This window comes from Cyanistes caeruleus, chromosome 2, assembly GCF_971803275.1.
Source record: "Cyanistes caeruleus chromosome 2, bCyaCae1.hap1.1, whole genome shotgun sequence".
Taxonomy (NCBI): domain Eukaryota; kingdom Metazoa; phylum Chordata; class Aves; order Passeriformes; family Paridae; genus Cyanistes; species Cyanistes caeruleus.
In genome coordinates, this window is record NC_141702.1 from 37,295,373 (window position 1) to 37,439,551 (window position 144,179).

The following is a 144,179-nucleotide window of genomic DNA, read 5'->3' on the forward strand; positions in this document are numbered from 1 at the left end:
TGCTGCCATGTGTTCAATCAATGGCACCATAATTATATTCCATAATGGGCAGAAGGGCCAACTGCACCCTGACTTGCTTGATAAGATGATGCATTTTATGGCAGCTGGGCAGAGTGCTAGTGTTTCAGATATGCCCTCTTAAGTTACCTTCTTTCACCAGCACACTAAAAACATTATGCAAATTATCAAATAATTTCAGTGCTGCTCAAGAGTTTGCATTATGAAATTAATGATCAAACAGGAGTACCTTATTCCAATAGCAGGGGAGGATCAATCAAGGTCAAAATACTTTAAAAGAGTAGGAAAAACAAAGCATGGAGAAGGTAACCATGTCTTTGCTGTTATGAACACTGAGGATGCTTGGTAGTTGGCCAAAAGATTCAGTTTCAATGTCCGTATTTTTCAGCTTGTATAAAGGAATTTGTGGAAGTTTTCAAACTTCATTTATTCAGTTGTAATTGGAAATTAATTGATTGCTGGCCATTTTGAAAAGTTGGTGCAGACCAATTAGAAAATATTCCCTACATTCCACAAGAGGCTGAGCTGATGGAATCAGAACTGGAAGTCTTTGCACAGCTGAGTGAGATAACAGCCCTGTGATGGTTCAGATTTGGGACACTGGTCACAAGGCGCAGAGGATTTGATTCCTTGACTGCAAATATTTCACTTATGGAATATCAATCCTTTAAATAAACAGTGGACAGCCCAGAAATGCTTCAGAAGTAATATTCTATCAAGTGCAATTCAGTTGCCTTTTAGTTCCCTTCCACAGGACCTTTATTTCTGGTGTGTTGTAGTTCTTTTGGCTGCTCTCCTCAGCTCAGATTCTAAGTCTGACAAACTAAGGAAGTTTATCTGCCGATTTAAATGATTACTGGACTGGACTTGTTTCTGTTGTCACAGTGATTTTCTTTGTAAAATACAATATGGTTGTTGAATTTTCTTTCCTTCATTCCCTTTTTTTTCCCCTTTTATCCTTAACTTCATGTTTAGTCTTTTACTTTTTCTCCTTTTTCCCCTTTTCCCCTTTTTTTCCCCTTCTTTTGTTTCTTTCCCCTCTCTCCTTCCCCTTCCCCTTCCCCTTCCCCTCTCTCCTTCCCCTTCCCCTCTCCCCTTCCCCTTCCTCTATTCTCCCCCCCCTTTTTTTTTTTTTTTTTTTAAGATCATAGACATTATCTTTGGGTTATTTACTCAATCAGGCTTCTCATTTTCCAGCAAAAACTAACAAGGAATCTGTTCTCACAAGGTATTAACACAGATCAACACCAGCAGAATGAAATGAACACCACCGGGATGAGATGAACTCAGTAACTCCTGTGTCAATAGATATTTGTTCTTGCAGAGCTTTTGTTTAACTCTCAGTCTGGAACCTTTTGTACTGATTGCATAAGCTTCTAAACAATAAATGAAAGGTTTCTCTTCATCTTTGATATAACTGATACCTTCTTTTACCTTTACTCATTATTTTTTCAGCATATTCATTAATCAGCATTCACTATTTATATTCACTGTGGGAAGCTGCTGCTTATAGTTCCTTTCAACATCCTCTCAGTTTGAAGGTTTTTATTTCTGAGACTTTATCTACCAGGCTTTAGCTAGCATAGAGTCATGGAAACTGTTAATCACTCTCACTTCTAATATAATCTTGTTTCTGTTCTACATTTATAATATTTTCTACATTACAGCAAAGATTGCTATGCTAAAAAGCTATGTTTGCAATCCTGTCAGAATTGTCTCTTTATATGGAGAACTTTCTTTTCTAGAAGAAAATTTGTTCATTGCTCCACTATTTGTAAGTGTCCCTAGAGATACTCTACAGAAGACTCTCAGGATTTGTGTTTTTTTGAGGATATCTCTGTTTTTTGGAAGAGACCTAAGTGAGCTGCCATTTGATATGGTGTTCATAATATTAAGCCCCATATTTAATGGATTTTGCCAAAGCTGGAGAAAGGATGGTGCCAAAGGAAACAGACAGTTCTTTGTGAAGGAGCCTGAAACAAGAGGCAGCTGTTTGAGATGTGGGGCAGATATCCATGGCTGGTAGGGATGGAAAGCGCTGAGGGTTATCAGTATCAAATTGCAAAATCAATATCCTCTTACACCAGCTTCATGGGAATGACACCAAATGGTTCTTGATTTCTTAGCATCGTTTAAATATTGCTTCGTTGAAATGTCATGGGAGGCACATGATAGATGTAGACTGCGCTGAACAGAGTCTGGTCTTGTATTTGGTTGCCTTGGTGACAGCAACAAAGCCATTCTTCTGTAAGTGAGGAGGGTGGAAAAGACAAAAATAAGTGGGAGAGCTGGAGAAACAAAAGACTGGATTGGGCTACTCAAGAAAATCTACATGCATAGACAAAATACACATTTGTTCAGGGAATTAGACAGCTGGAGACAGCCAAGCAGTCATTGTCATCTTCATTGCTTTGCCAAATGCCTGTGGCACCTACAAGGGTGAAGTGCTAAAGATGAGATAAAAACGAATAGTACTTCATGTCTGTACTCACACACCCACACACCCCCACATACACCCCTTCAGCATTCCAGAGACAGCACTAGAAACCCTGTATCTCTGGGAATTTTCCTGTCTGTGTCCAGGTTCTGCAACAGACAACCTTTTTTAGGCATTGAAGATAAAATTAAGTTTTACCAAGGCTTTGAGAAATTTTTACTGACTTCTGGTGCTGTGTGCTTCCTTTAAGAGACTGCATTTGAATGGAAAGTCAGGAGAAAAACTAGGAGTAACTCAATGAGGAAAGAGGGACAGAGAATAAGCAGGTTGGTGAAGAGGATCAATGGAAAATTGAGGTAGATTTGTCAAGAAGCCTATAATACTAATCAAGGCACACAAGTAAATTTTTAAACTCTTTTTTTATGAGGGTTTACTGATTTTATCTTATTTGCAAGTAATTACCTAAATCCTGGCATCTGATTTGCTGGAATGATGAGTACTCTGTGCAAGGATGATACCAACAGGCGTGTGTACAGAGCTTATAAATGTGAAGCAATGTTAAGTCCTTGAAAAAAATAATTTGCCTAGTGACTCAAATTGGCCACTTCATATCTATGGATACTGTGGACTTTAATCTCTCCAAGCGTAGCATCTCAGCTGTGAATAGACGAAGTGCTTCGAAAGGGTGCTGTGAAAATGAATGCATTATAGAGATGAGTTACACAGAAAAGCCCATGAGGAAATTAATAACTCTGTCTTCTGAGCAGTGTTATAATTGTGTGCAATAAATAAGGCCTAGAGCTGCACAGTGAAGAATAAGGAGAAAACAAAATACTGAACTGCTGCTCATTAAATGAGCACTGTTTCATCTGCACACTGAATGAAGTAGGGGTCCTCTGGGAAAAAAAATGTGACTATGTAATTAAAAAATATACCATCATGTATTCACATGAGGGAGACAGATTAAGGCAACTCGAATTCTGACATTTTCTTATTTCGCGTGCTTTCTATGCAGATTGTTTTGCAGACCTTGGAAAGCAAAGCTTTAGACTGGTTTTATGTCATTAGATATTCTCTACAGGGACTCTCATCAATCCAACCAAACCTGGCAAATTTTCAAGGACATTAAAGGGGACATTCAGTTAGAGGTTAACTATGCAAATATAAGCGTGTTAGGATAGCTAGTACTTACAGAGGGTGTCTAAATTCCTGGTATGGTTGGTGGAGACCTAGTCACAATTCAATTCCCTGCACAACTGTTCAGTGGCTTTTGGTATAAACTTATACACACAGCCTGGTTTCCTTCTGCCACTAAAGAATCATCTCTTTTAGGTCCTGTGTCCAGGTTGCCTAACCCATGTGGTGACCAAGTGCTTTTGAAATAGCAGTGGCCTCCTGGCCACACAATTATGATCTGAGGCACTTAAGTTAACAAAGACCAGGGAGATGATTGGTGTCCACAGATGTAAATTTGTCAGCTGGATCATTCCCTAGGCCCAGCTGACTAGTTAGACAAGATCTCCATTGAATAAAATCGGAGCTGAGAGATATCATATTTCCTTAGATACCTAAATATGAATGTCTAAATTTAAATGTCTTTTTTATGACCCTGAAACCTGTATTAGGTACATGAAAAAAATGTTATGTTCTTTTATTGTACCTCCCTGTGGGAATGACAGGGTGAATTCAATCATTATCCATTATAGCTCAGGAAATCCCTTGTCAGTTAACATGTATACATTAGCAGATCATTTGGAATACACTTAGCACCTGATTAGCTGAAGTGGATATTCTCTCTTGTCCAGATAGAAGACAAAACACAGGTAGTGCACATGGGAGGAAACAAGGAAAGGAGTTCTGAGAGGCACAGGAAACAAAAAAAAAAAAGATATTGTCTGTTGATATGAGAAGCATCTGGAAGTAATGCGCTAAGGGTGTTAACATAGGATGTGGTATTGCAATAAGGAATACATGACACACAAAATGTATGACACAGATCAGTTGGAAATAGGGTTTGATTGATTCCTTGGTTCACAGACAATGAATTTTTGTAACACATTTAATTTTGCAGAGTTGTTAAGTCATTTATTTTCTTTAAAGAAGGATGTGAATTCTTTAGCTCTAAATGTTACTTTCTGTTTTAGAGGGGTGCTGTCAATTGCTCACTTTGACTCAGGTGATGGGCAGGCAGGAATACAGCAGACATATTACTCCTATTAAGGAATGGATTTTGCCAAGAGCTAATGCCTAAGTCTGCCACTCTAGTCTCCTTTTACTTTTTAGCATTGAGATGTTATAGTTTAGCTTGAATCCAAGATGCTTTGAGCAGATCTCATAAAGGCTTCTGGTAAATCTCCTAAATAAATAATGTGCAAAAATTAATACTTTCAGGTATTATCTAAGGAAGATTAAATTGTTTTCAGCACTCTACCAGATTTCTTTGGAGTCTCTGTACTTGTCCATTGCCCATCAGCATGTTCAGTTTCTCAGATTGGGTTATTAGTTGGCTGAAGTAACCTGGAGAGTCTTCAAAATATCAGGATAAGAATTTAGAATAAAGCCACAGATTAGATGTCCTGAATACTGTTCATGAGGCATCTATGGGATGTTAGGTCTTCTATATATATTCTGACATTTTCTAGAGGTCACACTTCCTTTACTGTCAAAGGTAGGAGGAAATTCCTCTTTTTGATATCTGCTTCTCCCACTCCACTCATTATATCCACAGGATATCTTATGGATTCATTTTAGCGCCTCTCCATTGCCATCCTCTTCTTCCATTACATTTGTTTTTGCATCTCCCAAGTTTGACTGCTTGGCAGTCAGTGTGTTTATGCCACCCATATCCCATCTGTCTCCTATATTTTGTCACTCATTGTGTCCTGCCTCACTTCTCCCACACACTTTACAAGGTTCTCTTTTTATGGATGTTCTTATTGCTTGCAACATTTTGTACTCCTGGCTGTCCCATTTTCCTTCCTAACTTGCCAGTGCCTGAGACCTCCACATGTGTCTGGTCTATTCTTTGATGGTAGAAACTTGAGAAAATAAAGTAGTCTTTCAAGTGATGCAGCAATTAATCAGTTGTGGAGTATGATTAGTGTAAAACTTCCATGCAAAGGACCTTGAGCAATATTTAGTCACCCTAATCTACTTCTGTCATTCTAAACCAGGACTTCAGCTCAGCCAGCTCCTGAGCTCCTGAGCTCCTGAGGTACAGAATCAAAACTATGCTACCGTAGATAATCCTTTTGAGAGGAAATTTAGATACTTGATTCTGTTTTTCAGTCAATTGGTCTCTTTCCATCTTATATTACACCCCTGCCTGGATTGTCAATGAATTTCTAGCTGCAGCAGCAGCAGTCATTTTAGGTAGCACATCCCACTGTGGGCTGTGTATGAAATTTATGCCTTTAATTTTTGTATATAAAGCCTCACTATTGTGGCTGTAGGCATTTTATAAACCTCAGAATGAATAACGAAGATATTCACAGCCCACACCCCCACACTCCATTATAGATATGCTACAATCAGCTGGGAGTCATGGCATTTATCAACTGCTGACGGATAATGCAGTTTATCAGTTTTTAATGAATTATTTTCTGTACTGTTCATTTCCGGAACAGATAAATACAGTCAAGGACATCCTGTATCAGGAGGGAGTTACAGTGAAATTTCTTCTAAGTTTAATGACATTTAGCTAAATCCTTCCCCAGGTTACAGTTTGTTTATGTTGTACTGTGGTGTAGAGGCTGGTGCAGAAAGATGACACAAAGCACAGGTGAGGCATGTTATTCTTACACTGACCATAGAAGACAGGATAAAAAAAAAAAAGTGTTTAAAGGGCTTCAGCTCCCTGGAGGGGATGAAGGGAATTGCAGAGTAGAACACTGTCCTTTAGGTGGTCATCAAGACAAGAAAAGTTTGAACTTTCAACTTGAAGAGATTTGTGCTGTCACTTATAGAAGCAATATTATTTTGTGATATCTAGATGTTTTAATTCAGACAGGGTTTTTGAGAAAGCCTTCTCAAGTCCACCTTTCAAATATAAATTTGGAAACAGAAGACAGACCTCACTGGGAGATGACACTTCTATATTGCTGCTGTTTTCTGGAGTTTGAAAGGAATGCCAAGACATCCCAGGACATGTAAAGGAAAACACCACAAAAACAACCAACTTAACAACCAAAAAAAAAAAAAAAAATCAACCCCAGGCCAAACCAACATGCATACTCAATAAAATACAGGTATCAGAAACCTCAAAGAAAACTCTTAGTGAAATAATTTTTAAAAATACATGCTCAACACAGTGTTTCAGCTTTGGTAAAATGAGATGCTGTGACTAAAATTTGGACTTTTTCTAATAAACTCACAGAACAAGGTAATTAACATTTGAAACTAAAATTTTTTCATATGTATCAGCACTGGCATTCCTACAGATGTGATGAATGACTGCTCCACATTATTATCTAGATATTATTCAATATATCACAGATGGTTTACAGATATAGCTGTTGGCATTATGTATTTTATTAGGAGGAAGTTAGGAATATTTTACATAACTTTTTTCAGTGATGACAATCTGGCTTGTATTTTTTTTTTTTTTTGTTTGTTTGTTTAATGAAGGTGCATTGTCAGAGTTTGTAATTATTTAAATTTTTGTTTATGGATATTGTCCATGTTCAGACTTTGAATTTTAGGTGTCCTAGGTACTCTATCAAATATTCTGATATCGCTACTCATGCTATTAATAGTTCAAGCAGCTTACTTAATGTATGATTCTTTTTGTTCTTAAATCTTTTTCTTCTGTTTATTTGAACCATTCTGATTTGGGCCATGATTCTGTAATGCATTACTCTAGACATATAAGACTAAAGCATTGAAGCCATTCAGATTTCCAGAAATTTACTGAATAGCTATCAAGATCAATGCTAAAGACAAAATCCTCTTAAAATATAGTTGACTTGAATTTGGTTTTAATAAATTATATATAGAAAATAAGTAAATATTCTTCCATCTATTTTCTCCTTCTAATAAATTAAAACGTGGCCACACTACTTATTAAAAAATAATCTAAACTAAATGCACCAAAACTGTGGAATTAATACTGGAAAATGCTATTAGTAATGTAAAAAGTTTAAGGCAAAATGTTACCAGTAAATATACACTTGTAAGCTTTCAGTTTTATGTTATCTCGTACATTATGTTATATATTTTCAGACAAGAATGAATAGGATAGTATTTAGATACAGTTAAGAGTTACATAGGAAGATGAGTGAAAATAGTTTGTGATTTGCAAATAAAATACTCAGCATGAATCTGTAAAATCTGTGGAATTAACAGCAGTGAATTTTTATAGAGGAGCTGGAGACAATTGAATGTTAGCAGGTTTTGAATATCTAATTCCCTTATGCATATTTTGGATACTTGTGTAGTGTCAAAAGGTGTGTTATTCTCTTTTCCAAGGTTAAAAATATTCTAAGACACTCTATAAGAAATTCAAATTCATCTGCTTTAGTTTAAATATAACTAGTTTCTTTTAAAAATAAGTGTCTTTTTCTTCTAAAGGGAAATGAGAAACCACATTTGATGAAGATCTTATAAAACATGCTTCAGCCTAAAGAAATTTTTCTTTTCCAGTTATCAACTTTTATACCAGGGGGTATATGATAGAGACTTGAAACACGACTCTAGTGATATTTGTATGGATAGCAACACTGCAACAAGGCTCCCATGGCTGCAAATTGTATCCTTATAAGAGTACTTCAGGATTCGAAAATATTTAAGTAATCACAGTTTTAGAGTTATCATCTGGTAATGCCTGGGAATTGGTGACCCAAGGGACTAATTCCAAACATTACTAGAAAATGACATTGCTCATGTCAGTGTGGAAGTGTCTTGGTGAATATAAACCATAATATAAAAGCATTTGCAAGCAATTTGGCCATCTGCTGTTTCCTGTCGATACTGTTTAAGAATAAGCTCATAGCTTCACAAAACAAGTCAGTGTGCCAGCACCTGAGGTAAAAGTCTTTGAGGTCCCAAGAGGATATAGCCTTTTTTTTTTTCCTTTTTCTTTCCCCATCTCAGAACTGCACATTGTCTCATGATGTTAATAGAGAAAGACTGGAGCTTAAACCATCATATGGAGGCTGCTCTTCTTAACTCCCGGTCTTCTTGGAGCAGAGGATTAGAAAAGTGTCTCTCTTGTCCCCATTAGCTCTGCTCGCTGCTCAGGTGGAAGAGAGATACCCCAGAGGGTGGCCAAGGCAAGGAAAGGGACATACCCTGTTGAAGAGGTCTTGTGTGGCAATAGCATGCAGTGGTTTATTGTCATTAGGCATTTCATTGCTCTGTCTATTTTTCATACGTCTGTTTGCACTTGGTTTTGTGAGGCTGCTGGATCCAGGCGCATTTGTCCCTCTGGATTTTGTCTGCATGAAAATCAGCTCCAAGACATTGCCATACTTGGCCAAATGAAGAGTCTGTCCTCACTAGGTCCCTCCTTTTCTGCGATCTATCCTGACTGCAAAATGATTTTTGAGGTTGAGGTTGTAAATGGCTGAAAGCAGATTAGGTTGGGGATTTTTGACACCTCAGACAGTTACTGGGTAAAAATCTTGTAATATGTTCCTTTGCTGGAAAAGTCTTCAATCACTTCTCTCCTTTTTTCACGCTGGCTTGAAACATTGTTAAAATGAAGTATGATACTGAGTCAAATTAATATGCAGAAAGTTCTACAAAGGTTATTAGCACAATAGTTCTATGCAATTTGTGCTTTTACATCTAATTCTTGTTCATACATTTCAGGTTGACGTTGATTTCTGTCTCTTTACAAACTTGAACTATCACACTTTGTTTCTGGTTTTTGTTTTTGGTTTTTTTGGGGGGGGTTTTCTCTTTTTCTGTTTTTTTTTTTTTTGAAACTCTTACTAACTCAGTAGCTAGCATTACAGTGTATTCATTCATTTCAGCTCAGTTTGCTTGGTCACCGGCTGTGTTATTGAGTGCCTTGCATAAGAAAGCCTAAACATGTGAAAATAGCTAACCATGGCTTTTTTTACCTTCCTATTCCATGCCATATTTGGAAGCTCATTCATGGACCATTGGGAGGCTCATTCATAGCCCACTGGGAAAGGTTAGGACTATAATTAGACCTTTTTTTCTCAGGCATTTCAGCAATAGAGTGCATGAAGGTTACAAACAGTTTTCTTTTAATTGATCCCTGGTGATTTTACTGTAAAGCTGTTAACTTGTGCACTGGGGACCGGCAACCCACGGGCTTCTTGCACTGACATTTGCAGCAATGATTAGAATGTCATTGCTTTCCAATACCTCATTGTCATTCTGGGAGCACTTGAAACACCTTTTACCTTTTATATTGCAATGGAACACACATTTGCCACCACACACACATATACACAAACACACACACAGGCTTTTCCATTTCAGCACCACAGGCTTTTGAAATTGGATTTGTTTTGAACATCCGCCTCAGTACTGCCTTTGTTTTCTGCACAGTGTCACTCTCTTGTCTCTCACACTAATGGAAACAAAGCTAAACCACTCACTCTGCTCATAATAGTGGACCCCAAGGGCTAAATGTCTGTCAGTATGGAAAAGAGTCAAAACAAAGAAATTGTAACTATTTGTGTGAGTGCAAGAACTAATGTTCATCCATGTCAGTTCTCTCAGGTCTTTGAACATGAAATCATAACATTCAGTTTCAACTCCCATCACATCGCTTAGCAGAGATCAGTACTCAAAATTTTAACAGGTCCCAAGACCAGTGTATTTAATATGCTGGAGGGCTTAGGAAAGAGTTTTTAAAAAAGGGGGATTCTGGTAGACGAACTCTACTGTCTTTCACAGAATTGCGCAGCTGTGATTGAAAATGCCTCTTTTCCACTCAGATTTGCAGACTTTCCTCTCTGGAGCAAGATTAAATAAAAAATACATATGCAATTTTAAGTGTATTTTTTGGGAGAGGAGGGTGTGATGAGGGAATAGACCCATTGATTTCAACATGAGTAATAAATAGAAAATCTCATTCAACAGGAATGGCAGAATACAGGCCTCAGTCACTCTTGCTGTTCTCTTGTTATTCAAATTCAACTGAGGCTGAACAAAAGGGGTTTTTTTTTAAAAACAAAACCAAATTAATTCAAAACATAAAGGTAACATTGAACTAACATGCTTTATGAGAAAGTTTTTTATGAAGGATTTTTAAAACCATGCCCAAGTTAAATAAAAATAAGTTGTACTTTCTTTGAAAGCATCAGGAGAAAGCCTTTCTCTTCACATGTAATCTCCAAAATAAAAGGACATTTCTTCACAAACTAAAACCTGAAAATTTCTTTCAAAATATCTCTGAGGAATGCATTGGTTTGATTTATAAATTTGTTTAATCAGGATGCTTTAAGACTTTCATTCCAATGTATTTCCTAGGTACAAGTTCTTTAAATTCAGCATAGAAAAGTCTATGTAGAAATGTACAGTTCAAGGTGAAGTTTGTTTATTTGTCTGTTTTTGTTTCAGCAAAACAGAGAGGAAGGGGGAACAAGATTAGTGTTCCATGTCTCTCTGAAAGGACCAGGAGGGAAATAAACAGCACAATCATAATAAATATGGAAGGCAAATGACACCTCCTACAGTGCCACTTGACTGGCACATGTGGTATTGAGTGACAGCGCAAGGGCAAAACTTTTAAGTGCTTCTTCACCAATCTGTAATCCTAAGAAAAAGATGAGGAAATGAGTGCTTGGCATCAAATGACAGAACTGATTTGAATATCTCAGGGACCTTGTGGAACTCTGTAGGAGATGCTGGTGCTAACTTTCCAGGCATGACAGACTGAGATGTACAGACACAGTACACGAAAGATAGTATAAGGTGTTGCAGCATAAAATATTGTGGGAATAGAGGAAATTACTGGCAGATGGAAATCCCACACTCCAGCAGCAAAAACATAGTGCTCTTCTTGTACAGTAACTTGATAGAGATCAGGATATGTTAAATAACATTACAGTAGCTGCAGCCTTAGCATAGGTGCTGATAGTCAGTGATTTAAACTATCTGAGTATTGACTGGATCAGAGCCTCATCAGGAATAGACGAATGTAATAAATCACTGCTTCCTGGAAAATCTTGATTCAGACCGCACAAGAAAAGGTGCAGTTCTCTATCTTGGGGCACAGGACCTGATTCAAGAAGAATAAATGGGAGACCTGCTTCAAGGAATTTGGTTGAACATTGTCTTAGGAGAGAATGGACCAATCTAGCATACAAATATTGACATGATTCTTGAATATTTAAGACATAGAACAGCATAAAAATGAGGGAATTAATAAAAACAAAACAACAACATAAAGCAGTCTTCTGAAAAGGAAGATGTCTGCAAACAGTCTAGAAGCTGCTCAAAAATGGTAATAAAAGCTAATAAGACAATTTTGGATATTGGAAAATATGAGAGATTTGGGATATAGAAAGTGGTCAAGGCTGTACTTTAATATCTTCTGCTGTCACTTCTGGAGGAGTAATACTGGGCTCATGGACCACACTCTGATGCAGCAAGGCACTTCTTATTCCAGTTCCCACTGGTCCCTAGGTTGTAGGACTAAAATGTCCATACTGTTAAGCTACAGGCTACTGAGATTAAACTCGGGCCATGGTTGCTCTCATTAAGCAAGTTGTACACTGCCAGCTTTTCTTGGGAAGCTGGAAGTGTTTAGCTGTATAGATGCGAGCTGTTACCAGGCCAGCTGGATGGGCTGTTACATGTTATGTAACATAATAGGCACAAAGACTATATTGCAAAGGCAGCTGATGCCAGCTCTAAGGAGATCAGGAGAGGCCTGATCCTTAGAGAGAGCTGTAGCATATAGATCAGAACAGATGTGTTAGTACATGTATCTGCCAGATTGTCACGTCTAGGAAAAAAAAATAAAAAATTGAAAACTAAAAAGTTGCAAAGCTTTAAGCTTAAACCATTAAAAAAAAAAAAAAAAAAAAAAAAAAAAGAAAACCCAATTATTATTATTTTATATGAAGAACTGTGTGAAATCCCAGGATACTTCATTAATGTGCCTGTTCTAGTAAGTTTTGCTCATTTTTCCAGTCTATATTTAGGGAAGTGAAGTAAGTCTATGATCAACTCAGATTTTATATCCAGAAATCTTTTCAGCTCATCCTAATGTAAACACCCACTTGGTCAGCTGAATTGAATAGCTCTTTGTGTACACACCAATTTTTAGTGTCATCTGAAGATGCCTGTGGATCTCTAGGATGTCACTGCAGGTCTGTAGCTGGCAGTGTAGGACCTGGGGCACATCTGTGCCCTTCCTGAGGAGCAATCCGAGGCTGGCTCAAATGGGACACTGGCAGTGCAATTGTGCCAGTTACAGATGTGAGCGAGCAATTGACTTGTGCTCTAGATGTCTACATTAAGCAAGTGAATATAGCCCTAGAGGTCTCTGCTTCTGTGATGGGATGGAGAGAGATAGTAGATAGTTCAGCTTTTATTAAAGGTGATTCCATCTTAAGGTAAATTTGTCTCTGATAATGCCTATTTCTCTGGTGACTACAAGGTCTTACATCACAAGCCAGTGGTCCTATGCCTCTTTCCAAACTAAAGATGAGATCACATTTACGGGGATAATGTTTATTTTCAAATTGCAGCTGGAAGGAAAATTCCATCATACCGTGTATGCAAAGCACTGAGGTCTTAATTAGTCACACTGATTAAGCTCCATTTCCTGAAGTAACGAAAGGTGCATGCCTGGTAATTTCAGCATGTTCTCTCCATTTAACTAACCCAGTACATATATATTCAAGTTAAAGTCAATGTGGATATTCAGAACTGAATGCTTTTGGTAGTTAGCCTCAGCAAAAATAAACTTTTTTCTTCAATTGATTTCCTTTTCTGCTAGACTTATTTGAAAAAGAGCATGAGACAAAAATCTCTCAGAGAACTATAGCAACTAAAGTTATACTCAATGAACATTTAGGTACTACTTGCTATAGACAGGGCAGTGGTGTGCAGTGAATCAAGTAATTTAAGATTAAAGTATTTGTTCTCTGACTTTTTTTTCCAGATTCTCCCTCCCTCATCTTTTTAAACTCTATTTATTCCTTCTACCATGTGGAAGATTATTCAATAATTAGGCCCTATGTACCTTTTTTTATGTGAGATAAATATGCAGGCATTCCTCTGTAAAAATTGATGAAGAATTAACCTTTAGGTTTCATAATAAATATATTTTTGAAATTAATTGTATGCAAGCATTTGTATACAGTAAACATTCAGAAAAATGAAAAATCTTCACATGAAATATGATCATTTCCTTCTAGGTAATTTTTTTTAACAACTTAGCTAGCAATGATATTTTGAAAGCTTTCACAACACATATTTCTTATCAAGAGGGTCAGCCAAACACCTCCAGAACTGTTATTATCACACATCATAACACATTTGAAACCTTTAGTCTGTATAATATTATGTGTGATGGACAGAACAGAATGTAACGAAGTTTACACTAATTTTCTGCAGATATTGATTATGTCAGTGCTAATATATATGGAGATTAGAAGGGTATTACTCTCCTACAATGGCTAATTCTTCCCATTACACCAAAAGAAACAGGTTAAATGTGTCAATATCAATAAATGCCACCTCAGAACCTAAAATCAGGTGTTCATATCCAAACTGTTCTGGGCTCTGGATGATGCTAAGACATGAGCAATACCTATTGAGAGAAAGTTCCTTCCAACCAGCCAGAAGTATTCCAGAGTCTGTCCAAGAAATTTATCTGTACAGATAAATTAAGTTGTGGTGGCTGCGACTGTGCCTTGGCAGTTCTTGATATTGTTCTCTCAGCAAACTTTAAATGTGGTCTTTTTTTTTGGCACTAATTATTGTTTTCTCCTCCTTTTCTTCTTTCCTTCCCGATGTGAGTGTTGATCAACACGCGGAAAGACAGGAGTGGAAATTTGTCTGTGGCTTTGGGGAGATCATCTTTAGCAGCCATAGTGTGGCCATTCTAACAGGCTGCTGCTGTGCTGCCTCTTGTGGGGTGACCACAGGCAGATCTCGGCCTCTCGGACACAGCTGCAGGTGGCAGTGGGTGCCCTGGTTCCTGGCTGACACAGAGGTGGCCACACAGCTGCAAGAGCCCTGGGCAGACCAAATTCTTTTTCATGCTCCCTACTCAGCAGCCAGTAGGTGGCAACTCCTTTCTGTGGTTATCACTTTGGGCTGGTTTATAAACACAGTATGGACAGCAGCAGTATTATAGCTCATTAAAAATCCCCTGAGCATCTCCCAGGTCTTTTGCTTTCATGTTGAAACCTCCATAGGTGTTCCCTAGCATGAACAATTCTGCCATGTGAAGCTGTAACCAATGCATGAGCTACTAGAGCCACCATAATGTATCATGGCAGTAGGACTGCAATGCTTAGGTACTGCAGGTACTCATTAATGCAGGTGCATTAATAAATATTTGGTGATTTGCTTTTTAATTTTTTTTTTTTTCACAGCAGATGCTTTTCTAAATGAAATAATTCCATTGATTTAATTTTTCCCAAGATCCCTAAAAACAGAAGTGCACATTACTGACTAAAGATGTGAAACATTTCTGTTGAAGTCACCCCTGGATCCTCAATCCCAAACGCACAAAAAGAGAATCTGTTTTATTCTTGGTCAACACAAGAAACACCTGGCCTGCCTTTGATTGATTCCTCTGTGTAAATTAGAGGGAAGCAAGCTACATTTATCCTTACAGATTTTTAATGTTTCATTGGCAGTTAGATGAAAAAAAACAGCTGGAGATTTTTCTTCCCAATGAAAAGAATAATTCCGGAATTATATCTAAAGACAATTCACAAAATAATCTTCATTGTAAGATACAAGATGCTACCATTAGTAGCACTAGTAATAGAAAAAAGCCATTAACCCTACAGCAAATTGAAATGCTCAAACTGGTTTAAATTTTGTCTCTTTTAGCAGGAAAGAGATTGAGCAAAAATGTGTCTAGGAACAATAAAAGCATTAGGTTGCCCTACTGTGTTCTGCTTCCCTTGGAATCTGTGTAAATGTTTTGCCAGTCAGGCCAAAGGGTCCAGGTTTTGATGATGATTGTCACCAGAAGAACACATATTTTCATATGCATGAGAAATAAAAATTGTAGTGAAAGTTTCATATCAAAATTTTAGGCAAACCCATATCAGAGTTCAGGGGAAAAGGGATTTGCAAACCCTGCTACCTAGTTCTTGTGTTTCCATCTGATTCCACTGCCTGTAACTGCAGACAGGTATGCACATAATCAGTTTAGTTGCACTATGTTTCCTGAGTGGGCCACTTATTATCCTTCAAATATGCAAAAGGTAACTGGATGAAATACAAGTTTACCAGACTAGGTGACTAGACAGTTCCTTCTGCATTTAACCTCTATGGATCCCAGTTAGCTTAAGGACATACTTACATTTAGATACAAACTTCAACTGCAGACAGGTATGAGCTGCTTTCCTTTGTACTAACAGAAATATTCAGAAGTGAAACCAGAAGCTAAAAATGAGAGTGTTGATTTGCTTGAGGGAGGAGCCTGCCCAGAGGCAGGCACATTGCTTCAGACAGGAGATGGGGAGTTCAGATAGGTAGATTCCAGGTTGTACTTTGGTCTCTGCTGCTTAGGGACCTCAACACTTTTTGTGATACTATGACATAAGCAGCCTTCTAAAATAATTGATCATGCTCTAGTTTTCATCTTTTTAATTACTGTGGGATATTGCCAATGCTGAACATAAAAAGGTTAGGGAGGATTTGATTATTTATTTAATCTGTGTTTTTAGAGCAATTCTCCATATATAAGTGTTTTAAGGAAAAGCATGGAGAGGTCACACAACTGAGACAGCTGTGCTAATATGGTGAAATGATTTTGAGGTCACTGTTCTTATGAGATATTTTACCTCATTTATGTTAAACTGTAATCTGGGATTGGATGGTGATTGAGATTCTTATGAAATCCTTGATTTCTGGATCGCATGCCCAAGCAGCCAGAGTAGTTCACAGTCTTCATGATATCAGTAAATTTGCTAATTTGTAGTCCTCCCATGGTCTCTTGTCCTCAGTTTGGAAGTATAATTCCTTGATTAGAAAAGTTTGCTTCTTGATTCCTGAATGCTAAACAGCACTAATGCTTGTTGTATTAAATTTCACATATAAAAGAAGGCCCTGGAGTTGTGAAGAATGTGTAGGTGTACAGCTAGTCAGAACAATTATGTAGTGCTGGAGGCTATATTTGCTGCTTGTTTGTATACATCTAGCTCAAAAGCCCTTATCAAAAACTGCCTTAGTGAATCTGGAAATGTTAGGGGATTTTTTTGGGTTATCTCACACAGTTTCTTCATATTGCCTTAGGTCGTTTAATTCACGTTCATAAAGGACAAGTAAGCTGTGGAAGGAAAAGATTACAGTGCCCCTGCTAGTTCTAAACAGTGTGTATTTGATTTATTCAACCCTCTTACTTTTATTTGAGGTGTAAATCTCATCCAAAGGCTGCTGACTCTGTATTCCAGATGTTGCCATATCAGCCTAACTTCCATTTCTCGTATCTCCCTTCTCCTATCTGTCAAGTTTGTGAAAAATTAGAGCTCTCATACAATCAAAATGTCATCCTCCCCACCTTCCCCAGCAAGCTTTGCTTTTGATTATGGGTAAGCAGTCATGTGTAAAACCTCATATTGGACCTCATCAACAGGACTGCCTATGGATTGTGGAATCTGCTACATGATATTATTAGATCAGGTTTTTATTGAGAAACTTCATGTACTAGAAAAAGAATGTTTTTGGGATGTTTTTTAACTGAGGTGGTGGACATGTTCTGGAAGGCTTGAATACTTAGGCAAAAGACAATGTTTTGGCTGAGACATTTTTACTGTGACTTAGAGGTCTGAATCCACCCTGAATCAGTTGTGATTGAGAGTTACTAATGCCTGATGGTCTTTGGTAATGATTCCCAATAATCAAATGGATTACGTGTTTGTATTTCAGTGAAAGAAGAATATTTAGCTCTGTTATCTGACTGAAAAACTCACTTCTTGTTGTTCAGATCAGAAAGAGTAGTACTGACAGAATGTCGGTGTCTGTTTAAATATTTTTTTATTTTCCTTTAGCACCAGGACTACACATCTATTGCTGCTGACAGAACGTGTGCACTACATGCCACCCTTCAGCTACATCCTGTGAAACACTTGCCAAGACCTTACAGCAAACTGAGACCTGAAGTAAAAAAAAACCAACAAAAATCATAACAGATAAGTTGACAGTAAAAGAAGAGAGGAGGGATAATTCTGCGGTTTGCTTTATCATAAAACTCACCAACAGAAAAGTAAATGTAGTCCCAACTACAGATAGAACAACAGCAAGATGCTGTTGAATGCTAAAATATATAGTTTCATAATATGCAGCTAATGGAATTTATGGGCACAAGTTAACAGGGAAACCAAGGCTGATAGCAGCAAGTGGACAAAAATCAAATTTCCAGATGTTCTGTGGTCTTTATTTTTCATGAGTGGTGCAAAAGGGATGAAAACCTGTTGGACTTGGTTAGCTGGAGGGGTTCTCCAGCAGAGAAGAATCTCATATAAATCACAGCTGTTGATTTGGTTGGAGGACTTAGAAACTTCTAAATCTATAACCAAATCTATAATGCTTGAAAAATACATGTCCTGATGTTGGAATTAGGCTGGCATTCAAGAAAACACAGGTCAATAAGTAAAATACAATTACTTCTGATTAACTTTACCTGGAAAACTCAATGCAACAGAGATTCTGTTTCTTGCATGGTGAATAATGTCAGTAATAAGATTGATAAGGCCTTTTGCTTTTATTGTTTTCATGTTTCAGGGTTAGTAACAATTTGGTATCTACATCTTGAAATGTAAAAATAATGGTCTTTCTCCATTTGCACTTTTTGTAAACTGCAAAGGTGTATATTTTGGAATAGAGAAAGGTAATGGCAAGCTGTTTCAATCTAAATTGTCATGAAAAAAGCTGTCTGCAACTAGAAAATTACATTTATATAATTGTAAACTTACACCAGTACAATGTCCCATGAGTTGAGTTTACAAAATTCTTCAGACCACAGCCCAAAGTCTAAAGAATAAATCTTAATTTAACAATAAAAAAATTCCCATGTCACTTAATAGAGCACAACATTGCACACTGAGGAAATTGAAAACTCTAGCCGTATGTGGCTTGTCTATCAACACTAGTGTGATAAGAACAAGTTAGGGGTTCTTCTGGCTCACCTAAAGGAACCTCTGGTTCCTTTTCACCATCTACATTCCAGATTAATCCATCTCTTATCATTTCAGAAATTCTCTGGCTAAATTTTTCCATAGTATCCATTACTATAAAGTTTAATTGCTGACTTTCCAATCTACCCAGTTTTAATAAAGTCTCTGTAAAACTGGCCAGTCGTCCAACTTTGCCTTGTCAGTTTGGTAATTTAAACCAGTTAGTCTTAATGGTTATACAATATTTCCTGCAAGGAAATAACCCAAATTCTTATGACTTTTTGCCCATTTCACGTCAGTTTAATTTGGGTGTAGTCTACCAAGTGTTATAAGAAATAAGGGCAGGATAATCTTTCCTTCACATTTAAATATTTCACCATGTCATTTTATCCAAGTAATTTGTAGTTTCCTTGCCTTTTACACAATGAGTTCAAAACAGTGACTGATTGTTAAGAACTGGCTTTTCCAGAACAAGGTGCGTTCTGCTACAGTCTCTGCTGCTAGACAGCTCACTTTCAGCACTCTGAATTGAACTGGGAGTGAAATGGGCTCTGTAAATTCAAGTTTGGGCTGAAACAAAACACTTTGATTGAGATAATGCTAAAAGTCTGATCTAGATAGAGCTTCTTCATGTAATGTTTATTTATCCCTCTATTAACTAATAAAACATCCTAATATTTTAATGATTTTGAATCCAGAGTTGGTCTATAATACAAGGAGGTGAAAAAGATGAATGAGACACTAAAAGAACCAAAATATAAGTTCCACATTTATTTCCAGTCATAAAAACAATAGTCAGTGTTGTATAATTTGTCTTTCATTGTCCTGGTATTATTTTATGTCATATATTTGTAATGAACAAAAGCAGACTACAGAGTATATATGTACTCACAGCCTTCAGAATTAGACCATTAGACCATAAGCAGGCAGAGTGATCATGACCTAGACCTAAATAAAAAGGCTATTTATATACCTTTAGTTGGTAAAATAATGTCTTTGACTAGACAGTGACCACAGCAGGGATTAGGTTAGTAATATCTCATCAGCAAGTCTAGATATACATGCCTAAAAGAAAAGTATGCTCAGTGTTTTCCAGAACGAGAAGACAGTTGATCATGGTTGACTCATAATTATTATTGCCTTTCAAAAAAAAGGTATTTTATCTACCAGAAATCAGCAATGATTGCCATATCCGATTTCATAGTTCATGGAGAAAACCCACAGATTCTTTATGGTGGATGATCTGTCATGCTAGAAGGGTTGGTCATGAACAGTAATCCCACGGACAAACTTTCTGAAACTCTTTCACTGGACATTTAAGTTAATAGAGTCTCTCTAGATGTTGCTAAAGTAGTCAGAGCTGACTCAAACCTTCTTTGCCGTGTAGTGAGGAAGACAAATCTTGCTTCAGTGGGAGAACAACTCTTCCAGACTAAGGAAAAGACAAATTGAGAGGGAACCATCTTGTTCCAGGAGATGGCTAGAGGTGTTAGCAACAGCTGAGATGCTCCTTTCTTCCTACTGCATCTCAAATTTTCCTTCCTGCTCTTCTTCACTCACTGTAGAGAGGAAAATTATGCAAGGCCATGGAAAAAGAGCAGATTCCAGAAAGAAGGGTAGGTAGCAATTACCGAAGGTTTCTAAGTTGCTAGAATAGAAGGCTCCCCTAACCTGATTGAAAGGGACATATTTATTTTTGTGTCCAAAGATGATTCAAAATGTGTAAATTTCAGGATACCTGATTGTTTTTCATTACTGCACTTCTGAAATAGTAGAACATCTTTGTTTTGATCATTTCCATGGTACTGTGAAATTGACCTAGGAAAGTATGAAAGAAAGTGCCCATACTATCAAGCAGTATCAATTTCAATCCATAATTCATTGTTTGGTAGTGCCTAGTTCAGATAGCATTTGTCTAGATGAAACAAAAATAACTGCATCTAATATGCAGTTCATTTACTTATTGTGTGTTCTGGAAATGAAATATTAACTATCAGTTTTCTTCACCCTCCAGAACAAAACATCAGAATCTTAAGGCACATTTCATGACCCTGAAATAAATTGGCAAATTAAAGTATAACATCACAAGATAGTTGTTTCTTACCAAAGCTGAATATTCAACTACTTCAAGTTTGTAGTTGAAAACATTATTTTTTTAAAGGTTTTTATAGATTTTTTTTTTCTTAAAATGAATGGGAAGATGTAGACACTTTATTTGATTAAGTGCTACATATATCATGATACATTTAAAATCAAAGCGACTTACGAAGATAAAACAGAAGTTAACCAAAAATATTTCAAACAAAGCCAATGACTACTGGACTTGAGAGGGATTTTTTTATTTTAAAATATTTCTTCCTTATACTTAATGTAGTTTTAATTTATTTCAATAAAATACATAATTGTATTATAGACAAATCAACTTTTCCAAAGAAAAAAGGTGAAGATATAAATAGAAGTGAGAGAAAGTAAGGGGAGATATATTTAAAATAACACAGGATGTATAACCTGTAGAATTGGTAGAATTACCAGTAAGTGAAATACTGCTACAAGGGCTGGGAAAAGAAGGAGAATGTTAGAAACTTATTAGTTGCTTCATATTTGTGTAATGTAAAGGAAACAAAGAAACAATCTCTGAAATATTACTCTTTGTGTTGTTTTACATTTTCTGCTGAAACTGGGATATAGAAATAGGAATAATCATGTCAGCACATTGGGCCAAACCCATTCTTCTGGGAAGTAGCTTCGAAGGTAAAGTTGAGAATCTCACAGAACCAGAGAAAAATATTTTCCACAGAATTTTTCTCTGTCTTTGATAGGTTATCTATGCACCGCTGTGGATCTTCTGAAATAATAACTGGAACATCAGATATTTCATTAATGCTTTCTACAAAAACAGCTACACCTGTGCTGTGTACCAACATCTCACCTGTGGAGAGCTGAGGTCTACCCTTAAAAGCCACACAGTGGCCTCTATGGACAGTGGTGTCCTCACATGGTGTGCAAACATTACTAGAACACAAGAAATCTCTTTTTACAGTCTTAGCCTAGAAAAATATTCAGTCTGTACAGGATGAATAATATAGAATTAATAGAACAATATTCAGTCTGTACTTCTCTTGCATGGAAGTGTGTGAAAGTCCTACACTAAGGATTGCTCTAATGAAGCAGGACTTCAGCCACCTGCTGGGCAGGTGTTGCTGCAACCATTTACAGGCTACAGGTACATGCTGTGCCCTGGCCTGGCAACTGACTGAAGACCTCCGTGCGTCAATGAGAGGCATTCAAGGATAGCTGGTCTGTTAGAGACATATGATTAATGGCTATTCAGCTTAGGAGACAAAGAGATAGAAAAAGAAGTAAATTAAACACTCAGAAATGCAAACTTGAGTAATGGCAGATAGTGGAAGCGGTACAGAGGGGTTCATATCTTGAACTGACAAGCCATAGAAAAAACACTCTAATATAACATTACAATATTCAACTAGAGCTTTGTAACTGATGAGAACAATGGAAAGCAGGATTATGCTGAGCCTTACTGGAAAGAGCAAATATATGTAGTGTTTGAAAGCTTGAAGGATTGTGTGAAATTTATTATGGAATGTTGAAAGGGGGCTGTGAGGATGTGCAAAAAATTATTATAGAGTGTTCAGAGGAAAAGTCACATGCTGGGGAAAGGGGAATGGGGTGTGTAGTTGAAGTGGATCTGGGAGGAACAAGGGTGAAAAACAGAGAGATGGGACAGAGAAGACTGTCTGAGTGTGTGGATATATTATTTTCTAATAAATTTTAGCAAACTGGATGAGCCTGAAAGTAGAAGACCAACTTCTGCAGGGACCAAAGCTGTGAGACATGGAGGCCAAAAATGTCAAATCCATGCTAAAATTTAGAAATCATGCAGAAATGTCAGCAACTTTTTGGATCAAGATTGTTGTCCTTATGAGCTTTAATCTTCATCATCTGGAAATATGGAGTAAGATGATGCTTTCTGTGGTGCTCTCCATTGTGTAAGTGCTGATTATGTTAATGGAGCTGCCAGTTAAGACCTTGCTCTTCTCCTTGTCTTATTGTGTGCACTTATATTCTGTGTGTGTGCATTTTGCATCTTTGGTAGGTGCACTAAGCCCTGCCACTGGCTGGACCTGGAAAAGGGGCACAGTATCTAACAGGCTGGGAAATAGAAGTCCAGTGCCTTCACTGAAGTTGACTTTTCTCACCAGCTCCCTCATATTGCTGATGTGAGGGAGTGTACATCCTTTGCTTTCAGTCTTTAACACCCTGGAGAAGTACATCTGGCTGTGTTGTGTCAATTGAGTGAGTGAAGGCATCAGGAAAAGGTTGTATGTCTCAGCCAGACTAGGTGTTAGTCTTCTCTCAAATACGCTTGAGACTAACTGGTTGAGCCTTTGAAAAAGTTCCTGAGTAAATGTGGTGAACCCTTTTATTCAGTTTCCATTTTCACATAACCTCTTTCATCTCCCACCATAAACACTGAGTTGTGAACACCTTCACTTTTCCACTACAAAAGGTTTACACCTCTTTTTTCTTACACTTTTGACATGGGCCATGAAGATAGTAACCTAAACAAGTGTGCAGTTTGATCAGAACATTCTGTCCAGGGAAGAAACACTTACTGATCTCCCAAGAAGCAGCCCCCAAGTTTATTGTGAGTCATCCCTCCAAAAACTGCTGTGTTGACCACCTCAGATCTTTTTGACTCTTTTTCTATGCCTGCTTGGGATACCTTCTCATGTTCCTGTCTCTGCTTTTGTGATGTGGTTCTCAGCATTTGTACCTCTTGTATTTTTAACATATATTTTATGGGAGGAACCCTCCTCCTTCCCTTCCTGGCAATGAATCTTTAGCTATTCCCAAACTGGTTAATGGGGCATAGATGCATCCCTAGAGAAAGCAGCACAGAGCACAGAGATACCTCAAGCCCTTATAGGTAAATATATTAATTCTGTGACCAGATTGGTGTGGTCCCAACCATAATTATCCTAGAATTTTTTTTATTTTTTGGGTATTTTGTGCTTGTCTATAGGCCATAGATTTTTTTTGTGCCTAATACAATATATCCCATTTTACCTGCAATGTTTAAACTGTCAGGTTACAGTGGCATAAGAGACTGTACCACATGGAAATCTTGATCTGTAAGTAGGAGCCACTTAAAGTGTTCATTGCTTGAAAACAGATTGACGTGAATGCTGAAGTGTAGGACAAATGAGATTAAACAATTAAGCCAAAAGATGATAATATCTTTATTTTTCTTGTTTGACTGAGTTTATTCTGTTGCCACTCGTCATTGACACCCAGGTTTTTGAAGTTTTTCCTGTTTTAAGGGATATTACCAAAGAAGAGTATATAGATCTGAAGTTTCTATGAAAACCTTTAATCTCTACCATGGGAGTACATTCTATTATAAATGCATACACACAACATTCACTGGCACTAAAAGGAGTTATTGGCACCCACTAGAGTGGAGAATAGATAACATGGTAGCTGAACCAATTACTTGTAATGTCTTTCAAGTGCATGATATTTTGTGGAAATATTCTTTAAAGGAAAGAGTTAAGAAAGGAAGTATTTTTATTCAAAGGAAGTTCAGCCCTTATTTAGTGTAAATTTCTTATCCAGACATACTAAATATACTACCACAGATGGTATTTCAAAAGAATGTAAAGTCACAAGGTACTCATTTATATGCCCCATGAAAACCTGTGGATGTTGCAGCTTTTCTGAGTTTTATGGATAAAATAGGGTTTATTTCATAACGTGTAGGAAATTAATAGTCACAGTGGATTGAAGAACAATGACTTCCCTGATAATGATAAACAGAATGAGGACTTGATGGATGTACCTAAGCTAGTGGAGGTTAATGGTGGTGCTCCCAAAAGATTTGATTTCATAGTGATAAATTGAAGATGACCTACAAAGATGAAGAAGAAATTCCATTAACTTTTTCAGAGCCTCCCCCCAGTAGAAGAATTGGATCAAGGGGTGCATTGGGTGCCTTCTTACACCCAAAATAACTGATTATCTTGTGTATTGTCTAAAGGAACACACTTCTAATATGGTTGATTAGGTCCCCCTCAGAGTAAACTACAAGGACAATTATCTGTGATGTGGTGGTTGAGGGTCTAGTAGTGAAAATTAACTTTTAATGGCAGGTCTAGACAGAAGAACCTCTGACTCTACACTGACATAGGTTTGGGGTCGGGCTGCTGTGTACTGCTGGGTTCAGTAGAGGAGTGATGCTCTTTCTTTAAAAGCAAAGTAATAACTTATGTAAAGGACAATAAAAGGACAAACCATGTTGGCTCCCCCCAGCTGCATGATTCCATACAGCCAGACATCAGAGGCCACAGGATAACAGAGAGAGGAGAGGAAAAGCAATGCTACCACATTTGTTTTGGGGCTTTCTGTAAGAAGATGATAGAGAAAATTAATATATTCCTGGAAAATTGCTCATTGTTCTAAAATGTTCTTTACATCCAATATGCCATTTCAAATTCAGCCCTGGTGGTAGTTAATATTTGTTACTACTTTAGGAAACAAATATCACATAAATTGATAATTTGAAACCAATTTTTCCAGACAGAATGTCTGTGCTGAAAAAAGCAATAAATCATCTAGTGCACTGTGGCAAATACTGGAGAAATCAAAGATCTTGCAGACCCATAAGAATGGATGGCCCTTCTGACCTCATTCTCTCACTGTATATTGAACTAATAGGGGGATAGGGAACCTTACATTACCTGTACTGGTATTGAGATTGGTTTTCGGTTGCTGCAGCTGTCAGTACGACTTTTTGTTGAATTAAATTAGCTTGAACCCCCTGTTTTTCAAAGTATAGCTTCCTTTCATACATTATTTGCATGAACACAAAGGTGATTTTTGCATCTTAAATTATAATGGCTAATTTTTAACACAATTAATTTTAACAAAAGTTTGGAGAATAGGTCAGAACAAAGAAAGGACAGGTTAGAGAATATTAAATAACCTAGAAGTAGACAAGATGTCAGGATGTGATGAAATTAACTAAGCCAGAACTATTTTTAAACCATTATTAATTATGTTTAAGAATTCTAGGGCAGTCTTACAAGATTGTAGAAGGGCAAACACACTACAATTTTATTTAAAAAAATAAGTGGTGAAATTAGAAAGAAAGTAAAAATGTTGAGTTCTAGACAAGTCAGTCTGACTATGAAGATATTAATGAAGATATGATATCATTTTTATGATACATTTTTAAACAATCCTTTTATGGAAGCCCAGAGAAGGAGGACCTGATTTTTCCAAGAACAAATGTGCTTAAACCACAGTAATTCCTGAGGAGGACAATTGTGAAATATATGATGGAGACATATGTAGTATATTAATAAAATTTTCACATGGCCAAAATATTCTAATATTGAAAGAAAGAAAATGTAGTCCAGAAGAAATTGGTTAAATGATTTGTTACTGAAGCAGGACAGAATCTTCCTTGTAGGAGGCTGTTTCAACGTGTTGCTGTCCAGTACTTTTGTTTACTGACTAGGTCAGCAAAGTAGGCAAGATATTTCTTTGTGGATCATAAACAACTACATTTAGATGAACATTGTATAAAGTAAGGACTTTAAGGATGGAAATGAAATTGGTAATGGCCCTAATGAAAAGTGAACCACCCAAAGTATATCAAAAGGAATTAACTGAAGACAAGTGTGAGATAATGAAGTTAAGAGACATATTTTACTTGCAAAATTTCAAAATTATCTTGCAGAAATGTACAGTGCAATGAAATTGCACAGTTGATGCTAGACTTTGTGGCAAAAATAGGTATTTATTTGCCAAAATATGTAGGTATTTATTTGCCAATGTGTAATATATAACACATGGAAGGCAATATTTACATTTTCCCTAATACTTACTCAGTTGGTTCTATTTTCTGTTCTACTTTGGGCACTATATTTTAAGAGATAATAATGTGAGTAAAACAGGAACTCTTAAAAAACTCCCTCCAACACCCAAAAAAACCTCATCAGAATGAGCAAAGACTTTGAAAATGTGGCCTTTGAGAAATGATCTTCTGCAGAGAGAAAGATTGCCTCAAATCTATTGAAAAGTGATAAAAAAACCAGGAGTGACCTATTGCTGTATGTCAGTAACCTCCCAAGCACTGGGTTCTGTGCCAAACTGAAGGTAGGAAACCTTCTCCCAGCTTGTCCTTGAAAACAGCATAAATCTGGTTTTGATCCTGCAGCAGACCAAACTGATGAGCAATGTCTTCCTGAGTTTGTCAGTCCTGTTGTGTTTTCTATGATCACAAATTATCTATGTGTGTACAGCTGCAAAATGATAGAAAATACTATTGAAATATGACATTTTTTATTGGAATATGCTATTTTGTCTTCCAATTCAGTTACTGTTGCAATTTCTGCATATCATTATATTACATAAATTTTGGACTTCTCATAAACGTATTTTTAATTATCTTAAAATACCATATGTAAGCAATATTTTTTTGAGGTTTGTTGTCTGTGGAATAAAATTAACCTGAACAAAAGAATTTATCATTCAAAAAGACTACCTTGCTGACACTAATTGACTGTGTGACTATGGGTTTTTAGTCAGGCAAGATGTAATGGCCAGAAATATTCAATTTGATCATTTCTCTATATATTTTCACTTCAACAATTCAATATTTTCTTAATTTTTTCAACAAAGGAAAATTACTACAAAGTAAAATTTGGTATCTCTTAGTTACCGTTCAGAATGTCTCTAACAGAGAAGTTTATAAGTGGTTGAGAGACATTAATTTTATAAACATTGAAGACTTTTCATGCATTATGTAGATTTTGGAAGGAAAACCATAAAGAATGTCACTGATTTGGAGAAGAAAAATGCAGTTTACAGAAAGCCTTGTTGAACTGAGGTCTTCTGAAAATAGTGCCAAAATCCATGAATGAGTATCCAAATTCAAACCATGTACTTTTAGATAATTCTCATAACTGGTCATCAGAGATGCTGAGTTCATTAAAGCAAGTGCTTATAGAAGAGAAAAAAAAGGGCAGCTGCTAATTCCATGCATTTACATATCTCCAGGTGCTGCAAAGAGTTGACACAGGTAGCTGACATTAAAGATTCTGTTAGACTCTTGTGTTTGTACAGGCAGAAACTGCAATTATATAATAACCACTAATTTTTGTTATGATTTTATCTAAGTTTTTCTTGCTCCTTTCTGTAAACAAGAACAACAATTATACCCAGACATTCTCCTTGGAAGTCCTGGGGACAGGGATAGCTAGAAAATTACCTTGTCATAGAGCAATTCTAGAAATTTAGATTTAGATTTTTCTGTTTCATGTTAACTTTCAAACCAACAAAAGACTAAATATTTGCTTTAGCTTTTCATTAACACTAACATAACCCCATTGCAAATGACGTAAATGCTACCAAATGCCACTGCATGAATGAATATGATAGAATAACACAGCAGTGTAAATTATATTCATTGCCAGCTGAAATTTGTTTTCCATTTAAACAATGCTAAAATGAACTTTTCATAGATACAAATGCAATCAAACTATGAGTGCTGCGAACGTTGTCAGTGTAAATGGCAGGAAAGCTCAAATGGAAGTTAAGGAGTATAATTCCACTCTGAAAATTCAGTACCCCGAGATTTAGATTACTAGTCTGAATTTAATTCTAAATCCCATAATAAGTAATCCATACTTTAACCATATTAGAAATAACATTTGGGAAAAACTTCCTCCCCACCACATCCCTGCTCCCCAACCCAAACCTTACAACTATAACTTTCTTACGTAATTTGCTTTTATAGCAACTTTGCAGAAGGAAAGATAACTAAATAAAGCCACTAAAATATTTATAAGAAATATATTGAAACTACAGGAGCATATAATATTGACTTTCAAGAATCCTGAATTACTCTTTTATCTGTATCACTGTAAGTGGAAAAAAAGACTCATATATGTTATTTATAGACACATTTACTCAGGTAAATGTTCTGTGTTCAGAGAAAATGTTGCAGGCTCTGCTGTTGACAGAACATCATTGGTGTGTATTTAGCCTAAGCAGCAGATACAATTTGGGTAAGATAATGCACCATATTTTATTGGGATAACGAGAAATGTTTCCCATTCTTATGGAATAAACAGCTAGGCCATTCTTGAAGGAAATGAAGGCCCTTATGCATTATTTCACAAAAGAGAGACCAAAATATTAGCCAAAATACTTTCTGTAGTCTGGCATTTTCATGTTATCAGACAATATACATAAGATTGTGCCTTTACAGTATCCTTGACTCCTAAGTAATTATCAGTCTCACCCCCCTGTATTATACATGTGACTTTTATCATTACTGCACCTTTAATAGTTAAGGAGTATAAGAAATTTTCAGGAAGCCAAGTGGAAATGTCTTTCATAGCCTGTAACACTTCAAAAAAAATGATCAATAACTCTTATTCTGTATGTCTGCACAAATTTATCACCTTACAAATACACATTCTCCATAGTCTCCATTTCCATTTCTTTTTTAAGTTAGACCCAGCAAATTCCTCCACAAAAGGCAACTCAAGGTCACAGTCCTCCAGGGATGTTTTTATCAAATCAATCCTTCATAAAGCTTGAAATGTATAAAAGCATTATTGAGCAAATAAGAGGCAGCATCTCTTTTAACAATTACTTGGCTTCATAATGAAATTGTGCAAACTTGTCTCCTTCACTCTAACAAATTCATGCCTGCCAGAGTGGAATTTTTCTTTATTTAATTTTGCTAATTTCTCTTGAACAAACGGGGAAAGCAGACGCGGCAGGAGGCGAATGGATAGACAATGAAATAGGCAAACCCCAAAAGGCTGAGGATAAAAAACAAATAAAATGAAATCACCAAATAAGTGCCTATAAGTTTTGCACTAGAAGATTAAAAAAAAATAAAGCAAAAGCTAGCAGCCTAACTCTCCAAGTCCAAAGTGAGCAGCTCAAAAAAGCATTAACACAGAGGCATATGTGATACACAAAAAGTACAGTATTCCAGAGACATCAACACCAGATGTGTTTGTTTATTAGCTCAAGCAATTAAGATGTGAAGCAGACAGTCTTTTAGCCTCCTTAGTGTTGCTTCCATCTTCGTGTTGCTTTGCCTTAAGTTGGTTCTCTGGAGTCAGTGCCTCCAGCGAAGCTGACAGCTGGGCATTTCTGGGTATATTCACTTTCCTCATGGCCCAAGCAGCTTATCAGAGCAATTTCTTGTTTCTCAATCTGTCCATAATTAATCATAAAAGATGAAGTGCCCTTCCATCTTGAGTTATCAATAAATCCGGAGTTAACATTTGTGGGGGCTTATTCTGAGTCAGGGAACAAAAGTTTAAGATTGGATTGTGAATAAGTAGGTGTCTTCTATTTGACTCTGACCTCCTGTCTTCCTACTAACATCATTATTTAACTTGTAGTAGACTATTATTCAGCTCAGTGACATGTTTTTCTGTCACTGCATGTCTTGTACTTTAACTTCACAATGCCAATTTCAACGCTTTGCTTTTTTTCTGATTTTGAGATGGAAATTTCACCTGTCCCCCTCCCTGGACCATGAAAATCAATGTTTCATAACCTAAGCAAATGCTCAGATTAATTCTGGGTAGTAAATGGACATAGGCCATACAGGACTGCTGTGCTTAGGAGGTGACTGCACAGCCTTTGCACAGCCTTTACAAATGTACTCAGCATCAGAGTGTGCTGCTGTCTTAGGCACAATGGAGACAGAAGAGAAACAATTATCATTGTAGAGGCTCCTGAGAGGAGGATGAGACTAGCTATGCATAAGGGTTCCATCTCTACTATTCTAATTAATTTACATCTGCAAGCAAGCTGCCCTGGGTGACATAGCTATTCCTTTCTCCAATCAAGACAAGAAGCACTGAAAAGCACACTACTGCCTGAAGCCTTTTGTTGGTTTATAAGCACCATGTCTGAGAACTTGATAATCCCCCCCCCACCCTGTCATCTTCTTTGTCTAAACATAGCCAGAATTTATCACTTAGCAGGAATATATTTGCAGATGCTGAAGAACTCGATGTTTCTCTTCACTCAGGAAGATGTCTTAGTCCTCTAGGGACAAAATGTCATTTTATTTGAGCAAAGCTAAAACCTTCACATATCTCACTGTGTCTACACTGTTATGTAGGAGATTGTTTCTATGCTTCTTTATTCCTGATGAGTTTTAGATTTTTCTTTAGAATCATGTTTCTAAGCCCATCTTGCCCTGCTACCTGTTCTTTTGTCCTCTGATAGCTTATTTTGATGGATCGTGTATGCATTTGAAAGTCCTATCCAAAAAATTGCCTCCATGTAGTAGTGCAAATGTCTACTTTTTGAAAATGAATATTTTTTTTCACATATCTGACAAACAGATTGCATAGTTTTATTAGCTATCTCTCTGTAATTCCTCTGCATATTTGAGAAATTTAATGAATTCTGTTGAAGCAGACTCCCTAGAGTATTTCCCTTTATTTTGTAAGACTACAGTAAAGACCAGCCTTGACATCTTGTTAATCTACAAACCCCCCAGACACTTAACAGTTGCAAAAGCTGCTGATGGAGAAGTTATCTAACATGATTATCAAGAGAGAAATATTTATTATCTTGGAAATCTTCGACAGCAACATAGAGGATATCCCCATCTGCCAGGAAACTTTTACGAAGGTTTCCTTCAGTCTCACTCACACATTCCTGTATAGCTTTATTTATCTGAGTGCCTGAACAACACAAGCCTCCGCAGTTTTTTCTCACAGTAACACTGAATTTGTTAATTAGCAGAGAAAGCCCCTGAATAACAGAGAAAAAACTCCCATAGGTATACAGGGAGATACCATGGACCTTAATGTCATGAAAAATAAGAAAGAACATCAAATTGGTTACATTCAGACTGAAAACATATTTTGCTTTTTTTTCTTCATGCAGACATTCTCACAGGAAATAATTTTAAAGGACATTTAGGTAGCAGAGATTATATATAGGTGATGAAGTGGTGACCTTTATTCATTGAAAGTAAAGGTTCCATGTCCATTCACTGTTTGTGATGCAGGATGGAGTCATCTGGATCATCTGAATATCTCAGGCAGTCTCATTAATCATGACTTCAGGCATTAGTCTTAATTATTTCAGACTGATATCTTAGCAGTAAAAAGCAGGGCAATAAAGAATGTGGGATGGCATTAAATTTCAGATATTTTAAATCTTATTAACATTTTAAAATTTAAACAAATTTCCTAATGTTTAACCAAAATGTTTTAGATAACTTTTTTATTTTTACCCTGACTAGAAATATATCTTACATGTTTCCCATTTTAGAGAACAGCATTATTTAATTCCAGCTCTAGAAAGAAAGAAAGAGAAATGACTGTCAATTTTTTTGTGTTTAACTCCTATGTTAAAGGACTATAAATAGTGGGACCCAGAAAGGGGGGGTAAATTGAAACACTGGGGTGAAGCTGTGCATCTACCTTTCATTCAAAGGATTTATTTCTGATTACATCACTTTGATACCTGGACCACTATTTAGAAAATTCTCAAAATGCAGTGCACACTTGCTTATACCCAGGAATTCCTTATCAGTTTGGCAATAATAATATGAAGAGATGCCAGTTGCACTTTGCACTGTGCAGTGCTATTATGATTTCAGAATAATATTTGCACAAAAATGAAACTTGATGTTATTTTACAGGAAGGAATGTTTTATGGATGTGTGTGTGTATGCATGTCTAGGCAAAACACAATATGGGACTTAAGTTTGTTTGTTTTGCACAAATTAAAACCAGAGCAAATAAACTAGTGTTACTGGAATAGGTTTAGATTGTGGTCTGATCAGACTACAGAAAATTTCAGCAGAGAATATTGCACCTGTCAACTGCTTTTCATATCAGGAAATTAATCAAGATGACTGTTCAGAGAGTTTTTGAGGATGTTCATTATTTCAGCTATTAATTTTTAAAAGCAGCAAATGTTGCAAGTCAACAGCATCTATAAAAATTGATTTATTGTGCAATTTACCTCAGACCACTGGAAAGAAAGAGAAGGATTTGTGTATCTACTACTCCCCCTCTCAATTTTGTAAGGCATAGGATGCATATCAGGGATATAACTTTTAAAGGAAAATTATGTAGCTAAAAATAATAGAACCCTTTTGCATTTGTTTTATACCAGTGTGAATGGGTAATATTTGATTACTTATGAATGCTAAAGACAATGAGAAATAAAAGAAATTGCATAGAAAAACAGTCAGAGAAGAGTAATCTAAAATTAGTGAGGTATCACTGCAAGACTGAGTCATCAATATAGTTGTCTGTGCTTCAGTCTCAGTGAAGTCTATTAAGTGCCATTCTTTTATAATGTGTATTTATTGTATTTGCCTTTGTGTCCCATGAAAAGAAGTTTTACTTCATTTAGGCAAAATGAACTAGAGAAAAGGTTCAGTTAAACTCTTGACTTAATGAAACTTCTTACTGCGGACTCTAAGGTCTGTTTGTGTTGCAGGGGAAAGATAATCTCAAATGTAGAAATTCTGTCTTATCAGGCACATTAATTCACAGCATCTGAAGTGCCTGAAATAAGGCCTTTATGATTCTAAACATTGTTTATAGTTGTTGCAATACAGTTACCTGGTACAAAAGTGCTTCCTGTAAGAAATTTCTGTCTCTGGTATGTATTACCTTCTATACAGTAGTGGGTAAATTCCTGGTCCTGCTGTGGTTTTTGGGAATTCAGTTAGGGCTAAGGTTCAACCTCTGCTTCTTTAGGTGATGCAGTACAGCCTTGACTTGAGGGTTTTGTCATTTGCATGTTGATAGTAAGAGTGACAGACAGTGGAGATCTCAGTTATTTTAGGCAAATTAGATTCACTGTGGGGACCTCTCCCTTCCCTGAACAGCAGATAAAACATGCCAAGTCTATGCTCCTGTAACACCGATCTCATTTGAGAGTGCCAGACTTGACCTGCTTATGATAGGGTCCAAATGGGGAAAAAAAAAGAAAATAAAAGCCAATAAAACCCAACTGTTCCAATAGATAAATCCTAGGAGATTTAGAGGGAAATGCAGAGTTGTAGTAGAACACAGACCTTCAAAACATTATAAGTAATTCAAAAGGGAGATATAATCTTCCTGAAAATCTTGACCATCTGGGTAGAGGACGTTACACAGTTCATGAAAATGACAATATTATTAAAGAAATTGTAGATCTTCTCAGTCCTTTAAGATTCTCAGACTGGATCTGAGGATCAAAGATCTACACTGACATGAGGAGAAGGAAAGACCATATAACATTTTTATAGTGTTTGTCTGCTTGATAGTTTTGCTCAGGAAAATATTAACTTACTTTAGCCTTTCATATCTGAAATATAGTTCAGATTATGAAGTGAATGACATTGCATTTGCTCTAACTGGAGAAACCTAGAGTGTGGGGACCACTATTTGTTTTACAAATCCTTTTTATATTACATATCTAAATATCCCACAGATAAAGAAGAGATGAGAGATGACTCACATATACTATTTAAAAAGGAAAGACAGTGTGGGATGGTTGTTTCCTGGGTGGTTTTACAGGAGAGAGTCATAAAAAAAGTAAGACTTTTATGTGCACATTTCCCATGCAGTATTTTTACTTCCCATTAACTTTTTATTAATAACAAAAAGTCCCTAAAAATCCCAGAGAGCTTAGGCTGTGTTACAAGACCTTTACAGAACCATTGATGTGTCTTAGCTTCTTCAGGCTTTTATACAACCCTTGGGTGGCCATTCAGTGGCACCAAAATACACCTACAGGGGACTTGTGGATTAAGTAATAAGTGGCGAGTCTCCTGTTGGGACATTGCTCTTATCATTATCATCTTGATCCTCAAAAATATTCAAGCTGGTAATGATTTTATGCTACCTACTGTGTAAGATTTCAGCTTCAGTGTAACATTTAATAAAGCATTATCTGTGAGGTTCAGTGGTGCTGTATTGATAAGAGTTGCCTTTAGAAGACTTTGTGAGGCTGAGCAGTGGTGGCTGTCTAACACAAACACAGGAAATAATGAAATAAAAACAAGCTACATGATATGCAGAGATAAATGTTCACACCAGCTAATGAAGAAAAATAATAGCAAAAGGAAAAATATTGCAGAAACAGAATGCAAACAAATAAAGCAATAGCAAAGAAGAAAGACAAATAACGAGAACAAACTAAGAAATGAATAACAAATAATAAAACAATAACAAATAATGGAAAATAACAAACTAGACTTCAGAAGTAATCAAAGTGAGAAGGAAAGGAAAAGAGCGTATTATACAAGAAGCAGATTAGTGCTACATGCTCTTGGGATCATCAAGGAACTCAAATTCCTTGCATAGGAAAAAATGGGTTAGGAAATAGTTTTGTGAAAGCTTTGCACCTCACAATACACTAATTGTTCATCAAGACAGACCTCAGAATGGCTAACGTGTGGATTAGCATGCAGATCCATGGAAAGAGTGTGATATGGGGACGCACATAAGCTGCTTGTGCTTGTCTCAACATTTGCTCAGAAATTACAGGTATGGAAAGCATTCAAGGAAATGTCTATGAAATCCAATAGCCTTTGGATCAGGAATAGATTAAATGTGCACATGAATAAACAAATGGAAACCATGTATTTATTTTGTGCATGATGGTTTCTTTACCTTTTGCTGTGAAAGTGGTGTCTGTTTAGCAGTGGTTAGGAAAAAAGATGAAAGAAATTTCCACTTGAAAATACCATTTCACTGAAATTGGAATGGTTTGTAGCAGTTTTCACATCCAATCAGTATTTTATTCTGGCAAAAAAACCCCTCTGTTTTTTGACATTGTTAAAACAAGATGGCTTAATTTCCCCTTTAAAATGAATAATATTCCATTTGATTATTACATGTATCCACAGTATTTTGATATAATTCAAAATTGCAAGAATAATAAAAATTATATATATATATATATTAAATGCTTTGATTGATCCAAATCAATTTCCAGTTATTGACTTCAAAATTTTCTTCCTTAAAGCAATATCTCTGTCCCAAGTTGAAATAAAGAAAGCTTTGAAAACTTAGTATTCTGCATTAAATACTCATCATCTGCATTTAGCTCCTGTTCTTTTGCAGCCTTTAACAATGGCATCTTCAGAGAATAAACTGTTTAGGAAAAACACCTGGAAAAACATTATGTTTCTTCCACACTTTTTGACCTTGAGGATGTGACAAGAGCACACAGAGAAAGGGCAATCTCAGAGGGAGGGAGGCAGGGGAGAAAGCAGCTCATAAGCAAGACAATGCAGCTTTCCAATGCAAAGAAGCTGTGCATTCTGCTACTGAAGAAGTACAGGAGAGAGAAAAATATCAGAATCAGAACAATATCCCACAGACCCAGTCGCCAGGGCACTCTTGGAAGCTGTCTCAATTCTCATGCCGCCCAGAGAGCCAAAAAGAGCTCTTGTCTGCCAGTGGAGGCATCATGCTCATGCCACTGGAGTGAGCACTGCCTCTGTGTACCACAGCTGGTGGTCTCAAAGGGGGAATACATGGTTCCCTTTGTGCTCCATCCATTTAGACAAAGCTTCACTTTCACTAGGCACACTGAAATATTCCTTACTTTCTCTCCCAGCTTCCACAGCTGGAGGTCCAAACTATCTTGTACGTGATAGCAATATGCCCGCTCCATGCCACATAATCCTGTCCTTCAGTTATTGCTGCGAAGGAAAGGTTATCTCAGAGAGAAAAAACCTCCAACTGAGATTTTATTATACTGTTTTGTTTTCTGTGTTTGAAATGGTATCTTGGCTTCACAAAACTTACTCTTTCAAGACATTGGATTTTAATGACATGAAAAAGCACTGAGCCAGCTGTCACCATATTACAAATGTGACTTTGAGAGCAAAACCAATGAAAGTTTGAATCCACCAGGACTAGAGTTATTGCAGAAAAGGTCTAAGGTCCTCTTTCTACACTGCTGACTGTGGAGGCATTATCAGGTTGCAGACCAACAGTGAGGGAAAATATAATATTGAAATTACCAAGTAAATTATATTTAAATGACCTTAAACAGCTCCAAAGAAAAACCCCTTCCTCCTTACTCTCTACCCTCACAGACACTGGCAGCTTTTTTTTCTGCCTTAAAATGTGGTATGCTGTTTACAGCCCTAAATAAAGCAAACCAGCCAGTTAGCTAAGGGCATAGTGACAGTGGAGCACTGTATCCCCTTGTGTTGGCTGCAAATAAAGAACACCCCACAAATGGCTCACTTGGTTTCTGCCTGGCCTGGATAACACCAGATTCCTGGGGGCAGGCTGATGCTCACCAGCATTATCCCAGTATTGCTATCTGAGGTTGAAACTCCATTTTGCCAAAGTTTGCACTGTTCTGGATGGGTTTGTCAATGACAGTATCACTGTCTCAGGTGTCTTTGATCTATGCTCAAAAGCTCAAATGGCCAGGACAAACATTTTTCTTGGTGTTTTTAGCAGAACTTATAATTTCTTATTTAGGAAAACATGAAAATATTTAAGTATCTTTACAAAACCAATACTGTCTTCCACTTTCTTTTGTTTTCCAGAATTGGATGACAATGTGTTGAGGTTGAACGCTGGTTATGTTAACATATTTTGTGCTTAACCAGGATACTAAAAATCCAGGACACGCATAGGTCTAACTCTTTCAATTTCATCACCTTAATTCAAAGCTGAATTTAGCAGGCAATTCATTTTTATGATAACTAGTATGATTATAATATAAACTGAAGTAAATGTTGGTATGCAGTATTAAAAAGTAACAGTTCATGCTGGCTTGGGGTTTAGGAGTTTGGCTTGAGAACAGAAATATCTTGTGAATGATTAAAATATCAGAATCTTTTATTTGTCTTTCTTCATTATTAGGCTTTATGATCAGTTTTACTGTAGCTTAGACTTTACACTGATACAATAGTGATGATCACAGATACTATGAATTTTTCTAAATTATTTCTCTGTATATCATATTTCTGTATAATCTGATCTATAATTGTTAAATTAGCCCTAGAGAAGTCTAGGTTGTTGGCATGGCTATCATAAGATCATCCTGAAACCAAGGAGGAAAAGATTATTGAAATATATGTAACAGCTAGATCATTAAATCAGGTGTCCAGTCTAGTTTATGTCATGTTCAAAGTAACCACTGAATGCTGTAAGTTCTGTGTATTTCAGAGAAGTTCCAGTGGAGAGAAGGTGCTGAGCTTATACGAGGATATATGTCTCGGACAACTATACTGAGTTTAGCGGACTTGCATCCACAGCTAGAGGTCTGAGAGACAATTTAGGTCTCATGGTGTTTCTAACATCAGGAGCAGGGCACAGAATGTTAAAACAGCCTCTGTCTCTTTTATCTTTAGAGGAAAATTATGCAACACTGGGTAAGACTGAGAGCATGCACTCCAATTTACCCTCTCCATAGGGTCTGGAGTGTTACCCTTAAACCACTTGCATGACCACTTTTTAGTGGGTTAACCTTCATGCTCTGCTTAAAGTTCACTTTGGGTCTGAGTCAATAGGAAAGGAATATAAGTTCACTTTGTGCCTGAGAAGAAGATAGGAGAAGAATTTTTAGAGAGCTGGAATGAGGGAATGCGTTCATTGATAGTCTAAATTCCTATGAAATATAGAGGGAATTTTGGACTTTAAATTCTGCCCAAATCTCAGCTTATATTAAACATATTTAAATTATGTATTGATTGTCATTTACTTGATATTTTGAAAATATTTAACCTTTGTTTTTTGTACTGAATTGAATCAGAACCAAATTACATGGGGGATTTGAGAGACATTAAAATTTGGAGGAAGCTGAATCTGAAATTAATGTGCTGCTTTACGTTATTTTCCTCTCTTTTTTTTTGTGGCTCTGCCTGCATTAGAACGAATTCTGTGCCTTATTCAATTAATGTCCTCATGACAGCACTCAGAAGTGAAAAGAGTTAAAACTCACAGGGGAGCTCTAATGGTAATGTGTCCTGAGAGATATTCATTTGGCCCCAGCTGTCCATTTTATTCTAAGTGCTAAATGCTTTAATATACATAGACTATCATTTACATAGCAAGTAGCTATGCAAGATGAATTATTTATTTTGTGACAAATACCTAATAACCAATGTACTGTCAAATACAAAGAACTTCCTTATTTGACCCCCGTGTGTAAATTTGCATTATAGAATTCATTACCTTAGCACATAAGTCACATTGAAGTTATGTGCAGATATCTGTGAGTGGAGCTGCAGATTATTGCAGCTTTGATTTAATGGCACTGTTTGCTGTTATGCCATACTTGTACAGCAGGAAACCTGACTTTTCAGCTTTGTGCCACAGACACTACTCATATATGTAGCAGCTGTACTTCTATGTAGAAAAAAAAAAAAAAAAAAAGTAGGTGCAGTAGAAAACCAAACACAAATTATAATGAAAATATGAAAATCAGTGATTTGTATGTGAGAGAAATTGCCCCAGGATTTCTAATGTCTGAATTAAGACAAATCAGGACTTAAATCTTCCAAAATCTGTTCAATAAAATTTAGCCTTCTCTCCCCAGACAATAGATCACCTGATCTTATGCAGCCAGCTTCATGTTTATGTTTCAAAAATGTTTAAGAAGTCAGTTTGAATAAGAAATTTTATCATATCTGATTTGTAATTTTTATACTGCATACCACTATTAATTCTCACATTAGTCTTTGATACTTTCTGATTGGAATCCAGGTCTCTTAGTCACTGTTTATTCTAACCATTTAGGTATTGCTCTAATGGTCACAGAATGTCTCACAGTACTCAGAGTAGTTAGATCTATCTGAACAAATATTGTACTGCTCAGTTTAGTAACTCTCTGCCAAATTTAATGTTTGTTATCATATCCCTTTGCCAAGTTATCAGGATAATACTCAGTGTTTGGTGTAGTTGAGACAAAAGAAAGTATGATTTCAGAAACATCTTCTCTCTGAAATTGCCTGCCTATACTTCAAAAGATTCTGAGGTATGGCTTAATCTGTGTGAAGATCTCACAAAATTGAGATGTTTATTTACATAATTTGTAACCATAAAACAAGGTTAAAGACTTCACAGAAACAGTCCATCTTACACTCTTTTGTATGCTTGATCTTTTTTTTTTTTTTTTTTTACATTTGACACAACTTGTGGAAAGAAAAAGTAAACAAAATATTTCTATTTTTCTCTATTGAAAGAGATTTTGCCTGGGATGAAGTCAGAACAGGAAGGTCAGGTTAATTTTATTGAATCAGTCCTGTTTCCCATCTTCTACTGAAATACAATTTCTGAAGCTGGTGCCTTCAAGGCTGGCTCATTTTAGCAGTTCTGCAGAGAGGGAGTTGAGAGTACCCATGAATTTTCATTCTGTAGGTTAGAAGGTTGGTACAGTCACAGACTCAACTCAGCCAGAGGAGTTTATGTCTGCTAAGTGAACTGAAAATTAGTGTTGACCCTGAAAAAGCTCTTCTGTAGCTAAAGAATTTGTTTATCTGCACTTTGGCACTTCTTGGATCATGAAAGCCTTTGAAACACAATAGGCCAATTACAGACCTGGTGTGAATGGGCACAATGCCCCTGAAGCCAGCAGACTTGCGCCCACTCACACCAGGTTTGAATTTGGCACGTTGCCTTTGTCAATGGCAAAACAATGTTTTCAACAAATTTCCTGGCAGAAGCTATGCTGCATGGAAATTGCATTCATTTCATATGTTTATTTGCATAACAGATCCGAGTTTCGGCAGAGTTTATTATTCATTATGAAAGCTCATTCCCTTCCCAGCCAGCAATGAGTCACACATCAGAAAGGATAGCCAGAGCCACTCAGGAATCAAGAGACCTCCTTCTGTTTGGTTTTCTTTCTTTTTTTTATTTTTTTTTTTAATTTTTATTTTATTATTAATTGTAATGTTCCCCCTACTTTCCCCGCAATGAAACAATTTGAATGATGAGGCAAAACCTTCAAAAATATAAGTTCAGGAACAGATAAATATGAGGTCCTTTTCAGACACATGCCTGTTTTTCAGCACTGCTAAATGCTCTCTGGTTCTCCTGCTCATGCCATCTTTGATTCTGAAACACTCTGAAAGAAATTAATGTGAGCTCAACTTTTAATAAGGTAGAGATCTAAATATAGATTTATGTGCTTAACTTTAGGCTATTATTTTCAAAACTCTTGTGGCAGATTATCAGAAAGACTCATCACTCAACTGTAATCTTCCAGAAGAAAGCTTCCATCTGCTCTAGGAGACTGAAGATAGGATATTTCTCTTCTGAGGAAGTTTAATATCCTTAACTACCTTCTATAAAATTCTGGGTATTTGGTACCATGGTGTTGAATGGAGAAGCTTGAACTATCACTGTATATATATATATATGGACAGGTTTCTGAAAGCTCATAAGATCAGTGCTATAGCCTTTGCTTCAGGTATGATACAGGGAAATGAAATGACTCAAGTATGTAAAGTGCTACATATCTGTTTTCTCTTGTATTTACATAAATAATTAAAGTTACAATGGGATAAATTTTTCAGTTATTATTTTGACCATTTTGGGATGTAAAGAAAGCATAGGTCCCTTAACTTAAGGGATATAAGAGAAAAGAAGGTGTTTTTGAGAGCTAGAGGTTGACTGCTTGAAGTAGAAAATATATCACAGTGGTGTCTTGCCCTTAGGGGGCAGAAGGTCTCTAGAAAAGTCCATAACTAGTGTCCCCCTTTCCTACTCCAAATAAATTTTTTTGGAACTGCTTATGTGAAGAAGGTTTTGCAAAAATAGCATGTGAGCAGGTTGGTACAAATAGGAGTTTTCAGGGAGAAGTTTGAGAAATGTAGGTTAACTGAAGTTAACATACAGGTGAGTACAAGAGTACATGAATTATAAACGGAAAGCCAGACTCCTGATCTTTTACCTGGAGTTGCAAGGGCCATTTGAGAATGCCTCAAAACACACCTTTCATTGAGAAGCTGTGTGAACTCTGCTGTTAAGAGTCAAAGGGGCATTGCTGTAGGTGTATTGAATCTTTTCATCTCAGAAATTATCTAAAGTTTTTGCAGGAGAATGTAGTTAAACTAGGAAACATCCATGACATCAAATATATAGGTGGCTTTATGTCTGCAGAATCTTCCAATGATACAGAAACTCATTTGGTGAACAGAATGTATATTTGCCAATCCTAAGGAGGGAAAATGTCTTTTACTCAAAGGGATTTCAGTGAGTTTCAGCTCTGATCAGCACCTGCTAAATCAAGAACAAAATCACTCTTCCAGCAATGACTGAGGATCTAAATTCAAACGGTCTGATCTGCATCCCTTGCTTACTGTTCCAGAGGAAGTTAGTGGGAAATATATACATACATATACATACACAATATGTGTTCACCTGCTGTCCTTATACACTCTGGTCTATCCAGCAGCTGGCCTTGTATCCCTGCTCTCTCATCCAAGATGCTGGTGTGCAGACACAGTTCAGCTGCTGTTACAGGGGCCCACACACATATTCACAGCCACAAGCACGAAGGATCCTCCCAGCAGCTGGCCTAACATTCCAAATTTAACCAGTAGCTGTAAACGGGATCCTTTGGTATCCCAGCTGTTTCATGTATAGACTCTCACTCTAAAGGGCTTTCTGTCTGGTCCTGACCTATGACCTTACCAGTAGTCAACTGCCAGACCTTACATCCTCCACAGCTGCTGAATTAGACCTCCTGGTCCCTTCAGCATCAAGTGCTCAGACCCTTTAGCCTCTCCAATACCTCACCCAGACCTAAAGCTGCTCTAATATCTGGCTACCAAACTTCTACTCTACTCACCAGCTAGTTCAGCTTTATCCTTTCTTGTGATGACACACCAACATACGACTCAATTTCTGACGTTGTGAGCTCATGGGGCTTATGACCTGGTCACTGATTCTTGGCACTTAGACATCCACCCACACATGGTCACAGAACAGAGAGTATGCTTGTTCAAGAAAATAGCTAGAAATGCAGTTGAATGAGAAGACAGGGCAGACTGCAGATCAGATGCAGGGCATAGCCAGACCTGACTACTAACCAGCAGTCTGTTTATTTACTTGTTTCTCTGGTTTATCACCTTATTCCTCTAGCTATCACCTATTCCACCTACCAACAGTTACATATAAACACATTTAAGTAGGTGTTATTTGTAGTTGAATAGATAGTTTTCTTGTATGATGTTTTTTGCTAGAAGTTCTGACTATTTTGTGGTAGTTCATGAAGTAGACAAATAGCTGTAAGTGACTACTTTGACTGACTGCTATGAAAGCCAGGATACAGCAAGGGGGTGAAGGGAGAATCTGACTCTCTTTGTGGTCCAGACAGCATTCTTCTACTGTTTTTCAAGAAGAGCAGAAGTGGGAGAATAGCACAGTCATGAAAGAAAGCAGAGGGGAAGGCTGTGGAGAGAAACTAAACCAAATTTTATATTTATTAGCTAGAAAAAGCAGCACAGAACTGCCCATCACCCAACAGCTTGGGAACAGAGTACCAGATGGAGTCACCTGCTTGTTTTCTTGTGCTTCTTTTAATGTACACTGCAGTTTGAAAAATGTGGCATGATATATTACAGAGCAAGGTTCAAAGACCAAATGAACTGAAGTAGAGAGGATGGATGAGACAGAAGAATTACAAAGGAAAATGATAAGCTGGCAAGTCTGTCCCTGAGGTCAGGATATCTGAAGGTGATCTTCATTTAACATTCCTTTCCATCAATGACCTATAGCAGAAACATTTGCTGTGATAGTGCCTGTGCCATGTGGAATGAGCTTTGTGTCCTCTAAAATGTACCTTAATGCTTAAAATTTCATCAAAAATACACATTGTTTATTGTTCTATGTAGATAAATGCAGGAACAAACATTACTCTTTATGGTTTTAGAAGATGGCTTGTTTTGAAGTAAAAGATATTTTTCTAAGCCCTGTCCCAGGGCAGTTATTGAGACCACAAATTTTATTTCCCAAAGATGCATATGTAGATTGTCAAACTCACGTCCTTTCATACCTACTGTATTCACAAAGGACACAGGACTGCAAATGTAAGCTTCAAATAATAATTTATCTGACTTTACAGGTGACCACCCTGGCACACATTGGCAAATAACTGTCATGAAACTCAGGGGTAAAACATAAAAATCTTTATGTGCAATCAAATTGTATGAATAAATGAAATCCATTCTTAAATTAAGGCTTTATTTCTAGACCTAAAGATTAGGAATGTGTTTTTATTTGTCTTGGAGGGTTTTTGATGTTTGGCTTAGAATATTCTTTTTTGCTTAAAGCGTAGTTGATGGGAACTTTTTTCAACGTATAAACAAGAGAAGGATAATTTCTGAAAACTAAGTACGATTAATCAGAGTTGATATGAGTTGTGGACTCTAAATTCAATCAAGAATGAACAAATTCCTTTTCTGGTAAGCATGGAACAATAAAAATGACATGTTACATGTTAGGCACTATATTTCATTAATTAATTTACCATTTAATTAAATATTTTCTTCTGTCTTACTTTAGTATATCATTGAATATTTCTCCTATATTTCCCCAGTTATAATCTTAATGGACCTATTAAGATATGATAGATTAGATAATAAATTGAGTATGCAATAATTTCATCCCAGTTGTTCTGAATCTAGAACAGTAACTCAGAGATAGGCTCTCTGAATTGAACAGGGTGTTGAGAATAGACAACAGTGACATGTGTGGACTTGGAATCATTCCTGAATTGTGGTTTCATCCTTCCTAATTCAATTCCTGTGTCACTGGACTTCATTCAGGGGTATTGATCCTTGTCTTGTCCAGTTATACTATGATTTCTTACTAGATTTTTACTTTACTGCTCATAACTTGTCTGAAATGAGGATCCACATCAAATGTACATTATCCATTTCTATTGTACTAGAGTCATCCTCAGGTTTTACCATGATTTTATGTTCCATTGGGTCACTTCTTTGCAAATACCAACATTCTTCTCAGTATATATTCTTTATATTGAGTCTTATATATCAGTGACTTATATGTTAGCGGCATGTTTTCTTTTCCTGATATCAAATTATTAAATGACTGCTCTAGCATCAAACTATCTGCTCAGGTCTTTGAGAAAAGTAGTTTCATGGGCTATTGATTTATGGAAGATCATATGATATTGCTCTGCTATGTTAGCAGTCTTTGTTGCAGCAGGGTTGTGATGCTCAGCCCAGGCTGGGGATGGAAACGTGATGCTTGCATGAATTTTTTACTGACTACGAAAAAGGATCAATTTAAGGCTCCTTTCATGAGCAAACATTCCTTCCCTCCTCTGGTCTCCAGTCATTCACCATGCAGCTTACTGCGAAACTTTTCTTTTGGGAGTTGGAGTGTTATTTAGAAGAAAACAGAGTGTGGAGTAGAATTATAATCCATGAGGAGTCTGCCAGTTCCTGATTTGCTTGAGATGTGATCACACTTGTAGAAAGGGTGCTGCTGCTATTTGAATTGGTTACATAACCTTGCTTTGTTGTGTTTTAAAGCTTATGTCAATGCTATGCAAAGATGTAGACAGATACTCTTTTTGGTGGCGTTTAAATCAAAAGGGAAAATGATGAAATAATTAAGCTGTCTGGGTAATCTTTTAAAGTGCTAATCATGAACTGAAAATTAAGGTTTTTCTGCCTTTCTGTAAAGAATAATGTTCAATATGGTCCAAAAATATTTTATGATAAAGAAATAAAATATTACAATAAAGAAAATATTTTTTATTTCTTGACTAATTTTCATATTTCAAGATTTCCATACTATCAGAGTGAACAACAAACAGAGAATAGATTTTTAGAAGTATGTAATGTAGTATTCATAAATTCATGTTCTTTCTATGTTAAGTACACAAATTCAAAAATTGTGAATTTACCAAACTGAAAATTGGTCTTATAAAAACACTTAGACATGAATATAATGATATTCATACTTCCAGTTGTATTAATGAAGTTATCTCACCTGTAATCCAATATACTGAAATTAGCATTTAAACTTTGAGGAAATAAATGCCATGAGATGCAGGATCAGAAGGGTTTGGAGAGATGGAGAAAAAGAAGGAGATCTAGATATAAAAAGTTGCAACAAGTTTTGTAGTTTATAGAATGATTGAAATCCTTTTCTTTCCCTCTTCTTTGAAAGGTGATTTGATAAATTTCTGATGCCAGCTTGTAGTAGTTCTTACAATGTATTGTATCACAGTTCTTTTGGGAGGAATGCTGGATGCTGCAAAATAGTGTTCATTTGGCTGCTTAGTTTTCAATTAAATAGTGCAATATGAACTGCAGTAACACAGGCAGGGTGATGGTCTAGATGAACCAATGCTGTTTCAAACAAAAACGTTTGCCATTCTGAACACAGCTTATAAGCCAGATGCTGTGAATAAATGTGCTCTTTTTATGGCCAGTTAAATCAACACTTGTACTTCTGTAAAAAATTACTGTAAAGGAAATTGTATAGATGGGAGAATTACTCTAAACAGTATTTCAGGAAAATGCAACACAGATATATGAAGGCATGCTTAGTTTAACTTCTTTACAAAGATTGAAACAAGATAATGTATTTTATAAACAACTGAGTATGAAGAGTAAAAGGAATTTTAAAAAAAAAAATTCTTGGGAAACAAAGAATTATCCAGTGTAATCAATCCATCAGGCTTCAATTATGACTCTCAAAGGACTTATTAGTCAGAGCAAGACCTGCTTAACAGCCTCAAATAAATGTGTCAGTCATAAATTCCCAGAAATGTTGACCATACACTCTAATTATTCCCTTTGCATGAAAAGACTTCTTTTTTTCTTCTGGATAATTCAATGAGTATAATGCTCTGGTTAAATTTGTCTATCTATAATTCTGGAAAAAAATAAATAAATCAAACACAAAATAGATTATAATGGTGCCAAAACTTAGCATGTTGACAAAGTTTCTTCTTACTTGTCCTTAAAATCCACCAGAGTGCAATGATGGGTTACAATGGAATAAACTTGAAAAAAGATCACAATACAATCTAGTTTTGAGTGCAGAAAGGCAGCTTGACTGTACTGTGTACACTACAATTTAATTTTACAGGTTGTGTACAACATGCAAGCATTATGGAGCTGGACCAGAGCATGACTGATCCCAGTAGCACAGGTCTGTATTAGGCATGTGCCTAAGGGTTGCCTAAAAGCAGCCCTGATTTTTCTGTGCCCTCCTCTCCCTGCCATACCTCACACACGTGAAGAATCATTCACGACAGTTAAAAAGAAGAGATAACGTTACTGGGAGTTTCTACATCTCATCTCAGCAGGCAGTGACCATGCAGCTTGAAGTGAAAGAAGGTTTCATTTGATCTGACAAGGAGTGTCTGGTGCCTACACCATTGATATGTAGGGCCATATTAACCCTTTCTATTCAAGTAAGTTTGCTGAAAGACTCTCGTCCAAAAGGAATAATTTTTGCACTGTCTTGCATTCCTCTGTGTTAATTCACCATTAGATTCACTATCTTTATGCAGTGGAGACTGAGGATCACTTATTGCAGAGCATGGAAAAGATTTACATATCCTGGAAAGTTATTTGACTTCATCTTGGGCACCAAAGCTTGACATTGTTGTCTATGCCACTGAGAGCCTTGAGGTGTGTGAGCAAATATTGGCCTTGGCTACCCAGTTGGGATCTGGATAAGTACATCTCCATCTTTGAGCTCAGATATCTGAAAGGTTCCAAAACAGACCTCAATTCAGAGTAAAGCAAATATGTAGCGTAAAATTGAAATGTTCAGATTTTAATTAGTTAAAAACAAAAAGAAAAATTATGTCAGTATTTTGCTAGACACTCCTTTCTGCCTTTATAAAGACATAAAACCCCTTACAGTAATACACCAATGTCATTTTTGATATGTAATTGTGGTGGATGAGACTGCACTGAATCAGTAGAATTATCCTCCCAATGCACTTTTAAAATTATTGTGAAGCCTTGACACAGTGCAACTAAATCTCCCAGATGAAGACCTCCCTTCCCACACTGTCTGTCAAATAGTAAAAAGGAAGAAACAAGACCTGTCTGATAACATTTGGAGAGAAATTTTGACAATAACATCTTTCCAGTACATGTAAAATACAGATGCAGCTTGCCTCTCCAAGTCACAGCTTTTCCATAAGTTCAGAAGATTTTACTGTTTGTTTGTTCATTACCCTGTGACAAAGCCCACAGCAGATGAATTTGCATCTCGGTGTCAGAAGCCAGTTCTGCCTCCATAACATAGCAGTGAAGATGGGATTTCTTTTGCAGCTTCTTTTTGCAAATGAAGAAGGAAACATGTTAAAACTTACTTTCAGATGTCACAGCAAAAGAAGTAAAGAAGCAGGAGTAAGAGAAATTGCTCTTTCTCCCTTTTGCTGTTATGTCAGGGAAATAAATTTAATCTTTATTGCCTTCCTGCCCTTTATTACATCCAATTTGCTTTCTTATCATAGGAAAAAGTTTTTTGTAATTTTTCTATTGTTGAGATATGATTCCTTTAATTATCTGAGACTTCAACTTGACAGCTTGTAACAGATCTCCTCCCAAAGCTTTCCCATGATGCACGCTGAAGGTGCCTCCTTGACCCAGCAATCCCTGGGTGTTGCCACCTCCTCCACTGCATGAGAAGTGTTCCTCCTGCTGAAGTGAAGCCCATACCTGGACAATTACTGAGTTAGCAGTGCTCATCTCCAGGATTCTATCCAGGACCTAGCTATATTCATTATACAGGCTTGGATCTTGGCTTTTCTACGTTTTATCCCTGTCTACACAGATGCTTCTTTTGCTTTCCTGGTGCATTTGGTTGTGAAAGATATTTCAGCCGCCCACAGATTAATACAGAAACTCGTATATCAGTTTGCTACCTCATGTTGTAAAGATGTCATCAGCTCACAAAGGGCTCCCAAACGAGTTTCACTGGCTTATTGGACTAATAAAGAATCTATGATGAGTGTAAGATACTCTTGGATTCTCAGTCACTGTGACTGTTTATTTCCTGTGTACCACACTTCTGGCCAAGAAATCCATAGCTGAATCCTAGGCAGTTCTGACATTGTGCATAGTGGAATCAGAACTTCATAAACCCCAGCAAAAAATTTCTAATTTCTCTCTTGCTATAAATAGTACACATGCCTAAGAAGGTGAACACTTTTTCTTGTCTTTGACATTGCCCACAACTGATGTGAAACTTTATTTTCTGATAGAATAGATGCATTATTCTGAGCTGAAATATACATCCCTGACCTGGTTTACACCAGAAAATTGTTGTTTAGGTTTATATTGTTCTACACAATTCAATTATCCAGTGTCATTTAACATTCCTAGATGTTACAAACTTACTGTCTATACTTTAAATGGCTGTTTAACTATTTTAAAAATCCTATAATTTATGGGACACACTGATACCAGAATTATAATTTTGTGCTGTTTCCTCTGTCTTTGAACAAATCTTGAAATTTTAATCCTGAGTTAAATCAAAACTTGGAAGACTAATAAGAAAGCATTATTTCAAATGACTGATTCTTATACCTCTGCATTCTGTTACTTTATGAAAAATTTGATCCCAGCAATAACAATATCACTTTTCTAAATATCTTCTTTTTATAAATAAATCACATATTTAAATGCTTTTCCCATAATCTGGGATTTTTGGCAATTGGAAGAGCTTGTTTCATAGACCAAAATTTATTTTTCATTTTGGGTAGTGACTGGATCTGGCTGTTTTGGAGTTTACCTTTTTCATAGGAAGCTGTATGGACCCATGTCTAAAATGGTTCTGATAGCACATCAGTGTTTTGGCTACTGCTGAACAGTAATTTTGCAGCATAGAGGCTTTCTCTATTTATCCCTTTGGCTGCCAGTGAATAGGCTGGGGGTGCACAAGAAGTTGAGAGGGGACCAAGCCAGGATGGCTGACCTAAATTGATCAAAGGGATATTGTGTGCTATATAGCATTGTGCTCAACAGTGAAGTTGAGGAGACAGATTTTCCAAAAATTGTGCTTGCTTTGAGATTGGCTGGGAATGTTCTCCTGCTGGGAGTTGGAGAGTGACAGCCTTTATATCACATGCTTGATTTTTATCTTTCCTTCCTTCAGTTATGAAGCCATTTGTATCTTGACCCAAGTGTTTACTCTTGCTTTTACCATTCTGGTGTGAGAATGAGCGATCATCTTTTTGCTTAGCTTCTGACCCACACTCTTATATAGATCTATTTTAGCTGAAATAGGCAGAGCCTGTGAACTTCCTAATATTATGGAAAAAACCTAAAATCAGTGATGAACTGATTTCTGAAAATTCCAGAGGAGTTGAATGCATTTCATCGGAGTGCAGATGAAGTGTTAAGGACATCACTGGCATTCATTGTCTTAATTGTTAGCATAGCACCTGGCATTATTTTTAACCCAGACCAATAGCAGCTGCAAACAATTCCAAGGCAGAGCTCAGGGATGACATTAAAACAGGTGCTATGCCTGCAGATAGCTTATGGGCCCTGTGTTAGGCTGAATAGGAAGGTTTAGTAGCAGGGAGCTGGGATGTTCTTTGCTAGTGAATCTCAGTGTGAAAGCTGGTCTGGGAATCTCTCTGGTAAATTCCTCGTGTATGTATCACCATTGGATCTAATTTTCCTGTAACTGAAATATTTGCAGGAACTGTAATAGTGGGGAAAATACCAGGTAATGATGTAAAACTTATTTAAATAAGTCAAAGATTCTCATTCAGACAAGGATTTAAATGTAGAATCCCCATATTTGAGGAGGGATGTTATTATTGAATTATTCCAAAGAGATTCTTCTCCCACCTTCAGTTTTTGATGAATAAGCAAATATGATATTGAGGTCACATGTAAATAATTTTTTTTAATTAATTTGTTCATAAATAGGACTTATTTTCTAAAGAGCACATAACTATAACCTCTGCTCTCCTGACTGGGAGAAAAAAAGATTATTTTTACTCAATTTCAAAAGCTGACAGTGTAGATGGCCATACTCGAGCTTTTTAGACATGTACTGGCCATGATTCATCTTTCATTAATGGAAAAAATCATCCTCCAGAAGGTACTATTTTTTGTTTCAGCTACAGAGGTTGTTTAGATGCTTAGTATATGTAAAAATCTACATTGTAGATGTCTAAAAAGCTGAGATGTATCCCTCAGTGCAGGTTCATTCATTTTTCACTATGCAATTTAAAAATAATCAGGATGTGAAAACCTGACTGTGTAAAACCTGGTTATTTTACTCATGTAAATTCTGTTCTGCTAGATATAGGCAATTTTGCAGAATTTTCTTTGTTTGTGAATTCATAATTTCAAAAATATGTTGTGTTGACAGCCAGAAGAAGTGGACTCTTCTTCACAGAATAAGTTTAGTGAAGATACTCCAAGAAGGACTTTTTTTCTTGATCCATACATGCTACATCTAGGGATAAAAAAATGTTAATGATTTTTGTGATAAATGAGAATATCACACGGGATGTAGAGCATGACTGACTCATTTATCACTGTAGCCACAAGGCCTGTAGAAGTTAACACCTTTACATTTTTGACATCAGAGTTGCAATGGCAATCTCCACTGAAAAAGTCTTATACACTGCCATTGATCCCAGCAGTCCACAAAGCAATTTGAAGGTATGATATTCCTTTCAATGGGATTGGTGCAGTTGCCCCAGATCAAATGCAACCAGTAAGGAAGTGTCGGGGATCTGGTAGAGGAAAAGGTGTTTGGGTAAGTAGTCTGGCACAGGAGAACTTTTGAATTACTGGCCTACAATAGCATGAATTTGAAGGTTATACTGTCATGTGTCTACCAACTTCAAAAACTTAAATATTGAGCCAACTTCTCCACAGATTATGGCCTAAAAGAAACCAATTTTTTTTAATGCAGGCTGTTAGCATGGAAAGCGTTTAAAACTTGCAGTATGTTCAGCTCAAATTTTTCCAGTCATTGGAGCATTTTTCCTGTGCACTGTCAAGCTTCTACTGTAATCACCATCTACATTACATTTCAGGTGCTTTTTGCATGCCTATAAAATCAGACCCTTCCAATGCTATCTCCTTGTGATTTCATAAACATTCATCATAGCTTTCTTTGTGGCTGGCTGTCCACAAGGATTTTTAAGACCTTGTGGCAGAGCTAGGCAGGTGCACTGAAATTGTTGCCATTTCTTTTTGCTCTTATGCAGCCCTGCTCTGTAACATTTACTCTGTCAATTACATTCCTTTTGGTATTCATAGTCAATACTATCTCTGTGTGACTTTAATTTTATTTCACTAAATTAAAGAGGCATTATAAAGTTGTTACCCTTTGATTTTGCAGCTTTAATTTCATTTTTCTTTAATCTTTGGAGCACACTAGATTATCAATTAGCATAATAAAACAGTCACTGTGGAATTTAGTAACAATACTGGATATTCTGTGGAGTGAATCATCTCATTTAATGTTCATAGCATGAGGACAGAATGTGCACCAAGTAAAAAAGTTGCCAAAATTCTACTCCACACTTCTGTTGTGTCTCTATACATGAATGAGGGAATTTGAGATTATTTTAAGGAGTTGTTTCCAACGATATTGGATGTCTTTTGAATGTTTTTTATATTCTAAAGCTGTAAGAAATTTGTAAGGTCTTAATAATTCAAACTTTTTTCATTATAGAAATGCAGTCACTGTTATTGGTAAGCAGAATGAAGTCAATTGATATTTCAGCTCTTAGGCTGCTCCTTTCAAAACAATGATCTCTGCTCACATTTTGGGTCTTAGAGCTTCATTCTTTCTAGTGGTCAAGATCTCCTAGCCTCTTTGTTACTTGCCCTGGAGAAACCAATGAACTTTACGCTTTTCCTGTACGTGAGCTGGGCTTCTCTGTTCCTTCTCCTGAATTATCTGATTTTTGTAGGGAGACTGGTATTACTGGTTCATCCTGTGCATTCACTGGGTGTGTAGAGGAAAATTAGGTACAAAACAACCTCTTCTGTCTTGGTCTGAATGCTTCAGCAATGGGGAGCCCAGACATTTAAAGTGCCAGGATTCTAAACAGCTGCATTTAAAATTTCTCAGTGAAGGTTGTATGCTTTTATGATTTATCCCCCAGAGCTATATGAAAGCCAAGAAGAAAGGATAAGGTTCTAGAGTCATAGGTCTCTTTGTAGTACTCCAAATCTTTATTGTATTCAGTACTTTTACTGAAAATTCAGAAACTTATCACACCATATAAAATACAGATTTCAAAATACTTTTCAGGAACAGCACTTGAAGAGATACCAAAAACTACCCATGCATTCTTTTAAATAACAAAAACATATCAATGTGGCCAGATACATAATTATGAATTTCAAATCATTGCAGTTACCTAATGATTTCTGAGGAAGTTAAAGAAGAAGTGGGAGGGAAGGATACAAAGCAAAGAAGGATTGAAAGATATAAAGGAGAAATGTAAAAGGAAGACAAATGAGTAATCAGTCTACATATTCACCAAACCAGTGGTAGTCCAGCTGTTTTCCTGATAAAGAATAAAAGTTCATTGTTGCAAAAGTATAATATTTTCTGTGTCACTGCTAAATATTTCTCATGGAATTTACCACAAAATTTTCTAAGCTTTCAAACAAACACATACAAAAAAGGATCAATCTCTTTTATTTGATTTTTCCCCTTTTCAGAAATTATTCCTTACAATTTGTTGAATTCAGGAATACTGGATTTCCTAACTCTTGCCTTTTCTTCTGTTTATTGTCACCTTCTGTCTACAATATAATTTTTTGGGAAGAGAAAAGCCTTGGTGACCTGAGATCCCCTGAAGTTACGTACACCACCGGTCCTGCTGGCCCATTTTCCTGATTCTGGGTGAGTTGCTCACAAGAGTAGTGGCACTGGCCAGTGACACTGTGACAGAGACTGCAGGCTCATCAGAGCTGCACTTCCCTCCACCAGGTTTCATCCTCTATGAAAAGCCCAGGGCCACCAGACAGAATGGAGTCTATTTAACATGCATGAAGGTAGGGAGAGAGATGTGAATGAGAGCTCCTCTCCTGCAGTATTTCTGTTAAAACATGTCAGTTGTTTCCCCTCCTCTGTTAACACCCAAGCTGATCTTAAACATGCTGCATTCCAGACATCATGTGCTTTCTATTTGTATTCATTGCAGATGACACTAAAACTACTGCAAATAATTCAGGTAATTGACAAACCACAGGGGCACTTACCCTGTTCATGGGCCTGTTTTAGGCTGGCTCATCATCACCATTCTAATTGATGACAGGTCTCTAGTTTTCCACTTTGCCAGGCTGTAAGACAAGGAATATTAATAAAATATTGTGGCAGTGGGAATGTTGGGACTGTTTCCAGCCTTAGGAAAGCAGTGAGCCCCTCCTCCCCCAGCTCTGCTGCTAATGTACAAGTGATGTGGTGGGGAATTTTTCAATATAAGAATGCTCTCTTTTCTCTGTTGGCTCAGCCCTTGCAATTACCCAAACCTAATGTGACCATAGGTTTTAAAAGTAATGCTGTGCCCTGCAACAGCCTGTCATTAAAGAGAAATGCCATCAAAGTAGTTGACATCTTCATGAAATAACAATATAATGTTAATAATATATATATAATGTAATATAATGTCTTATAATAAAGAACATTTCAGAATCCAAGATTGGTTTTATTTACTGTTTACCTCTGCCCTGATCCCTAGATACTCAGCATTAGTATTTATTAGTATTATTTATTTTGTCCCACCGGAGAAGTTCAGTAATGAGTATGTTAATAATAGTTAAGGCCATTATTCTACTTGGAAAGGTAGGTGCTGGATTTATAAAGCAAGAATTGAGCTTCTGAACAGAAACATTATAACCAGTCTCATTTAACAAAATGTTAGAAAGTAACTATGCCCTCCCTTAATTTTTGCTTCTGTGACTTCAGTTATGCAGTGCTGAATTTATTACTATGTTTCAGAATTGTAGCCAGGAGACCACCCATGTGGCAAAGAAGTCCTCTGTGCCATTTGGCTCTGGGTCAGTCAGGGATAATTGGTGATGGAAGAGGAAGGGAGTAAGTGTTCCTTTTACTTAACACTTTTCTAAATCAGGCCTGAAAGGAGAAAAGAACTAGTGAAGGGGGGGAGCATAGAAGGGAATGTTATTTTATTCATTAGAAATAAATGTCTGTAGTTTAAACATGTCGACAGGCTGAAGCTCTGTTCTGTGAGACACCGAGTGCCCTGGAACCCCTTTCATGTTAGTGGTAGGTGAGGTAATTCAGAGCTTCATGGGATTGAACCCTGAGGATTCTCCTGAAGAGGAGTCACAAAGAAGAAGGATGCCCATGGATTTTGAGCTGAACTCTATTTCTATCCCTCTCTTTCTGTCTCCTAGATCTAGATCTATCTAGTTGTGTGTGGTTAATTCATTTGAAGTAAAGATATGTGTACTAGAGGATTCAGTGTGCAGTTCAGCATGGTGTCTTTCCAGTTCAAATAGATGAAAGGAAATGGCTCATTTCTCAGAGACATGCTCTTGTTATTCCATCAGATGACAAGGGAGGCAATGCTTGTGTAATCCAAGTTGTTTGTTCTGTACTCCAGTCTTGACATATTTTCCTGAATTTGGCAGACAACTCCCGTAAATAAAGGAACTTCTGGAAGTCAAAGAAAGATAGAATTCAATCCCTGATGGATTAATGACCTAGTTATTTTAGAAAATGAGGCATCTGCAGAGATATATCTCAAATTAGTCCTTGTAGCAATTCTCACATACCATGGTAAGGAATTTCAGAAATACTTCACTGATTGCCTCAGCTTTTTATCATTATGCTACTTTATGTCAATAAGTTGCAAAAATCTAGACTTCTCTGGTGTGGTGTTTGAGCATGCTCATTGTAAGTTCTTTTCCTCATATCAACTATCCATGGCTTCTTATCCTTTCACTGTGAATGGCAGGAAAGGGTTTGGCTTTATCTTCCCTACATCTATCCCATAGATAAGAGTACAATGATACACCGAGGAACAAGATCAGGCTGTTTGACAGAAGCTGCACAACTTCATTGGTGTACAGGTTTTGTTTTGGTTAAACCCTAAAGTGTAACATATTTGAGGGGAAAATTAAAAATCCTTTGAGGAGGAGGTTCATCTCCATGTTTCTTGTCTGAAGATGAATCTCTACACCTGCTCTGTCAAGGGGACTAATATTTGTGGTGTTGTTGGGTTTGCAATCGACATCACAATTGTGTTTGGTCCTTTCAGAGGACCAGACAATGAATCCCTAAGTGGAAAGAGCTGTGTACTCTGCTGCTGCATAGCCATATTGCATATGAACATGCTTGGGCAAACATGTACACACACAGTACAATTTTAATGTTATACAAAATACAGACAGTAATCAGATTGCCTACTGTTATGTTGTATACTCAGTGAAAGCTGAATTTTTGCTTTGTTTCTTAGCAGCAGAATTAGTTGACATAGTGCCTTTGATTTCAGTATTGATGAAATCGGGGAGAAACAGTTCATGTTTCTTACATGAACTAATTGCAAGAATTTAAAATATTGGGTAAAAGTACTTGCAGGTTTTCCATGTTGCATGTGGAAATGATTGTCTGGTGCTAGTCTGAGGTTTAAATACATTTTTTATTTAACCTCTTATTAAACAGTCAGAAATCCCTCAGTTCCTTTACTATCAAAACCTCAAGTGTCCTTTAATGGCACTGATTTCTTCAATTCCCAATGAAATCAAAAGAAAGAGAGCCATTACAAGTAAGCCCTTTGAAGGTGATACTGGGGAGAATAATATAATGTTTTTCAAAGAAATTTCAAAGGTTAAATATATTCGTTTCTACAGTTCACTACTACATTTACTCTAAAAGTGACTTCTCTTGGTAGATGTATTTTCCTTCTGAATAATGTAATGTGGGGGTTTTAAGAATCCAACAAAAAAAATCTCTTTAAAAAAGGCTGGACCAATAGGCACCAAAATCAGCAGCAAAACTCCTACCAAGTTAAACAGCTCAAAATAATGTGCTATCAGAATTCCTCACTGGAAAACAGGGTACCCCTCCTTTCCATCCTTCCCTACTTTCTCTGTGTTTTTGTGTCAGCTGCATGATCAAGTGATGGAAGGAAGAAAAGGTTGACCCTGATGCTAATTCAAGAAGTCTTGACTGGAGCCAGCTGGTTTGCAGCATCTGTGAAAACAGTATGAAAATGGAATTTTGAATAAGTCATCAAGATTGAACACTAAAAGCAAATATAGTTGATCATGCAAATTCAATAAAGAGATTGAAAAAGAAAGAAAACAAAAACTATAAAGTCTAATATAATAATTTGAAAAAGGTTCAACACCTGAAATGGCATGAAAAAATGTGATCACATTTAAAAATTTTTCATTAACATATAATTTTCACTTAAAAAGTTAAGTTCATCTGCAAATGTCATCTGAGAAATATTAATGGCATACTACCAGATAATCCATTTCATAATCATGTGGGGTTTTTCTCAAGCTAATCTTCAACTCAGACTCATTAATGAAAGGACAGCATGTGAATATTGCAATGAGGAGCAATTGTCTTGCTGAGTTAGTGAACAGAAATACAAAATGAGAAGAAAACACTGAAATGGAAAATGTGAAGAACTGGTAAGTCTGGATTTTTTTATTTTTTTTTTTTTAGTGTGAGAAATGGAACTCATTTATCTCAACTGATAAAGGTCAGGGGAAATGGAAGCAGAGCAAGTATATGTCTGTGCTTTTATAGGCAAATACAACTATTCTGGTATTTTGCTTGTGACCATTTCACCTCAAATATTCTTAGAAGCTTAAAGTCTTGGAATATTAACACCTCAGTAATTAGCTTCCAAAGGAACAAAGAAAGAGCTTTAGGGGAAAAAAAAAAATATTGTTAGGTAGATTCTTTGTTTTACTGTGGATGAAAAGTATAAGGAAACTTTAATGCCAAATCTGCCCATGGTCTGCCTGTTACTGCCACATTCTGCAGGTTTTTGTTCAGTCATGGATTGCTGCTTTTGAGATCAACAAAAGTATAACTCAGGGTTTATGTTGGATTATTTACTTATTTATTTTTGTTAGAGAGTTGTGTATAGGGACAGCTCTTCTTTCCCAAGTGTGATTGCTAGAGATTGTCCTGGGTCTGGCTGGGATGGAGTTCATTTTCCCAAAGCAGCCCTCACAGTGCTGGTTGCATTGGTAGCTAGGAAAGGTGTTGGTAACACGCCAGTGTTTTAGCTGCTGCTGAGATGTTCTGGCCCAGCATGAAAAAGATTAATATAAAACCTAAGGAAGTTTAGACAAGACAAGATAAAAAGCAGATTCTCCAAGAAGACAATAGAACTATTGCCTGAACCCAGATCCAAGCTAACTAAACATGTTCTAAACATAGCTGTGTACCAGACTAAACTTGTACTAAATGTGACCAAGGATACTGAAGCAAACTTAGGGAATCCTTTAACCCATAAAAGTTTTAATAGCTTCATAATATCATGACAAGCAATATTGCCAAACAAGCTTGTTCTGTAAGAGATGTGTGAATAAGAAATTATTATATAATTTATTATTCATGAAGAACAGTAAATTATTTTAATCACATTTTCTGTATTATGAAAATTCTAAAAAGTGGTGCTGCAGGCAAATGAATGGCCATGGAAAGTGTGATCATTCATTCCCATCTTTTTTAATAAACTTTATTCAAATTAAAGGAAAAAAAATAATTAAGGGGTAGCAAGTATCTAAAGTCTATGTCTGTGAAATGACCATACATTTTAAAAGGACATCAGAAGCCTCTTCAGAACAAAATAACATTTCTAGTATTAAGTCTTTAGACCAAATCCAGAGATAGTAACATCTATCTTTAGTAAGTTGATTAAAATACTTTGAACTCCAGTACCAATTAATATATACTTTGGAACTACTCACTTTGCATAGTCACAGCTCTATTTTGAGTAAATGTATACACCAGACTCCAGTAAAATGCAGTGAATATGAAAGCTTTATTTTTATTTAATAAGTGGAAAGATAGATCAATGGCTTGGCTAAATGAAACCAGGTGAAGGTTGACCTTCTGGATGTTAATAAACGGGGTTTAATCTAAATGGGTATTTTTGATATTTCATAAAACTTTAATGTGTTGAAGAATTTGTGTCTCAGATACTTTAAAAGAGTTCAAATGTTATTTCATGTATGTATACACTGGACGGATGCTTAAAAGTTCAGTTTTTATGGAATCTCATGATTGTTATTTTTCTTTTTTTTCCAAGATTACAGAAAGATCCTGTGCAGAAAATCATTGCCTTTGGAGATGAGAGACGACCACTGGAAAATTCCTTGAGGGCTTTAGTATTACTATTCTAAAATACTGATAGGTGCCCAAATTGGGGGAACAAAGTAGAAAAACCTTCAGACAAAATTTTGTTCCTATCTTGTATTTTTGTTCCTATACTATCACTAAGATCAGCAATAAATGGGGATTCCTGACAGCATTCCAAGAAAGGTATTTTACCACTTCTATTTTTTGATGTCTAGAAACATCCTGAGTTTATGCTTTGACTGAGAAATATTTTTCTTTTCTTGGTTTTTGTTTTGAATCCTTCTTACTATGTCCTTAAAATGCTCTGAGTTCCATCTACAACAAAATACCTTAAAGGATAGCTTTGAGATGCTGTTTTGTTGTAAGAATAACAATAGTATGTCTGTACAGAGGAGAAATGCTTAGCCTGCACTAAGCTCCATACTGTCTTGATTAAACTGCTACTATACCAGAACAGCTATTTTAAAAATAGCTGAGATGTGTAAGTTTGTGACTGAAGTATAGACCCAGTCTTTGAGTGGTCAATTAACACGAATTTCATTATAATCAAAACATGCTAAGGCTCAGGAGGAAGAAAGGGATCAGGACAGCATCTTATAAGTAGGATTTTTAATGAGGGACACAAAGGGAAAAGAAGATTTATGCCAACAGCATATACATTTGGTTTATCAATAGCATGACAGAGCACATCCTGAAATAAGTTTTCAATACAGCAATGTTCTCTAAGAAGGGTACCAAAATGAATATGTTAAGCTAGAGGGCTATTCTGCATGGGGCCAAGCTTAGGTGAAGTGAATCCCTCACAATGGTTATTGTAAATGGGAAGGTCAGTAGCCTCTCTTTTTCACTAGACAGATGAAATGCTTTGTGGAAGCCAGCAGGAAAATAGCATAAAAGAATTAAAGGTATAGCTATTGTGAAGCATTATTTTCTTAAAAGAACCTGGGCCACATGTTGATTAAGAAGGTAGCCACTGCCTTTATCACTACTGATTTGCTTCTGTCATATTTTTCTTAGAGCTATTTCTCTGTCACATGCACACAGAGAGAAGAGCAGAACTTGGGGTCAGGTCATGGCTTATTCAGCCTGCAGGGAACTGTGCCGATAGCCTTTTGGCATGACATGCCACAGCCATCTGTATTTAGAAAAGAGATGGTTTCATGGAGACATATTTCTTCATTCTGGTGACCAGGGAGCGCAAGAGTGGGGAATACACGAAGTGTCTTTGCACCCTCAGTGTGTTTTCTGACATAAAATATGGCAGAGGGGGATAATGCATGCCTGCAGACTGATGCTTGCTCTTCTCTTTGAAGAAGCTGGGAGATAGAGTTATAGCCTGTGACCCCCTAAGTGACAATTTCCATTTCAGGCTGATACTGCAGAAATGCAACTGCTCTGTACACTGGGCTGAGCTGAAAGCAGCAGAAATGAATGTCCTCCACTATTTAGCCTGTCATCCCTCCCCACCTTTCCTTTCTTATTAAGAAGATGATGCCTTTCCCATTTCAGTGGAAGGAAAGACCCCTGCAGACTGCACAGAAGCTGGATCATGCTGCAACACGTTTAATGTTACGGGACAGTGCAGTGTTGCCATCAGAACTAATCCCAGCAGCAGCATATCAAGTCACCCCATTTCCATTTAGCTTTTGTCAGTATCACATGCAGACAGATATGGATTTGGTCTGGGGAATGGCATTTGCCTTTGAAGTCCTTTTCTTATTTTTTTTTCCCTCTACATCATGTATTCAGCACTAATAGAAAGTTTCTTTTCAGGAATGAATTCCATTTAGTTGCTGAGCATGTATCGGCTACACTGCTGATCAGCAGCATGATAGGGAAATTTTAGGTTTTCTCTTCTGCATAAACCTTGTCTCTTTTTCTCTGCTTTGCATGGCTGTTCGTTTTGACATGTGGCAACTTAGTTACTGCAATTGTTCCAGAGATTGCTTTGATATTTCCTCTTTTGTTGTGCTAATAGAACCACTACTCTCTCTTACTTTGACCTTGTATTATTTAGTCAAGGCTTTCAAGCTCCATATTTTTCTGTATAGGCAGTCCTAATTTTTGTAAAGCTTTAATTACAGATTAGCCCTTCCTGCAGCACTAAAAATGAACATGTTTAGGCTGTTTTATGACATTTCTCAGAGAGAAGTATAAAATTATTTCTTTTTTCTTTTTTTTCTTTTTTTGGTCCAATAATTGGTCACTACTGAATTCAATTTGCCTTTGTACTTCAGTCATGTATCTTGGAACAGTCAGATATTTACTTTCTTCCACAGGTTTGGTCCTGCTACTTCTGTGCTGATTTCTTGGTTAGGCACAACTAGAGGTGGCCAAGTCAGAAGTTGAAGCTCTTTTCTTGACTTCCGCGGGATAATAATCTATTTTGACATATAGCTCATTTTTCTTTCATTGGAGGGTTTTCTGCTAGAAATATCATTTGGGATGCTGCAGAGTACACTGAGCTTGCTTTTGCCCCTATTTGGAAACTTAGAGCCAAGGATGGGAAACATTCAAGCACTAGTGTGGGCTTCAAAATAATGTTTCAAAGGAGAACACGGATTTGAGTAACTGAAAATCTATGCAGTATCATTTTTAGGGTTTCTTTTGCATCAAAGTCACTTTTATCAATATTCACATTACCACCACAGCTACCCAGCATTCTTCAGCTCTTTAACCACAATCTCTGAACAAATTTTGTGATGTGTTTCAGGGACGCTTTGTAGATGAATCTTTTATAGTAGGATCTTGTTCTTTTCCTTGAATGCTTTCTTTTTAGATGTCTTCCTTCTCAAAATCTGAGTGGATAGGGGAAGAATCTTTACAGTATAAGGATTTATCTCAGTTTAAGGTTAAAGATAGGAGACATAGTACTGAAGCAGGCTTTTCTCAACTTTCTGTTAGCACTGTGTATTAGGAGCAGATATGCTTATTTTTTACATAAGATTTCAATTATTTCTGAATTCTACTAGGTTACTGATCTTGTAGCAAGCAGTTTCAATATATGTGTTATGCAAGAAGATAATTCTGTTTATCAGATTTGCCTTTCCACTTTATTAATTTCTTGTTCCTCTTTAATTTTCATGAAGAATCTCACACCTGTAAGTCATTATGAAGTAGAATTTTAGAAAAGAAAGATAATTTTTTATATATATATGCACCTATGTATAAATGTACATGTCTCAATCAAATTTCTTGTGTGTCAGGCTTCCCACATCAACACATGAATCTGAAATATTCCTTTCTGGATTTTAAAGTCTGCTTTAGGACAGATCATGTAGCATATTTTGAATGTAGAATGCAGTTTACTGCATTTTAAAAACTGCACTTTTCATTCACTTTTCACTATTTATAATATTCTGATACAGTATTTCTAATGTAGCCATTATTGTTTGTCATTAAAAAAACAAGCAAAAGCAAACCATAATAATGCTAATAAGGAAATAACAAATATGTTACCTTATGCAAAAGAAAGAAAAATGCAGGTGTAAACCAGCATTCAATAGCATATATACAGTTCCTATTCAATATTAAAAAAAAAAAAAAATTAAAGGTCTTGGAAACATTTACCATATTTGCCTTTTTTATGACTAAAAATCTATCTTAAGATGGATTAAATTACACAAACAAAAAAAAAGTAAAAAATAACTTTTTTTCCACTGGACCTGAAAATAATTATGGAAATCATATGAATGAAATAGCACAGCCATGTGAATTATCACCCAAGTTACAGTGTAAGCTTCTTTGGATATCCAAAATTATCCTCACTACAAATTCTTTTACTTTTGCAACAAACTGTAAAATGCAGTATTTCATATCAGGTTTGGTCTAGAGCAGAGATTTTCTATTATGTATCACTTACTATGTTTTGCCCTGTTACCATTTCTGGTATAGTCACATTGGTAAAAACATGTATAAAATGTATAAAAATAATTATATAAGCAAAATATTCTTCTTGTGTGTCTGATGTCTGTTTATTTACCAATAAATTGATGCTAGCTCAGTCTATAAAAGAACATTCCCAAGGTGAACTATGTCTCTAACTTAGTGGTTTGTTACTATAATGCTATTGGCAAAACTATAATTACAATTCTTTTTGATGGCACACATGGCCTCAGAAGAAAATAGATATGTGCTTCCTCTCATTTCCAAAAGTAAAATTTGATGCTTTATTTCCATAAATCAGTGGTCTATCTCTTAGCATAGAAATGATTTTGGCTCAATCTATTTCAGGTCCTGGCCTTAATGAATAATTAATGTCTGAAAATAAAAACAGAATAAAATTCAAAATGTTAATCCATTGTGGCTTAAAATTTTTTGGAAACCTTTCCATTTCTTTTTTTTGTTTGTTTTTTCTTTTATTGTTTTGCTTTGTTTTGTTCTGATTTCATACATCCCTTAAATTTCTTGTTGAATCTTAACAATTTTATTTGACATTACCTTGTTCAGGTAAAGGCAAAATTAATGGGAAATTAAGGTTACTTTTAATTTCTTGCCCTTTGTGTTTTCATATAAATGATTTTTTTAATGACATTTGCTTTCCCTCTAGAAAATGATGAATATCATAAACTCTCATTGCATTTCAAAAAATACATAAGGTTATATGTAAAAATAACTAAGGAATGTGTATTATTATGAAGGTGAAAAACCTTTAAAAATATTACAAATATTTTAATTTTTAATATTGTTTTTATAACACATGTTACCTAAAGTAAAACCGAATGCTATTAGCATTGCGTTACACAAATTCATTTAGAATGTTTTTTTGTTTGTTCAGTTTTTCTTAAGACTTGGAAGTAAAGCATACATAGCAATATTGTATACAACTTCCAGAGAACATTTTTCTGGCACTGAAACCTCCTGGGAAGAAAATGGTAAGTTTGAGCCACGTTAGTCATACTAGACTTGGCAGGAAAAAAAAAGTTTATTTAAAGCATAATTTCTTTCTTCATGAATTAAACAAGTTATAAATGTTTGAACATTCTCTGAGGATATAAGATTTGTAAACAATGAGTAGTATATATAGAAATACAAAGTGATGGGGATCAGACAGGTCCCATTCCTCTATTTATTATCTGGGTCCAATGAAATGACTATTATCTGCTACTCCTATTAAAGAGTTTCAAATTAATTATATTTGAACGCATTAAGAGTGGTTTAAGTGATAATGGGCACCGACAATGATATGTGTGTGGTGCATACCTTACTCAAGAATTCTTTATGGTTAGAAAGGCATGCTTCTTCTCATTGTCTTTATATATTTCTATGTCATCTGCATGACATAAAATATGAAAGCATGTGGAGTTAAAGGGCTGGAAATTAAAAGAGGATTCAGATTTTGTCCTAGTTAGTTCCTGAAGAGCAGAAGCAGTGTTTTCCTAGAGTAAATGTATAAGGTGTTTCATGACTGAAACAACTTCAATATTTCAGTCATGCTTTCAACACTGAAAATCTGCTTTCCATATGGAATTCACGACATACTCCTGGAAATTCTACTGTACAGTGTAAAACTTGGCTTGTACCTTAGAAAGTCCAAATGCATTCATACATTTTTTATCAGTTGTTCATGGATACTGAAAAATATAAGTGAAAAAAACTTAAAACGCAGTGCAATACCCATATTGTAAACACATACAAAAATTCAGCCTCATTCTATACCAAAGGCATATTCAATTCCTGACCACTTTCCCACTTTACCTGTTTGTTCTGTTCCAGCTACACAGAAAGACATATCCTGAATTCACCTATGCCATTTACACATTACCTCTCTTTCAGTTTTTAAGCAGTAACTCAGCCTGGGAAGATTTTTATTGCCATTATGGCTTGGGCAAAACCACAGAAAAGCCAAATTTCCATATTTTTCCTGGCCAATTGCTTACACAGACATTAATATGAACTGTAAGAGCATTTTCCTGAGCTGCAGCTGTTGTCAGTAAGAACCTTACTACTTTTAAAATCAAATGGATACATTCATCCTCAGTTTAGACAAGAGAAATAATAGTGATGGTGCCAGAATGCATCGATATAAAGCTTCACACCTTTGATTCTCTTGGGGCATCTGTGTTGGGTCTGAAGCACAGTCTGCAGGACTGGCTGGCATAACAAACCAGAGTCTCAAAGGGGAGCAGGCTATTTGCCAACGTCCAGATGTTGTCTCCAGACATATACCAGATTTTTTTTTTTTTTCTTCCTAATTGGAAATATTCTTTAAAACCAAGACAGTGCAGAGAAGACGTAGATCCATTTTTCCTCTCAGATTCCTGCTTAAAACAGGAAGATGAGTTAAAACTGTAGTGGACTTAGATGTCAGAGACAATTCAAAACACTGATCTAGGTTTTAATTTGCTTGTTTAAGTGGAGTACAAATGCTCTCCTGAGCCCATTTGGACCTATGCACAACAAAACAAAAATCTGCTGGGGTGGCACACAAGGAGTTTGCAGTGGGAAAATGTTCAAAAATTTTTTCAGGCTTGCATATTTTTCTCTTTTTTTAATGGTTTATGGAGATCTTTTTTCTGTCAGAGGAGAATCTGAAATAAAAAGGGCTCTTCACAGCCTCCTTGGTAGGCTGTTGAAGGTTTTCAAATGTAAGAAAAAAATGTTGTGGGAAGAAAAACCCAGCAAAGCTTGGTGAGCTTAGCTGGAGCTTTAAAGAGATTATACCCAAAGTTCAGACAGACTTAGAAAAAGTTGAACTTGATTGTTATCTTGAAAAGCTTTCAAAGGCAGGGATCATCAACACAACCACAGCTCTCATCTCTGGCAAACAATTTCAAGCAGCTTTAGTATCAGATAGTATAGCCTGGAGACTCAGGAGAGAATTTTCAGGGCTCCTGTTTCTTTATGGGTTTCAGATTTGGAAGCAAAGTTTACTGTTGCTACCTCTAGAGAAAAAAAAATTAGTTAGATACTGAAGATGTATATGATGGTCATTCCCTCAGTGTTGTTTTCAATGACAGCAAGAATAAATCTGATATGATTTTATATATATATATATATATATATATATATATATATATATATATATATTTTAAAGCATTAGTCTTTGTGGTTGGAAACAACACTATAGGAAACTTTAACCCCTCTGCCAGACATAGTATTTTGGCTGTTCAGAAGTCAGGTTTTATGGGCACATCACAGTGGTTTGTTAACTACAGGAAATAAATTACTGGGTTCATTTCAGCTTGTTTAAAGGGAGAATTGCAGCACCACCATAGCATCTTTATAGATAGTCATATTATCATAGAGTCATAGAATCATAGAATGGTTTGGATTAGAGGGACCTTAAAAAACATCTAGTTCCACCCCATTTCCATGAACAGAGACACCCTCCAAAAGAACATGTTGTTCAAAGCTCCATCCAGTTTTGCCTTGAGCACTTCCAGGGATGGGGCATCCACAGCTTCTCTGGCCAACCTGTTCCAGTGCCTCACCACCCTCACAGTAAAGAATTACATCCTATTATCTAATACAAACATACACTATTTCAGTTTAAACTTGTCAAGGGCTAATATGGTGAATATGGTACTTGAAGTCATCTCCTAACATTTTTTTTAGCATTATCTTTGTGAGTACAAGTGACTGGACACATCCTTTTTCAGGGACTGGAAAACAAAGTGCTAATATTACTTGCTAAACGAGCTTCTTTTGGGGTCTCTTGTGTTTTGGAAAATAGGAGATGAGGTTCATGGTCTCGATTCACAGAGAGAATGAATAATGTGTAAAATAGTTAGGCCTGCCTACTGCAATGGCATGCCCTGCTACAGGCTGCCAGAACAGAAATGTGCTGGGGACACAGCTTTTGACAAACTGTTTCTAGAGTCATATAAAACTAAATTATTCCAGATTAGTAATCTATTTATAATATTAAATAGGTATTTAAAATCATCTTTCAAGTCAAATGTCAGCAGTGAATATGAATTTAATAGTTTTATCTTTTTTTGCCATGTTGTCTGCAACAAAAATTGTGCTTCAAGGGAGACTTCCCAACTATGTGAGAGTCAGTTTGAAGCTCATTAGCCTCAGTTTGATCAAATTTACTTGTACCTGGTATCCTCTGCTTTAGCAGAGAATAGGAACAAGATATTAATGACATGATAGCACTGAGGAACATCTACAGTCAGGAAAAATTAAATTACCTTGTCATAATTTATTCTGTTATGGCAAAAGAATCTCTCTTTAAAATTCAAAAAATTTAAGGAAAGGAAATAAATTTAACACACCTACATAGTTTGTTAAACTATTCCACCCAACCAACTTTTTCCTTCCGGTGTTCTGTTATGGTGGTCGGAGTCTAGTCCTAGTGCCAGGCTGAGGAATGATCTTGTATCTGCATTCTCTATAGGTGTTAAGGAGTGGACATTTCCATTTCAGAAAAAGGGAAAAGCTACAAAAGCTCTAACAGCAATCAAATGATTTATCTGCCTTCCGCTACATGATGCTTTGCAAGATTTCATCTTCAGTACTAAGAGAACAGACAAGTCTTTCAGACTCATGTTTTGCATTATTAACCTCTCCTAATCCATAGAATTTCACCTTCAGCAAGTATGAGATGTATATGCAATTTATTATAAGAAAGAATGTTGAAACAGTGAGTTTTTCCGTGCTTATCTTAGCATTTATATAGTTTATTCATCATTAAAATCAATGCATAATCATAACTGGATGTATGAGCAAGCTGTCAGGCACAGTGACAAATTCAAGGAGGCAAGTAATTTACCAGAGTCTTTGCATTTGGCTAAGGGATAACAGGTTATGGTGGCAATCTTTTCACACAATCATTTTGAGATCATTTTTCAAGCACAGATTTAAATAGAGAGGCTATCTTGGAACATTCAGTGCAAGGACAAAAATATAAAAATATATAACTAATGAAATATCTTAGAGTGCTCAGATGTTGACAGGTACATGATAGTACAGCTGCTTGAAATTGTTGCTTTCTTATCTGTGTTAATGTGTTTGAATGTTCACACTAACATGGGATTCATAAATATTTTAGCTTGGTGAGAATAGATCGGGTGAACTAGTAGTCTGTCCACGACAATAAGCAATCTGAGTTGTAGTATGGTAGATTTATAGAACAAACACAGGTCCATTTCTTAGTCTTTATCCAAGGTTTGACCCAAATCCTGCAGAAGTTAATCATAGCTTAATCCAGTATCTATTGCAGCCTCTGGAAAGCTCTCATACTCTGACTCTCTAGTGAGGGTCTTTTCACAAGGTGACAGTAAAAAGCTTCAAGATAAGCACAGAAGCAAGATCTGAACAACTGCAGTGTTATAGAAGCAAGCTGTCAGGTATTTCCCACTGATTCTGTTGAGGAAAATGCTTCACACCTTCTTTGCAGGTCCTTAAAAGAACAAGTGTCTGTAGAAAATTTGCTTTGGGGGAAAACACATGCTTGAATTACCTATGCATAAATCTCAGACAGTCAAGATTATTTTAGGCATCTTTTTGGGCATCAGTTTTCAGCTTAGAACAATTTTGCACAGCCAGCAAGGCACCAGAATTGGGTCAATTGAATAGTGGGTGTCTTGCAAACTTTGCCAGTTTGGTGTTAAGTAGCAAGCCTCACACAACAACAACAAGAAGTATGTTGACATGGAAATCTCAGTTAACTATATTTCTGAGACTAATACCAACAAAAAGACATGTGAGCTAAAAACATGGCAACAGGAAGCATTTTATCTGGATAATGCATCGATGAAAGGACCTGGTCTGTGACCCATTTAATTTGGAGAGTAAAAGCCCATGATCAAAGAAAACCCTATTTTTCTTATTAGTGTCTGTAAAGTGACCAAATGGTAAATATACCTCAAAGTTTTCACACTTAATTGGGTTTTACTTCTAAATAAGAGTATAAGTAGAATTTTCTAGGCACCAAAGTGCCTATTTGAAGATAGTTTAGTCAGACACAGGAAATGCTGAAGGCAGAGGTAGCAGTAGGCCAATCTGTCACACATTCTTCACTACTGCTATAAGCTGTGCAATTATTGAAAACATCTATTTAGAATTCCTACATCAAGTCTAAGCCTTTCAAATCAGCTACCATAGAACTATACGTGTATAATAATTATATGTGTATAGTGGAAAAAGAGGGTGAATTAATGTTTCTAAATGATGTCAGGAAATTGATAACTCTACTTGTTCTGTTGGCTAAGGGAAACATCTGGAAGAGATGGAAACTAATGACATTTACACATAAAATTCCTCAGTATTTCAAGGTGCACCATCTCCTCCAGGGTAGTGAATGCCCTCTTTAATTTAAGGAGGTTTTCAAAAGCATGGTGAAAGCAAAGTAGAAGCACTTGCCTTGGCTACCTCGTGAGGGAGGAAGGATCTTTATGCTTGTGATGTTTGTTCAGCATGGTTATTAAATGAATTTTGGACATATTGAGTAGGAAAAACTACAGTGATATGATCCTTCAGAAGGTCATTTTCTGCAACTATCTGCATCTTGCAATGTGGCTTAGGACACAAATAATAAAGGATTTCTTTAGTTTTCATAAGTTTCTTAGATATCTGTTGAATTCAGCAGTGGGTGTCTTTCTATTTTGTAGGTATATTTATGTTTTCCTGACTTTATTCTTCAGGAAATATATTTATCATTTATTATATACATGGACAACTCAGGAAGCAATTTAAATGGAAAAGCATTTATAAATGCATGCTCCTTAGAAGATCTTTGTGAGAATCACTGGATTCTCATTTGAGAAATAACATCTTGAGGTTTGGGAGGTATAGAAACTGAGTGTATTACCTGTCATCCTTTTCAGGAATGTAACTGACCTTCCTTACTTTCAGAAAAGTGCAGAGACAATTATGCCTTAGCTGTCACTCTCTTCCCCAAAGATTTTTTTGCATGCAAAAAGCGCACTGTTAAAATAAGATAGCACATATCTCAAGAAAGCTCAAACATTTCCAGCTGAAGATGTTTGTGAGACACAAGGTGAATCAATCTCCTATGAGGAGCAGCTGAGGAAGCTGAGGCTGTTTAGCATGAAGAAAAGGAGGCTCAGGGAGCCAGGTGAGGGTAGGTCTCTTCTTCCAGGCAAACAGCAAGAGGACAAAGTTTTAAGCTGCATCAGGGGTGGTTTAGCCTGGATATCAGGATGAAGTTCTTCACAGAAGAGTGATTGGGCATTGGAATGGGCTGCCCAGGGATGTGGTAGAGTCACCATCCCCAGAAGTGTTTAACACATGTTAAATGTGGTACGTAGTGCCACAGGCTACTCGGAGAGATGGTGCTCGGTCATAGGCTGGACTTGATGATCTCTCTGACCTAAGTGATTCTGTGAATCTGTGATTCTTTGTAGAAAGAACTCAGAGAGTGTTATTTTTTAGATTTTATTTTTTTTTTTCTGAGATGAATGAAGTTGGGAAAAACAAATTCTAGCATCTTCTAATATAGTTTAAATGAGATCTTTCTTACACTGTCTTTATATTTATGCTCTTCAGATGACACATCCTGCAGGAAGATGTTCTTGAATAGAGGCATGCTGAGAGGGTAGGAGTTTCTTATTCACTCTTTTAAAATCCCTTCTTCTAAATTTGCGAGCTGTATGCAGGGAAAAATGTGCCTGGTTTCTTCCCCCTACATTTTTCTTCATAAACAGCTAAATTTTCTAGATGAGTTCTTTCAAGAAATCCCAGTAAGATCAGACAAAGCTAGTCAGAAGACAAATTCAGGTTATATCAGAGCCAAAATAAAACATGAAGATGTGTCATTTGGCAGAGTGAGACACCCTGGGGGCTGCACACTGGTTAGAGAAGTAGATGATTAAGGTTCTGCTTGATGCTGTGCTGGCATAGAATGATTAAATAAACATTTGAAACTGATCCTCTGTTAGCTTTGCTAAGTTTCCCAGCCAATCAGTTGCATGTAGATACACACTTGTTTTTCTGCATCCAGGAAGAAAATCAGTTCTCAGTGTGAGAACAAATTTTCTGACACATTCATCATTTTCCTCAAAGCTTTTAAGTTAGTGCATTAAAAAAAGAAAAACAAACAAACAAAAAAACCCCAACAAAAACAGAACCACAATTTTAAGGATAGTTCTTTAGAAAGGTCAACTCAGCCTGCTTGTGTTTTCATGTTAGCAGCTAAGAAGCATGATAAGACTATCAGTCCTTTTTCCTTAAATAACTGAAGATTCTGAGAAATTTCACAGTTAAATTTTGTGATATCCCATTATGAAGGGAAAGAGACACCCGAGATTTGTAAATGCCTGTGGCTGAAAGGAAAAAGTCAGAGGGTCTGCAAAAACTCACAAAGTTTTATTCATAAATTACATACTTGGCATAGAGACCAGCATAGTAGTACTACTATCTAGGCACACAGCAGTGGTTTTAGGTAATGGGATAAGATGAAAAAGAAGAGAGAAAGGAAGAGATTAATTAAATATCAAGAAAGTGAGAGAGAGAAAGAAAGAGAGCAAGAAATAAAGTGAGTGAGAAAAAGAGATCACCAGTTCTGGTTTCGGTACTGATCCAGGGACAGGATGTCCAGGGTCCTGGTATGCACAACCAGGCTATTTGGGAGTACCCATTTAGAGACATATTTTCTACATCCTGAATATAGGTTTCTCACTTCCTGTGCAAACTAGTTATCAGTCACAGCGTTTTCATTCTTCTGGAAATGTGTCAGAGGGCTTCAGGGGACTTTGGTGGTCTTCATCCCTCCTACAGTCCAATGTTCACTTCTTGGCTTCATTCCTGCACGTGTGCTGTACTGTGTTGTGCTTATGTCCAGGAACTAGAGCAAGGATATTTGTCCTGGAAAAGTGCTGTCCTGCCTCCTTATAGTCCCCTTCTCCTGACACATGGTATTCTTCCACATGGAGTGTTATTACCAATAATCCTTGTCTGCTGTTACCAATGACCCATGGTTGGCTTCACAGTCATCTGGCTATCAGTGTTTGAGACACACACCTTAGACCCTTATGGCATTCTACAAATTTCCTCTCTTAAATCAGATAACATTTTAAAATGCTGGGATTTCTTGTGGAACAACAATTCAGTATATGATCAATCTTCTAGAAATGCTGGATTAAGAGGATTTTGTAAGACTGAGTATGACAACATGCTTGTCCAGTATATCAGATCTTAGTGCACAGATTCTTGAATCTTGCAGTAAAAATTATATGTAACAAAGATATTTGTGAAGGAAGGAAATAGAATGTAGTGCACTATCCCCTTTGGAAGTAATAAGCAGCTTCAGGGTATGATTAACTATCATCTGTTTGACAACTGCAGTGTTAGATTCAAACAAAAAGAAAGCATTAGACTTACCTACCACTGATCTATAAAATATATTTTAAGTTATTAAATGAAATGTTTTCCAGTATTTTCTGCTGTTTAAAACTACTATTTAAAATTTCCTCAGAAACAAGATTACAAGGATTCAAAAGATCTCTTAAGATTTGCACATTCTTATTTTTTCAGAACCTAGTAGCATCTTTTCCCTGAGCAGCACATCTTGAAGCTTGCTTGATTTGTTCTCTTTCTTCCTCTGTCAAGCAGTCTCTTCCCAGCTATTTAATCTTGTATGAGCACATTTCATCCACGCTGGCTTTCTTTTTTTGCTTATCTCTGAAACTGTTCTGTAGCCTATAGATGTATCATCATCTAACATATTATCTACCTAAACTGTTTTATCCATGCACGGGGCTATAGAGTCCTTGATACAGAGACAACAGGTAGTCAGCATGCAGCTGATGCATACATAATGAAGCCAGGTCTTTAAAAGTGATTGCTAATTTTGAAGCATTCAAACAGACCATTCCTAGACTTCAGAAAGGGAGGATGCTGAGTATCACCATTAAAATGTAACAGCCTGAAAACGACTGGTGCTAATGTTGATGACAATGGTAGTTGCTGGAGTTTTGACCATTGCTGTGCTTATTCTGCACTAAGACAGGAGGGATTTTTGTCATAAGAAGACTAATCTTCAAGGACTTGGGTTTCCTGAAGGCTTAGAACCAAATCTCAGATATCATCAGAGGCCAGGGCTTAAGCAATCCTTTTTATCTCCACCGGTGAGCCAAATATCATTTCAGTATATTATTAGGTTTACATTTCTTGTCTAAAAATAGAATGTATACCTATGTTCTCAGGCTTCTTACCTGCAGGTGGTTTATTCTGCCTCTGCTCTAATCTAAAATCCAAAGAGTTAAAGACACGAAAGTGTTCACTTTTTACACCAGGAGTGGCTTCTGCTGATTTTTTGCTTTAAGAGTCTGTGAAGTCTACGTGAAAGCAAAAGAATATATTTTTGCAGCATGTATCAATCTTCTGGTAGTCTTTGATCTCTTTAAGGTTATTCATGGTCTAAATGGCTACCACACTTTTATAGAAATAAATGAAAGCTGGATTTGAAATAATTGACACCAAAGGGAAAACATGTTAAAAGTGGTAATCTCTATTCACCACTTAATTTTTTTTCCAGTGCCAACACTTCAAAGGTAAATTAATCCTTATTTTTTTCTTGAAACCTAGTGATTTTGCCAAAGTAAAGACAATATATTATAAAAGCAGATATGTGCACACTCTTCACAAGGAATACACCAAAGAAAGTTCTAAGAAAAAAATATTTTTGTCAACAAAACCATTGCCTTAACAATTTTTTCTTAAAATTTACTTAAACGATTTTTCTTTCTTAGTTTGAAGTCATAAGTGAAATTAGAAAAAAAAAATCAAACCGGTCCAAACCCAAAAACCTGTAAACTACATTGTGTGCAACATATCTATACCTCTTGTGAATTTGTCTTTTTCAAAATTCTTGTGTTTTGTGATAGCATCAGTTCTCTACACCCTGAGGATAAACTCTTGATTGATACAGTTAGTAGGGAGAAAAAAGTGGACGACCAGCTTCTACTGGTTTATGTAAGTAGATGTGGTAATAGAAGAGGGCATGCTGGGATTTATTCTTGCTAGATCTGCGAACTTTCATGGTCCAGATCACATTCTCATGTGCAGTGTAATACAAAAAGTTAATCAGAATGGTACTGCACATAGTCCTTTGCAAGATACTAAGTTCTTTGTAGATGCTAAATGAGGCATATCTCAATAAATTCCCTGCCTGAAACCAATTTCTGAACAAGTCAGAGAGAATAAGGCATCTCAGAGCCTCTGTGGATTAGTGGGATTGAGAGGCACCCACACAGGAGTTCCTGGTTGCTCTGTCAGATATGGTGGTGAAGCTTCTCCCTCATGGGCTCATCATGAAAACACTGTCTAGAAAGGAACGACATGACAAAACATTTTTATATATTAATGGTATGTCAAATTCCTTTCAAAACGAATAGTGATATATAGTGATATCATCAGTGTTCATTTCCAAAGAGCATTTCTTCATAGGTATGTCAAAGGATAGTGAGGTCCTGAGCAAATTATTTTCAGCTTTTCCCCTTTTTCTCTGCATCCATATTTACTTAAAATCATGATCATTTATGTGTTTTCATTTAGGAGCAGCAGTGTAAGAACAGAAATTTAAAGCCTTTAACTAAAACTAACATCAAAGAATTAAAAATGGGATAGAATGTAATTAAATCACATCAATTTTTGAAATTAATATGCATTCTTTTATTCATGGACAATGCATTGATTTCACTTCTTTAAAGCAAAGTAGCTCCTTAATATCAGCATTTAACATACTAGTTTGTAATTCAGATGGGATCTTGCTTCCATTTTTATAGGATTTTCTATATCCTCATTATGCCTTGGCCATTGCATCCAAGAGCAAAAACAGCCTGTTAAAGATGTCACAAAAGAGGTGGTTGGTCCAGTTTTCTTGGGAAAGTATTCTATTTTAAGCCAGGTAAATTTGATCAGCCATTGCATTGTTTTTTAATTAATTTATATTTAATCTACTGATAGAAAAAGAAAGAAAAATAATTAAAAGGAGTATCAGAGGTAAAAATTCAGGTAGCACTTGCTGGAATGGGGGGTACCAGAGTCCATTTCCTTCTGATTGCCATCACTGTATTACAAAACATTTAAAATTTAGAAGCACCTGCAGGTTTTGAGCCTTTTCTTCACTGATGTAAACAATATTAAAACTTTCTTAGCAGCAAGAGATGTGATATTTGGCTCATTGTTACTCTGCTGAGATGCTCACAGCAAAGAAGTGAAAGGAATAAAGTTCAACATAAGTTTTGAGAGATTTCTAAAAAAAAAAGCGATTATAACTTCTCCTTTTACAAAGGGTCAGTTCTGTAAGGCAATCTCAGAGGGTGACATTACATTATTATACCAATTTGTCTCCTAAATTAAAGCCATTTAGCCTGTTATTTAGTGTGCAGCTGCAGAACTGATGTGTTTTATTTTATTTTATTTTAATGTGCTTTTTTATAGATGGGAAAAAGAAAACTCTATATGGAGGTAAAAATCAAATCAACTCTAAAGATGTTGATTATGATAGGAACTGTCTCTAGCAAGAGGAACAATAATCTGAACAGATCAAAATGCTCTCCTTTGTTACATATATCTTGTTGGTTAAAAACACAGCAGTACAGAGATATCCCTTTACACAGACATCTTATTCTCTTTACATCTGTTCTGTTTTTCTGATAAAGTACTTTCCCTAAAAGAGACATAAGTGCATTTGTGCAGCCACAGGAAATATTTCACGTGTTGAGACCATGGATAGTGTCTTAATTATGAAATAACTTAATTTCTATTTTATATGCTATTTATATCCTATGTTATATATACCATTGTTTTATGTACTACTATTTATTTTACTTCTTATGCCTAAAATATTTGACTGATCTACCAGGAATAAGAAACAGTATCTACAAGACAGATGACCATATGGAAAACATGGAGAAATGCAAGACTACTGCACGATGAAATCTGGACAATTTGAATCTTACTGTAAGCTTGTTCAGAATTTCTTCAAATTCAGCTCTAATTTTAATCCTTTTCTTTCTTTACAATTCAGAGTGCTTATCATCATACTGTGTTAGGCAGAAGCAGTATTTCTATCAGAATGATAAAGTGCTGTCCTGGCTGGTCAGTTTTCTAAATCTGTGAATAGTTTTTATATATGCCATAAGATATAAATTTACTTTAATGGAATACTATCTCGTCCTGAAGTTTCTCCCTATCTCTACACCTAGCTTTAATTTTGACTCTTGGTGACCTTCTAATAAGCACACTCCTTTCATATTTTTTGCTCCATTTTTAGGTTTTTTGGTACTAAAGTGTCATTTGTCATACCTTCTTGGTTGTTTTTTTTCAGTCTCTTTGGTTCTGATTGCTTTTCTAAATTGCACATCGGTCCCTTATTGTCTCATTAAAACTCTATCATATTTTTTATATTTCCAAAGAAGCACATTTATATGTCAGAGAACAACAGCACTGACATATAACAGTATTCTGTTCTGCTTTTATTCAAAGCAATTGCCACATGTACACAGTCCTATATTCAAATATTCTGAACAAGGGAAAACGCCCAGGATTTATCAGTTTTATCAAAGTATCTCTACACAAGCAGGCATAGGAGTTTACTTTTCTGTGGGCAGCAGAAGTGGGATTACATCCCAGGGTGGCAGGCTCCAGGGGGTTGTTACAAGCAGTAGTGTTACACTGAGTTTTTAGTGATGGAATCATATGGTGCAGGTCTGTACCTGGAGGTGGTGGAGTGAGTTTGGATCAGCTATGAAGGCTCACAGTTCTGCTCTTTGACCGAGTGATCTGATGGTTGGGAAATCCTGAATGGCTACACTGTGATTATGATCCAGCATAATCTCATCTTTCTACTGACACTGAGGATAATGGAGAAACCTCAGGATGAAATTCAGTCCTAACTCTTACTTATGTCTATTCAAATTCTATTTTGTAGATATTTTCTGAAATGACTCATGACCTATCAGCATTTCACTGAGGCGTTGTCCTTGTCTGTTTAAGTCTTTCTAGTGTGGAATGACAGGAAGTAATGTCAACTGTGACAGAAAGAGAAATCAGTAGGGAACATCTTAGCACCCTGTCAAAGAAACCCTGCAACTTTTTTATCACAGCACAAGATGAAAATACTGTTTTGTAATTATGACTCACTGATTTTGGGTAGTTCAAGTGAAAAGACCAACAAAAATAACATTTATAGCAACTGCTCTCCTTCCTGTCTCTTGGAGTTCTTTATCCATATATAGCATTAATTTCTTTTTGCAGGGACCATCACACCTGGAGAAAACCTGGGCACCTGTGCTGTTAGAGAAAGGCTCTAGCTGTTCCTTGGACCCCTCAACATTTATTTTTTTAAATATTTTTATTTTTAATATATGAAGAAAGAAGGCTTTTTTTTTACTTCTTTCACATTTTCTCAGCCATTCCTCTCCTATCAGATGATGGTCGGAAACACGTTTTTCTCTGAAATTTCCTTTCAATTTGAACTAATCTGACAAAGCAGAGTTTAAACTGCAAAATTAAATTATTGCTGTAATTTCTTCATCTATGTGCTTAATTTAATTATATTATGACAGTAATCATGAAAGCAAATCTAGTTTTTGCATAAAGCAACCAATAGCAAGATTCACATTCTTTTTGGCTGGTCATAATGTGAAGATCTGTTATCTGTAAATCTTTCCACAAAAGCTCCTTTTAAATGATCAATGTTTCCTTCCATACACATTAAGAAAATAACCCTATGTTTAAACAATACTTGATTTAAATATTTATTATTTAACCTTTCAGTAAAAATGTTTACTGAATATCATTTAAATATTTTAATTTTTTAGCAATAAATAAAATGCAAACCTGCATTTAAATAATGTTAAATTTGTGACACAAATTACCTCAAGCCACGCAATTCCAAAGTCAAGTTGAAAATATATTGTTATTTGTATTCAGTTTAAAACAAAACATGCCAAAGCCCAAGGATAGAATTGGAATGAGTCATGAAAGGTCCTGGTGTAAAAAAAGAAATCTGAGTACATTAGAACTGTTATATTTTAATTCTTGTTTAATTATTAAAAATAGTCACAATTACATACATTTGGAAGAAACAACTTCTTTAACTCTAAACGATTTAAGAAATATAAATCTCTGGGCAACCCAAGAAAATCCTGGAATGCATGGAGGACAAATTCTGTCCTGAGTAAACCAAAATGTTTTTTCCATTAATATCTATGCCCAAAACCTTTTCTGTCTCTTTAAAGCCAGTGCTGAGGCCAGAAACAGAAATAGCCCCCAGAAGGGCTGGGGGATTCCATTTACAAAGCTGAAGTCACAGAAGCAGTACCTTTTGCCTCGTGGTCTTTGTCTAAGGTAGAGGCTCTGCTTTTGGGTTTTTGGGTTTTTTGGTTTTTCCCCCTTCTTTTGTTTCTCTCATATTTATTTCTTCTTATTTATTGGTGGAAACGGATTTGTTAAAAATAAGGTCAGGAAACTCATTCTGAAGCTCCCCTTAAACTGTCTAAAACCAAGAGAGGCTAGGGAAGAGGGAAGGCAATGATGGACATGGTGTCATGAACATGAGTGAGCTGTTTGGGAACATCAAGGTTGGAGGCAGGCTGGGCTGCTGTGATTAGACACAAGTTCACTGTCTTGAGGAACATGAACAGGTAGGGAGTAAAGTTAGGTCCAGCAAACTTCCAGATTTTCAAGGAGTTAGTCAACAGGACCCCCTGAGAAATTGCTCCTGAGGACAAGGAGCTGGCAGATTATTAAGGATATCTTCAGTTGAGCCAAGTACCAGTGAGCCCCAGGCACAAGAAATAAGGCAAGGGAGGCAAGAGACTGGCACGACTGAGTCGAGATCTGCTGGTCAAGCTAAAGCATAATAAGGATATACACCAGTGAGAGAAACAAGGTACCCTGGAAATAGTATAGAGATACAGTCACACTGCAGGACTGAGATGAGGAGGACCAAGTCAAAGCATAATTTATATCAGGATGTTAACAAACAGACTTAAGAACTTTCAAAGGACAGATTTTTTAAAAAGTAAAATACAGAAAAGCTTCTCTTTTACACAATTGTAAGCAAGAATTTATAACCTTGATGCATGATGCTTGCTGCATTTCTTTGCATGTGTATTCCAAAGGCATCTTTCTGTATACCATGTGAATATGACTTTCTGTATACCATGTGAATATGACTTCTATATGTGCTCCTGCTCATGATTCAGTTTCTTACACATCTTCACCTATCTTCACCTACATCTGTCACCTGCTTTGTGGCTGCTGCCTTTGAAGAGCATAGATGGTGACTAATTCCTGTGCAAATCCACCAGGACTGTGTGGTGTTTGTGTGTTTTGAATATTGCAGGATATCTCAAATGGGACATGACACCTATGTTTAAGCATCCCCCAAAGAGTTTAATTCTACAGCTGAATATACCCATAACCTCCACATTTAATATGCTGTTGCTTTTAAGGGACATATGCAGGTCAGCTGGTCTTTATAGATAAATATAGGGATTAAGACTGCTTGTCTGAGGGGAGTCCATAGTGTATGAATGGAAGAATAAGTTATGAGTGATTCACCTGTCCTGGAACAACAGAGAGGTTGTTTTAGAAAAGTTAGCTTAGTTACATATATACTAACCACGGTATTATCTAGAGGACAAACTTTCAACTCTAAATAAATAAACAAACACTATTTAGTGAAGAATAACCTAACTTTTGGATGTAAAAGGCTGCTGAAAACTGTTCTGTTGAAGTAATAGTCGCTCATTCTTCCCTCAGATACACTTCTCAGATACTGAGAAGGTGGTCAGAAAGAGCACCTGGGCCCTTCCAAAGAAGCCTTCATGTATATTCTGCTCATTCCCTTTTTCCCTGTCTCCTGTTAAAATCTGACTCAAGATTTAGTTTGAAGACAGAAAGCCAGTGCTATGCTTATAAGATTTATGTCTTATTTATGCAAATATAAGTAGCATTTATTTGAATACTGCTGAAGTTGAAGAGGGAAGATTTCACGTGAGGGATTTTTCTTAAACTTGTAGCTTTCTGATTATGATTCATTCCTCTTGTTACTGTCATTAGAAGCTACTCTGGGAAGATGAAAAGCATGTGGCAGCTATATATTATCACACCCAGAATCCCTGGAGCACACTGAAGAAGGGAAGAAAGTCAAATCAAATAACTTGACTGATATTAAGTCAATACCTTTCTCAATTTTACTCTTCTTCCCTTTCTTCCGCTTTCTCAGTTGGGATGCACTGACCTAGCATGCACAGGAATAACAGATATTAAATTCATGGAACATCCAGTTTGATTATGCTTTATTACAGAAGCTTGATGAGAACATAAGAGCAGAATGATAATCAAGGAAATGGAGACTCTTTTCAACTGAGGAAGTACAAAAAGTATTTATGTACTGATATCTCAGAGATATATTTTTTCCCCAAATTGAAAATTCTATATGTGAAGTATATGAGAGATAACATGTTGTCCAGGAATTCATACTGAGAAAAGCTTATGCTGAAAGAGTACTACCAAGCTGGCAAACACAAACCCTCCAACATTAAGGAAAGCTGTCTGCCTTTGCCAATTTACTTAAGATCTGTTAATTTCCTATCACTGTAATTAAAGTGATCACATGCTCCTTTTTCCATTGGATTTCTTCATCTGATACTCAGAGTATGATGAATTAGTCTATGGCCTTTGCTCAGATTTTATCCATGGAGACATATGGACTTGTTCTTAAGATAACCATCAGTATGCTATTTTAGGACTTCCCATACAGCTGCAGGGTCACATGTTCTTGCAGTACTATGGAATAGTAATCTCTAAATATTTTAATTTTATATATTATTTTATATTTTATTTTGTACAAAAAATAAAGCATGGACTAAGAAGTTGAAAAAAATATAAATTTAATAATCACACTTGAGATGATGGAGTAAAGGATAGTTATAGAAGAGGGATTAACTGTCATTCTTTAGCTGCCCACATTTGATGAATTTTTTGTCTGTCATGAAGCACAGCCCTGCCACAGAAAATTTCAGCATCATGCCTTTAAATTTGGCAAAGTTATAAGAAACTGAAAAAAAAATTACGCAGCTATTTTTTGATAACTGTTAATATGTCAAAGTATATAAAAAAATAATTGTCATAGTTTTCTTGTCAGACTTTGTACCTTGCAGAGTTCTCCTTATTTTTTGAATTGGGCCTTAGGAATGAATTGTACAAAGTATGCTAATACCTTGTATGTGGTAATAGACTTACCCAGATGAAATATACATCTAATATTTAAAGGATCTGTTACATACAGTGAAAAAAGTTTTAGAAAGCTTATGGAATTTGTGTTGTACTAAAAATAATCAAGGTTCTTTTAGATGACAGTTCTAAAGAGAACTGTGGAAAATGGGACATAATTAAAATTTATAAATTAAATTATTCTACTTTCCAAGGAATTAAACTATAACTCTAGTACGTTATGTTATTTTTCTTCCTTTGCCTCTAGGACTAATAAAGGAGCAGCAGAAGTGAAGGCTGTGACACTGAATTAAGGGTCTCGAAAATGAGTTCTGTTTTCAGCTCTGCAACTGATTTACTTTCTGACCTCCTCATTCGCTTTTAGGATGAAATGCTTTAGGTTCCCTTCCCTTCCCCTTCCCTTCCCCTTCCCCTTCCCTTCCCCTTCCCTTCCCCTTCCCTTCCCCTTCCCTCCCCCTCCCCCTCCCCCTCCCCCAGAATTTGTACCTTGATGAATCTTTGGTCCATCCCTGTCCAAAATCGAAAACTCTACAGAAGAGTGGACAATAAAAAGAAAATAAAAGTTAGATCTAGTTGTCATCTTTTTTTTTTAATAATCCCTGTTAAAAGAACAGGAAAGATTTGATTTCCTGAATTTTTAATATTCAGATTCTAATTTTGAACTCTCCAAGCTCTTGTTTAAACTATGAATTATTCCAACAGAAATGTGTCTATAGGCTTTGCAATCCTTAAATTTTACTCTGAAGTTTTGATGAAGACACTGGTGTAAATTTTCCACAGTATTAAACTGTTACAGTGTTGGTCAAACCAGTCTGACTTTAAACTCAGTACAGAAACCGCTGTTTGCCTCAGCCCTCAGTGCAGAGGTTGCTGCCATTGATCATGCTAACCCTGGCTCATCATGTCCTATTTGGCCTAGGCTTACAGGCAGCTCACAAGCTCCTCTTGTTGCCTACCCCACTTTAGGAACTAAATCTCATCCAAAGCCTCTGAAAATCTGATCTCAAATTCTGGGCTAGCATCATGCTGAGACTTGAATTTAACTGAGCTTGTCCAGTAAAACCTATCTCATCAATCCCTACCAGTTGATTTTTTTTTTTTTTTTTTCCCCTAAACTAGACAGGGACAAAACTGATAATAAACCAGTGTCCTCTTCTAGAGTGACGATAGAATGCAAAAAAAAAAAAAAAAAGACAAAGCCATTTTTTTTTTTTGGGGGGTGGGGATGGGGTGTTGGTGCTTAAGGAAATGGTTTAGTTCTGGACTTGGCAGCAGTGGGCTAACAGTTGGACTTGATGATTATAAAAGATTTTTCTAACCTAGATTATTCTTTGATTATACAGCAAAGCTAGTTTTCAACTTAGCTTGTAACCCCAGTTTTGTGACATTGCAGGACTGCTTAGCTGTTTTCTTATATTTTCAAGCATTGCAAACACTTGGCCTTAGCTGACTGGTTAAACAATTGTTCAGACATTTGAGGGGCATGAATCTCTGGAGAAAATTTCTTTGTTATTCGTGTCTAGTCTTCCTGGTTTTCCTTCCTTCTCACTATATTTTTTGCCTCAAGGATATTTCTCATGTTGGTGTATATCATAGAAAAGGCTCAGTAAAAACCTAGCAAGTCCATGTATAAAAAAAAAAAAAATTCTAAATAATTTCCTTATTATTAACATGCAACTTTTGCATGTTGCCTTGGTCTGTTTTCAGGGATTGTGTACAGTACTTATTTTACTCAAATTGAAGTGTAACTGTATGTATACACATAGATGAACACACATGCACAAGTGTGCATGCACATATACACATCCTTTTTTAACACAAGCTACCATGCTCTGATTAAAACAGTCAGTGTGCATAAGCTGTCTCTCAGCTGTGGTAATAAATGAATCTTTTAAGACTGCAAATTGCATATCTTTGTGGCATAAAATAACTTCTAAGTCCTGAACTGATAGATATTCTAATGCTGTTGATAGGGGTGTGTGTGTGTATTAAATAATATTGTCTGAATAGGGTTAACTTGTGGAAAATCAAGACACACTGTAGTACAGATTCTCATAGCATTGACTCTTCCTTCCAAACATGTGGAAATGTACTTGTGGGTTTGCACCAAATCAATCTGAGGCTGCTTTATTCACAACACATGATTCCTTATGATTGTTCTTATGAAACTTGCCACAGGATTATTGTGACTCATCTGTTTTTGCAGCAGCAGTTTATAACCCCCATGCAGAGGGAAGACAAATAGAATGAAATGATGTAAGGTTTAAGTTTGGCATTTTTATTCATTAAAGGATTCTCAGTATTCACTCTGATGTTGCCATATACCAAATTAAAATAATAGCTACCTGAAACACCTTCTGGAGATCTGACCCATTTTTAAATTTACATGTAGTCTGCTTTGATCACAAAACTCAAAATATTACACTGGTTCTTACTTCAGCTTCTCTCAGACTCACCATATTTCATTACCAGCTCACTAAATCGTTGGTGGTGAGGGTTCTGTAGGTGGTGCAGAAATTTACTAGGAGCTGTATCCTATTCTTTTTCCTTACACTGTCTGAAATCCCTCAATTTTATGCATACAGCCTAAAACTGCAATCTGCTTTTCAATGTAGTCAGTTACTTTTTTGCTTTGTGTTGAATGCTGGATGTTAGCTATATTAGGGATCCTTTATTCATCTACAATTAAAGTACTTTCTTCTGTTTTGATTATGGCATGTTTTCCTAGAGATTACCTATTGAGCTATCTTGAACAAAGCATACTGGAAAATGAAAGGAGGAAATATATATTAGGATACCTTAAATAGCAGGGATGTGACTTAACTAAAGTAGCCTTATGGAAATATTCAGAAATGTAGACTGGAACACATATGTAAATTATTGCTGAATGAGAGCCTGAAATGATATAAAATGTGATCAGAAGTCCATAGGTTAATTCATGTAGATACAAACCTTGCAAAAATAAAATACCCATTGCTTATATCTTTGATTATACTCTTCTTGACTACTAAAACCACTGCTGATTCCTAATGCTAATCTGATTCCATGCTGATTTTTAGTGTTCCTCATCATACTTAGATGCAGAAGCTGTAATAAGATTCAAATGTCCAAAAAGATGATTTTTCTGCAGCCAGAATTCTTGAAAAATCTTTAAGTGGTTCTTTCAAGAATCTATGTGGACTTTGAAACATTTTGACTGACCACAAAACATTAAAATTATTTCAGAATATATTGGCAATGCCTTTGCACTCATTTGCAGAACAAACACACATGGTTGTTCTGAAGTATTATGTGTAGTTTTAAAATAACTTTTACTTCCACCATTAAAATTAACAAAAATGTTAAAATAATTAGTAACTAATGAGGCTCTATGACACTCTAGTTCTTCACCAATATTTTAGGCTAGGATGTTCTCCAATCAGCTGCATTTATTGTGTCATGATCTCAGAGTACATGACCAGTTCTGGTGTTTTTTTCATCTGAAGCAAAGCTGGAAAATGTGATGGAGGTATGGATCAAATTAATACACCCCAGCCACAAATGGACATTTCCCTAATACTAGCCAGATGAGAGCTAGTCTGAAGTAGTCCCCCTGCCATAGAACATACATGGGATGGATCTCAAGTCTTTGTCACCAGCTATCTCATTCCACAGACCATACACAACTATTACCCCATGCCATTTCCCAATGCAGACGCTGCCTAACGTGCACCTGCACTCGTGCATTCTTTGGTCTAGGTGTTCTGAAATGTAGTGATACCAGTCTGGTTCCAAGTCAGGTCTCAGTACAAATGTAACCTCCAAACAGGTAAATTCAATGAAGTTAGAAGGTTCCATCCATACATAAACACTCAAAGTATAGAATGCATAACCAATGCAGCATAGGAAAGCAAGTTCATCAGTAATGGACTACATATTAGAACATAGATTTATTAATAATAAATGCAGAAAGAACAGAAGAGGAAAGAGCGGTCTTTCTGGGAAAACAAGTTTTTGAAGCAGCCAGTCTGAGATTTCTGAAGAAATATGGGAGAACCACAAAACTAAAACTTGAAATTAAAAAGATATCCAGTGTTTGATCCAACAGAGAAGCATGACATAAAGATAACAGAAATCAAAAGAGGAACCTGCTTAACCTGTCCCAGGTCCAGCTGTTTAGAGACTGTGGTAAACATGATACAGTCGGGATGATGGATGACTCTGTTTTCATGTTGCTAGTAACATTCTTGAACAGGCTAATCATTGCTCTGAGAACATGCCAAATTACATGTGCTTAGTCATTTTCATGGAAGGATATAATGTGCTCAAGGTTTGGAGGTTGTAACCCGTAATAGGATGATCAATATAACAGCATGACTGTGTGAGTCCTGGTAGAAAAGAAAACTTTTTGCAGGGCTCAATTGCATATACATATGTGGACATTCAAGCACATTCTTATTCTATAGTACATACAATCTAAAAATTATGCTTGTTTGATTTGTTCTGTAAGATCAAGGAAGTACCAGGATCAGATCAAATCTGAAAGTAGTGTGAAGCTGGAATACAATTCACTAAAACAGTTAATAATCAGCCTGAATAATAGGTCACAGAAGGGGTAGTCTAAAAATTGTATTTCTCATCAAAGCCTTAATGAAAATGCTGAAATAAATTAGGAAAAGTTTTATTTTTGTGGAACCTGTATACTTAGGTCACTGTATATATATAAATATAATTGCAGTCATCTAAAATTTGAGATTTATTTTCAGCATAATTTTGGCAATTCATCTAAAGCCCATGAAGAGAATGTCAGATATAGAAATTGACTTATCCTACCTCTCTGAACTAGCGAGATATTTTGAGACTATAAAGTGGTTTAGAAAATTCTATATACTGGGTAAAATTTTTTTAGAGGGATGAAGTTATTTGAGTTGAAAATCAATAAAAAGAACATAGCATCTCCAGAAAGCACACACCTCACCCACAGACTGATATAAAACAGATGGCTTTCGAGTTTATACATTACTTTAGATTACACACCTACCTTTTTTAGGTATCGGTGGTGGGATCTACACAACCTCTTCTAGACAGCAAAGAATGGCTTAGTCTGATAAGACTAACTCCTAGTTAGTCTCCTTAGACTTCTCTCCCACCCAGTCAAGGTGCTTCCAAGGTGCAGTCCACTTCATCCTAAGAAATTTGTCTAAAATATTTCAAGTATATTCTGCCCTAAACCACCTATTTCCCTTTCTGTAAGGAGGCCAGGGACACTACCTCATGTACTGGACTCTGAGTTGTGGAAATTTCAAGTTAAGTGATATAGGTAAAGGCCTGACAATTCAATCCTTGTAACCTAAATACAAAGAATTTTGGGTATAGTGTTGTCGGTTAATGAATATCTGTTCACGTCTCCTCTGTTCAGAATGCATGTTTGTAGGCAAGTAACTTCATGGGTCACATGTGCCATAAGAAGCAATCCCCAGTAATAAGAACAAGATGACTGGAAGCAAAATTTACACTGTATTGAAAAAGGTCTTTCAGGCAACAGAGAGAGAAGAAATACTAAAAACGTTAATAGTGCTGCTTCATGGCTGCCATCCTTTGGATCATCCACGTTTATGAGTATCTGAAAGGGGGGGTGCCAGGAGGATGTTTCCAGGCTTTTCTCAGTGGTACCAAGCACGAGTCAATAGGCAGCAACTAAGTATGAGGAAATTTGACTGGAACATGGGTAAGAACTTATTTACTGTGCAAGTGACTGAGCACTGGAACAGATTGCCCAGAGAAGTTGTGGAGTCTTCTCTCCTCACTGGAGATATTCAAGAACCATCTGCATGCTGTGCCATGCACTCCAGGATGATCCTGCCTGACCAGAGAGGTGTGAGCAGATGATCCACTGTGATACCTTCCAACCTGAGCCATTCTGTGATTCTGTGACTACATGATAAAACAATGGAATCACTGTGGTCTTCCACAATTTGGGCCACAGCAAAATCTGGTGCTCTAATGAAGGTTTTAATATTACCAAAAGACAAACAATTAAGTGCAGCTTGTAGATGGAGAAGCTATTTGTGCTGCTTGTCAAGGCTTTTCAGAACTGCCATTCTAAGCTGAATATAGCTAAAAGTAGAGCGCTAATTGAAATAATAGCTTTTAGTGGTTGAAAAATCCACAAATACTACTGGCACTTCAGAAAAGAAATTTAAGAAAGTATTTCTTTCAAGGGAAAGAAATATTGTTAAAAGCAGGATTGAAGAAATAATAAATTAAGAAAATCAGGAAATATTTTCTTTTATCTTTAGGAGAATTTCTTGATTCTTCTCTCCCTATAAAAGGTTCTGTTTTTCTTTGCTTCTGTAATCTGCCTTGTTAGCAGAACATATGGTGACTACCTGACCCTGTACATGCAGTCAGGTAGAATTCAGGCAGAGAACTAGTTACTGCACACTGAAATGTTTCTGAAAATGATCATTCAACGTGACCATTTTTCTTCCAGCTCTTTGCTGCTGCTGTTAACAACCAATTTAGTAAAATGGTCAAGGGTATATTGCTTTCTGTGTATATATGTCTGCCCTTTTGCTGTATATGTACTGTACAATATGTCCTAGGGCATGAAAGGGTGTCAAACTGCCAAGGACTACAATACACGCACATTGTAGAAACACTGACATGTCCTTAACCCTTCCATGGCCTGTTTAGGTACACAAGGACCAAGACCTTGACCTTAATAGAGATAAAGATGCCATAATAACAAAAAATAAATAAAACAAGTGAGCTTTTCATATTCTGTGATTTCAACTATTGCCCTACCCAGATCAACAAAGTGTTTGCTCTTGGAGTCTTACTAATACAAAAAAAGTTCTTGAATATTATATTATTTATATTCTTGGAAGAGGAATTGAAATAAAAGTGAAATTTTGAATTTTAAAAATTCACTGATTTTTCTTTTAAACATAGATAAATTATTGCTTCTACCTATGCTTGTGCATAATTAATATTTTTAGCAATGAGAAGAGATGGTTTGGATATTAATTACAAAGACTAAATACAATTAGATAATTAAAGGAGTTTCCTTGTTTCCTATCACTCAAGATCTACTTTAGGTCAGAGAATATTTTCTTGCTGTTCTTTTCTTGCAGTCCTTTGATGACAGCTGTACCTTGGATTTCAGTGGGTTAGACTGTTGGCCTTAGTCCCATATTATAACAAAAAGATATTTCGTTACAATAACTGAGAGAAATCATGTTGGCGTCTTTACTCTGTGCTCACAAAATGGTCACATTTCCTTTTTCCTAACACATTGAAGATGGGAAGACAAAACTTGTATTTATAGATGACACACAAAATACTCTGCATCTTTTTTTGTGGCTCTGTTTTGATGGGAAAAGCCTTTTCTTAGGCCTTTGCGCAAAAAGAAAACCAGTATGTCTGTGTTCTGGCTCACTATTCAACAGTCTAATGCCATTCAAAAGTCCTGTAGTTTACAAAGGCAGAAAAAGCTTGTGTGTCTTGAAGCTGTTCATACCAATTCCTTTTTCATGGTATCTTTAATCTAATCTAAGTAGGAGTCCTTTCTTCTCCCTCCAAGAAAAGCTACTGGCATGTACAGGTGACAGCACAGCAGCAACCACTGTTGGCATAAACTCTGAGGATTCAAAAGACCTAGCTTTGCTGATGAGTAAAGTCAGAGAACTGCCAGTGGCTTCAAGTTTAGAGGCTTGATCCATTGCCCACTGAGTCCACAGAATTTTTCCCTGGTTTATGTAATAATTTGTTGCAAACACTTTAAATGAAGATGGATTTTTTTCTTATTTGTAGCATTAATGATACAGAAATAGATTTCAGCACCTTTTACCTCCTCTTCAGTCATGTTCCACTAAGCCAATGACCCATTTTTTAACCAGAAATCTTAAAAAATGATTGAGATAAAAGTGGCGCTATCAATAATCCTTTGGGAGTAAGAACACCCCCTTCATTCTTTCCTTTCCTCCTTCCTTTATTTCTTCCCACCTCAGGTCTTCATAATGTAATTTTTTTTGAAAATTAGATCATCTTCAGGTCACCTACCTCTATGTTAACTGTGTCAATTTTTTATTGCAGACATGCACATGCCTTTGTTCTGCCTCGGCATTCAAAACTTTTTTCTGCTGGTCTCGCTTTTGTGGTGATTATGTTGTTGTTTCCTTTTGCTTTGCATAGTCTTAATTGCATTATTTGGGCTTTTTGAAAAAGCATGCAAGAAAAATGTCACTGCTTTAGAGTGACTTTTCTCAATTAAATCAACGGTATCAGATAAATTAGGGAAAATGCTTGCGAGGCACTGGTCAAAGTGAATGAGCCTCTTCATCTTAAATAAACTTTGAGAAAAAAACTTCTAAATTATCCCCCCTGTGTTGTTTGTTGAGTGCAATCACAGATTATATTTGCCCAAGCAAATAACAACATGATCCAAATTTCCCCCAAAATAAACAGAAAGTGGATATTTTCCACCTCTGTATCTATAAATAATAAATGCCTTAAAGTTTGTACACAGTAAATAAATCAGTAGTTTAGGACAGAGTTTAATTCTTCTCTCACATCATTTTTACAGCTGCAATGACTTCAGTGAAATTTCTGTGGAGTTGAGATTCACTGATGAGAATTAAGCTTCTTGGTCTGATGCAATGAGTCTGAATTACAGGCATTTGACCGAGGAAATTTCATTAGTGATTAAAAAGCATACAGAAAGCAGATATATGGGGCATAAGGGATAATAACTGGAAGTTCTGGAATGAATCCAAGGAGAAAAATGCACTAACTTTACAAGTTTTAAAGGTATTTTGGTTCTTTCTCTGCCTTTCTGCCAGCGGGTCTTTACCTGCATTCCCACTGTGATGGAGCAAATATTTGGCATGATCTTTGGTGGGCAGATAATGATCTGTTGAAACTGACCAGCTTTAAATGAATAAGTTTAATTTGCATCACCCTATTAATCTGGTACCCCATGAGTCTAAGTGAATTCAAGATGGCTGAGGAACAGAATGGTGGTGCAGGAACAGAAATGTGAGGCAGTGGCTCATACTATGCTGTTTAAGCTATACTATCTCAATTCTTTATAAAATTACACAGCCCTTCTGGCTTAATGAGAATGAACTTCTCAGGCACCTCCTATTGGCAGTAGAGAGGGACTTCCCCCAAGCCAGAGCCTGATTTACCCACCCTGTTTTGCCTTCTCTAGATAAGTACTGAGCAGGAGAAAAACCCAAAAGATTTATCTTGCTCCCAAAAGAAAATTTATGGCTGTGGTCTGCAGTGCAAAGGGACGTTCCCCCTCCTACACAGTAGCACAACACTCAGCCTTTCAGAAAGCATTCCCAGCCTCACTTTTCTACTAAATAATGTCATCAGAGTTATGATTTCTGTCCACAATGTGCATCAGCTGGCTGTTTTGGGGTGAGCCTGGAAATGGAGAGAGCAGGGAACCCACGGCGGTATGTCAAATTAGCGAGTACCCCAGGAGGTGAACAGAAAACGCATAGGTAATAATGAACAACAAGTACCTTGCTCGTGTTTCTGACAACTGTAGTTTCACTTTAATTATTCATATGAATACTTTGCTAGATTACTGCTGTTGTTAACATGCTCTTGCATATTTTATAAAAGTGATGACCTGGAAGAAGTACTCAGTCTGACAGGCAGGACAGAAAGCTGGGCTGCTTTTTAGAAGAGAGAGCAGAGAAGTGAAAGCAGAACCATCCTCCTTTGTTACCTCAGCATGGCAGTGCTGTGCCTCCCCAGATCCCTGCGCAGATCAAGGACTTCAGTATGTAGCAAAAAAACCTTCACACTACATAAAGTGCATACCCATGGAGCTACTGTCATTTCTTAATCATTCTACATGTCAGAGAAAAATTGTTGCATGTGGAGATACTGTCAGTGACCTGGAGAGAGTCCATGCAGCTGGTCCCATTTTGTACTGTGGAACTGCAACCTCTATTTTTGCTTGTGTTGGGGCAGTCTGTGACCTTAAGCAAAGGCACTTTGTTATGGTTTTACCTCCTTGCTAAACTGTCTGTACTGATATTCCAGACAGATGTTTGCCTAACCTATTCTTAAAGACCTCCAGTAGTGGAGAATCCACAATATCCCCAGACAATCTATTTCATTGCTTCATTATCATTACTACTAGAAACTTTCCTAAATGGCATTTTTATCATAATTGCTTGTAGTTACTAGTAACTGATTTCCAGAATGCCAGATGTGTAAATAAAAGGGACTGTTCTTTCATAAGTCCTTCATTTTCACTTTTCAACAAATTTAAATAAACAGTCTGTATCACACCAAAGGGTCATTCTAGATAATATTTAACTCTTTGCACCAACCAGGACAATTACATTCATTACATTCCATCAATTAAATGCCCCATGCAACTGAAATAGTGGAGAATAGCCAGAAATTGGCTGTGAAAATAGTCACAGAAATCTTGGGGAAAACCTTCTGATACTGAATTATTTCACAGGGGTGTAAATATTTGCAGACCATCAGCCTTTCTTTCATTTTGACATGATAAAACTGAATTTAATTTTCCAATAAACCAAGTATAGAGCTACTATTAATAAAATTGGTATTTTCAGTGTATTCTTTGAATTTCATCAAGGAAAGAAGAATCAGAATACTCATTACTTTGCATGGATAAAAATGTACCCAAGTCCAAACTGGGACTTGCTATTATTTTGATTAGGTAATATTTGTGCTTTGCATCATTGTAATCACCTACAGGAATAAAGTAGCAAGAAATCAAATCCACTAGAGATCTGTCCTCCTAGGTGTAGTTTCATTTCATGAAGTCTGACTACAAAACCTTACAAGCTGCTGCAGAGCTGGAAAAAAATTTGGTAGAGTAAGCTCTGTGGACATCCTTTAATGCTAAAACATAATGTAGCCAGCATTGAATGTAGCCTGGTTAATTGTGTTGATGTTTAATTTCCTGGTTATCAAACCAGTCTGAAATATTTATGCACCAGAAAGGCACAGTATAGTACAAAAAGCAAAATAGTTTAAACTACAAATGAAGAAAGGTTGTAAAATTACTAACTCCAGACCTCTTATGCCATACCTGCAACAATATTCACATTATTCTAAAGGTCATACAAAGCCTACAATCTCTACATGAAAGGTGATTCTAGGAGTAGTGGACCCTGTGGACAATGTGAAGTACAAGTAGATTCAGATTAGACAGAATCTTGATTTCTGATATGGATAGTTATTATTAAGTAGAGTCTGCTTTGATCTCAAATATAGAATTAAGCAACAGCAATGAATAAAATCTCAAATTATTGCTGATCTTTATTCCTAGCAGTAATTTTAAAGAGAAAAATGTTTTAGGGTCAAGTCATCCTATCAAACGAATTTAATAATATTGCTACAGCAATGTGATCCCAAGGAGGGCTATAATAAAATAACGATTACAGCAAGTTACTAAGACAAAGAAAATTGCACATGTAGGTATGTATGCTGGACAGATTAGCTGAATGGCCTGAATGGCTGAGACCCCTCCGGTCTCAGGGACCAAAGGGGATGCATTCTCCAACCGTGCAGCTGACATTTTTCTTCTGTGTTTCAAAAGTATCAGTTTTGCAAAATGATCTAAAATGAGAATAAAAGAGTGTTGCAAAAGGAAGACTAAGCAACTTAAAATGAAAATAGAAGAAGAAAACATAATAAAAGCCGAAATGTGCTATATCATACTGCAATTCACGCATTACCTTTCCTTACTTCAAATAACAAATTTTTTGACAATGGTGCAGGCCAATTAACTTTTCTTTGTTAAAGAAACTGTGCTTTAACTTCTGTTAAAGTTAAACTGTGCAGTAACTACTTCTGTGCTTCATGACACAGTAAGTACTGTAGCTCCAGCAGTTACATGGTTATTTTATATAACATATTTATATAACATATTTAAGGTTCCTGAATGGTCTTATTTTGAAAGCTAGAGAATCCCTGAAATAAATTTTCATGATGAAAGGAAAGGTCTCTTTGCAATTCTTGCACAAGTTTGTTTCCCTTTAAAAGGGAAGAGAAGCTGCAAAGAAAATGAAAATGTTTTCACTCTTGGGAATTTCCCTTCTGGGTGAGTCACTGGTGAGTGTATGTCTGTCTCACCTGGCTCCATAGTGTCCCTGCCTAACTGTTCCTGATGCACTTTTGGACAAGCAGAACTCAATTGACGCTGTTTGCCCTTTCCTATGTGTGCTGATCTGTACCGCAAATATCTGGAGGCAAATACCCTATTTGCTGTTAGTTGACTACTTCTGGTTTAGTAATAGTCCCTTGCATCACACACAAGCCTGGAATTCTGATTTTATATTATGACCTTCCTACTAAGCCTTTCTGAGGGATTCAAAAGTGTTGTATCACATAAGCATTCCAAACAAGTTAGTTTTATTGCATTTTTAAGAAGAACAGACACATGCAGAGATTAAGGCCAGGAATATTAAGAGGTTTCACCCATTGTGGGTGTTTCAAGCTTGGCTTGAATAGAAACATTGGTAAGAATTTCTGATAAGCTTGATCTTAGTGACTCCTTAAAAGGCCAGACAGTGATTCAGAGGAAGACCTCAGAATGGACTTAGGAAACCTGAACCCTCAAGTCTGTGGTCTAACCACATGGAAAAGAGCTATAGCACATGGAACAAAGTCAAACACCAAATCAATATGACAGATCTGTACTTGTTGAAAGGAACTTTTATATTTGATCTGGCTTTAGCTTATCTATATATGTGGAGGCACAAAGGAAAAGAAGATTGACAAACCTCGAAGTTAAAAGTAATAGCTTCTGATGCTCTTGATCACCTTCTGCATCAGAAACTCAATAAATGTATGGTTGCACTGCTGCAGCATGCTGCCAAGGTGACCATCTGTCAGTTAGCTTCCAGGGAATCTACAGAAATTCTCTTCTAATTCAAGATTATTATTTAATTTTTAAAATCGGAGAAGGAAGCTCTTTATAAACACTTTAATTTACCTGATGACTTTATGGGCTAAATTGTTAATAGGATAAGAATTCTCAGCAATAAGCAAATAATGTCAATTCTCATCAGATACAAGCTCATGCAGAGATTGAATGATGAGGGTAAAAGCTATCATGGAAACTTGAATCAAATTTATTAGCAGATGTTCAGTGGTGCAGAAGAATTATACATGAATAATAAAGTGCAATGCTAGCTGAGAGCTCTCGATTTCCCGCTTTTCCCAGGAAGTACCTTTTAATGGAGGTCTTTTCCCAGAAGCTTAACATTGTGTTGAATTATAATTAAGCCATATTGAGAAAACATTTGAGTGACAATGATTTACAAATGATGAAATTATTTTGGGCTTAGCTTAGGGCTTTACTGACTAGAATGATTTCTCTGTTATGACCATATGCCTGTCAAGAAACTTGATTCAAATGTGAAAACTATTGGGATTTTTGAGATAGTTAAAGAAAAAAAGAAATTGCAGATGCTTTTTTGAGTTTTATTCTTATTTAGTAAACTAAACATTTTGCAGTTGTCAAAGATCAAGAAACAAAAGTTCATAACAAATATAAGTGCATTTACCATGCCTGCTTGTTGCAGGCAAGGACACTTTGTTTCATGACCTGTTTACCCATCCAGAAGTAATAACTAGTGGCATGGACTGAAAGAGCAGGAAGACACATACTTTCACCTTCCCTAAAGGTATCCCCATTGCCATGGTCCCCTTCCATGAAATTGAACAGTGCTTTCTTTCTGTCTCTGAGACAAACTACACCTCATCAAAACAATCTTTATTTTGAGCAGCAACATGACGCTGTACCCTTCTGGTCAGGGAGCTTAATTCATCACACAAAAAGGTATCCTGAGAAGTGTATAGACGGATAGTGATAGCCTAAAGGCTAAGGGAATGAGGATGACAGATGGGAATGAAGAATAATGAATGGAAGTCTAAAGATGTTGTTTCTTTCTTTGTGAAATTTTACAGCTGTTATCATAAGTATCTACAGGATCTAAGGTGACTCAATAACTATGTATAGAGAAAGATTTGAAGGTCAGCTAATTCAGTCACCTAACATAGACACATCAAGCTTAAAAGGTGAGGTTTTGACACTTAAATGCCACTCTCCCCTTATTCTGCAAGGCATTGAACTTGATACTGAAGGCAAAGGAAATATTTAGCTAAATCAAAACATTCATTTTTTTGCAAGGTACTTCTTCCTCATCTTTCAGCCATGCCCGCACTGCTGCCCAGTGCAGCTTCAAAAGCCAGGGTAAAGGGAATTCTTTTCCCTTTCCAATGTGTTGCATCCACTGTTAAGTCTACTGCTGAGTACAGGCACAGGCTCTACATCTTGACTTCATCAATTGTAAGTTCAGAACTATGTTAAACATGTTAACAATACATTTAGAAAGGATACCCTGATACATTCTGGGGCCTGCTATACTTGAAGCTTGAAGATGGTTGTCAGAGGGCACATTTCTGAAGTGCTTCAATTGGATTCTAAACTAGCCTTATTCCCTTTAAATTTACTTTATTGCAAGGGCATCTCAGGGAAAATTAGTACAAATAATAATGTCTCAGAATGGTGATCTTTACCATTGAAAGAATACTGAGCTACCAGATAAATTATTCAGACAAAATGATTACCAGAAGATTAATATTCTTTAAATCTGCCTTCACAAGTGTTGGTAGGAAAGGGTTAAAACTGGAAGATTTGAAGAGGAGGAGGGAAGAGTTTTGCTCAAAGTGACCTTGCAGCTGGGAATGCTAAAAATGTTGTGGGAAAACAGAATTTCTTATGCCTGCTATTGTTCATCCTCTGCCTGTACTAGTTTGAGAACAAACCAGTGGGAGATTCCAAGTCAGAACTACAATTTAATAGGAAAATTAAGATAAAGGCAGAAAACACTGGCTTAAACTGAAAGAGTCAGAATGCAACCTGACACACTGTTGGTCAGGGTGCTGGTAGCAGTCTGATTAAATGGTGGCTGAAGTCCTCTTGAAGTCATAGATGTCTGTTGAAGCAGTGATCCTGTAGAACAATCTGGTCTTCCTCTTAAGGTCCACTGCTGGTTATACAGCCCTAGTTCTCTGAGAATCCAGTGGATAAATCTGCTCGTGGTGTTCCAAGTCTCAGATTATATCCAGGTAGGAATGCTTGTTTTCTCCCCCTGGGTGGAGCATCTCACAATGGGATGATGTAATTTTATGAGTCATGCAGTGGGACTCCATGGGCCACCATTACCAGTAGATATCCCCAGGACTTATCAGGGATGAGTCATGGAAGAGGTAAGGAACACTGCCCCACCTGTTTTTAACACCTTATGGAGATGGTGATAGAACACATTTTAGGTTACACCTTGCACTGTAACCTAAGAGAGCTTGTTTTGAGAAGCAGAATTCCTGTGGAGAGGGAGCACACTCTCACAGAGATGCCCAAAGCTTTTGTGTGGTCAGGCAGGCAGTGAGCTGTCCCCAGCCCTCCTCCTGCTGTGTGCTAGGATGAACTGAGACAAACAGAGCCTGTGTTTCTGTGTGCCTCTTACACCCAATGTTGTTAGTGAGGTAATGAAATAAACCTCCTCTTTGCATTTCAGCTGTGGTTTGGTGGTTGCCCTTAGTTACTTGTGTGTTGATTCAGACAAGTCAATTTGTGGTATATAATTACACATTTCTTTTAACTTCCTTTGTAAAGACATATTCAAAACTCGTTATCAGTATCAGGGAACTTAACTGAAGAAGCTTAGAACAAGAAAAATATGCTAAAGAAAACTTTGTCTTCAGTAACTCATTTCTAGCTCATACAAATGTGATAAGGTGGTCTGAAATGCATACATTACAAAAGATTGTTAAACATTCCCAGTTTCTACTTTTATATATCTTTATGCTGTGGTAGCTCATCATATCTCTTGTGCAAACCCACTATCTATTGGGAAATGTATGTGTGCAGACTCTCGACTCTCTCTTAGAAAAAGTCCTGCCTAACAGTAGATTCATATCAGAATATTGGAAATCACTGCATTTCCAGTTAGTTGGCAAAACCTAGTCTTTTTAATATCTGAATTCAGAGAATTGTAGGAAAACAGTTCTGATAAGGACTTTGAATGCCTATCCCCTTGCCTTACAAAGACCAATTATGTCTATAAGATTTGTCTGTGATAATTCTCAAATATTAGGGCAGTATTGTTTAGTCCTGATTAAGGTGCACTCCCAACTGAAATACATGAGTCCTAAAATGAGGAAAGACTGAAGGATATGGCTATATATTAATCTCATAAAATACTTTGACCTTTAAAAATGTGATTTCTATTCCAGTGGTCATTTTTGATTTTACTTACTATTATCTGTTACTTAGCATCACACTGACATTTCACTATTATTTTATAGTTTTTATATATTTATTGCTTTGTACTTTTATTATGTTACATATCTTTAGGAGGCTTTTTTCCTTCTACATTGCAAACTATAGATATGCTATGTTCTGCAATTTCATTGATTTGGCTTTTGAAAAATACCTGCAATAAATATGCATTAGTTTTTAAAAAAGCTCCTTATTAGTTGAATTTTTAGTGGGTAGGCAATGAAATTTACTGCTCAGAATTGATGGGCAGCAAATCCAACAACAGGTAGATGGATTCATCAATTTCCCATTAAATGGAAAAGCAAAGCACATGTCTAAAGGTCAAAGTATGAATAGTAACATGGATAAGAGGCTGAAGTGATCACATTGAAGGAAAGCAGTTCCATATTCAGAATCATATTTAAGATTTGTAGAATTATTTCTGGCTGGTTTTAGTTATCTTTAAATTGCTTGTTGGGGTTCAGAAGCAGGTTTTATGTAGCAGAAGCTCTTCTAGTGCAATAGTCATTCTTGAAAAATAAAACTAATTTATTTTTACTTTAAATAACTAAGCAATGTCACCACAGAACAAACACTGCTTCTCATATGAAACATACATCTGGAAAAGTTAGAAGCACCATTAGGTAAGCCAAAGCTAGAAAGCTGATGGGCCTAACTAATCTGAAATTCTCAACAGTTGTTTCCAGGACTTGTGGTATCAGATTTAGACAGAACGCACCACACGGAAACTGAAGAGTACAATCCTGCCTTCTTCCTCCATGAACTGGAAGCATTGAAGGGCAAGTCAAGCCACAAAAATAATGTGGGTAGCTGGAATGGTACATCTTTAAAGTAGATTTTCATTAAGTTCTCTTTTTGGAAGGGATCACGGATTTCATTTAGACCTCTTGCCTTCCTGCTGCTGCTGTAGTTATGTAAAGTTCACTTCCTGTTGGTACAGTGTTGGAAAACTGATTTATATCTTTGGAGTGGGATTTGATAAAATGTCCTTAGCTGTCTAGAAATTAGGAATGGGTCATCCAGCTGGGTATGTAGTGACAGGTGGGGTATCCCACCTGACTGCCCCCTGTCTCTAAACTCTTACATCCCGTGTAGTATATTTAAGCAATGTGTAAAGTTTTTGCAATGCTTTAGGAGTCACAGTGGCATTTCACATTTTTTGCTTAAGCTGCTGAGTCCCATCCCTTCATGGCCAGCCTGAGTGAGGTGTTGAACCATGTTGTTAAAAGGGAGAATAGACACCTGCAGAACCAGTAAGTAGATTAATCATTCTTTGGAAATGCCATTGCCTCTGATTGACTACACAGAACAGAAAATTTTTAGAAGGCTAAAGTAAAACAAGATGAATGTCTGTCTTGGAGACAAAAGCATTAATAAAGTGGCATTTACAAATGGAGATGCATGATAACGTGTCTGCTGCCCACAGAACATACAGGTCTTTGCATTATCCTCTACATGAAGATCAATTACACTAGTTTTTTGTAATTTGGAGTTCTGTGTGACAAAAGTTGAGTATTTCACACTAAATTAAAATAGAAACTTCCAGGTCATTCTCTGAGAAGAACATTTCAGGTTTCCATGCCGAAGAGTTGTGCATCTGAACTTCTAAACCTGGGGAGGGAATGTAATGTAATGTAGTGTGTCTTCAGCTCCCTGGATAAGTGTTTTAACTATTAAATCATATATGGTATTCGATAACATTTTAAATGTAGTTACTCACAGGTCAGTTTGTCTGATTTTTTTTTTTTTTAATTAAAGAGACTTACTCCTCATTTGTCAGAGGCCCAATCTGGTAATGTGTCATATCAGAAACACCAGTTTAAAGGTGGGTCTAAGCTTGACCCTTAAATCTGGCTTCATCAGTGCAGTGGAAGCCTGAGGTCCCCTCTGTGAATTGCATGGAGGTTGCAAGGCAGTGACTTTATTTTCTAGGATTACTTGTTTGCAGACTATTTTCGTGACAGGGCATCAGGGTACAGCTCCCTCCTTCAGACTGAGAACTACAGGTTTAACTCTCCTTTTCCTCATTCCCCCAGTGTATAACAGAGCAGCAGAGGAAGGAAGAACAGTAGCCAGTCTTGTGAAAATTAAATCAGTACTTAGCTAACACCTGTCTCCAGTGAGAGAATATGATTAGTTCTCTGAGAGAGCAGGAAAATGAAAATCAGAGCAACAGAAAAATAATTATCTGGAGAGGATGAGGAGAACCTGTAAGCCTGTCTGATACTTGGAAGGATCGTTAAGTTTGACCAGACTTAGTAAGGTGTTTTCTCCTCTATTTTAATTCTGAAGAAAGCATAAAAGTGGAGATATTGTGGATGACATTGTTACAGAACATCTCCTGGGGACCCTGACTCTGGTCTGTCTGGCAGCAAGGACATGGTGACAGCATGTCCTGTCTGGTTTTCAGCCATAGAAGCACATCCCCAGAGAGACAGGCTTCTCTACATTGTATTTACACTTATTCTGTGTTGCAGATAGACATCTCAAAACATCAGTCCTATCAGTTCCCCACTTCACAGATTCCCCTCACCAACAGCTGTATTTTGAAAAAAAAGTACAAATTAGTATGTGAATAGATTGTCTTTGGAAGTATTTCCCAAAGCTGCTAGGGGTATCTGTCCTTTACAGTTATTTCACAACCTTCCTTTCTTTCTTGTCTGAGAAGTAGCCTTTGTGAGGCATTCTTCAATTATTTTCCTCTCTGTAATTTGACTAGTTCTATGAAATAACTCTTCAGATCTCCTGCTAATGAAATAATAAACCTCACACAGTTGCAAATATATGCATTATATGCCATAATTTAATTTATTTTTCCCCACATTTCAAAAAGGTTTAATGAATCCAAAACTGATTACTGTGCCTCTTTGGGCCACAGGCATGTTTCCCCAATTTGTGTCATTTTGGTACTGCAAAAAATCCTCTCAGTAGGCTGGAACATCAAATTTAAATTAACAACTCAAATATTGTTGGTTTTAAACTTTTGACACTATGAGTGTAATGAGCATCCTCTCTAGGTATGTAGCAGCAGAAATATGAATTTTGAGCTTTGAAAGGTGTCTTTTTCCCATTCCCATCACAAGCTCAAAACAAAAAGGAAGATAATTAGAGGAAAATTACTGTTTAATAAGCTTCACTTTCTTAAGTTGGTCACCTTACAGTGAGGGGGAAGACGTGTCAGTGAAATTTTGGAAGAGCTAACATTTTCCAGAAGATGAACAATCAGTAGCTGTTTATGAGGACACTGATGATTTTTCAAAACTTCTTCACTTGATTGAAGATTGAATTATGATCTCACAATAGGACAGCAATGAAAAACAAGCAGCTAAGCCCTACTCTTTAGCCAAGGCAGGAAACACACAGCCAGAACTGTCTCCTTTCTGGGACCTCTCCAAAGGAACTGACTCTGTCTATTAAGAATGAATGGCAACAGGTTGGATTGACAGTTTCTTTGTAATGAGAGACATTTGGATGTTATAAATTACAAAACCCTATCTAAATTCCCACAGATTTTAGGATGTAGTCTATGACTCAGGAAATGGTTTAAAGTTTGAAGATTAGATAATGTGATCTTCAACCTGAAATCGTTTCTCTTCAATGGAGCCAGCCAATGGAGACTGTGTGCAGATGTCTGCATGTGAGGGGGAGCTTGGTTTGGTTGTCTGCATCTAGGCATTTACTGTCCTTTTAAACATTTGAGACTTTCTACCTGGATTGAAAAGAGCACATCTTCTATGAGTCATGTCTTTGTCACATCTCCAAATCTTGCATTTAAGATGTTCTAGGGCTTCTCAAATGATACTGAATATCATTGCTGTATTCAGCTAAAATAAGTTCAGGCTTCTAAAATTCCCATTATAACCTATGGAGATTTAGCACCTACTAAATTTAGGGAGTGATTCAGCTAACTAGACAGGAACTGTCCAAACACAAATGTTGAGTAGCTTTTCAGATGCCAGGTTTTACCCAGTATGACTGCTCAGACTGGTGGATATCACCCATGGACCAGTGAATGTCTAATGTAACACAAGGGCTCACACTCAAAAAGTCTCAGCTGGAAGTTGGAATCTTTGTAGGCTGAGGGAATTCAAAACATCTAAAGAGACTCCAGAATCTTATTTTTAGGCAGCTAAATTCCATCATAAAGGAGGTACTTAATTTCACTTTAGAGTGACCTGAATTGCTTTCTCATCTCTGTTTGCTTCAATGACTTTATCTCCACTAACTATATTTTGAGATATTTTGCATTATATTTAGCAGTTGTATGAATCTATAGGTAGATGCCTTAATCAGGCTCTAAATATGACTTCTCAACTTGGCTTAAACCTGGAGAAGTTAAGAAATGAATAGCAGCCTGAATAAAGTCTGCCAAATAAAGTCTGATTGCTGTCTGGACTAAAATAGTCAAAAGTGAGTCATGAATATATTGAGAGATTAGATCATCTCTCTTCAACTGAGTGTACTTCTCTCTTCAGCAATGTGACAGGTGCAAAGATAAAAGATGAAGCCCTTCTTGTTACCTTCCTTCCAGTCAGCCTCCTCTTAGGCATCTCAGACACTCAAGAAGTCTCAGAGACAAGACATTGGCAACAGCTCAGAGCAGCACCATGCTCTGCAGTAGGGAACTATTACATCCCTGCAAACAAGGAGCTGGCCAAAGTCTATTTTATGACGTTTCCTTTCCCAGATAACCTTGGCTAACCAGTGTCCCAATTGCTTTTGTAAAATTAAATGCTGTAATTCCCTACTTGGTTTGAACACCCAAGCTTTGAACACCCAGCCATCTAGACAAGAGAACTGAGAAAGTGCTGGCTTCAGAGAGAGAGAATGTCACAGAGGAAATAAAAACAATCTATTCTAATGAAGCTGAGCACCTGCACTCACAATGATGTAATACTGCAAGTTCAGCAGCTAGCACAGGTCTGCAGGATCCCTCTAACACATTTTGACATTCCAGCTTCTTAGCTGACCTGGTTGAATTCTCATAAAGTTAGGTGATACTGGTAAACTCAGGGGTTCGGAAGGAGAGCTGTCTTTTACTTGTTTTAGTATTTCCACATTTTTATGTTCTTAGTACTGTGAAAACATATTATATTGAAATGCAATTTCTTATTAAAATATCTTTTGTTTCCTGCTCTCATCCATTCCAGTAAAATTTTATACAAATATTTATAGACATTCAGTCAGTTTAAAAAATACATATACATAAATTATGGCTATGCCTTTTAATGATCTGTTTCTAATATTTTACTCATTTAAATTCCTCTGATTTGAGCTATACATTCTTATTTCTCCATTCTATAAGAACTGGACTGTAACACACTATATGACCCCACATGGAGGAAGAAAAAGGAACCTCAATTTGCTTACATTCCTGAGTGAATTACTGAGATCAAGCTATACAAGATGAGAAGCCTTGATCCTTCCATAACATTAGTTCTGTTCCTTCTGGACTAGACTTCTAGGCTGGAGAGGTTCCCAAGCCAGTGAAATCACAGTCCTAGCATCACATTGCCTCTGAGCAAAATTAGCATGATGCATCACAGATTCATAAAAACACAGAATATGTGAGCTGGATGGGACCCATCAGGACCATACAGTCCAACTCCTGGCCATGTGCAGGACACCCCATGAGTCACACTATGTGTCTGAGACTATTTTCCAAATGCTCCTTGAACTCATCCAGTCTTAGTGCTCTGGCCACTTCCCTGGGAAACCTGTTCCAGTGCTCAACCACTCTCTGGGTGAAAAACCTTTCTCTGATATCCATCCTAAATCTCCCCCAACTTGGCTTCATGCCATTTCCTTGAGTTCTGCCGCTGGTCATGAGAGTGAAGAGATCGGCACTTGGCCCTCCACTTCCCCTCCTCAGGAAGTTGAAGACCACAATGAGGTCTCTCCTGAGTCTTGCCTTCTCCAGGTGTGTTGTATTGCAATTATGTGGAACAGACCAAGTGAACCCAGCCTCTCCTCATAAAGCTTCCCCTCCAGACTCTTCACCATTTTTGCTGCCCTACTTTGGACCCTCTCCAATAACGTAATGCATTATTGCACCCAAAACTGTCCCCGGCACTGGAGGTGAGGCTGCCTCAGTGCAGAGCAGAGCAGGACAATCCCCTCCCTTGCCCAGCTGTGATGCTGTGCCTGATGCCCCCCAGGACAGTGTTGGCTCTCCTGGCTGCCAGGGCACTGCTGACTCAATCAACTTGCCACTGACCAGGGCGCCCAGACCCCTTCTGACAGCACTGCTCTCCAGTTCCTTGTCCCCTGGTCTATATTCACAGCCAGGGCTGCCCCATCCCAGGTGCAGAATCCAGGACTTGCCCTTTTGAAACTTCATACAGCTGGTGATTGTCCATCTCTCTGATTTGTTGAGGTCCCTCTGTAGGGCCTCTCTGTCCTTGAGGGGATCAGCAGCTTCTCCCACTTTAGCATCATTAGCAAAAGTAGTGTTTCTTCAGGTCCTGTGTCCAAGCCATTAATGGAGCTGTAACAGCTATGAGCAACAATTTGGTAATGTAACCGCCTTCAAATTTTGTACTGCTTGAAAGCAAAGTGCTGCTGTGGCAGAATGTACAAGAGAAATTATATGAGTAACTGGCATTTTAAGGGCTACTGTTATTTTTTTATGCATTGTCCTATAATTTGGGCTAATTCTAATCTGTCACAATAATGCTGTTTCTACACAGTATTGAAAGACTTATTAAAAAGGTGAATGTGAGGCTCTTTGAATACCTGCAAGTTGCATGCATAAAAATGAATCCTTTCTCTTCTCAGCTTGTACTCTTCAAAATCTCCGAGTTCTGCGAGGTGGAGGCATTCATGCTATGAAAAAATTCTTTTCAAAATATCATGGGACTGTGACTTAAGATGAACAAATCACATATTTGTGAGTGTGCAAAAGTATGAAAACCTGCCCAAAATTGTTCAAAAAATGATGGAGTTCCTTGTCCTGTTCTATCTTTAATAAAATATGTTTGTTGGTTTGTTTTTAAGATTCAAGGTCAGAAATATCAGTACAGGCATTACTGTACTATAGCTTTTTACAAAAGGATAATGATGATGGTTGTCTCTTCCTACTGGTTTGTACAGCTTAAGAGGAGAGAGAGATGAAGACACACTGAGTGTAAAACACCATTGAATTCTGCTGATTTAGTTTCACTTATGGACTTCAGATATTAAATGCAAATATTTGCTGAAGCCTGCAGATGTGTGTTTCTGATACATTACTTTCAGAACATGAGGAAGTTGAAAGAAGCTGTATTACATTCTTTTCAAAAAATTGCTGTGAACAGTTGCTTTTTAACTTCCAAGAGTATGTTATGCTATCCTCTGTCTGCTCTTCCACCAACTAAACATCCTTTAGAGGGTGACTAATGAGCTGCTCACTCTGTTTTTCTTTTGACAAACTCTGACTTGAAGAGTTTTCCCCAGTGTGCAGCTAAAATGCACCTAGGGCATGCACTAAGGAAATACTTCCTTATTTTTTCAATTAAGTTACATTTCTTAAATTTGTTTAAGAAACTTATAATCTTTCTGATGAAACAAAAATTGATCAGAGTGTACAAATATGTTAAATTATGGCAATAATTGGAAAAAAAAATTGTGTTCTGGATTATTTTTTAAAAAGAATATTCGATGGCATTGAATAAAATTGTCTTTTGGCATTCCAAAAATGCAGCCAAACTGAAGACATGCAGAGAATTAAAGTGTTACCAAATTGCTGATCATTTTCTTTCTTACTACAAAGATAGCATTTCCAAAGGTAGCATTTCCACATATTTTGAAGAAATACCGTCAATTGTTAGGCTACAGATCTTCTTTCAGGCACTTTCTTCTTTGATTTTCTTGCTGCAGAAAAGCTGAACAATATCAGTTTCAGAAAATATGATACACAGAGAGGTTCCCCGTGCATAGATCAGGAATCTGGATAATGAAAATATTTTTAAGAACTTCCCGCCTTTTGAAAGTTTTAGTCTGTTTGGTCATTAAACTCAGTGTGGCCAAACCCAATCTTTTCTTTCTGCATTGATTTCTGTATATTTGTTTTAGCAGTTGCTGGTTAAACATGGAAGTTCTATTCTCTTCACTTTGTTCTTTTCTACCCATTTGTTCCAGAGGTATGATATCAGTGTTAATTTTTTTATGCTCCCATTGCTCAGTAAATTCACTTTTAGCTCAATTTATCCATTGTCCTTGCCACTGATGTTGTTTATTTATTTTAATTTTTAAGGGTAGGATAGATTTAGTTTGAATAAGTTATTTTAAAAGATTGGCTAGATGATCAGTTGTAACAAGCCAGTTTGTCTTTATCTAACGAAGTGCAAGTATTGGAAATCTGAATCAATCCTGTGTAACTTTTCAGCTCTGTTTTTGACTGATCCAATGTATCTGTGAAGTGAGTGGAACTGTTAGATTTGTGTACTTGTCGTACCCATGGAGCTGTCAATGCAGGTAAATAATAAAAAGTCAATTCCTTGCTGAACTATGATTTGAAATGGACTAAAAAGAAATATTCAATAAAGAAGATGGAGAGTTACTTTGAAACTAGTGCCATACTCCAGACTTACTAGGATTTTGGGTGCTCAATTCAAATGAAAAACTTTTCCTGGGTCAGGCTGAAAAAGCCTACAATGTATCACAGCTTATAAGTCCATTTTAAAACAGTGCATAGATCAGACTGGAAATAAGAAAGGAAGAGGTGGCTGGAAAAGAATATCCTGAACAAGTTCTTTTTTATTAAATTAAATTTAGATAATTTATGAATAGGTTTCTAAAACCCAAGTGAATATAGACTACATTTTCTTTCTAGTTTTTTGCCTGTATTGGTCACTAGGGCAGCAGACATTTTCTGTTTTCTAGTTTAAGAAGATCAATGGCAGAGCAACATATGTCTCTTTGTTTATATTCACATGCGTCTACCTCTCAGTTCTTCACTTTAGAAGAAATATTTCCAGCAGCAGATAATCATGGCTACTTTTAACCCATTCAATATTTATTCCTCTGTTATTTGAGTATGGTGGCATAAAGTAAAGTTATAAGTTAAATTGATCCATTAAGTAATTTAGTTTAATTATTAAATTTGATTCAATATTTAATTTGGTTTAATAAAACTGGGCTTCCATAAATGTATGCATTTAACTGATATATACTGGGACTGTATAATTTTGAATAGATTAAATATTTAATAGAGAACACTTATTTGAATTATTCAGTATGGAGACTAGATAACTGATCTACCCTTTCAAAACAGGGAAAATACAAATGGCACATTATAATAATAACCTATTTCCAGCCAAGAATTTGTTTAAAACACTTTGAACCCATTGTTGGTTCATTTCTAGACAAGCAAACCAATCTTTGCTTAATGGAACCAACCTTTGAGAATTTATCAAGAAAGCTCCAGAGCCATTTTAAATTTAATATAACTTACAAAATCTAGACTATTAGAATATGCAGAACACTGCAGTGACAAAATGATTTTAAAAACGGCTATAACAATATAATTTTCTTCTCTCTTTTGTGAACAGTTAAATGTTCAAAAGATTTGTAGCTAATGGTGATTTAGTATTCTGGATCAGATTCAAAATGGAATACTCAGAGTCACAGTTGAATTCTCTAATCAAAACATATACTTTATGTTGATGTTGGATCATGAGGAAACTTCAGAAAATGAGACATAATTTAAGTGAACTTCAACACTCATCTAATTTCAGGTTTACGTGTCATGTCAGCTGAACTAAAGGAGACAATATTTAGCCAGTGCTTACATTTTTTAATAAGAATGCATATATTTATAAGCACACAATTGCACAAGGATTTTTTTGAATCGAAGATTGTGCTTCAAAAATCATATATCGTACAAGAATTTCTCTCCTTAGCTGTCAGCAGGCAAGATCTCCACTTCTCTCAGAAAATTTTGACTGCCAATGAGGGCTGCTAGGCAGCATTTGTGATCTTGTTTACAGTATGGCTGTACAAATACTTGTACCAGTAAAACTGATGGAGCAGCAGCGTGATGCCTGGACACAAGAAGGAGTTGGTAGCATTGTCACATGGAGGCAGCCTCTCTGGTGATGAAACTGCATCTTGATAAGGAGTCAGTCAACAGAAAAAGAAAAGAGACACAGAAACTAGGAAAAATATTGAACCTTGTACACAATATTCTTATTCCTAAATGCAGTCTTAGAAATCTATTTATCTACTGTAAATCTGCTTCCTCTTTGAAATTGGTGCTTTCAAGTATACTCTCCTTTATCCATGTCCAGTAGTGAAAACAATGGACTCCTTCCTTACCTGCAGTGAATGAAGCATTCGATTCCCTCTCAGCGCCCTGCTAAGCAAAGCCCTAAGGGTGGCAAGGTCTGGCTCCCTGTCAGCTGCATGTATCCTCTGTATCTGGGCATCCCCAGCCTCAGGAAAGGAAGATGTGCCCAGTGAGCACTGGGAAAAATCTATGCTCAGTTAAGTAACCAGAAACAAGCCTTTGATTCTCAGGGAGATTTTTAAGTAATGAAAAGGACATGATTATGAGTATGACCAGGTTAATTCCTCCTTTGGTTAAAAGTTATGGAAGCCGAGCACATATTCTTTTTGTCTATAAAAAGGTGCTTCCTAAATAACCACCTGTCTATTTCTACTATCAATAAAGATAGTAATAATGGTTCTTCAATACACAAAAACTAATTAAGTCTGTGGAATTTCACATGAAGTGCAGGTCACCACTGTGAATATCTTTGCAGGAATGTAACCTGAGTAACCAAATCATAATAATAACTACAATGCTTATAAATTAGAAACATCTGGATAAACATTGATAAATCAATATTCACATTCCTTTATTGTGATTGAAACACATTTCTCCATACCTTTATATAATAAAAAAATGAGTTTAGGTAAGATTTTTGATGGCCTTCAGAGATTATTCTTGCCTTTAAAGCATTTGAGTTTGCAAATAATTGGATAGAAAGTTATAAATGCCAGAATTGGGAAACGTGATATTTTACTGCTACTGTAAAATAGTAGCAATTTTTCCTACAAGAAAAATCACTAGGAAATTTTTTCTGGTTTTAAAAATATTTCAGGAATGGATTGCTAAAGGAACATGAAAATTTTGGGTTACTCTCATGGTTTTATTTTTTATGCAGAGGGAAAAGAAATGTTAGCTCAGTCAGATCAAACAGCCTTAAAGAAACACCATAAGGATAGATGTAATTTTTGAATCAGAATTCAATCAAACCCTGAAAGAAAAATACTTTCTTCATCTAAGATTTATCTTTCAGATTAGTGTTTGCAATAAAATACTGTTTATAATAATAATAACCAAATCAGATACCTTTGTATTATAGAAATCTAATGGTTTTGTAAGTTCCTGGAGAGTGACAAAGGGGATTTTCAAAAGTCTAGTCATTAATGTTTCAGTTCCTGAGAAGAAACAAAAATATTAGTATACTTAATCTATCATGTGAATTTTTTTTAAAAAAAGCTCAGGATTAAAATGAAACATAAAATAAAAGTACTAACTCTTAGACTTTTTTTTTGTTATTCCTGTCATCAAGATAATGAGAAATTAACAAGATATACAAAATCCGAAAAGTTTCAATAAGTTCTATTTTTTCCCTTAATTTGAATTAATGCTTGTACTAAAAGTATGAAAGTACTTTGATCAGGAAAATAAGAAGGATAAATTTCAAAATCATGAAAATTTGTCTACAAAGAATTGCCATAAAGTGTTCAAAAGACCACCAGAAGTTATGGACTTACTCACTCTGCTATGACATGATAAATAATACCTACTGTAGCCTCTCCATGGTGGGACATGACTCGGTTTTATTCAAAACCCTAAACTCCACTATAAAAAAATCTAAAGCTTTTTTCACTGCTTGCACCCAAAAGGAGTGTTGCAGGATTAAGATACTTGTATAATGTCACATCCCTTTCCAGCATGCCTAATCAAAATTTTGGGTGTTCAAAAAATCCTAATCCGTACAGTAGCCTCTGGGAGTCCCTAAGTGTTTGCATTGTGATGTGAGAAGTGCTGTCCTACCCCAAATTTTCAAACACTTCCCAGGAACCCTAGAGGAAGGGAAATGGATATGAGAGAAGAAGGAAAAAATCACAGTATGATATGTAGGCTATGCTAATTTCATTTTGCGAGTCATTTGCAATTTCATGCTTTCACTGAATTTTAAATTTTGTCAAATCACAAACCTGCAGTTAAGACAGGCAGTTATGTGTTTCAGTTGGGACAATCTAAAACAGATGGCATTGGCTAAGATGGTGTGTAGAAAAGTGATTTCTACACTTGCATTGATTAGAACCTTCATTCAGAGCCCCTTGGCGTGAGCTAGCAATTGAAGTAGGGTTAGTCATTGAGCACACAAGTCATGTTATGTGAAGATTGAGAGGGACCTATCCTGCAAGGATAACCTTTTTTATCCCAGCCATCACTAGGTAAAAGTAGGAAAAATGAAGGGAGGAAAAGAAAGAAGAAAGAAAGAAACCCTCAAGAAATCTATAAGAGCAGTTCTCTCTTTTCAGCAGAATTCTTCGGTTCAAGTTTTGTAAACATCTGTGCCAGATTTCATATTATCCACACTCCTGATCATCACATGCATGCCCATGTGCACACACACATACACACACATACATTGAAAATATACTGTATAAGGGGAAAAGTTCTGTGGAGAAGACCATAGCCATAATTTTGGATGACACTTATGCTCAGTGTACGGCATTGTGCTGGCAGCACGCTGAAACGCTAATGAAAAATTATTTAACTTTTATATTAATTTCACAAACCTCCTTTACACAAAGAAATAGCATATCAGCAATGTTAGTGTTACATCAGTTTAATTCTTTGCTAATGGATTAATTCAATTTATGACAAAAAAGTATTTAACTGTCCAGTTTTGTTTGTCTTAAATCTATATAAACTTGAAATACAGTCTCCTTGACAAATGAGGTTACTAGAAACTAAATAGAAAATCTTATTTGCCACCACAGTGGTGACATGAAGAATTGCAGCCTTTAGCTCAGGGCTACTAAGCTCTTAATAATGAGAGAAAGGTACTCCATCTTCACTTATAGCCACAATTACAATGAACAAAAATAGCTGCCAAGGCTTCTGCAAAAAATATTCATGATAGAGTGAAAAATATTGATTTTAAAAGTCAAGAAATGAAATATCTTCTAAAGTGCTCCATTCAATATAGTTATTATTTTTCAAAAGAAACTGAGGAAAATATAAAGTATTTTGCTGAAATCCTATATTAAAAATAAATCCTCTCAGAAACAGCATAAACAAGCAATCCCAAGCTCTTCATAAATTAATACAGCTCTTGAGTGATCAGGTCACATGCAAAATGCACACCCTGACCTGGAATTATTTTTCAATATTGAACCTTCATCTGTTCTTCTCTCTTCATTTTTTCCTTCTACCCTAAATAAATTTGAGAGAATCATCTATGTATGTGTGAACCCCAGGAATGCATTTGCACAGCCTATTGCTCTGAGCTGCTCAGCGTGTCATGCAGTGGCACCGCATGCTGATTCTGAGCTCTTACAGTCACTGCATATTGGATTTGCAATGAACTTCTGAGCCATTATACATGTCAGAGCAGATGGCAGAGCCCACTGCTCTGAGTCTCCATGCACATCTGAGCATTGCTTTCTGTTCTTCCCATGTTAATGTAATATGACTGTTTGGTGTATAAAATAATGGCTTAATTTCGAACAGAATACAGCATTCACTGCAAAATGGAAAATATAAAGGTCAGGGAAACTCGCTATATAATATCTGTTGTTACAAATCCTTTTCTGTTACCTAACCACACTTTTCAAATTTAAATTTAATAGTGGTTAGAATTTTGAAAGATACCTAGGTACCTCTTTTCCTCTGAAATCACTGGAAGATAATAAATATCTCTAAGAATCTAAGTTTAGACCATAAGCCTTCATTTTAAAAAAAGACTTAGCAGCCAAATATTAAAAACATTTAAGTAGGGAGTGTAAAGATGTGGACAGGTAACCTAATGAGATTTTCAGAATGACTAACTCCCACTGAAAACAGTCTAGCCTAAGTCCCTTTGGCTTTCAGTAGGATTAATGATCCTCTGGAAGTAAAGCTCTTTTGGAAATGAGACTTCTATAGTTTCAAAAATCTTACTGGTGCTCCCTAAACTATAGTGCTATTATTTTAGTGCATGGTTTTTAGCTTTGATATATATTTGATATACATTGGTTTTGAATATCTTCTTATCCACATGAGCCAGATGTAGTTTTAGCTATCTTGAAGCTATACATCTCTTTGAACCAAATGACATCAGGGCTGGGTTCTCAAGAAACCAATTGCAGAGGCCCAAAGGACAATGACAGAACTCCTCATCCCTCTACCCTGGAAAGGCGGTAACAAATATTACCTCCTGAGTTTGGGGGAGTGAAGCCCTTCTCCCATAGGTCTTTGTGATTAAATGTTGATCCTTTTGGGTTCTGATGTTCTATTAGTTTGCCAAGTTAATGTCATCCTGTTCAACCCCTGTTTACCATTTATGTACATCCCCTAGAATGTTCTCCCTTCCCTGGGCCTCCATTGGCCCTATTTTGGTGCATCACTCCTCCCCTGTTACCCTATTGGTTCTCTCTATCCCTAACCCCACCTATGCACCACTTTTACCTGTTCCCATTGGGCCCTGACCCTCTGAACCAACCCCTCTTACCTCATATATAATCCTGGACCCTCAGTCTATGCTTGTTTCTGTCCCTGGACCCCATATGAAGCGTAATAAATCTCCTGGATTTCCATACAAAGACCTATCCCTTCATCAGTCCTCAGTGTTTTTTTTTAGCAGTATTTTCTCCAGGCCTCAAAAACTCAAGCTGCTCTTAAGGCCAGGTTATTGCATGCTGCAACAACCCATAGATATTGCATGTAGTACCTGCTGAGCTCACAGGTTGGGAAAATGATCAGTGGTGTTCACATCCTTCTTCTACTGAGAGCGTCTGAATACCTGAACCTTAATTTAGTAATGTGTCCTAGCAAACTGGAAGATCACTAACACACTGTTTAATGAGCATTGCTTGGTACATGGTAGAACAACAGGAACTGACAGTAGTTTAGAAATCATTGTACTTTGGCAATGAAAATTATATGTTATGGTGTGGCAGTTTCAAGTTGACACCCAACCATTTTTTTTTTTGTCCTGCCTGGAGTAGAGTTACCAGGAGGAATAGAAAATGGGGGTGTCTAAGTGACATCTCTTACATAAACTGATGACTATCATCTCAATCTTCCTGAATGGCACGTTCATCTCACATATTCAAAGCTTTGCTTGCAGTTACCTTGAGGGCATGTGGGTGGGATTTATTTTACATGAGCTGAAATTCATCACATTTGACTTGATCATGCATTTTTATGTATATGTACAGCGGTATCTATGCATACATATCCATCCAAAACAGTTGAGGCAAATAATTGTTTAATTACTTCATTGTGTACTAGATAGGTGATGCAATTTCAAATGAAATGTAGTGTTAGCCTGTTTTCTTCACCTTGTAACCCCCTGGCATACAGAACATAGTAAGCTTACAGAATCATACAATCATAGAATTGTAGATTTATTTAGCTTATAAGACAGCTTTAAATCAACGGGTAACCCAACAGTGCCAAGTCCACTACTAAACTGTATCTGTAAGTGCTGAAGTGACATGTACTTTAAGTAGCCCCAGTGATAATGATTCTACAGCTTCCCTGGGCAGCCTATTTCTATGCTTGAAAACACTTTTGGTGGGGAATTTTTTCCTTATATTCTGTCTAAATATAGAGGCTCTTTCCTCCTGTTCTGTCTCTTGTTTTCTGGGAGAAGAGGTGTACCTCCATCTGGCTAAAACCATCTTCCAGGCAGTTGCAGAGAGTGGTGAGGTCCCCCCCTGAGTCTCCTTTTCTTCAGGATAAGCACTCCTAACTTCCTCAGTCATTCCTCCTCCAATTTCTGCTCCAGAACCTTCATAAGCTTCATTGCCCTTCTCTGGACTAGCTCCAGCACTTCACTGTCCTTCTTGCAGTGAGGGGCAAACTTGAACACAGGATTTGAGGCGCAGCCTCACCAGTGCCAGGTACAGAGGTACAATCACTGCCCTGGTCCTGCTGGCCACACTGTTGCTGATACAGGCTTAGACGCCGTTGGACCTCTTTGCCACTTGGACACACTGCTGCCTCATTTTAACGGGGTTGTTGACCAAAAGCCCCAATGTCCTTTCCCACTAGGCAGCTTTCCAGCCACTCTTCCAGTCTGTAGCACTGCATGGGGTTGTTGTGACTCAAGAGCAGTACCCAACACTTCACTTTATGGAACCTCTAACTGTTGGTTCTCCAGAGCCCTCTGTAGAGGCCTCCTACCCTCCAGCAGATCAACACTCCTGCACAACCTGGTGGCGTCTGAGTATGCATGCTAGTAGAACTAGGTACGTATTTGTTTTCCTTCAATATTAGATTCACGAATCAAAAACTATAAGTGGTAAAGAAACACCTTAAACTCATTGTTGTTAAAGCAATACTTTTTTTTTTTTTTTGCATCATTTCCAGATGTCACTAGGAAAATACTTTAGGCATAGTTTGTTTGTCTGGTTGCTTATTTGTTTCTTTTCCCCCCCCACAAATGTTTAATAGGAGTTGAATCCTGTTCTAAATAAGAGTCTGGTGCAAAGCATGCATACAAAGAAAAACCTAGGACAAGAATGGCATATAGGCTGTGCACAGCATTTCTGCCACAGAGTGGGTTTTACTGTTGTATATTGCCAGACAAGCTTTGAAATATTTTTATTGTAATCTAATGACATTTGTATTAACACCACTACCATATGAATATGTATCAGGACAAAGCCATGGGCAGATGCTCTAGAGACAATAGAAAGTTAATGGACCTGATCTTTAATTGGTGTCGAATACTGTAGCTCCACCAAAATCAATACAGTTGCACTGGGTTATGCCAGCTGTGGGTCTGGTTCCAGGACACAGCCTTGATAATGTGGTGTGTGATTCAGTGTCAGGGGCTGCACTGCTGGAAGCAGAAAGCTTCACCATGAATTTTTGTATTCAGTATGCAGGATAGTTAACACCCTATGTAAACTTTTGAACTCAAGAGGATATGTGGAATGCCACGGTTACAGAACTGGCCTTTAAGATATTATGCCTTTCTTTATGGTTGGACCCAGATCCTATTTCTGCTGATGGCAGTGAACATTTCTAGCAAAGCATTTTCACAATTTTGTCTTAATTTTTACAAACCTTTGTGATTTTTCAGCTTTTCTTGAACCTCCATATCCTATGATTACTCCTCAGCCTCAACATCTATTTAAAACCAGAATGTTTTGTCACTTTGTGCCTAAAGACTTGAGTCTATAAAAGAAAGCACAAATAATTCCTTAAATAAACCCTTCATGATTTTAAACTGAGCTCAGGATCTGGGAAGCTTAAATTGTGATTTTGTCATTATTTTGGGTTGCCATATTCTTTCAGACTGGTCCACTGATATGACAAATAGCACATTGAATACAGCTGCATTAGGAGGACGCAGAAGGTATTGCCTTTCAACTGCGCTGACATCACTGGGCTTCCTGATGTACTGGGGCTTTTTACTTTTAAAGAGAGTTGAGGGTTAATTCTCACCTCTCACAAGGCAGTTGTGTCTGCCATCCTAGTGATGTGTGGGAAAATAAGAATACCACTCTGATGAATATTCATGCTTGATGAATAGTTTTAGCATTTCCACAGCTGGACTCTGGCTGAGCAATCACAGCAGCAGTCAGAAAGTAATATATGTGAAATGAGGCCATTTTCAGGCTTTATTTTCTAAATCAAATTGCCAGCTGAATGCTGATAGCTATGGATCAGATACGGTAGCCTGCAGTAAGTAGGGTCATACTGCATGGACAAGCACATGTAGATGTGAGACTTTTTACACACAGTGATTCTGCTATATATATTGTTTATATAGCTATATAAACAGTAGTGCTCATGTCAATAACATCATGCAACACCTGTAAACAATGTCTTCAGACTGTTCTAAACGACAGTTTCCATGCCAATGAAACACCAGTCTCTACAAGCAGGAAAGAGGATATGTTTTATCTGAGTACATCGGGTTTTTAGTAGGTCAGTTCTAGTAACTGCATCAATTATTTTCCACTCAATATGTTGGATTAGGCAGAAAACCTCTGATTTTTTTTTCCATTTTCTTTTTTGGTTTTATATGTTTGGAAGGGAACAACTCCTGTTAGATCTGCAATCATGCTAGACATTAATACTAGTCAACAGACAGGGTTTATCTGAGATTGCTCATATTGATAGCAAAATTTACAGGGAGTAGTTAGAAATACAGATATCAAACTAAAAAGACAGAAAGAGATGTACAAAAATAAAGGAAAAGTTTTTGTGAAATAATCTATGGAGTATTCATTCATAATTAAAAGTTTCTTCCATAATCTATACTTCCTCATCTGCTTGTTCAAATGAGAAGGGTATGCTCCAATAACAGCAAAGACAGCGTTCATCAAAGGGAATTGATGTTTAGGAGGTGATTATATTCACCATTTACATAAAGACAGAAAAGCTTTTCTTCCTGACTTAAATAAAAAACAAACAAACAAAAAAACAAAAAAAAACCCACCAAACACACCAGACTACACAAAAAACCCCCCAATAAAAGCAGTAAAAAGCTATTATCCAACTTAAAGTCAATACTGCTTTTATAAAGAAGACCCAAAGTGCACAAGTGAAAAACTCAGTGCATAAATAAGGAGAAAATTGACATACATTTGAGTGATTCCCAAATATTCTAATTGACTTACCAGATTTCCACAAGTGATGGAGAGGTTTAAGGTGCTAAGGTAAAATAGTAAAAATTAAAGTTTTTATCATGCTGATTCCTTGTCTGCCTAATTATGTTCTGGTGTAGGGAAAGCCTGCAGTTTGTCTTGGCTGTGTGCATAGCTCAGAATAGGAGTATTCACATGAGGTCTGTCCTGTGAAAATTTCAGAAGGAATAGTAGTAATAATAATAATAATAATAATAATAATAATAATAATAATAATAATAATAATGACAATGATAATTGTTGGAATAATTAAATGTTGTTGGAATATAAAATATCCCAACTGCAGAATGCTACTGGGGGAAAATCAGACACAGGGAAACCTTTACTAACCGAAATGGACACCATCCTATCTTATTTTCTTTTTGTGCTCCTATGTTTGTTCCCTCTTTGTTCTTGTTTTTCTCCTACTGCAACATTGACTTCATTTTAAGGACTTGACTGTTCATTTGTGAAACTGTATTTGATGACTGTTGGAAAGCACAAGACAGGAGCAAGCTACAGGCAATAGTTATATGTCATTGTGTTCCTATTCTTCAGGTCACACTGTTTCTAATATGCTTTTAGCTGCTTAACAAATTGGTTTCATGAGCTGGTACATGCTGAAAGTCTTTGAAAGTAAATAAAAAACTTCCAAATTATACTTTAGGAAAAAAAAAAAAAAAAGCTATTATTCTAAATATAACTGAGACCTGCTCTATGGGTTGTCTTAAAAAAATAATCTCTTTCAGTTTTTCTTTCTGTTGTTGATATTGTTACCTTTTTAGCTAGAAGGATTTAATTGAAGGAGTAAACTATCAAGTTATAAAGAGATGAAGAATGAAGGTCACAGCCTTTTTTATGTTATCTCTATATTACTGTAAGCCTCAAACTAGCTTCTGGGATAATGCCTGCTTCTGCAAAATGTCTTTCCACTGATCTTTTATTTCCTGCCCTTATAATGAGAATTTTTCAAGATTTTGCAAGTGCCTAATGAATAGAAACACATGAGAGTAAGACAATTTTCTTCAGTCTTACTGCAGATGCAAGAAGTTCTGGAGTAGATATACTCAAAGAAACCTATTGCTACATTTTTTATTGAAGTCCTAAGAGATTGTTAGGTATCTACATTATAGAAAAGGTAATTATCAAAGTGGGAAGTTAAGGTAGGAAAGGATGTGGGTTGCAAAGAGAGGCAAATATAATGACATTTTTCAGAAAGCAGGGCTGCAGTGGTGAGGCATGAAAAAAACACTCAAAGGGAAGAAGGGTGAACCAAGAAGGAGGAAGAATATCAGAATCTCCAAAGACATTCCAGTATGAGTGAATCTTACAGTGGTTAAACTATAGATATAGTAACCTCTTTAATTTGTAAATAAAGAGAGGATGGCTGGCAATGCCCTTCATTTCTTATCCTGGTAGGCATAAGTACACTGCAGAAGAATTTCTGCCTTTTATTTTATAAACAAGAATTATTGTTTAAAACAGATACCAAGGGGTCTGAAATGCCTGTACCAGCTGCGTTTAGAAAGTGAAAAACACTTCTTAAGTCTGTCTTAAGCTGCTAGGGAAAGATGAACAAACAAGTATTTTCAACCTCTAGTTTGCATGTACCTTTTTTGGCAGTGTTTGGACTCTCCATTTCTCTCATCTTAGTGAATAAAAAATAAAAAAATTACTATTACAGTTGCCGCATGGTGGCCAGGGCTCCATGCTCATCCGTGAAGTTGAACCTGAAGTTTAGTATGTCATCACATGTGGGCTTGTTGAAAGTTGCTTATTGCAGTTTGTTCCCTCAATGTGAAATAAAAAGCTGGAATTCTTCAATTTGTAGAGAGTCTCTGGAATTAAATCTGATGCTAGAGTTCCATAAACCTATTAAAATGGTCATTCTTGTAGCAGTAATTCAATAATACTTTTGCAAGGGATGGCCAAACAGTGTAGCACTTCTGGGCTTTCCATCACGATTTTTCTTCGTAGTTCTTGGATTTCCACTTTCATCTTTACCTCCCAGCATTGGAATATCCTCCCCATTATTATCCTAGGGGAAGACTACCAGAAAATTCCATTGAATTATATGGTCCTATTTATTTTCTTCAATATTCTCAGATTTTTTGTTTGATTATTTTCACCTAGAATCAGTGGATGCTTAGGAGAATGGACTCAGCATAATAGCAGAGTCTCAGAAATTCCTATTTCTTGAATTAACAAAGTAAGAAATTCCAACATACAGTTGCATTGCTAAAGCTTATTGAAATCATCTCCACATACTGGTGGATTCATAGCTGTGTTTTAACTTTTGAGAACATTGAGTTTCTTTTGTTATTATTTTTCTTTAATTCCTACATTTTTCAGTAGCTGAACGTATAACCTTTTGTTCCCCACAGAAATCAAGACTGAAATTGTCGATGGCTTAGTAAAATCAGAGTTCTTACAACACTTACAAGTATTTAATGAAATTCAGGTTCCTATTTCTATTTTCCACAATTTCTAGACCTTTCTAAGTAGTTTGTAGCTTTTATTAAAAACTGTTATGAAAACTTGCAACCAAATTAATGGAACATAGTATTGATAGATACTGTCCGTAAGGCATTTTGGAAGTTTGTATAACCTCAGGGATTTATTTTTTAAAATCAAGCCTGACTCTAAATATTTCTAAGGTTTGTGTAAACAGCTGCCTAGTGCCTGATGAAGGTTCTTGTGCTTTGAAAAGAGGAAAAAAAACCAACCCACAACAGATTTACATTGCTGAGACTCATTTTTTGTGTAAAATCCTCTATTTATGACTTAAGGATTTGACCTGAGATTTTTCTGCTTGGAAGTACTGATTACATCCTAAACTGTAAGGTTAAAAAATGCAAAAGATGAGCAACCTGACTAAAGATTCAATAGTTTCAGGACACAAAAGATTATCTAGTATGATCTGACTGTCACAGGTCCTTTTTTTCTCAAAATATTCTTAAAATACCCCTGAATATTTTAACCTGACTGGAGTGCATCACCACACAGACAATGGATGAGGGAGAAGTTCTGTAATTAAACAGTGCTTCTTCATCTATTTGGGCAAGAGGGAAATGCCCAAGTGACCCCATCCACTAAGCATCAGTAATTTTTCACAAAATTTGATGGAGTTTTCCATTAGTCTCATTCACTGGTCTAATTTCCTTGGACAGTTTGGGTTTTTTCTTTGGCTGATTGTAATCTCATTGCTTTCATATTAGGTATGTGCTGTAGGAACAACTCATCCTACTTTTGTATCAGGCAGCTGGTAAAAGATGTCAGATAATAGCCAGTCCTTAAAATTGTTAATTTAGAAATCCTAGATACAGTGACATTTATGGAACAACATGTATACTAGTCATAAAGAATATAGGAAAAAAAATAATTTGAAAGCCACAAGTTAAAAGCTACTTGTTTCTGACTAAACCTATACCGAATAGTATTTTGGAGTTCAGAAAAAGGTTTCATATTTTGTGGTAGCAGAATCTGAGCCCAAGACTTCAGGTTAAGGATGCACACTACATGAAATGGATGTAATTAAGAAAAAAAAGCAGCTGCTGGAGTATTCAATTTTATTTTTCCCACCTACATCAATATCATATATGCTAAATATGCATACATGCTTTTCTCACAACACTCAAAAGACTATTATGCTGCAGTTGTGCCTAGAAGCCTGAACAAAAATCAAACTTTAATTGTGCCACCTGCTGCATGAAATTGCTGGGTAGACTATCTGACCTGCAAGATCTCAGTGTAAACAGACAAGGCAGAAGAGAAATAACAGGAACTGCACAAATTCAGAGGGACTGAATGGACAGTGGACAAGAGCCTTCAGCACTACACACACAACTAGTCTTGGGAAAATCTACATGGCCTATGTGATGGCTTCTTGGCAAGAATCTTCAAGCAGCTCTAATATCTATTCTCACTTAGCCACTTTTACATGTAGAAGGCCTAAAACTAACTAATAATTAAAAATTCAAAAAAAGGGTGCAAAACAAATACAAGAGCATACCATTTGTCATGCTTTGTTTTCAGTGTCACACCAGCAAATGTGCTGTATCCATTAACCTTTTTGAAAAGAGCAGAAGGTAAGCTAGTTAGCATTTGACAGCTTTACCGAATCTATTGACTTCTAATGAAAAATTCACCACTACAAGATATTTTCTCATATCTGTCTAGTTCATACAGTTTGTCACTGAGACAGCCCTTAAAATCCCTATGTTTTACTCTCCCAGCTTCCCTTATTTCTTTAGCAAACACAACTGGACATTATCATGATGATTTATTTACTACATGAGCTTTAATTTGTTCGCTTTGAGTTCAGTCCATGTGGAAGATGACTTTCAAGTTGTTAGCTGATAGCATATGCCTTACAAAACACACATTTTGCTGTTTAGTCCTATCCAGGAGCTGACTGGGCCCCTGTCAGGCTGCTGGATGCAATGAACACTCTCTGTGTGGAAAGGTTAATGGGTACAACATGTCCTTCTTGCACCTTGGAGAGCATACAGCACGTTCCCAAAATTACAGGAAGATTAAAAACAGTGATGGTATCATTGAATGTCTGTGTAAGGATGCAGGTGCTCTAATGATAAGTTTGTGGTTTATTCTCAAAGAGGAGAGTGTTGAGAGCAATTCCCACTCCACAGTGTAATCAATCATTGGACTAGTGTATAATTAATATGCCAGATACATCACATAGCAATTTCCCTTTTCCGAATATTTAACTGTATTTTCAAGGTAGGTCAGCAGTCCTTGTGTCTACCTGATATATCTATGATAAAGAAAAGTTTAAAAAATATAAAATAAAGAATTACTACCACCTCCTCCCCAAGAGCAAAAGAACATACAATTTAGGGTAACAGCAACTTTGGCTTCCTCTTAATTTCAAGCATACAAATGGATCTATTTGTTTTATATTGTGATATTATTTATTTTTGGTTCAAAGGATTCTATGAGAAGATAAATTTTACTCTATTACAGCTCTGTGGAGGAACACCTGACAGGCCTTGAAGTATCCAATATGAGCACAAAAAGTTATGTATATGTAAAAGGAAAGATGGAAGACAGTGAAAGAGAATCTGAACAATCTAAGTACCTTCTGAAGTTCCCTAAGAAATTTGGATTATAGCTAGTCTGCTTGGAAACACATATAATAGAGTCTTTTAAAGAGTGGACCTAGTTAGAGTATGCAAAAAAGCCAGAGGTCTTAAATGCAAAATGAGATCATGTTTCATGATATCTGTGATCTGCAGATCAGAGACAGATGACGTACTACAAGCCATGAACACTTGACTAAGAGTGCAAAAATCCTCAATGAATGAAATTCTAAGATAGCACATACCTACATGTTCTCAGGAGAAAGCTCTTAAAAATAACTTTTTTTCTGGGGGGGAGGAGGGTGGGGGGAGTATATTTTCTCCCATCTGTCTCTGTTTTTTGCAGACATAAAATATCAGAGCCAAAACCCAAAAGTCAGTAGGTCAGTAGTGCCATTGTTTATGTTTGTTAAGTCTGCTCTGATCACAGATCTATATATGTAGAGATAGAGTGCTTTCTGTATACCAATTTTTTCACAGCCACTTAAAAAAAGAAGAAAGTGTAGAAAGCTCTTTTGTGCTTAGATACATCAAGAAATAAAAAATAAATCATTTTTTTTGTTTAAGTACAAATGGACATGAAGAGAGCAAGGATTTCTTTTGCTTTTCTGCAGTTTCAGAACTGACACACAGCTGGTATAGCAGTATTATGTACTTTGTCTTGTGCTTCTAATAATGGTATTTCTCATTCATATTATCCATGGTGTGGATATTTTATCTTGACTCATTTGTTGAGCTGAGGTTCTTAGTGTCAGCGAGCCTTCTACTAAAGTCAAATGCAACATCAAGGCAGATTCTTGAGATATTTGCCTTGTTGGAGGTAGTCGGACAACCATTATGTTTTAATATATACTGCTGAAGAGTTAAATGCTTGCTGTGGATTGCATTTGTGTTTTCTGTAGATGGCACATAACACATTTGCCAGACATACAGCTACAAATGTACCAGCATAACGGTGCCAAGCATGGTAAGATCACATCACCATGAGGGGCTGTAGAGTGTCATTAGAATTTGAAAGGCTTGATTGCAATTAATCTGGATTTCTAACATCTCATTGGGAACAAGCATAGCATATTTATTTTTTTTTCTGTATCTTATCTTTGATTTTCCTTTTTATCATTCTGTAATTAACACAGCATATGGTTTTGGTGACTCATATATGCTAAATTATATATTATTCTATGTCTGATTTTTATTCACATGCTATATTTTTATATTATCCTATATCAGACCAGAAATTTTATATATCCTTAAAACAGTTAAATTCAAACACCAGATCTGCAGCAGTAGCTGCTGGTAATGCCTCATATCTCTTTTTCCTTGTGAAATTCTGTCTCATCTGAACAAACTCCAAAGATGGTCTGGTTATTTCTTCTTGCTTTGGTTAGCTCTGAGCTTGGTAGCCACCAGTAAAGAATACTACAGCTTGTTTTTTCAGCAGTGTGACAAATGACAGATATATCTTTTCTCTCCTCAGCTCCCTTACCAGCACTGCAGTTCAGGATTTAAAATATCTACAGCTCCAACTGGAACAAAAAAGCAAAGGTCATGATGTACAAATCCGCTTTATTGATGCAGCAGCTAGGGCAAAGAGTGTAGTTCTTTGGCAAGCAAAACTTTCCTGGCTTTTTATAGCAGAATAAGGTCCCCAAATAACCATGGGGTCATCACATATCTCATCATTTGCAGCACATGCAAGGCATGTTTCTCTGACTCTTATTTTTTGATATTATATATTAGATGTATGTCTATGTGAAATGGGAGGGAGGGAGGAGATAAGTGAAAAGCAATCCAGGCACCTAAAACTCAACTGCAAGAGAAAACTATTGCCAAGGAACAAACAAGCACATGATGATCATTGCTTAATGAGCTATTAGGGATTTCTAGCAGTACCTATACCTGTAATATAAAAAAAAAATAATTTAAGTGCACAGTAAAATATAGTTTTGGAGCTCATTGCTTGAGATATGTAGACCCTTATTTCTATAAGAACATCTCATATTCCACAGAATGGCTTTCTATTCTTCTCGAGAATAAGTCTATCTGTTGAGCAGGCCAATTGCTTTTCCACATGGATACTCCATTTACATACAAAACCCATAAGTAAAAGTTACTCATCTGGAGTGAAGTCTGCTGAAAGTCCTAAATAACACGACAAGACTTCTGTATATTTAATAAACAAGAAAATTAATCAATCAATTTTATCTTTAAGTTGGGATTGATTTAGTTGTATTATAGATAGTACTTCCTTCTCCTTTTTCTTTTTCTTATGGGTATCTTCATGAAACACAAAGCTCAAACTCACAAAAAGATGCAGAGATAGCACTTCTGAGCATCATGGTTTTTGTTTATACTGGCCAGGGCTCAGATCCACATATGGTAGATGCAGAGGGCAGAGTCAGAGTCTAGAAGCTGCAATCCACTTACACAGCAAGCATATAGACACATCAGATAAAAATACCCTCTATCTCCACTCCATCAGGTTCAGAGGTGTGGCCCTGACACAAAATTCACAATGCAAAATATTTCATTAGATAGCACCCAGAATATTTGGTAAGATAAAAGCATCTGACACAGTCAAGAGAAGTTTAAAATTTTCCTCAGGGTGGAGCAGTACAGCTCCTAAAGTTAGGCACTGAGGCAGCAGTAGAAAGGTAGACAAAGAACCAGGAGGAAACAAATCTTCTGCATTGATGTCTGAAGATGAGTATGCTGAATTGATTGTAAAAATCATGCCAAAGGAAAAGTAGGAAAGACAGAGAATTACACAAGAAAGAGAGCTACAGGACTTCAGGTATGTTTTCATTCAAGGGTCACTCAAGGGTTCTGTTTCTTTTTGCTAATCTTAAAACTTTGCATGGAATTGAAAACTTGATGTTAGGAGCATCATAAGTTCAGGGAGATACTGTCTCAGGAGGCTGACAGGCATATGTCATTCCCCTCACTTGCATTGTTTGGTTTTGGGTTTTTTTCCTAAATCAAGCCTTGAAAGAAACATTGCCTATCATAAACTGAACCCTAGGGAAATTTCATCCATTTATTAATAGGTACTTCTTTAACAGAAGTAGCATGAGGTAATAGTTACCTATTTTCATCCTGAACTTTCACAAGTCTTGACAGTTTAACCTTGAATGAATATTTTAAAATGCACGTTCAGCTTCTCCTTAGAAATTTTACTGGCCATGACATAAGCTTCAGTATTACAACTGGTCTGCCATAATTAGGAAAGAGATATCAAAATTCTAAGACAGGAACACCTGAGGTAGCATATTAAATATTTATTCAGAGCAACACATTAAGCACAATAATGTAGACAGTGAGTTATTCTAATTAGATGTCCACAATAACCAGCTTTTCAAATCTGAACATTAAGCACTTCATGTGGCACAAAGAATACATTTATGAGGAAAATAAGGGGGCTTTTCTTTCAGGGAAAGATTGAGAAAATTAATTTTCCCATATTTCCCTTGGTAAACAATCCAATTTACCTGAGATCAAGGCACAGCAGCTTGCCAATTTGGGATAGTAAACCTTGTTCATGTGCCATGACATGTTACTTTTTATTCTGGTAAGTGCTAAGCAATTGATAAGTATAAGCCATCAGTATAAGAGTTCACCTTCTTCTATCAAGTTACTTTACACTCTAGATACACTGAAGTTACTTTTACCTCCTATAGTATTATCCGTGACAACAAATAAATTCTGATTTTTTTCTTTTCATAATTCACGCACTTATGGTTCTTATTACCTTCTGTAGATCTACAAGGTTTCTCTGTACCCAGAGAAGACAAAAAGGAAGTTTTAAAGAGAACTCAAAACCAGTAGTGAAAAGTCTGACAGTTTATTTTCAGGGCATCTCCATATAAACTTCACTGTGCAGTTCCTCTTACAGTGTGTAACTCTTTTGTATTTTAAGTCTTTATTGTCAAGGGACAATTGGCTGGGTTTTCAGTATGGTTTTGGGAAAGAATTCAGAAGTCCCTTGTGCAGCTTGCATCTTTGTCCAATAAATTCAATCTAAATGATAAAATAATTTAATTTTTTTTTTTTTTTTTACTTTTCTAGTCAAAATACATAGAGGAGTTTAATTAATTTTCAGTATGCTCCTTCAGAATTTTTCAAAGGAAGACAGAACATTTTTTGAAGTGTTCACAAAATATGTATTTTACAAGAAAAAAAAAAATCATCATTCCTCACTTCCCCCAGTGCACACACAAACTGGACCCTAAATTGTGGATTATGTGCTCATGGGAAAGTACAGTTATTTTTTAATGACACAAGGAGCACAATGCATGACAGAAGAAGTGGAAACTTGCTATGTGCACTTTACTGAAGCCCCAAATGTCCAATGCTTCCGGATGTTGTTGCTGCTGCCAGGGAACTGAGCCTAGCCTGACCATGGTATGTGAGTTTATTACAGCTCAACATGACTGGAGAGGTCACTCTTGTGGAAAGGCCTGACTTCCTTTTAAAGCTAAAATTGCAGTTCACATGCACATATCCACAAAATGTTCTTACAATAATCTCATTTCTTATTTTAAAAAAGAAAAGAGTAAAATATTAAATTGAGATTTTTTCCCCCATTATTTTCCCCATTTTCTCACAGACTGGTACTTACCTTATCATCATTATATTAATTTTGTGCATCTTTTGTATGTTTCACAATAGTTTTTTGCATGCATACATATTTAGAAAAATAACTAAATTGGCAGCAAGGAACATATGCAACTTTATGGTATTTTTTATTGCATAATAAGCAGAAAAACTTTATTTTTTTTTCGATTACCCTTTAAGATCCCACTCTCCTTTCCCAGAAATATGAGCCTTTGTGTCAGCATCCAAGGGAGGAAAAGTAATAACCAACTGGGACAGAGACATTCTGTCATTCAACACTACATATCTGCATTAATCTGGTTTTAATTTGCTTATTGTTCAGTTTGAGCACTGGGGACGAAGAGCCTCAATTTTTCTCTTAAGGAATTCCAAATATGGTCAAAAGTCAAATGGAAAAGTAACAAAGAATGTAGGTCATGGAAATTCTTAACTGACAAATTTATGTCATCTGTGAAAGCAAAACACACCACAGAACACGCATAAATACATTGATTATTTTGTGCTTCATTTGCTTCTTCTGTCCTCCTTCATCCTTAAATTTGAAGCTAGATGCTAAAAATTTCATTGGAAACTTAAGGACTAGACTTTGCTGTGTGAGGAAGTTTCTGACTAAGACATCAAGTTTCTAGCCATCAGAGGATAATTTATTGATACTTGTCAAAAGGAAGTATCAGTCTAACAGAAATCAAGACAAAAGGAATGCCTGATGAATTTCCTTTGAAGTGCCTTTTATAAAAGTCCTTGGTAATACATATTGATGAACTCCAAATTGTCTTGCCTGAAGGGAAAAGAAAGTAGACTGCTTTACACTGTCTTATAAATATTCATCAAAAGAACAAGACTTATGTTTCCAGGCGTGAGGTGAATGATTACGGTTGTATGATTGCCTTGGAATCTGGATAATTAGTAAAACAGCCTATGACAGTGGGAGAATTTTAAACTGGGTATCTTGCCATCAGTCCTTCTGGATTTAAAGACAGTGCCTGCTATTTGGAAAAGAAGCAAATTTAGGGCTTGATGGATAGATATAATTAAGCTCTCCATTAGTTTCATCTACTGTTTGTTTGCATGTTTGTTTAGCCAAAAATTAAAGACAAAGTTGTGAAGCTTGTCTGTATTCTGACTGGAATGAAACTACAGCATCTGCACTGTGGGTGTTTCACTGGATCAAGTTAGTGGAAAGGGCTCTTTAATTAAGACACGAAAATACAAGTTAAAAAAAAAAAGTCTAGAGGGGTTGATGTTTCAGTAGGTCTTTTGCAGAAATCTGCAGACTAATGTCTTACTCATTTAGCTCGGCTCAATCTTGATTGTTTCGTAGCATAACAGAAAGTCAACAATTTACTCTCATGCTTTTTTTTAGTGCATGTGATAAGGATATGAATTGTGTGGGAAAGATTTACTGACAGTCATTTGGGAAAAAAATATGCTTGTGCTCAGTGATCTGTGAATTTTCATTCGTTACTCAAACTGTCTGCAGCTTTCTATTGACCCTTGTAAGAATCAGCTAGCTTTCTACCAGCAACTCCCAAAAAAATGCCATACTCAGGAAACATTATCCTGTACAGTGTTTAGCACTTAAATGCAATTAGGCAAATATAATATCCTCTTGAAGGGAAATAGTTGCTCAGTTTAAGTAACTGAAACTAATTATCTCTGTTGAATGAAGGACACATTCTACGAGTGTTTGAGTGGTGTGCTGTTTCTCAGAAGCTGGAGAGGGCAAATAGATTGTATTTCTGGGTGGAGAGCTGTAGGAGACTCTTACAGGAGATTTATACCAATTTATAGCCATATTTACATGCAGAGTCCTATGAAGCAAGCCAAAATGAGGTGGCAGTCAGCCCAGAGCATAGAAACTCAGCTTGTAAATAGCATTTTCCAAGAAACAATTTATTATGGAATAAATGGTGTAAATGCTCACAGTACTGGCATTCAAAAAAATTTTATTACCATGAAAATTGACTTGACCAGGAAGATATAGAAGGACTTAAAGAAATCATGTTAGGCTGAGCTAAATACCTAAGTGATGGTGATGATGATGGTGGCATTATCTTTGCACAGATAATTTTTTAGGTTTATTTTCTTTGCAGGATAGATTATTAGCTGTCTTTTTTTATATATATATTTTGTACTGTTCTATTTGGTATGTTACAGGATTCATACTGCTTATCTAGTGGAAAATAAATACTTGATGCACTCAAAAATTAAAGAGTTGAGAACATCTAAATCTGACATAGAGAAGTTCAAGAACTCAGTTGGCATTGAAACAAACCATAGTAATATTGAAATAGTGGAGAAACATTGAGGAAATGGATTTTTTTCCCTTTTCTCCACAGAATATTGTTGGAGATTTCCATAAACGTTAAAATAACATCATCATTGTAACAACTCTCCAATTGCCTTTGTACAAACAGCTCTCTTTTTAAGTAGTGGAGGCTGAAAGATGTACACAGCAGAGAAAAGAGCAGCAGTAAAACATGACTAAAACCTTGCACTATCTGTAGCTTTTACTTGAATTTCTGTGATGTCAAACAATGAATTATTGCACTCTAAGGAAAGGGAGAAGAGATACACAGTGACATTAGAGATGGTGCAAATGACATTCAAAGTTTACCTATTTATGCATTAAAGCTTGATGTCAGAGCATACAAAATACAGCCAACAGCAGCAGAGACAGATGTTTGTAATTAATCAGATGACTACTATACCTTTAAGCTAATGCAAAAAGAGCAAGGTACTGAACTGAGATACCCTGACTGTCAAAACTTGTTCACTGAAACAACAAAGTACCTACTTCACATTGTCTTTGGAAGATATCTTGCTAAGGGGACAGGTAGTCAAATTTTCTTTCCTCTGTGATACCACCAGGCAACCACTTACTTTTAAGACTACTTGTCACCAGCTGGACTCCTTTGTTCTCTCTTCTACAGCTGATTATTTCCAGATGACTGTTTCTGTTAAATAGTCAACAGTTGCTAGCAGTTTCTACGTTGTGATTCCCTCAGGGACCTTGCTTCCACTGCATGAAAAATATTGATCTGAGGAGATAACCACAGGAGTTTGAATGGCTTTGCCCGTTTTGGATATTCTCTGTTTGTTTTTAAAAATTTGAATCAAATATTTGTTGCACTGCAATTACACTATGTTCTAACTCTTTCTCACGACTATAATAAGGCAGTTCTGTTGCATTTTCCTTCCTACGTGTATGTTTCAGTAATTCTGCAATGTTCATGGACAGAGTGCGAACAAAATTATAATGGTCAAGAGCTGTGGAATGCCCCATTTTGGGCACAGCACAAAGGCATACCTAGGGAGATGTTCGTGTAGGCTTTCCAGTCTTTCATTCTTGTTTCACACTGAGAATGATTTCTCTCTTTCTAAACAAGGCCTTCTCTTCTTTTAATGTGTAATATGTTCAGAATTTTTTTAACAGCACTGCTACTGTTTTGTCATATGCATTTCCTTACAGTTGAGTCATAGGGATTCTCTTGCCTTTTTGAGTCCAGTTTTGGAGAATCCTGTTATACAAGCAGTTATCTCTGCTGGAAACTCTATACTGCTATTTTATGATTATAATTTTTGTTTGAATCTTGCTCCTCATCTCCACCTCTTAGTCTCATATTGTATCCATGTCTTTCCCAAACCTTTCTTAGCTATTGTCTTTGGCCTTAATAGCTGCCAGGTTGGTTTTACCAATGTTGGTAATATATACTTACTTGAAATGCATTGAGTGAAACAAGCCATCAGGTCTGTTATCCTTATTGCTTTCTCACCTTACTGCAGCAGTTTTGTGTTTGGAGATGGTGGAATCCTGGAATCTGCTCAGACACTGCTTGGTCACAGATTTCACTATGCAGAGGAAGATATGCCCCATTTGGTTTCCTCGTAATCTTTCTAGAATTTTAGCATCTTTTGATGATATCAGATTTTAATTATTTAAAGGTGTCTGTAAACTGCTGATTTTTGCCATTATGATTTCTACAAGGAAGCAATTTAAATATTTTCTGAATTTTCTTGCATTCTTCAACCATCTTTTCTGTTTCTCAGACAATTTCTAAATAATCTGGAGAAAACACAGGAAGAAAGGTTTATACTATTTTTGCGATAACATTTTAGGAATTTAGAATTTGTAATCTCCAGAATGGATTTTTTTTTTAAAAAAAGCAGGAAGAAAAATTGTTGTTGAAACAGCCCAATGGTGAAATCTATACTGACCTGGAAAAAATGTCTCTTACTATGATATTTTCACTTTCTCCTGCTAGGGCTATGCTCAAACATTCATTAAAACAATGCTTGAGAATAACTGCCAATATATTAAAAAAATGAAATATTGGGCTATTCAGTGGGATGGCAGGGGTGAAAATATCTCTTTCCAATTTTTATCCAGTTGACATTTCAATTTATAAGAAAAGAAATTTAAGTGAGAGTGGAATTTCTAGCTGTCCACTATAATCAAACTAATTAGCATATAAAAGAGCCCAAATGTTTAAAATATTCCCAATGAACATGTTAGGGAAAGAGAAGTTGCAAAATATTTACACAGTTATAGATTTGGGAGTGTATCCATGAAAAAATGCAAAAAGCTATTTAAGCAATATTTACTTATTCAGGGGGCAGGTAAATCAGATAGTGATAATGATTTTTTAAAAAAATATGTATACAGGAGTGTTATACCTGAGTAGAAGTAATTGCCATGCTGTGAAGAATCCCTAAATCTGTTGATTTAAATGAGCATCTGTGACAGACATGTCTTGTTATTTGGATGTCCTTTCCCCCTCCTCTCAAACCATCTTTGCTCATTTGGATAACTTGTAAATGTTTATTCTATGCTTCTGTTTGTTTACTTACTAAAGCCATCCACACATTTGGATGTCTTTCACATAAAAATGTATTTTGTCAAAGAACAAAATAAGATCCTGGTGACCCTTTAAATGCTCTATATGAAAAGTTCACTAGATATGAAATAGGTTTCTGAGGACTGAGAAGTGACAGATATAAATAAATTATTAGAAGACAGAGGCTTAAGAGAAAGTGTAGGCCATGGAGTTTAACATGAGCTTTGTGGAAAAGGTCTTGATGGAGGTTAGTAGAAGAATACCAGCTTTATAGTTCATTAAAGGTGTCCAAAATCGCTTCAGTCAAGGAAGGTCTTGCTAAAATAACCCATTAGAACTCTTTGAAAATAACACTGACATGACAGATAAGTAAAACTTTTCAGATACATTACACTTGGATTTTCAAGAAGTGTTTGAAAAAGTACCACATCAGAGATTACTGACTAGGTAGAGAGCCACAGATAAGATAAGGTGACAGATATAAAATGGGATAAACAGAAAGAGAAAATATTTAGCCCTGCATGGAAACATTAATTTTGAAAGGAATAATAAACAGAGGACGCAGGGCTCAGTTTTGAGACTGCACTTAATTATGCACTACAGATTACTGGAATGAGTATACCAAAACCAAGCTCTCTAAGGATCTGATCCAAAGACCATTGAAGTTAATGATGCCTTTGGATCAGAAATGTAGCCTGAGCACCAGTCTACCAATGTATAGCTGTACTCACAGTTTGGAAAGAAAAAAATCAGTCAGAAGATTTGCACTCAGTTAAATATTTGGACCAAGTAATGAGGGGAAAAAAAAAAAAAAAAAAGGTTAGTAAAGTTTGGCATTCCATAGGTTTGAAGTAGTCCCAAATCCCTGGGCAAATGTGTGATCATTAGTTTCACTTTGGCTGTACCTCCACAGTAGAACAGATATAAAAATTACCCAAAATATTTACCATATGCTTGGGATTATTTTTTTTCTAAACTGAAATTGTTATTCCATGAAACTCGCACCAAACTATCATTTTATCAGTTAAATTTTGAACCAAATTACGGCAGAAGTAAACAGAGACTCTGACCTTATAATAAGTTTGAATGCAAGTGGAATCTAGAACATTATTGAATTGTGACTGATTTGTAAAGCTTTCATTCAAGATTTGAAGGAAGAGAGGACTTCTAACTCACCAGTGGTTTTCTGATTGCCTTTAGGTGTATTACAATGCTATTGCAGTAGTGACTGTGTAGTCCCACTGCTGTTTATAAGAATAGACATATGTGGTACCATTAGCAACAGTTACATACTGAAATCTATGTGTTCTCTTCTGTGATTGAAACTAATTATAAGGTCAGAATATCTTTCTATTTAATTCTGCCATTTTGAGTGCCAGGCTGTTACATGGTTAGGTCAGGACCCCAGCTGTCTTGCTGAGCACCAAAATGTTGAAAGAGAGAATTCAAAAGCTGATCAACACAAAACAGTTATAGAAGACATCAAGGGTAATAGTAAAATACTTTTGAGAAAATGAAAGTTTTCTGGTTTTTTTCAGGTTCATGTAACAGCCACATATAACAGCAAATGGGGTGGGCTAGCACAGTTGAAATGATTTCTTCAGGATAAAGAGGTTGTCTGAATGGTGAAAAACTGTGAGAATACTTTCTAGAAATTTCATCTCAGCAGGGAAGAGGGATCACAGACATCTTCAGAAAGTAACTTAATGAAATGACAACCATATGTAATGCAGACTCACTACCTCTGATTACCATGGTCAGAAACTGCTGGTGGTGTTGGTTGCAGAGGTGATGAGTAGTGCAAGGTTTCTCATATCTCAAAGACCTGCTAACTTACTATAACTGCAGGTTTTCTTGGTGATTTTTTTTTCCCAAAAATAAGTAGTATAAATTGGTTCAAAGCATTTTTTTTTTTCCACAGAAGCCACATGGTCTTTATTCTGAAGCAATAGGTGAACAAAATTCACCAGGACTGCTTTTCCTAACAACAGCTTAATCAAGTGTAAGAATCTAGAATATGAGAATCATGCTGCTGTGACGGTGTTTTCTGACATTCTTTTCAACATTCTCAAAAGTCCAGAGACCATAATGATAAGTGGAAATGCACATTTCTGGTCTAATGTCCAAAGGAAGATGAAATATTCCCAAGTATGCAAGAAGAATATTATCAACTAATTACAGAAGCCTCTGTGTGGAAATGCACTCATTGCTCCATTCACAAAATAATTCAGCCCAGAATATTTCATGGAAGTGTGAGGAATACTCATGGGAAAAGAGCTCGCATCTTCTAAGCTCTTTCCAATGTTGGGTTTGAACTGGGAAAGCCACTTGTGCATGTTTCTTGCTCTGGCATTTGTTGGAGAAGCTACTTTTCACTCATCATCAATGGAGTTGCCAGGGTCCACTGCTAATAAAGATAAATGGAAAGTAGCAGGATACGTCAGAACATACCGGGCTCTGTCCTTGGCTGTATGATACCAAAGATCTGTAGATGACTATAACATGTTCCTCCTCAGATTCTCAATGCATTCCTGCCGGGGAGAAATAGTGACAAAGTAAAGGTTGTTGTACTCCTTCAAAGAGGTTAAACAAGTGAATTTCCATTGAATGTGTTGAGGAGAAGTAAACCAATTAACCACTCTCATTGTAGGAAAATGCACAACAAATGTCAAGGTGTTGCACTAAGGATAAGAGTTGCTTATGGCTTCTTCCACAGCTGGCTGTGTAGATAATGGATCTCTGTGGCAGTGCTGCTTTTAGTCCCTCCTATGACTCAGAGCACATGTACTCCACAGAGCCAGTTGAGAATGTTTTTACATTTCTCTTTCCCATTTCTTTTAAATGAACTGATCCTTATCTGGTACCCTGACTGTGATTCAAATATTGGTTCCACAGGTAATTTAACTGGTGCCAGTAGTTGCTGAGGGTTAGGTTAGAAATGATGGATTAGTTGCTGCTGATACTAATTGTCTCCTGGATAATGGCTCAGGTTTCTTCTCCATCATAGCAATAAATGTAAAGCTATGCAAGACCAGGATATTAAACATTGTAGATGAGTTCAGTTGACAACTGGTATCAAACTAAATACAGATTTACAATTGCAAAGTCAGTATTGATACAAATTTTAGTTTGACAACACATGTCTTAGTAAATTTGTTTGATTCCTACTTTTCTGGAATGTTTCTTCTACCTGAGCAGGCAGACCATATATAAATTTCAGTGTAGCATATTCCTGGTATTTCATAATCCTAGAGTTAGGACAGGACTTTAATTGACTGGTGATATTTTTTTGGAAACCAGAGCACAAAATAAATAATTCAATCAAGAGGAAGCTTCTACAGCTATTTGGCTGATCTGATAAAGTCTCTACTGACATATTATCCTTCTTGCGGCCTTCCAGTACCTAAAGGGGGCTTACAAGAAAGGTGGAGAGTGACTTTTTGGAAGGACAGCTTTGGAAGGACAGGAGGGAACAGCTTTAAACTGAGAGGGTAGGTTGAGATTAGATAATAGAAATTCTTTACCGTGAGTGTGGTGAGGCACTGGAACAGGTTTCCCAGAGAAATTGTGGATGCCCCATCCCTGGAAACCTTCAAGGCCAGGCTGAATGGGGCTTTGAGAAAGGTTGTCTAATGGAAGGTGTCCCTGCCTATGGCAGGGGAGTTGGAACAAGATGATCTTCAAGGACCAGTTCAACCCAAGTAATTCTGTGATTCTATGACTGAAGAGATGCAACTGTCTCCAAAGGACAAGTTCTGAGAAGGAGCTGTTTGTTGAATAGCTTTCAAAAATCAGTGTCTGCTGTAGATTGGGAGAGTGTTACTTCCCTTTTTAACATGGCAAAATAGATTTCAGCAGATTAAGCAACAAGTTCTCATTAATTTTATGCTGTAAATAGGTGAAAAGAGAATCTTCTATCTTAGAACAAATCAGTACCAGGTATTAAATAAATTAAATAATCTGATATGCTTAAACAAGCTAAATCAAAAGAGAGGGAGAGATGGATGGAATAGGTAGTCTGGCAGGCAAACAGAAAGAGAAATATAGAAAAAAAAGGAAAGTGAATAAGAGAGACAGAAGGAGAAAAAGAACTAAAAAATTAACTAAAAACCAGTTAGTAAACTAAAATATACAGAAGAATGGGAAAGAGATACTAGATGTGCTACTTGAGAATCATTGACAGTAAAGGGACATTAATGGTGACTGGGTCCAGCTACATTTGGAAGGACTGCAGGGCTTCCGACATAGAAATAAAATTTTTAATGAACATGTTCTCATTCATTATCAGCCAAGAACAGAAGCTCAGTGGAAGATCAGTCACTGAAGAATTATTTAGGATATTTTAGCGGGTTTTGGTTTTTTGTGTGTTTTTTGGGTTTTTTTGCATAAAATGTATTTTAAGAATAAAATTCTTGACTTAAGTAACAGTTTATTTAAGTCAATAATAATATTTATTATTATTTATTTAAGTCAATAATAAACAATACACAGCTTTCTGTGTATGGTGAAAAATTCTATAACATAATTTTAGTTTTACATTTTAGTAACTTTGCTGGAATAATTCAAACCAGGTACTATGGATTAGTAAATCAAACCATCAGAATATATTTCTTTACATATGATGAGATAGGAGAAATGCAGGTGTTGGTTTGAATCACTGCAATTGATTTTAGTCATTATGTATAGTCTGTAGAAATAGCAGATGATCTGCATATTAAATATTTATGTCAGGAAGATGGTCTTCAGAGCGCTTCTGCAAAATGTCTGTTGTAACATTTTTGCTTATGTACTTTGAATTTGAGTATAAGTTTTTATATTTCCTATGGGAAAAGACAAAGGAGAAAAAGAAGACAATGTTCTCCATGGTCTGTATCAACTTTTTCTTTTAAAATAAAAAGAATCTATACATTACTACTGTCTGAAAACACAGTTCTATTATAAAAATGTACTGGATGCTAAAAAAATGCAAATATTATCCTTTAACCATGCAATATTGACTTCTTAGACACAGTAAATGCAAAGCGATTGCAAATGCAACAGAAATATCTTAAAAACTGCTTTTGCTGATATATGATCAAAATTCAAAATCCATTTTTCTCTACTTCTACTTATTGTGGAATACTTTTTTATCTCCCTCATTCTTAACCCTTGCCTTCCAAGATAAATAATTGGACTTCTATGTCATTAATGGAAATAAGATATTACTGCATCTTAATCCCTCCCTTCTTTTTCAAGGGTTACATAGCTCAGGATCTCAATGAGAAACAGCGCCTTAATATTTCAGCAGATATTAAAACAACCAGGTATTGAAATATTTATTCATTTAAATTCTGATATTGTTCTTGATACAATGAAGTAAAACTGCTCTGATTGATAGTTCATCAATTCTTTCTTTATCTCAAACTAGATCCTACACCTCTGTGAGGAGAGTCCACTATGAATCACACTGGTGGGTATCTGATGTGATACTTTATTCATTTTTTTTGAGGAAATCTAATCACAGGATTGATATATGAAGTGTAAATTTTTAATTCCTGTGGCAAACATATTCTGACTTGTTTGCCTGTATCTCCTGTGGACACAAAATATCTCTGGGCTCTGGGCATATTGATTGCTTTGCATGACTGTCACTTGGCTACTGAGACTGGCACCTTTAACCTCTCGCATGGCAATAATTTTAATTGCTCCTTTCCTCTTTGGTACATTCACATAGAAGCATTGATGGTTTTGATCTTAGACTTGGAGGCAAATCACACAATTATAATCTGCACTGCCAACCTCAACATATATATGACTAGGATACTTCAGAAACTTTTTACTGTAAAGTGCAAAAATGGAATTCATACAGCACATGGATTTTTAGTGCTTTTGAATCTTTTAAGTCAAGCAATTGTTACCTATTTTAACTCATGTTAGTGAAGATGCTACACCAGAATATGCTTGTTTGCATGGATATAATATGATGATCACTCAGTATTTAAAGAAAAAAATATAAGAATACAGATGTATTTTAAATACAAAATCAAATCTGTTTGGTGTGAGTTTAAAGCTGATTATATGAGAGGAAGTCTGTTTGCAGGACATTGAGTTTGCATAAGTCTGGGTGCTTTTTAATCTCACAAAATAAGAGCAGTTTGGTAATTTTACCAGTGCTACATACTGATTTTTTTGGGCTGGCAAAATGAGCTTGAGGTTCATCTATGGTAGTACAAACAAAGCCGTTTTATTCCAAACCTTTAAGAGGCTTTGGAAGAAAAATTCAGATGCTACTCATCATCAGTAATATGTATGACAAATCTATCATACATTTGTAAAAAAAAGATTGTCTTCTTACCTGTTTCATGTAGCTAGTTACAATGATGATTTATAGGAGAAAATTATCATCTTTCATTTTTTATTTTGGCATGTCACAGAATTCACCAAATATGCAAAAGAAAAAACAGAACTAGCATACACATCAGTACAGTTCACGTTCTTTCCTAGTAAGCCTAATTAATGACTTCTTGGAAGCTCTCAATTCTGGCTTTGCATTTAAGAATGGGACTTTTTTGCTAAATTTTTTGTGATTTGAAAGGAGAGGCAGAAATAATAGCAAAGATTTTTTTCTGAGTTTAGAGCTAATACAGCAATGTTTTCCTCTCATTCTTTCCAGAGTTTTGATAAACTAACTTTTATATAAATTTCTTATTTTAAACACACCACAGCTTTTTTCACCCACTTGTTTTAAACAATTCAACAAGTGGGTTTATTTGAAGAATACCTTTATTTCTGTTGTTTATATTTATCCTGCACAAATGTTACCAGACAAATGCTTACAATGTTTTAGACATTGTGCAGCTGAAATGCAAATGACTGGAACCAAATATTTCGGATCTGCTGCTTTGTTCCTGTCAACACATTTTCATGACAGTTTTAAGGACTTTGGACTCTTTGGACTACTTGAAAGTTCTTAAAATGACAAGATGATATTGGAAGAAGGAATAACACAAGTTTATATTGAAGCTCCAGAAAGGAATACAGATTAATCTACATTGTGAAATAGAGGACTTTATTAATAACCTGTGTTATCAGCATCATTTTAGATCTTATATCTGTCATACTTTTCTCAGTTTCATAGCATTTTAATGTCTTCCCTTCAGGGATGTCTGAACCTGAACTCCACTGCTTGGCCCAATGACATAATCTGATGCAATTAGCTATCATACTTTCATGCTCTGCTCCTTTTTTAATTTAAGATTATTTGGCTATATCACTGTTATCTGGCTTTCATATAAATCAGTATGCTGTTATTTATAGACAATAGCTAGGATTAATAAAAACAATGCAGAATTAAGTTTTGATGAATGATTGTGTCTCTTCAAAGAAGGCAGACAAAATTCTTAGCAAATTTTACAGTCACATCAACAGTTTCACATTTTAAGAGGAGAATTTATACAGAATTTGAGGCAATTTTGATGAAATTATGGGTAGTAAGAATAATATTTTTATGTGGATGAATCCATAAAATACACATTAAATAAGAAGTGAATAGTATTGCTGCTCCATTATTCTTCTCATATACTCCTTTCCTGACTTCCAGCACTTTTGTTGGTTTACTATATACTACCACAATCTGGAAATCAGACTCCAAGTTGTTCTTCTTGTCCATATTCCCCCTTCAAATGTTACATGGTAGAGAGTAGGCAAAATTGACTGATATCTCTCAACATTCCTAAGTGATGTGTGCTATATCCCATGGGAATTTGACCTCTTTTTCTTCCTTATAAATTTACTGGTACTGACAGGAGATTGAGCACAACTTTCCTCATTATACCCTATAACTTATAGGAAAACATACTGAGCTAGTAGACTATAAAGTCTAAATCTCTGTCTATCCTACCTGTTGTCTACTTTAAAAAGCATTACTCTGTTCTTCCCCACAACATTCATGTTACAGAAGAAAGAAAAATTTCTTACATTTTCTTTGGAATACACTGACTGAGGTTACACAAGGCTACATCTGGGAAGACAACCTAGTTTTGTGCAAGGCTCCAAGTATTGCTCAGCCACTCTGTCTGTCAGAATTAATGTCCTAAACTGATGTCTGTTGCTGTCTCATCTGCTATAATCAAACAATGCTATTCCCCTCTCATAAACCTTATTCTGTGCCACTCAGGCAAAAACAGTGTTTTAAACCTCTGGCAAGCACATGTTATGCTGCTAGATAATACAGCCCTTTAGTTTGTGTAATGAACCTTTAATATGTCCAAGGAACATCCTTTGCAATACTATTAACATGCATTTTTGTGCTTTCTTCTACCCAGCCACATCTTCCAGCAAGTTGCTTAAAAAACCAAAGTCAACCTTGCCATTTAAAGCAAAAGTATGTCACCTGTCATAACATCATACAAAACACTAGTACAAGTCTTTTGCTACATTTCTCCTGGTAATGATAGACAAAGCATTAAAAATTAGAGCTGCCTGAGAAATTATTCAGATGCCCGGTGTGGCAAGAGTGGCAGAACTTAGGAGGTGAAAGACAGAAGCATTCCTTCAAGCCCAAGAGCAGCCTCCTGTTTCAGACACGTTTCTGCCTTGATCAGTACAAATTAGTACAAAGCAGTATGGTCAAGGACAGCACTAAGGTGGATGCCAGTGTAAATCTGCTGGAGAACAGGAAAGCTCTGCAGAGGGATCTGGACACGGTGGTTTGATGGGATGAGGCCAACAGTATGGAGTTCAACAAGGTGAAGTGCTGGGTCCCACACTTTAGTCACAGCCCCCTGCAGCACTACAGTCTGGAGGAAGAGTGGCTGCAGAGCTGCCTGGCAGAAAAGGACCTGGAGGTGCTGTTTGACAGCTGGCTGAACATGAACCAGCAGTGCCCAGGTGGTCAAGAAGGCCAATAACATCCTGGGCTGGATTAAGAATAGCAGGACCAGGGCAGGGATTGTCCTACTGTGCTCAGCACTAGTGAGGCTGCATCTTGAGGCTGCAGCCTTGAGGCTGCAGAACTGTGTCCAGTTCTGCGTCCCTCACTACAAGAAGGACATTGAGGTGCTGGAGCATGTCCAGAGAAGAACAATGGAGCTTGTGAAGGGTCTCCAGCACAAATGCTGTGAGGAGCAGCTGAGGGAGACAGGAGCTGGGGGAAAAGGAGAATCCGGAGAGAACTTTACCACTCTCTGCAGTTGAAAGGGGCACATGATGTGATTCCTGGGGACGTGCAGAGCCAGGTGTTGGGCCTAATGATCTTTGTGGGTGCCTTTCAACTTGGCATGATCTGTGATTCTGTGGTTATTTGATTGTGTGATTCATAACATTTGGAGTTTTCTTGTAAAATCTGCATGAAAGGTTGCACCATTAAAACCTTGGTATTGTGTTAGTACCATCCTAACTCTTTGTGTGTTGCACCTCATTTTCTTCTATGTCTTTTTATGTATAAATTCTGGGGAAGGACAAATTTTAATTTTATTTTCACCAGTGGTGTTGCATAGTGCATCTCTGTCCATCATTACAGAAGTTGAACACCATACCCAAAGCTTAGATAGCCGTACCAAAATCCATAAAGAAATCTGGAGCAGAATGACATCTCAAAACTAGACTTTCCAAAATCGAGGCTGTAATCCCACTTGTCAGGTCTTCTTGATTCCAGAAGTTTCAGAGTGGAGCTCACTGCCCTTTAACATTTTGATGGTGAGATAAAATTACAGTGCAGATTCTGGCTCAAAGAGAACACACAATATGTGTGAGAATGAGGAAAATGATGCTCATTATTTAGCTACTATGGGTATGAGGAAGCAATAGAAAAGCCGTTTCAATTAAGCTATAAATTAAGCTAAAAGGAGAAAAGGAGCCAAAATTTAATAAAATGCAAATACATAAGAGGCAGAAGAGATTACTCTCCGAATCTCAGACACAATTATTTACATTAAAAAATAAATGCATGGTTGGTGGAGTGAGAATGGCTGCTATACTGACATGCATTTTCTGCCACAGAATATATTACAGAATGTGTGTTCCGTTTATAGCTGCTTGGAGATGTATTCTTTAATTCAGCAATGAACCAGAGCTAGACTTTGCATGATAAATGCTATGGCAACGAATCCATGTTGTGTAGAATACCTTTGTAGATTAAAGTGCTTTGATTCATGCATGGCAGCCCATACAAATAGATGATAACATACATATAATCAACAATTCATGTATATGAGTCACATTCCTTGTAAACACATGCCATCAGAAATATTGATATTCATTGCCGCATGTGCCCATGACACATGAATTAACATGCACACATATAAAATGCCTGCAAGCATATGTAAGAAGATGCAGAGTGCCTTTTTGCGCTTTTCTATTAAGTTTAAAACCGACTTCTGCTATTTTGACATATGCAAGTACAAAGATTAGGACTCTGGAATATTGCATTGGAAGAAAAAATTACATGTGGGTCTCCCTGTGAATCATTCCAGATTAAGCATTTCTGCTCACTTTTTCAATATATGCTTAGTCTGTTAAACTGCTTCACTAATCTAATTACAAGTTGCTTTTTAAAATAGCTTTTGTAAAAAGTGGAAAGTAACTGTTGGGGCTGTAGGTTGCTGTCCATACCTGACTTACAAAGTTTTTCATAATAAAAATAAGCTGATTTGTTTAAAATGTTATGCACTATATGAAATCTCACACCAGAAAAGTTCCAGATTTTCATTCTTTTGGAACTTCTCTCCAAAGATACCCAGGGGCAGAATGAGAGAAACAAAATGAAAAAAAAATAAAAATCTAAAAAAAAAAATCTTGTTCCATCAAATTTTCATTCTTTTTTTTTGATCATGTGTATGTATGCTTGGGGTTGGTGATATCTGATCAGACAAATACATTTCTTTGTATAACACTGACGCCTTTCTTTACTCAGAGTGCATTTTCTGCCTGTGTGTCTGACTGTCCCTTCTTCAAAATCAACCTGCAGTCCAAAGAGCTGACACTGAGAACTGGGAGGATGGTGGGGAATGTTCAGATGCAGATGTGGGAGTGCTTAAAGGAACTACTTTGAAGTCCAGAAGGCTCTTCAAAAGGATTTTGCTTCCAAGAGGAAATCAGTGTCTGGATCTTCATTTAAACAATGTAAAACTAGGAATAGTGATGACTTGATATCCTTGTTCATGAAGTATAGCAACAGAAGAGTGCCAAGGCTGGATCCAACCCTGCATCAGCACAACTCAGGAGGAGAGGTGTGGTTGCTGCAGGGTTTAGGTTCAGAAAAGGTGTGTTAAAATGTGTTGCTCTGTCCTGCAATGAAAGAAAGCCGTTTGCCCTCTCTGGACTGGGAATTTGCAGTCCTGACTTGGGGCCCTAAATATTCCTCAGTATTCAGTGGAGGAGAGCCAAACTCATTGACTGGGATTCACAACAAATAGCAGAACTTAACTACAATAAGTAACAGAACTTCTGCAGAGCTTACGGGAACACCAAAAATATAGCTGAGACCATGGCTTTACAGTCTCTTTGCACTAGCGTATGTCTGTACAGTTGTAAATGGATGCAAATATTTTTTTAATTTTTTTAATTTTTTTTTTTTTGTGGGCGATTCATGGACCCAGGTCATGGCTCTGCTTGAGGTGGAAAGCTGCTGGGAACAATGATGAAGAAAGCAAAACTATGCCCATCAGTCTAGTGGAAACCAGGGTTTTTCTATATTTTCTATATAGCATTGTCACCTTCAAGACTGAGCTCAGCAAAGAAATAAACTAATTCATCTTATATAACTTTATCCACCTGGAAGTAACACAGCTGGTCTAAGCTAATCATCTATGCTAATCATTTTCACCTTACAGTCACTGGAGGAAAAAAAACCTTGCAGATGGTGTTTCATCCTTTGTCTCCCAGTATTTCAGGAGGGGATGAACTGGCAGTTGGGGATGCATATTACTAGTAATTGTTTAATTCAACTTAAAACCATAATAATAGTGCAAGTGTGACTACAACATAAATGTTCAAAAAACACATGAATACAGCCATTCTGAGTCACACATATATAGTAGATAAAAAAAGTAGCACTGATCATTGAAATACTGAGTGGCTCAGGAGAACAAACACAGTCACTTTTGAGATGCTGCAGCATTTGAGCCTGCTATGGAAAAGCTACCACAAGTGTGCTTATGTGTGGAGGTGACAGACTTCTGATTGCATTATAGATATGTCCTGAGAATATGACTTTGCACACAGCAAAGCAAGATCTAGACACCTAAGACAGCTCTCAGTAATCTCAGAAGGTCCAAGAAGAAAAGTTAGGTTGGAGATATTGCCCACATTGCTGTAGGAAGTATGACACACAGGCTTGAAGATGCCAGGGGTTTAAAAGCTTTTTGCTAGTCTAGCTTCACAAATCGTGCCCTTAATTAGAAGCTTTTGTGTAACACTTTCAGGTATGAAACTGCTAATCCTTTGAGAAGTACAATCTGTTCAAGAAAACTCTATATAAACTGCCCACTCGGTGAGCTGGAAGATAGCAAAATCCTACAGCAAACAAATGAACAGCAAATAGAAGCAAGAAAATATTTATTTTATCACTTAAGCAGAGTGTTTACTCAGTTAATTGTTTAGAATTTGGATATGTGCAAGACATTTTGTTGTAAGTGTATAATTTCTCCTTAAAATAGGAGGAAAAATCTCAACCGGAGCTGTTTGGCTCTCATGTTGTAGAAATTCCATGAGGTAACAAAAGCAGTGGAAAAAATCAATTTGTTGTGGCTTCTACAGCTCTATGCAAGCTTTTTCTTTTTGCTTCATTGAAACTGTCTTCAAACTGAAATAGGGGAGCCAGCTCACTACAAGTGGTCAACAGCTTTTCTGCTTGTTTACGTTATTTACCACAGGAATACAATAAAAGTTCATGACCTACCTGACATAAATCTAGATTACTAAAATGTTACATGTGTTTTCAACTGGGAAATTTGCTGTTTGAGCTAATAATAGGTTTCTTCAGCTGAAATAAAGATGTGGACTGGAACAAATTGACTATCTGGATAAAAACCTCAGTCTTTTCCTGTGTGTGGGTAGTTCACAAGCATAATAAAAACCCAGAGCATTAATATTAAGTGTATGAGGATGGTTTGGGCTTTACTTTTAGATCAAGGAATATCTGTTCATTTCCATGGCCTGACAAAAACCTTGAAGTCTCTTCAGACATTTTGTTCATGCCTATTTG

At 36.5% G+C, this 144,179-nt stretch overlaps 2 long non-coding RNA genes across 4 annotated transcripts; both read left to right on the top strand.

Annotated features, from left to right (window-relative positions):
* Window positions 1-50,312: 50,312 nt before the first annotated feature.
* Window positions 50,313-63,397, top strand: LOC111926065 (uncharacterized). 3 transcript variants are annotated; one of them, XR_015283027.1, is made up of 5 exons: window positions 50,313-50,489; window positions 53,572-53,648; window positions 53,736-53,800; window positions 57,282-57,415; window positions 59,050-63,397. It is a non-coding gene; the product is annotated as an uncharacterized LOC111926065 (long non-coding RNA). The 3 variants fall into 3 exon arrangements; XR_002862643.2 differs by having other exon boundaries at window positions 50,320-50,489; window positions 53,465-53,648; window positions 59,050-63,130; XR_015283028.1 differs by lacking the exon at window positions 53,736-53,800 and having other exon boundaries at window positions 50,321-50,489; window positions 53,465-53,648; window positions 59,050-63,130.
* Window positions 63,398-70,145: 6,748 nt separating this feature from the next.
* LOC111926064 (uncharacterized) lies at window positions 70,146-79,893 on the top strand. The gene is made up of 4 exons (XR_002862642.2): window positions 70,146-70,310; window positions 70,557-70,605; window positions 75,877-75,974; window positions 77,271-79,893. It is a non-coding gene; the product is annotated as an uncharacterized LOC111926064 (long non-coding RNA).
* The last annotated feature ends 64,286 nt before the right edge of the window (window positions 79,894-144,179 follow it).